Source organism: Oncorhynchus clarkii, chromosome 25, assembly GCF_045791955.1.
Source record: "Oncorhynchus clarkii lewisi isolate Uvic-CL-2024 chromosome 25, UVic_Ocla_1.0, whole genome shotgun sequence".
NCBI lineage: Eukaryota > Metazoa > Chordata > Actinopteri > Salmoniformes > Salmonidae > Oncorhynchus > Oncorhynchus clarkii.
The window spans coordinates 17,149,301-17,277,096 of NC_092171.1; the positions used below are offsets into that span (position 1 = coordinate 17,149,301).

Sequence of the window (127,796 nt, forward strand, 5' to 3'; positions counted from 1 at the left end):
TCATCCCCAGCTCCCTCCGTGGCTAACAACTCGTCCGTGCACCGCTATACCGCTGCCTGCTCCTGGGGACACAGGGTGGCCAGTGACAGGGACAAAACCAGAGGAAAAGCCCCATCCAAGATGCGAGAATATCACAGCCATGCAGAGTTCCTTCCCTCCCCCCCCTCTCTCTCTCTCTCTCTCTCTCTCTCTCTCTCGCTCTCTCACACACACACACATCCCCTCCTACTCTCTCTCTCGCTCTCTTTATCACCTCCCTCCCTCCTCCCACCCTCTCATTGGGTTGTCTTTGCAGTGGCCCTAAGTTGATGTCAGCGTGCTGTGTGTGTGTCTGTTTAGGCTTGTTTCCAATGACTGAAAGGGAAGTAGAGCTGCTGTACACACGACCTGGGATACCTTTCATCCATCTGGTCCCCCTTTCCTTCGGGGGGGGGGGGTGATATTAGAACAGTAACCCAAGGTGCCTTTTTCTCCCTGCCTGGTCAACAGATGCATTATCCATGTTAATGACAGGGTCGGGGATGACAGAGTGTTTTTTCTCTAACAAAAGATATCTGGAATTAAGGAGAATGATTATAGCAACAAAAAAAACACAACAATAAGAAAATGAAATACATAGCAGAAATAGCCTGCAAGACTAACAAGATTTAGGACACTAATACATGGTCTTTTGATTAAAAAATACTTGTGCATGAGCTCTACAACAACCAAATATAAAGTTATTTTACCCCACATCAAGTAAAAGTCTTGACTCAGAACATTTGCATAACAATTATACAGATTTGAACACTAGGGGGCTTGGCAGATGTGACCCCCCTCCCTCTGTTGTCTTTGTTATCATCACTGTTATTGCTGATATTGATTGGTCAGCCTACTGGGTCTGTCCTGTTAGTACTGTCTGCAATGCAGTGCTATTGGGTGGGCAGCCTTATCCAGAACACAGGTCTCATAGCTCACAATAACAAATAAAAATGCCTCTGTTTGCTCAGACTATCTGACGGTGTCTGGTCCTTTTGCTGCTTGTTTACAGACAACCGTTTGTTTGTTTGCACCTCATATCCTTCTGTGCTACAAGTTTGCATATTGTTGCAGAGACATATATGGCTTAAGTGGGTTCAAAAAAAGTCCCATTCCTCCCTTTATTTAAATCCTCCCTTTATTTATGACAATATACATTATGTCTATGGCCTCTGTTATTTATCTGTCTAGGATCGTAATATCATTCAAGTTCAACACGAGGCAATACAAACCTCAAAATGTTACTTATGTCCAAGAAACTGACACATTGCACGTAAGAAATAGTGATACTAAACTGCACCCACCTATTGTTGTTTGTCAAGCATTGTCACGCTTGATGAGGCTGCTACTACTTCTGATGAAAACATTGAGTCACCAGATAAACTGGGGGTAATGACACGCATTGCAAAGTAGGCCTACATTGACAATGCCTTTTTAGCCTTTTGCAGCTATCGTTATTAAATGAAGCCCTTTCTCTTCGTGAGAGACAACCTAAATTGCTTGCATTTCAATTTCAATGCCATTTAGTGGGGCTTCTCAGGATTATGCCTGGGCAACATTCAGGCAGGGGTTGGAGTGCCTCCAGGCTTTAATGTTGACTGTGGTTGTGGGTGGTCAGTGAGTGGTCATCAGTGAGTGGTCAAAGCCCACGTCATTCCATGACCTGAGGATCTCAGAGTGGGCTGCAGCCTCTAAGCTCACATCCTAACATGTCATTATTTTCAATTGATTAGCTGTCATACACCTGTCCCTTCCCTATGACTAGTTCAGTATAACCCTGCAGTTAACTAAGCCATGTCTTGCAAAGACTTCTGCTAAGTAAGGTATTGGCCTGGGAAGGAATCGTGCTGTTAACTGGTGAATGTACTGTAAATAAAAAAGGACATAGCATAAAAGCACCAGTTGTGAACAAAGCTAATAGTGCCTGGATTTGTTTGTCAATCGAAATATCCTTCTCCCAGGGCCTTGCAAAACCCCAATTAGGCATAGGTAATAGTAGTCTCTCCAAATCGAGCTCCAAGTAGAGAGAGAGGTGTAGATCAGTAGATAGCAGCAAGTCCTACAGCAAAGATGCTAGTGAGAATACAAAATATTTCAGAATTGCAACAGCACTAATACTCTACAGTGCCTTCATAAAGTATTCACAACCCCTTGACTTTTTCCACATTTTGTTGGGTTACAAAGTGGGAATAAAATGGATCTACACACAAAATACTGTGTAATGTCAAAGTGGAAGAATATTTTTTACTTTTGTAAAATAATTATGAAAAATAAAGCACCAATATATCTTGATTAAATAAGTATTCAACCCTATGCATCAATACATGTTCAAATCACCTTTCCCAGTGATAACAGCTGTGAGTCTTTCTGGGTAAAGTCTCTAAGAGCTTTCCAAACCTGGATTGTGCAACAACATTTGCCCACTACCCTTTTCAAAATTCTTCAAGCTCTGTCAAGTTGGTTGTTGATCATTGCTAGACAACAATTTCCAGGTCTTGCCATAGATTTTCAAGCAGATTTCAAGCAGACTGTAAGTCAACCAATCAGGAACATTTACTGTCTTTTTGGAGCAACTCCAGTGTAGATTTGGCCTTGTGTTTCGTTATTAAACTGTTGAAAGGTGAATTAATCTCACAGTGTCTGGTGGAAAGCAGACTGAACCAGAGCCTCAAATGTTTTGAGCCCCACCTATTTAGCAAAAAAAACATGTATTGTTTTTTTTGTTTTGTTGCTGGTTTTGCATGTTATTTTGGCATTAATACGTGTTACATTTCAGTTTGCAAACAAATGTATATATATTTTTTAATAATTGAGTTAATAAATCCGAATACAATCATGGTCCCAAATACAGGTGTTTCAGCCTAGCTCATAACTTTCTGTGGTGGTGGGGCAGCCAGAAGAGAATACGGAGCGCAGGCGTTGGTAATGTTCTGTAGTTTTACCGTGATTAGCTCAGTGTTCTGTCATTCATGGGGACACTACGTCACCGGAAAATCTACGGGGAGAGCTCAAAAATTCAGGCCCCTTGGGAGCTGCCATAGAGTTACATTAGAAGTATTGGTGTTCTATTGTGTAGTGGCTTTGCTGGCATGATTCTAAATGTTTTGGGGGGAGTTTGCCCACCAACATTTACAAGCAAAAATCGCCACTAGACGTTACAGATAATTGTATGTGTGGGGTAGTCATTCAAAAATCATGACAAACTCTGTTATTGCACAGAGTCGATGCAACTTATGTGACACGTTAAGCACATTTTACTCCTTAACGTATTTATGCTTGCCATAACAAATACTTATACTTATTGACATAAGACATTTCAGCTTTTCATTTTCTAATAATTTGTAAAATGGGACTCACCATTTGAGAGGCACTAAAATCCAGTCAAAAATGGAGGGTGAGGTCAAAATAGTAGTTTGAGGGTGGGTTTCTATGTGATATCCTCCAGCAGTCAAAGTGAATGTGATTTATGCTGTCCTTCTCTCCAGCTCCTTGGTGCAGCAGCAGCATTTTGGTGGTAGGGGTCTCAGGGGAGTCACTAGGCCAGCTATGCTGCTCACACAACCCAACTAAGGAGGCTGGATTTAACTTGCTAATGAGTCACCTATCTACCCTCAGTGTATCACATCACAGTGGATTACTCATTAACTTGGTAGTTTGGCTCCTGGATGCTGAGTGGATGAAAGCAGTCGTAGATCAGACAATACACCACAGGTATGATGCAAAACTAAATGTTTACTGTTCTAATTATGTTGGTAACCTCTATATACAGTGCATTTGGAAAGTATTCAGACCCAGAGACATACCCCAAGCGACTTACAGCTGTAATCGCAGCAAAAGGTGGCGCTACAAAGTATTAAGTTAAGGGGGCTGAATAATTTTGCACGCCCAATTTTTCAGTTTTTGATTTGTTAAAAAAGTTTGAAATATCCAATAAATGTCGTTCCACTTCATGATTGTGTCCCACTTGTTGTTGATTCTTCACAAAAAAATACAGTTTTATATCTTTATGTTTGAAGCCTGAAATGTGGCAAAAGGTCGCAAAGTTCAAGGGGGCCGAATACTTTCGCAAGGCACTGTAACTGATTTAAGTTTGCCTGCATTAAAGTCACCGCAAGGCACTGTATGTGAAGGGTCATCAAGTTAAAGCAGCAATCTACCTCACCAAGCAAAGCGAGAAGAATAATATCACCACATTGAAGCTGCCCAGCAACACCCGTTGGGGTGGTGTTGTCATAATGTTTGACAGTCTCCTGGAGGGGAAGGAGTCTCTCCAAGAAATGGCCATATCACATTTTGCCGATATGGACAGCTCCATCAAGAGGATCCTCCTGGATGATGTATTTCTGGAGAGAGTGGTAAGCAGCCTGAAACTCCTGAAACCTCAAACAGTAGCCATTGCACGGATTAAGAGAGACAATGCCATCCTGTCTGATGTTCAGACTCTGCTTGCAGATGTAAGAAAATAAATCCATACTGCCCTGCCCACTTCACTGTTGCTCCAAGCTGAGGAAACTGCAGTTCTGAAATACATCAAAAAGCGTGAAGACTTCTGCCTGAAGCCCATACACACCGCAGCGTACATTTTGGACTCTAAGTATGCTGGCAAGAGCATCCTGTCTGGTGCAGAGATCAACAAGGCCTATGTTGTCATCACTACCGTGTCTCGCCACCTTTGCATGGATGAGGGCAAGGTTCTTGGCAGTCTGGTCGAAGTACACTTCCAAGCAAGGGCTTTGGGATGGAGATACAATATGGCAGTCGTGCCAACATATCTCATCAGCCACCTGGTGTAAGGGACTTGTTTGGGAACACACACACCATAGCTAGCAACAGGCTGACCAATACATGGGATGAAAAATTGGTAGCCATCCTGACAAATTTGAGGGTTTTTGAGCCTGACAACGAGCCATCCTTAACAAGGTTGGAAAGTGACAGTGAAGATGAGGCCTCAGAGTCTGATGTTCAAGAGGTGGACATTGAGGAGATCCAGAGAGAAGAGAGGAAGATAATCAAAGCTTAAGTTTCTAGACTATCATTTCACATTTTATCATATTCCCTTTATTTTGATGTTCAGTGAAATCATCCCATGTGAAGAGTCAACTCATTTAATTAAAGTTCAATTCGTAACTAAATAATTTCTAAACATTTCTATTGATACGATTTAAGCATTTGCAAATATGTCTACTTATGATAAGGTAAAGGGTTTGTTTCTGTCTCCATATGATATGGTAAATATATCCAATGCAAAAAAACATCTACATTTAAATTGTATTAATATTAATTTGCATATATTTCCATTTATTCCCACGGAAAGTTTCCACCTCTGAATATTCCCCAAAATGTGCAATCCTAGTGGTACATGGCCATAATACCACAACTAAGTGCTGTATCCAGGCACTCCACGTTGCGTCATATATCAACCACACCCCCTCGGGCCTTATTGTTTAACTATAACAGTGGGGACCGACTGAACCTCATTGGACAACAATTAAGAAAATCTAGTCCCGGTTTCCCAGAAGCATGAGCTCCGTTAAAAACATTGTTCGAACCATTTAGCTTAATGGTTCTAACGATGAACTTAGCCTTAAGATGCTTTTGGGAAACCGGGCCCAGCACAGTTAACGATAAAGATTCTGGATGTAATACAATACGTCAAGTAGCTATCATTGTGGGCAGTTTTCATAACAGAAAAATACAACATAACCCCCTCTAGTTAGAGAATGGAATAATTACATTCGAATAATTAAGATATCCAAGATATTCTTGTTGTGACAAGCTGCCAGTGTTTACGACTTTAGCTTTCAGCAAGAACATGAGTAGAGCAGTATACCCTTTGCTCTCATATTCAATGAGGTTCAAATAACATTATCAGATGAAAAACATGCAAAGTAACCCATATTTGAACTTCGTGGTCTGCAGTGCCTCTCCCATCCAGAGCTCCTCTTGCATGCCCTCTACCGATAGTGACTTATACGACAAGCTCCAGTTAATCAGGCAATGATTATCACAGGAGTCATCACCATTATTTCACATTTATTTAACACTATCACCACATGGCCTTGGGGGACATTTTTACCAATATATACAGCAGTGACATCTATAATGTGAATTGAGCCTTGTCATAGACTCCTCCTCTGGATTTCTCTCTGTCATTCTCATACACTACCTTCACCACATGGGGTACTGAAAGTTTAATTCCTAAGAGGTAACGTGAAGAAGGCAAAGAAATAATGGAGAGAGGAACCAGACGGAACATGGCATGTTATCTAAAGCCCTTTTCCAAACATAATAGATTAGTGGAATGAATGTAAAATGTAGAATACAGTTTTGTAGTGAATTGCCATGAAAGAAAATATATTACAGAACAGTCTCAACAGCCAATTATTGTAGAATATCCAAGGATATACAGTAACAACAACCACCAGTATTTCAGTTCTCAAATCATAGCACCATTTTCTCACACAACTCTTTTCAATCCAATTACATTAGATGATTTTTCCCTCTGGGATACTGTGTGGCCCAGAGCCTAGATAGTGATCTATGGCTATGACTGGTGTGACCTATGCTGTTCCAACTGCAGTTTATATATACACATCACAAACAGTAAAATACATACATGACGAAAGACAACAAAGACATAACAGATGATACTGGCAGTCTGCTACCTAAATACAAAACAATCTGAACATGGAAATGTCATGTCAATGTTCAGGTGGAAAGGTGTCCGTTTGGAAGACCAGAGCCCCCTTGCTCTTCCTTGACACTGCCCCTGACTCCAAGGCCTTCTTCTGGTGGTAGCTTTCTGCCCTCAGTTCCTAAAAGCAGAACTCAGAGGCGACAATGAGCAACAGGTCCTTGCAATACATGCTCTGCTTCTGAGCTTTCCCCTCTTCCTGCTGCTGATGTTGCTGTTGCTGCAGTCTCTTCAGAGGAGTCTCATCCCTGCAGGGCTTTCGTACAGACAACACCGAATTCACCGCTGGGTTGATCTTACAGTGTCCTGGAGGAAGGTGCCAGAACAAATAACTAAAACCTTAAGAACACAACTGGAGTAGACACAAACGATGCCACATGAATACACCTTGGGGTTACTGCTGGGTTTTAGTCATCCCGTTTTAAAATAATTTATTGCTAGATAGACATTTCTTTAAATAGAAAAACAGATATTTGCTTTGGGAAAAGCCACAGGCATCAATTCATTCAGTTATGAGAGAAAAGTGAAATGAATGAGGGCAGCAAAATAAGATGATCTCAGTGAACACTTACATGGTTGGAGGCTGATCCGACTCCTCCACAAAGGGCTGGAAGTTTGGCTTTCTGGGCGGAGCCACAACACTGTGACCAAACCTGGACTTCATAGACATCTACAATTGAGCACACACAAATGATGTCAAATAATTTAGCTTACAAATCGTCACGTCACCGTGTCATCACATAAAAAGTCCCATTACTGCGTGTCTCATACCTTTATGTCGCTCCATTTCTCATTCTCCTTAGATCTCGATGGGGGTGGGGCCATCCAAGATTCCAAATTTGGATCAGACGGTCCAGCACTGGCAGCCTTGTAGATCACAGATCACAAGGCGACTGTTTAGACCACTGTTGGCAGGGGCTGGTGGGCCTTGTAACTGTATCCTTAGTGAATTACCTGTGAACAAACAGGAAATATAAGGTAAAACATCATAACAGATTGAAATCTGTTGAACGTCAAAACCTCCATGACATTACACAACCCAACATTACATCTGGTGTTTTAAGATAGCGCTGAAGAGGATGGCTGATGTTTTACATGCCCATAACCAATTGTGCTATTTAAAAAAAAAAAATTACGTTGTTTGTAACTTATTATTTTACTTATTTTGTACATAATGTTGCTGCTACCGTCTCTTATGACCGAAAATAATTTCTGGGCATCAGAACTGGGATTACTCACCACGAACAGGAAGAAGCTTTCTCCTTTAACGAGTCCAACGAGAAGGGTATACTGCTCTCCTGGGAACAGGCACAGATCCCCGTCATTTGCGTGAAGAGGACGCAGATCGGGCTTCCTTTTGAGAATCAGTAGGCGAGCGAGTAAACTCCCACGGCCATCAATTATATTTGCTAATATGCAATCATTGGAAAATAAAATTGATGACCTACGATTATCCTACCAACATGACATTAAGAACTGTAATATCTTATGTTTCACCGAGTCGTGGCTGAACGACGACACGAATAACATAGAGCTGGAGGGATTCTCAATGCACCGGCAGAACAGAGAAGCTATGTCTGGTAAGACGAGGGGTGGGGGTGTTTGTCTTTTTGTCAATAACAGCTGGTGCCTGATGTCTAATATTTAAGAAGGGTAGAGTTATTGCTTGTCTGAGGTAGAGTACCTTATGATAAGCTGTAGACCACACTATCTATATTATTTGTAGCTGTCTATTTACCATCACAGACGGATGCTGGTACTAAGACCGCGCTCAATCAACTCTATAAGGCCATAAGCAAACAAGAAAATGCTCACCCAGAAGCGGCGCTCCTAGTAGCCGGTGACTTTAATGCAGGCAAACTTAAATCAGTTACAGTGCCTTGCGAAAGTATTCGGCCCTCTTGAACTTTGCGACCTTTTGCCACATTTCAGGCTTCAAACATAAAGATATAAAACTGTATTTTTTGTGAAGAATCAACAACAAGTGGGACACAATCATGAAGTGGAACGACATTTATTGGATATTTCAAACTTTTTTAACAAATCAAAAACTGACAAATTGGGCGTGCAAAATTATTCAGCCCCCTTAAGTTAATACTTTGTAGCGCCACCTTTTGCTGCGATTACAGCTGTAAGTCGCTTGGGGTATGTCTCTATCAGTTTTGCACATCGAGAGACTGACATTTTTTCCCATTCCTCCTTGCAAAACAGCTCGAGCTCAGTGAGGTTGGATGGAGAGCATTTGTGAACAGCAGTTTTCAGTTCTTTCCACAGATTCTCGATTGGATTCAGGTCTGGACTTTGACTTGGCCATTCTAACACCTTGATATGTGTATTTTTGAACCATTCCATTGTAGATTTTGCTTTATGTTTTGGATCATTGTCTTGTTGGAAGACAAATCTCTGTCCCAGTCTCAGGTCTTTTGCAGACTCCATCAGGTTTTCTTCCAGAATGGTCCTGTATTTGGCTCCATCCATCTTCCCATCAATTTTAACCATCTTCCCTGTCCCTGCTGAAGAAAAGCAGGCCCAAACCATGATGCTGCCACCACCATGTTTGACAGTGGGGATGGTGTGTTCAGTGTGATGAGCTGTGTTGCTTTTACGCCAAACATAACGTTTTGCATTGTTGCCAAAAAGTTCAATTTTGGTTTCATCTGACCAGAGCACCTTCTTCCACGTTTGGTGTGTCTCCCAGGTGGCTTGTGGCAAACTTTAAACGACACTTTTTATGGATATCTTTAAGAAATGGCTTTCTTCTTGCCACTCTTCCATAAAGGCCAGATTTGTGCAATATACGACTGATTGTTGTCCTATGGACAGATTCTCCCACCTCAGCTGTAGATCTCTGCAGTTCATCCAGAGTGATCATGGGCCTCTTGGCTGCATCTCTGATCAGTCTTCTCCTTGTATGAGCTGAAAGTTTAGAGGGACGGCCAGGTCTTGGTAGATTTGCAGTGGTCTGATACTCCTTCCATTTCAATATTATCGCTTGCACAGTGCTCCTTGGGATGTTTAAAGCTTGGGAAATCTTTTTGTATCCAAATCCGGCTTTAAACTTCTTCACAACAGTATCTCGGACCTGCCTGGTGTGTTCCTTGTTCTTCATGATGCTCTCTGCGCTTTTAACGGACCTCTGAGACTATCACAGTGCAGGTGCATTTATACGGAGACTTGATTACACACAGGTGGATTATATTTATCATCATTAGTCATTTAGGTCAACATTGGATCATTCAGAGATCCTCACTGAACTTCTGGAGAGAGTTTGCTGCACTGAAAGTAAAGGGGCTGAATAATTTTGTTTAATAGTTTTTTATTTGTTAAAAAAAAGTTTGAAATATCCAATAAATGTCGTTCCACTTCATGATTGTGTCCCACTTGTTGTTGATTCTTCACAAAAAAATACAGTTTTATATCTTTATGTTTGAAGCCTGAAATGTGGCAAAAGGTCGCAAAGTTCAAGGGGGCCGAATACTTTCGCAAGGCACTGTATACCTCGTATTTACCAGCCATGTCACATGTGTAACCAGAGAAAAAAAATCCTAGACCACTTTTACTCCACACACAGAGATGCATACAAAGCTCTCCCCTGCCTATTTGGCAAATCTTACCATAATTATATCCTCCTGATTCCGGCTTACAAGCTAAAACTAAAGCAGGAAGTACCAGTGACTCGCTCAATATGGAAGTGGTCAGATGACGCGGATGCTACGCTACAGGACGGTTTTGCTAGCACAGACTGGAATATGTTCCGGGATTCATCCCATGGCATTGAGGAGTATACCACCTCAGTCATCGGCTTCATGAATAAGTGCATCAATGACGTCGTCCTCACATTGACCGTACAAACATATCCCAACCAGAAGCCATGGATTACAGGCAACATCCCCATCGAGCTAAAGCTGCCGCTTTCAAGGAGCAGGACACTAATCTGGACGCCTATATGAAAATCCGCTACTGTAAGGGGTAAAATAGAACAATCAATAAATGGGTACATAACCCGACGCACATCAGACATAACGTGCACAAGCACATACAATAAACAATTCTGGACAAGGACATGGGGGAAACAGAGGGTTAAATACACAACATGTAATTGATGTAATTGAAACCAGGTGTGAGGGAAGACAAGACAAAACCAATGGAAAATGAAAGGTGGATCGGCGATGGCTAGAAGGCCGGTGACGTCAACCGCCGAACACCGCCCGAACTAGGAGAGGGACCGACTTCCGCGGAAGTCTTGACAGCTACGCCCTCAGACGAACCATCAAACAAGCAAAGCGTCAATACAGGATTAAGATTAAATCCTACTACACCGGCTCTGACGCTCGTCGGATGTGTCAGGGCTTGAAAACTATTACGGACTACAAAGGGAAACCCAGACGCGAGCTGCCCAGTGATGCGAACCTACCAGACGAGCTAAATGCCTTTTATGCTCACTTCGAGGCAAGCAACACTGAAGCATGCACAAGAGCACCAGCTGTACCGGATGACTGTGTGATAACGCTCTCGGTAGCCGATGTGAGCAAGACCTTTAAACAGGTCAACATTCACAAAGCCAGATGGATTACCAGGACGTGTACTCAAAGCATGCGCAGACCAACTGGCAAGTGTCTTCACTGACATTTTCAACCTCTCCCTGATTGAGTCTGTAATACCTACATGCTTCAAGCAGACCACCATAATCCTTGTGCCCAAGGCAGCGAAGTTAACCTGCGTAAATGATTACCGCCACGTAGCACTCACGTCGGAAGCCATGAAGTGCTTTGAAAGGCTGGTCATGGCTGACATCAACAGCATCCTCCCAGATACACTAGACCCACTCCAATTCGCATACCGCCCCAACAGATCCACTGTTGATTATCTATGCATAGTCACTTCACCCCTACCTACATGTACAAATTACCTTTAACCTGTACCCCCGCACACTGACTCTGTACCGGTACCCCCTGCATATAGCTTCGTTATTGTTATGTTAGTGTTACTTTTTATAATTTTTTACTTTAGTTTATTTGGTAAATATTTCTTAACTCTTCTTGAACTGCACTGTTGTAAGTAAGCATTTCCCTATAAGGTCTACACTTGCTGTATTCGGCAAGTGACAAATAAAGTTTGATTTGATTTGTGGGGGCGGAATGCGAATTGGAGCGGGTCCAGGGTGTATGGTGTTGATGTGTGCCATGACCATCCTTTCAAAGCATTTCATGGCTACAGATGTGAGTGCTATGGGCGGCAGTCATTTAGACAGGTTACCTTGGTGTTCTTGGGCACAGGGACTACGGTGGTCTGCTTGAAACATGAAGGTATTACACACTGGGTCAGGAAGAGGTAGAAAATGTCAGTGAAGACATGCCAGCTGGTAACTATGTTAACAGTCTGATGTTCAGACAAACACAAACAATGTAAAGCCACTCAAGGACATATTGCACAACTTGTAATGCTTTACAAAGCAAGTAGCAAGCAAGGTGTCACGCATTATACAATGGGTAGTTTAATTCTGGATGCTGATTGGTTAAAGCTGCATTCAAGTCAGTGTCTATTCCACAAGTTACCACCAGCTAAGGCTATGACACAGACAGAAAAGGTAACCCAGACAAGTCACATGGGCTATAAAGCTGAAGCATCCCTTGGAACATTTTCTCGCCACCAAATATGGTAGTGAGAGGAAGTCCATTTGGGGGTAGTGGGAAAGGATGGAACTAGAGCTGTGTTCGAATACCCATAGTAATACTGTATACTACATACTTAATGAGTATATACACTCCATACTATAAATTAATTTTAGTATACTGTAAATGAACATTATGCTTTCAGTTGAGTGTACTAGCGCTTCGCCTGTCTGCCGGAAGTTGATGCTGTTGCTATGCAACCTGTCTTTCTATAAAAAAATGTTTTACTTCGGGTGTGTTCGTAAATTCAATCGGGAGGAGGCTGAACAATAGAACGAGTCAAAATTCACCCAAGGCTGAAAAACAGCAAAAGGACGTTGGCTAAGCTGGAACACTAGCACGAGGCCATAGCAAATGAATGGAATCAAATGTTCGCAGAGCCTGTTTTGACTAGAGCTTAGACTTCCATTTCGCCTAAATGGCACCAAAAAATGTATCCCTTTTTATTTTACCACTACAATCTGTTCACCGGACGAAACTGGAAAAAAACAACTTGTGTAGAAGTAAACATCCGCACCTCAATGGTGTCAATCTATAAACAATGTGACCGGGTCTCATTGCCAACAATAGCGAAGCAGGCATTGTGACGTATAACAATAAACTGGGAATAGAATGTTCGGAAGGCGAGTTGGTGCCACAATGCTCAATAGAACTAATAGGAGCTGGCAGGGTGAAAATTGCCCTAAAATAAGCAGTTTTTTCGTGATTACTTCAAAACAACAGCAAGCAGCTGGGAAATATGTTCATATTATGAAACTGGGCTCCACGGCAGATGCAATGAACTAGTTATCAGAAAAAAAGTGTTTCATGTTTCCAGCGTATCTGGAGTGCCCTCTGGCGTTCGTAAATTCAGAGCGTTCATGACGCACTGGCCGAGCTTGCTAGCTACTTCCAGACACATTTTTTTATATTTTTTACTTCCAGACACAAATGACACCTCACTCTGACCATTTTGCTCGCCCTAGCAGAGCTGATTAGGCTGTTTATATGTTGTCCAAAAAGTTGGAGACTGTGCTGCTGGAAACAATTTAATGACACCGGCCATATTCAACGTCAGGCGTTGATGTATTTTGGCGAATTTAGTACGACTTCCTGGAACTTTTGGCATATTAACTATATCCATACTATGACCAATAAGACATACTCAATTTAGTCACAAATAGTACAGTTAGTATGAGTATTCGAACACAATTTGGGTGAATCTGGCCAGACATTCTGATAATTTTCTCATTGATGTAACATATGATCAATACATTTCTGTTCCAAAATCTAGCATCTGTTAGGAAGTGCAATACGTTTTATAAACTTGAAGCTTTGTCAAAGTTTTAAATTGAGTTGTTTAGGAGTGCAAGGTCGAATTGCACACCGCACACACGTCACAGTAAATTTATGCAAATACTTGCTACATGCCAATAGGATCTCGCTTGCTCGTACTTCACTTTGCCCACCTCCTTGCTTCATTTGTTCCCATTGTAAACGACACCGATTAACTATATTGGGTTAGTTATATATAGATCTTTATAATACATACATTCGCCTATGACGTTGAAATGATTATTACCTTCTCATCAGATCAATCAGGCAATTTGTCCACTGTAAAAAATTTTAAAAAAGCAAGACATTCTCCCCTTCATTTTAGACTTGCATTTGGTTTTCGACAGCAGATATTTGTAAACCTTGCGGTCTCTACGACATTGTAACATTTTTGCAAACGCACTTAACTAGCTAGCTTCAGTAGCAAGTCAGCTAGACAACAAAAAAACAGCTAGCTAACGTTAGCATTATTAGCCATAGTAGCTAGTTAACGTTACTACAAAGCTGGGTTTCCAAATTCTATTAGGCTAACGTTATATAAAAGAGATCTTACCCTGTTTAGTAAATAGCTATATATTTAATTTTTGTTTTGTCAAAGTTCAATAACACTAAGTCTTGTCATTTTTCCTGCTGGTTGCTCATGTCGCGTTCAAATCAACTGGAAACTCGGAATTCTCCGATTTCCTGGGAACTCGGAGGGAAAAAATTGATCTGACTGGGGAAAAAAAATCGATTTGAATGGTCATGCATTTCGGGAAGTCAGGTCTCTCCCTAGAGCTCAGACTTTCCGACCTAAAGATCACTGACGCCATGATTTAACATCGTGTTTTTTTTTCGACTTCCCAGTTGTTTTAACGCAGCATCATTTCACTTCCTCTGTATATTTTGAACTTTGAACGGAACCTTGAGAAAATGTGGACGACGTTGATTGGATGGTCAAGCCCAATGACGTGTTCAAACGTGTATTCCTAAACAAGAAACGAGTTTGAAAAAAAGTTGTTGTATCAACAACTTCCGGTACATTCAGTGAGCGATGTCTTAGAAACATAAACATAATTACTAAATTCGGTAAAATGGACAACCGTTGTTTTTGTTGTTCATCAAAGTTCACTCTCTTCAGGAAGGTTTGTTTGTGCCCCCTACCCTACTCCCTTTACGTTTTTGTAGTTGGATATTTTTATTCCATGTGTAACTGTGTTCTCGTATGTGTCGAACTGCTTTGCTTTATCTTGGCCAGGTCCCAGTTGTAAATGAGAACTTGTTCTCAACTAGCCTACCTGGTTAAATAAAGGTGGAATATATATATATATATATATATATATATATATATATATATATATATATATTTAAATGCTACATGCTTTATGTCCCTAAAAGCCTATGGTGTATTTTTTGTAGGCTGTAGCCTTGAAATAATATACCCTAAATAATTCATTTTCATTATTTCTTAGGCTCCCTGTCTGGCTCCTGACCTATTTAGAGTGTTTATATGCTGTTTAATATGACATGTAGCCTATTTGAAATTATGTTTGATTCATACATTCACCTTTTCATGTTTATTCAACTACTTTTCATTCAAATCCATATGGTTTGGTTTCAATACTTCAAAATCAATTGGTAGGTCCAGGTAGTCACAAAAATAGATGGGTGTTGGTTAAATTGTGATTTCAATGAATAAATGGAGTTTTTTCCCCCCTGTGAGCCTGGAGTGGTTTTTAGTGGAGCAGTAGGACAGGACATAGATTCCCGGAGCCGTGAACAAGCACCATTCCATGAGCTATGTATGAGCAGGACTTTCAACCACTCAACTCCGCTCACATACTCTGGTGGGGATGCATCCCAACCTAATTTTAGATAGTGCTACTTTTCATAACCACAAGAGGCTGCTGTTTTTAACTCATTCCCAGCTCACGGAATAAGCTGCATTGGATGAGGCCAGTGGCTACAACATACCCCCTGAGCACAGTGGCGCAAAAAACACAGAAATGACAGCTGCCCACAAGAAACAGGTAATAAATATGCAGTCCTTTTTGAACACATACACTTCAAAGGCTGCGTTTACACAGGAAGCTCAATTCACATCTTTAGACAATTATTTACATGTCTGATACCTATCATATTTTTCCCCTATTATGTAAATGGCAAAAAAAACACATGGAATCGGATATTTTGACTTCATACCACATCCATATGTGGACCTCAATTGTGATACAAACCCGATCCTCCATATGCAACCTTTGTCTGGATGCTCAGATCAGATATTGTTTTGCTCCTACGTGTTTTTTGTGTGTGTTATTTTTCACATAACCAGATGTTACTATAAAAACGACTCCCAATAACAACAGTGCCAGCAAATGTGCATTGCATATGTGCTACTTCAAAGGCTACATCAGTGTGAATGCGCAAATTGCATATGGGTCACATGTAAAATCTTACTGAGGACAGTCAGATAAAAACATCAGATATAGAAAGAAAATCAGATTTGAGTTCTTAGGGTGGCGGTGTAAGCACAGCCAAAGAATCCCACAAATAAAACAGACAGTAAAAGCACAAAATGAAGTATATATTTGTTTGATCAGTTCTATTGTGTTCATCATTGAGGACCCCAGCAGCTGCCCTGGCCAGTCAGGCTTCAGACAGTGATGAGGATGAGCTTCCCTGGTGCTGCATCTGTAATCAGGAGACCTCCATTCGCTGTCACACCTGTGATGGGGATCTTTTGACTGCAACCGCTGCTTCAGGTACTGCACAATACTAATACTCCTACTACTACTATGGCCACATATCTATGCAATGATTTACAAGAAAGTGAAGTTCGTCCCTGTGTGCTTGTCATGTTTTTTTCGAAACATGACCTAGATAAATCTTGTATAAACTTCTGCCATTCTGCAGAGCAACACATGTATGAACTATTTAGTATGTTAAATTATCAATCTGCTCTCCGTTTCCCCAGGGAGTGCCATGATATGTATGACAGGAAAGAGCACCGCACAGCTACAGTAGTTACACGGCACCTAAGAAAAACAAGAGGACGACGACGTGAGACTGCAGGGGCTGGCGTCAGTATTTCTTGGAGTCACTCCAAAAGATGTGTACTATACCTTTTAAGAGGCTGGACAGTATTCTTGGAATTCTGCAGGATCACAAAGAGAAGGCTTATCCAAACACTACTACCTGTCTTTAGGGTTGAAAAATTCCAGTAACTTTCCCAAAGTGCCCTGGTTTTCCAGAAATCCTGGTTGGGAGATTGCTGGAATTATGAGGGAATAAGCAGGGGTGTAAAGTTCTTAAGTAAAAAAAATAGTTTAAAAGTACTACTTAAGTAGTTTTTTGGGGTATCTGTACTGTACTTTACTATTTATATTTTTGACAACTTTTACTTCACTACATTCCTAAAGAAAATAATGTACTTTTTACTCCATACATTTTCCCTGACACCCAAAATTACTTTTTATTTTACTGGATGACATTCACTTGTACTTGAGACATTTTCTACTAAAGTATCTTTACTAGGGATGCACTGATATGACATCTTTGGCCAATATCAGATATTTCCTTGCCAAAAAAAACGATACCGATAACCAATGTTTAACATTTTAGTGGCCATTTAAGCATTCTAGTACAGTTAAATAGTTGAAACACTCACACACACTGACCAAAAAGTTATTTTGTTGGCATTTACGTATGTCCCCATTACCTGTAAAACCTAATCAAAACCTATTTCTTTCACTTACTTGCTGTGCTGTTTCTTTGTCCATTTGTTCAGTCTGAACCAGGATTTCATCATACATGTCAAGCAGTGAAGTTTCAGCTCTGTCTGTCTGTGGCCTCTCTTCCTCGGTGTGCACTGTCACTGAGTCCGTTTCCATCTTGTCCAGCTGTGTCTTTAACATTTCACGTAAAACCTGTTTCTTGTCTGCATCGAAGTAGCGGTCCTTGTACCTAGCATCTAGCATGGTGGCAACACAGTAGAGGCTCAGAGAGAATGTCACCAAATCGCTTGTTCACAGCCTCTAGTAGAGTACTTTTCCAAGTTAACCCAACGGTCTGTGTTGTCATTTTTGTTGAGCAGGTGTTTCAATGCCTTAACAGGGTATCACGTATGCTGCAGACGCAGTTGAGCTTATTTCTCGAGTCAGTTGTTTGAATGGAGTTAAGAGTGTTCATGTTTCCAAGTGTCAAACATGTTCTCAAATGCCATTGAAATGGCAGCAGTGGTATGAGAACCAGCACATTCTTGAGCATGCAATACGGCTTTCCTCAGTACGAAATCCTCGTCGACCCACTGTGCTGTCAGACTCCTAATGCTCATGGGGCTGACATCGCTGGTCCAAATGTCAGTCATGAAGCTAATAGCAGTGGCGCCCATAGATGTGAGTTTCAACAATACTGTGTAACTCCGGTAGGGCAACATCTGAAAAATAGCAGCTACTTGGTAGTGTGTACCAGTGCTCAACCAGTCGGCGAAAGCCAACATCATCAACGACAGAACGGTTGATTCTCAAGGGCAATGAATTCCATTATCTTGGCGTTAATGGATTTCGCCTTTGAGGGGTCTCGCTGAAATTTTCTAACTCTTTCAAATGACTGCTCGACTTGATGACTGCTCGATACACACAGACATTGTGGGCTAGGTTAGGAATGCTGTGTAGCGCTACATTTTTTTGTGGCGGCATTACGTCATCTACCTGAGTTACATAGGTATGCATGTCAGCTTTGACATCGGTTTTGCACATCGGCGTTAAACTAGACATCGAGCCGATGTTGTCATTTTTAGCTAATTTCGGTTGATTCCAATATGCTTACCGATATATCGTGCATCCCTAATCTTTACTTTTTCTTAAGTATGACAATTGGATACGTTTACCGCCACTGGTAATAAGAATTAAATCCGGTAATCCTCGAACCAGGATTTCTGTAAAACCAGGGAACTTTTGGAAAGTTTGTTACAGCCTTATTCTAAAATGGATTAATAAAAAAAATGTCCTCATCAATCTACACACAATAGCCCATAATGATAAAATGAAAACAGGTTTGTAGAAATGTTACCTAATTTATTCAAACTAAAAAACTGAAATACCATATTTACATAATTATTCAGATGCTTTGCCTATGAGACTTGAAATTGAACCGGTGCATCCTGTTTCCATTGATCATCCTTGAGATGTTTCTACAATTTCATTAGAGTTCACCTGTGGTAAATTCAATTGATTGGAGATGATTTGGAAAGGCACACACGTCTTTATAAGGTCCCACAGTTGACAGTGTATGTTAGAGCAAAAACCACGCATTGAGGTCTAAGGAATTGTCCGTAGAGCTCCGAGATAGAATTGTGTTAAGGCACAGATTTGGGGAAGAGTACCAAAACATTTCTGCAGCATTGAAGGTTCCCATGAACACAGTGGCATCCATCATTCTTAAATGGAAGAAGTTTGGAACAACCAACTCTTCCTAGAGCTGTCTGCCCGGCCAAACTGTCATTATGGAGTATTGTGTGTAGATTGATGAGGGGCAAAAATACAATTCATTTTAGAATAAGACTGTAACGTAACAAAATTTGGAACATTTGAGGGGTCTGAATACTTTACAAATGCATTGTTCCTGCCTTACAAAGAGACTAAGAAGAAACACTGATTATGTTGCTAATCTAGTGTAATACATAGTAATTTGTCAAGTATACTTATAGATTTCTTCTAAATGGCTATACTATGAGTAACATTATGGGGTTGCATTAGCATAATGTAATGCTTGCGATTAGCTACATAACTGTGTTGTAGATTCACTTGACATTCACAGATCAGTAATCCAATCAATATCAGTCAATTACTTGTGGACTGTATTACCAGTATTGATTTACATTTAATTTGTGAGGTTAGTCTAATTTACTCTCACAAAATGTTTCACATTATTGTATTTTAGCATTACCCATCCTAACCCTTTTGGATTTTGGTCCAATGAAATAAAGTAGTCTGGGCAATTTGATGTGCTACCTCAATTGTAGTGCACTTGAAATGGCTTGCAGATTTCTTATTTGCTGTCATGATACTGAGATAGATGTTGAGTTGGTAACAACACAGAGTCATGCACGTCGCACAAACACAATTTGCTTAGGAGGATGTACGGTCCCAGACAACTCAGCTTCTCACTAGAGGCTCACAGAGGAGCCAGTATAAAAGGATTAGTGAAGGCTTTGTTTTATTTTGTCAGGCTGCATAGTCTGTGTTATGATCTGTCTTTGGCTGGGACTCTGGAAGGATTGTTGTTTTTCCATTAGCAGTGTGTAATGTAGATCTAAGGGATGTAAACAATGTGTTGATGAGTTTTTTTAAAATTATGTCCTGATAGTTTTTTTGCTATGTTCCCTACTTCTCCCACCACTAATATCATAACTATATAACACTGTCACTCTTTTGTCATACCCCACTAGGGGTTCTCCACTCATACATTAGGACAGCCACAGTTTCAGAAAGGTTGGAGAGAGGAATTTTTTTAGGAGAGATTCTGTAGTGAAAACCTTTACCAGATTACTGTCAGTATATGACAGAGAGAGCGGGGCAGAATGCAGTTTCATCAGGGTGCATTACTGTCTGGGTCATCTGGAGAGCCATAATGAATCTCACCTCCAGGGGTTTAGTCCATTAAGACCCAGATAGAGGCCCCTCTGTGTTTGCCTAACTTTTCTATCCCACACAATGACCACAGACAGGAAATGGACAGGCATAATGGATGCAGATAGAGATAATGGACCACCTTTTTGCAACATTTGTTATCTGTGATTCTGATATGCTGTAATTTCAATCAAGTCCCTTGTTTCAATTAGACAATACCTCACAAAGAATACATTTAGAGTAGCAAGTGAGAATGAACATTTGAAGTAAAATATTATTTGTCGCATACACATAAAGCAGATGTTTTTGCAGTTGTAGCGAAATGCTTGTAAAGTGAAATGTACAGTGTGTATATATATATATATATATATATATATATATATATATATATATAAGATCAGTTGAAGTCGGAAGTTTACATATACTTAGGTTGGCGTCATTTAAACTAGTTTTTCAACCATTCCACAAATTTCTTGTTAACAAACTATAGTTTTGGCAGGTTTGTTAGGACATCTACTTTGTGCATAACACAATTTTTCCAAAAATCGTTTACAGACAGATTATTTCACATATAATTCACTGTATCACAATTCCAGTGGGTCAGAAGTTTACATACACTAAGTTGACTGTGCCTTTAAACAGCTTGGAAAATTCCAGAAAATGGTTTCATGCCTTTAGAAGCTTCTGATAGGCTAATTGACATAATTTGAGTCAATTGGAGGGGTACAATTGGAGGGGCAAAAAAGTATTTAGTCAGCCACCAATTGTGCAAGTTCTCCCACTTAAACAGATGAGAGAGGCCTGTAATTTTCATCATAGGTACACTTCAACTATGACAGACAAAATGAGAAAAAAAATCCAGAAAATCACATTGTAGGATTTTTTATGAATTTATTTGCAAATTATGGTGGAAAATAAGTATTTGGTCACCTACAAACAAGCAAGACTTCTGGCTCTCACAGACCTGTAACTTCTTCTTTAATAGGCTCCTCTGTCCTCCACTCGTTACCTGTATTAATGGCACCTGTTTGAACTTGTTATCAGTATAAAAGACACCTGTCCCCAACCTCAAACAGTCACACTCAAAAGTCCACTATGGCCAAGACCAAAGAGCTGTCAAAGGACACCAGAAACAAAATTGTAGACCTGCACCAGACTGGGAAGACTGAATCTGCAATAGGTAAGCAGCTTGGTTTGAAGAAATCAACTGTGGGAGCAATTATTAGGAAATGGAAAACATACAAGACCACTGATAATCTCCCTCGATCTGGGGCTCCATGCAAGATCTCACCCCGTGGGGTCAAAATGATCACAAGAACGGTGAGCAAAAATCCCAGAACCACATGGGGGGACCTAGTGAATTACCTGCAGAGAGCTGGGACCAAAGTAACAAAGCCTACCATCAGTAACACACTACGCCGCCAGGGACTCAAATCCTGCAGTGCCAGACGTGTCCCCCTGCTTAAGCCAGTACGTGTCCAGGCCCGTCTGAAGTTTGCTAGAGAGCATTTGGATGATCCAGAAGAAGATTGGGAGAATGTCATATGGTCAGATCCAACCAAAATATAACTTTTTGGTAAAAACTCAACTCATCGTGTTTGAGGGACAAAGAATGCTGAGTTGCATCCAAAGAACACCATACCTACTGTGAAGCATGGGGGTGGAAACATCATGCTTTGGGGCTGTTTTTCTGCAAAGGGACCAGGACGACTGATCCGTGTAAAGGAAAGAATGAATGGGGCCATGTATCGTGAGATTTTGTGTGAAAACCTCCTTCCATCATCAGCAAGGGCATTGAAGATGAAATGTGGCTGGGTCTTTCAGCATGACAATGATCCCAAGCACACCGCCCGGGCAACGAAGGAGTGGCTTCGTAAGAAGCATTTCAAGTTCCTGGAGTGGCCTAGCCAGTCCAGATCTCAACCCCATAGAACATCTTTGGAGGGAGTTGAAAGTCCGTGTTGCCCAGCAACAGCCCCAAAACATCACTGCTCTAGAGGAGATCTGCATGGAGGAATGGGCCAAAATACCAGCAACAGTGTGTGAAAAACTTTTGAAGACTTACAGAAAACATTTGACCTCTGTCATTGCCAACAAAGGGTATATAACAAAGTATTGAGATACACTTTTGTTATTGACCAAATACTTATTTTCCACCATAATTTGCAAAGAAATTCATTAAAAATCCTACAATGTGATTTTCTGGATTTTTCTTTCTCATTTTGTCTGCCATAGTTGAAGTGTACCTATGATGAAATGATTACAGGCCTCTCTCATCTTTTTAAGCTGGAGAACTTGCACAATTGGTGGCTGACTAAATACTTTTTTGCCCCACTGTATGTTTATATATGTACGTGTGTGTATAGTACCAGTAAAAATATGGGCACCCCTACTCATTCAAGGGTTTTTCTTTATTTTCTACATTGTAGAAAAAATAGTGACGATATCAAAACTATGAAATAAAACAAATGGAATCATGTAGTAACCAAAAAAATCTAAAATATATTTTAGATTCCTCAAAGTAGCCACCCTTTGCCTCGATGACAGCTTTGCACACTCTTGGCATTCTCTCAACCAGCTTCATGAGGAATCCTTTTCCAACTGTCTTGAAGCAGTTCCCACATATGCTGAGCACTTGTTGGCTGCTTTTACTACACTCTGTAGTCCAACTCATCCCAAACCATCTCAATTGGGTTGAGGTCGCGTGATTGTGGAGGCCAGGTCATCTGATGCAGCACTCCGCCACTCTCCTTGGTCAAATAGCTCTTACACAGCCTGGAGGTGTGTTATGGGTTATTGTCCTGTTGAAAAAGAAATTGTAGTCCCACTAATCGCAAACCAAATGGGGTGGCTTATCACTGCAGAATGCTGTGGTAGCCATGCTGGTTAAGTGTGCCTTGAATTCTAAATAAATGACAGTGTCACCAGTAAAGCACCCCCACACCATTACACCTCCTCCTCCTTTCTTCAAGGTGGGATCCACACATGCAGAGATAATCCATTCACCTTCTCTGCATCTCACAAAGATACAGCAGTTGGAACTAAAAATCTCAACTTTGGACACATTAGACCGAAGGACAGATTTCCACCGGACTAATGTCCATTGCTCGTGTTTTTTGCCCAAGCAAGTCTCTTCTTATTGTTGTCTTTTAGTATAGGTTTATTTGCTTCAATTCAACCATGAAGGTTCACGCAGTCTCCTCTGAACAGTTGATGTTGAGAAGTGTCTGTTACTTGAATACTGTGAAGAATTTATTTGGGCTGCAATCTGAGGTGAAGTTAACTCTTATGAACTTATCCTCTGCAGCAGAGGTAACTCTGAGTCTTCCTTTCCTGTGGCGGCCCTCATGAGAGCCAGTTTCATCATAACGCTTGATGGTTTTTGCGACTGCACTTGAAGAAACTTTCAAAATTCTTGAACTTTTCCGTATTGACTGACCTTCATGTCTTAAAGTAATGATGGACTGTCATTTCTCTTTGCTTATTTGAACTATTCTTGCCATAATATGGACTTGGTGTTTTACCAAATAGGGGTATCTTCTGTATACCACCCTCACCTTGTCACAACACAACTGATTGGCTCAAATTCATTAAGAAGGAAGGAAATTCCACAAATGTACTTTCAACAAGGCACACCTGTTAATTGAAATGCATTCCAGGTGACTACCTCATGAAGCAGGTTGAGAGAATTCCAAGAGTGTGCAAAGCTTTCATCAAGGCAAAAGGTAGCTACTTTGAAGAATCTCAAATATAAAATATATTTGATTTGTTTAACACTTTTTTTGGTTACTACATGATTCCATATGTGTTATTTCATAGATTTGATTCTTCATTATTATTATACAATGTAGAAAATAGTGATTTTTTAAATCTTTTTTATCCTTGAATGAGTAGGTGTGTCCAAACTGTTGACTGGTACTGTATATAATAACACAGGGGAATCTAGTTTTTGACTGTACTGGGTCTTTAACAAAAAACATTACTTTGTGTAATTTGCGTCGGAGCAATGGTGTGTTAAATTGCAAACATGCAGAAAATTGAGAGCAATATTTAAATAATTAAAGGGTAACATTTCCCCTCAATGATGCTGATTTATCCACTGGTGCTGATTGGAATTACAAATTGATGGGTGAAGACAAGCATTGGGAGGGTTGGCAGTGCCACGGTAGCATAGCCTAACAACTACCTTGGGGCTGCCATTCTCTCTGCCCTACTTCTGCTGGCATCAAATTTTCAATCTCTTCCTCTCTTCTTGTACAGTGTCTCCAGTGTGAAGCATGTAGCTTTTAGACTAGTACTGTTTTTTTTTGTGAATATTAAAACATACAATCTACCTTCAGTGAAGCCAGTCAACATTTACATTACATTGTCATCTAACAGAGCGACCCACCGGAACAACCATGGTCAAGCGCCAGGACCAAGGACGCGTTGACAGATCCGCCACCAAGTAAAAACAGGGACCCGAACCAGCGATCTATCGGCCACTGTTTTGATGTTTATATACACTGACTGGCTTTTTCCTTCTATGAAATGACATATCATCCATACACAGTAGGTATACATCCAGAGCCTTGTCTCAAAAAATGTTGCTTTTATTGACAAACACTTATCAGAACAAAAATATACAGTGCCTTGCGAAAGTATTCGGCCCCCTTGAATTTTGCGACCTTTTGCCACATTTCAGGCTTCAAACATAAAGATATAAAACTGTATTTTTTTGTGAAGAATCAACAACAAGTGGGACACAATCATGAAGTGGAACGACATGTATTGGATATTTCAAACTTTTTTAACAAATCAAAAACTGAAAAATTGGGCGTGCAAAATTATTCAGCCCCTTTACTTTCAGTGCAGCAAACTCTCTCCAGAAGTTCAGTGAGGATCTCTGAATGATCCAATGTTGACCTAAATGACTAATGATGATAAATACAATCCACCTGTGTGTAATCAAGTCTCCGTATAAATGCACCTGCACTGTGATAGTCTCAGAGGTCCGTTAAAAGCGCAGAGAGCATCATGAAGAACAAGGAACACACCAGGCAGGTCCGAGATACTATTGTGAAGAAGTTTAAAGCCGGATTTGGATACTAAAAGATTTCCCAAGTTTTAAACATCCCAAGGAGCACTGTGCAAGCGATAATATTGAAATGGAAGGAGTATCAGACCACTGCAAATCTACCAAGACCTGGCCGTCCCTCTAAACTTTCAGCTCATACAAGGAGAAGACTGATCAGAGATGCAGCCAAGAGGCCCATGATCACTCTGGATGAACTGCAGAGATCTACAGCTGAGGTGGGAGACTCTGTCCATAGGACAACAATCAGTCGTATATTGCACAAATCTGGCCTTTATGAAAGAGTGGCAAGAAGAAAGCCATTTCTTAAAGATATCCATAAAAAGTGTTGTTTAAAGTTTGCCACAAGCCACCTGGGAGACACACCAAACATGTGGAAGAAGGTGCTCTGGTCAGATGAAACCAAAATTGAACTTTTTGGCAACAATGCAAAACGTTATGTTTGGCGTAAAAGCAACACAGCTGAACACACCATCCCCACTGTCAAACATGGTGGTGGCAGCATCATGGTTTGGGCCTGATTTTCTTCAGCAGGGACAGAGAAGATGGTTAAAATTGATGGGAAGATGGATGGAGCCAAATACAGGACCATTCTGGAAGAAAACCTGATGGAGTCTGCAAAAGACCTGAGACTGGGACGGAGATTTGTCTTCCAACAAGACAATGATCCAAAACATAAAGCAAAATCTACAATGGAATGGTTCAAAAATAAACATATCCAGGTGTTAGAATGGCCAAGTCAAAGTCCAGACCTGAATCCAATCGAGAATCTGTGGAAAGAACTGAAAACTGCTGTTCACAAATGCTCTCCATCCAACCTCACTGAGCTCGAGCTGTTTTGCAAGGAGGAATGGGAAAAAATGTCAGTCTCTCGATGTGCAAAACTGATAGAGACATACCCCAAGCGACTTACAGCTGTAATCACAGCAAAAGGTGGCGCTACAAAGTATTAACTTAAGGGGGCTGAATAATTTTGCACGCCCAATTTGTCAGTTTTTGATTTGTTAAAAAGGTTTGAAATATCCAATAAATGTCGTTCCACTTCATGATTGTGTCCCACTTGTTGTTGATTCTTCACAAGAAAATACAGTTTTATATCTTTATGTTTGAAGCCTGAAATGTGGCAAAAGGTCGCAAAGTTCAAGGGGGCCGAATACTTTCGCAAGGCACTGTCTGTACATAAGTAAGCAAGCAAAAATGTACAGTCTGACACAAAAACATTCCATGTGAGCAATAGACAATACATTTTACTACTGGTGCATTATTTTAATTGAGGGGAATCAAAATGTTTAAACTGTCCATAAATAATGTTCTATAAAACACCAATCAAAACCCACTGTTCTCTTTACAGACCAACATTGACCCATGTGTGCAGAGAGAAGGTCCCATTAACATGCAACTGCACAGAGAGACATCCAAAATACCAGGTAATGACGGGGTGGGTCGCGGAGTCTGGGGCGCTTCACATTGTCTCGATTCTTGATTTGACCTATTATTATTTCTTCAGGGGCCCTGACATTTTGCGTAGGCCCTTCATCCGATAAAGCAGCCCATTGATAAAGTCCTGAAAGGGAGGAAGAGAATGAGTTAACACTACCCGTACCAGCAGTTGATGGTTAAACTCGTTCTGAGACGGTTTGAGCAGTGGACCATTGAATTGCAAGTATTTCTTTGTAGAGAGTAAATGTACAATAAGTGTAATTTGATGATTCGTTTTTTCGGTACATGACTAAGGCTATAATAGTTGATGGTTGTGTCTCACCTCTTTTGGCTTCTCACATTCCTGCAGTAACTCCTGTAAATGTACAGAAACAAACATGGCCTCAGTAACTGAAGTGGACATTGCTCTTTCACGTCTAACGTTGCGAAAGGACACCAACTGGGGTCAAGCGCTTGTAAAGCAATTACCCTACTTTGTTAAATATGCCCTGGTGTATGTGTGAAGTATAAACAAGGGCATAGCTGAAGTGTAAGTATTGCCTCGTACTGTGACCCACAAAATGGCTTCTGAAGAGATGTCAATTTTCCATGGCTTGCTATCTGTTGGACAAGGCTTAGCATTTGTGAAGGTATAGCTTACAGTGAAACCTTGTCTGGAAAATATCTATGTTCTCCCTGTTTGTTTTAAATGGCTCAAAAGTTACTCTGATAACTCATCTTTTATAACTATACTGTAAAACGTTATTGTTGTTTTCTTTGTTGACCAAATGTGTATTTGTTGGGGGTACATTATACACTTCAAATTATACATTTATGAAACATGTACCTGTAGGCTGCCACTCAAAAGAAAGTCAACAGCAAGAAATACATACAGTTGAAGTGATAATGCATTCAGTATAAACAGGAAACCAAAACAAACAAATAAGTTAGCTTCCAACCTCCCATCCCATTACCCCAAACCCACCAAGCCAACAAGTCTCCATCCAACACCCCCCAATCCCAACTAATGGAAACCATGTTTCCCACCCCCCCTAGCAACTAGGGTTGCACATTATATATATATTTATTATATGTGTTGGGATTTATGGATTGTTTATTTGTATGTTTTGGGCTTTAGCTGCGATTATTCTTACAGAGTCAAGTATATTTGTCCAGGCTTCAATTGTTCCTTGACCAGCATCATTCATTCTCACTGTTGATAATTATGTTGTAACTTCTAATAGTAACTGTATTCACTGGCACATTGGGAAAGAGTGAGGTGATGCCATCTAAGAGCCAACATTTTTTTTTGCAGCAGCAGTGCTGCCTGCCAGCATTAATTGTCTTTGATTGATTGAGAGATTCAAGGAGCTATCATCGTTAAGTAACATAATATATGTAAGCATTGAATATTTACATTCATGCACTTCTAAACACATTTTCCATATTTGCCCCAGAAGCATTTAACTGCAGGAAACTCCCATATCATATGGAGAAATATGCCTACCTGATTTAGGGGACACGGTGAACAGTTGGGGCCAATTTCATCGTAAAATGTTTCCTTGATGTTAAATACAGTCTGTGAGCAAACTTAAAATGTATAAAATGATGGTTTAAATTAAGGGATTCCAAGGTTATATTTTTTCATAATCTGTTCCAGTTAATGGTTTGTTCAGATTCAATTAGATCTGTGGATCATACTTTTTTATTGGCTAGCTCAGAATATGAGCTTTCCAAAAGTTGTTCATACAGTGCATTCGGAAAGTATTCAGACCACTTGACGGTTTCCACATTTTGTTACGTTATAGACTTATTCTAAAACTGATGAAATAGTTTTTTCCCCCTCATCAATCTACACACAATACCCCATAATGACAAAACAAAAATTGTTATTTAGAAATTTTGCAAATATTACATTTACATAAGTATTCAGACCCTTTACATTGTTGAAGCACCTTTGGCTGCAATTACAGCCTTGGGTCTTCTTGGGTATGACGCTACAGCTTTGCACACCTGTATATGAGGAGTTTCTCCCATTCATCTCTGCAGATCCTCTCAAGCTCTGTCAGATTGGATGGGGAGCGTTGCTGCACAGCTATTTTCATGTCTCTCCAGAGATGTTCGATTGGGTTCAAGTATGGGCTCTGGCCGGCCACTCAAGGACATTGAGACTTGTCCCGAAGCCACTCCTGCGTTGTCTTGGTTGTGTGCTTAGGGTAGTTATCTTGTTGTAAGGTGAACCTTCGTCCCAGTCTGAGGTCCTGAGTACTCTGGAGCAGGTTTTCATCTAGGATCTCTCTGTACTTGCTATGTTCAGCTTTCCCTCGATCTAGACTAGTCGCCCAGTCTCTGCTGCTGAAAAACATCCCCAACGCATGATGCTGCCACCACCATGCTTCACTGTAGGAATGGTGCCAGGTTTCCTCCAGATGTGACACTTGGCATTTAGGCCAAAGAGTTCAATCTTGGTTTCATCGGACCAGGAAATTTGGTTTCTCATGGTCTGAGAGTCCTTTAGCTGCCTCTTAGCAAACTCCAAACGGGCTGTCATGTGCCTTTTACTGAGGAATGGTTTTCGTCTGGCCACTCTACCATAAAGGTCCTGATTAGTGGAGTAGTGCAGAGATGGGAGAACCTTCCAGAAGGACAGCCATCTCCACAGAGGAACTCTGGAGCTCTGTCAGAGTGACCACTGGGATCTTGGTCACCTCTCTGACCAAGGCCCTTCTCCCCTGATTGCTCAGTTTGGCCGGATGGCCAGCTCTAGGAAGAGTCTTGGTGGTTCCAAACTTCTTCCATTTAGGATTGATGGAGGCCACTGTGTTCTTGGTGCTGCAGAAATGTTTTGGTACCCTTCCCTAGAGCTGTGCCTCGGTCGGAGCTCTACGGACAATTCCTTCAACCTCATGGCTTGGTTTTTGCTCTGACATGCACTGTCAACTGTGGGACCTTATATAGACAGGTGTGTGCTTTTCCAAATCATGTCCAATCAATTGAACTTACCACAGGTGGACTCCAATCAAGTCCTAGAATAGTTATGTAAATAAGGTATTTTTTTTTTTTTTTTTTAATACATTTGCAAAAAATTCTAAATACCTGTTTTTCCTTTGTCAATAATAAGTATTGTGTGTAGATTGATGAGGATTTTTTTTATTTAATCCATTTCAAATTAAGGCTGTAGCGTAACAAAATGTGGAAAAGTCATGGGGTCTGAATACTTTCCGAAGGCACCGTGTATTATAGAGATCAGTCCTTTCGGGAGCCCAGATAATTTATTTACAAATCCCATCATTGGATGTTTCGGTAGTTTGGTTTTCCAAGGGACTCCATAGGCTAGCATAGAATGATTTGTCTGGTAATGTGTATGTATCTTTCAAATCTTGGAATGTTCTCAAACCATTACTGTCCATGATATCGGCAAGGGTACAGATTCCACTTTTGGACTATTTGGGGGGACGCAAAAGGCTGCACTCCAGATCGCAAGGCGTTCTTGTGAAATATGGAGTATGCGCATGCTATTTTGTTTGTACATTTTGTGGCAAATACAAATTGAGTGAGCAATAATAGGACCACAGTGTAGTTTAAATTGTTTCAGGGATATATCAGTGAAGACCACCTCTTCCAGGGCAACAACTCCATACTAAGCCAGGGGGCATAATGTCTAAACCAATTTAGGTTTGAGCAAAATACTAGTGCCTGAAAATACAATTGAAAAGTTTGGTATGGATGGTCCTCCTACGTCTTTCCCTTTTTGTACGTTTGTTCATTTGATCCGGGATCGTTTACCTTGCCATATACATTTTGAAAACACACAATGAATTTTATCCCAATAGCCAGAAGGGGGAGCCATGTGAAGCATTGAACTACAGAAATTCAGCCGTGGCAATATGGTATTCATTTTAGCAATAGATATTCTGCCGGTTAAGGCAACTGGGATATTATTCCACCTACTGAGGTCGAATTGAATTGATTTTAAGCGTTCTGTTAAAGTTTATGGCAAAGGTTTTATCTAAGGAAGGAAAAATATCCACTCCCAAATATTTAAAATGGTAAACGATTGGGATTCCATAAGTAGAGAAACTCATCCATCGGGGTCTTGAGAGGCAGTAGGGCTGATTTGGTTAGATTCATTTTATATCTTGAGATTAAGCTGAATTTATCTTTGATCTTCAATACATTTGGGAGTGATTGAGATATATTATCTAGGTATAGTAAAAAAAAAAATAGATGTAGTGATCAGTAGATTTCAGGGAAATTGGTATTATTTGCTCGATTGAAGAATTGTCTGGCAAATGGGTTCCATGCAAAGGCGAAATTGGATCACTTTGTCTGCTCCTTTTAGTGATTCTGAACGGAGCAGAGCAGGTATTGCCTGTTATAACATTGTTTTGACAGTATTATACAATAAAACTAACAATATAGTACCTTATTAATTATTTACAATAATGGCAATTCACTCTGGGTGATTTTATGCGTAAACAGTAAACGATACCGTTTATTCCAAAGAAACTTTGATTTAACAGTACATTACTGTAACCGCACATCATTGTGGGATTGGCAAGCTTCCAACCTACCTCACTTCACTGTTAAAAGAAAATATGAGACACCAAACCCATTCCAGACGGATTTACCTAGATTGGTATATACTAGTGGAACCTTGAAAGTTAACCATTTAACTCTTGAGGTTCCATTAGTACATACCGATCTAGGTAGATCCACCTTCAGTTTTAGTGCCCCCCATTTTTGGAATAGCCTACAAAACTCCCTACATCTTGACTCTCTGGTGTCTCTAGGGCAGTTTAGGACTTTAGTGTTGAGTATATTTTTTTGAGAATTGAGAATTGAACTGTTTGGATTGAATGTAAATAATTGTTTTAATAATAATTGTGGTGTTTGATTCTATAGTGTTGATTCTGTAAGTTTATTTTAATTTTTAATTTATTGTATTGTTGTCCTTGGGGCACCATTGTAAATGAGACCCTGGTCTCAAAGGGTTCCGCTGAATAAAAAAAGAAAACAAAGTAAGATATAAAATACCAAAATGTTGTATTTTTCCACTTGCACTTCTAGAGGTTTTAACAAAAGCTTCTTCTACACTGTAATTCATCGATATGCTGTAATATGTGAGCAAATTACCTAGCCAACATGCTTGCACCAATCCTTGCAGTAAAATACAAACCTCATCTACACTGAATGAATTTCATTAATGAATTAATCCAAATATGAATTCATTAATTTGTTACAATTCCCATAATATTATTACACTAATGCACTGTACTATTGTTTTTGCCGTAACTTACAGGCCTGAAAGTTACCATAATAACACAGGTAAAAAAGATTACAGTAACTGTATTGGATACCGTTAAAATATGGTACGGTAACATACTGTACTTAGATTTTTTTACACCTTTAACCTGACCTCCTCTCAGGACATCCTGCCAGTAATCACCTGCAGTCTGGATCTCTGCTCCGTGTCAGATAGCTCCAGCAGCTCATCTATGTCAATCTCTAACTCTGTGATCTCCTCCTCCTGGACAGAGAGAGAGAAGGAGAGAAAGAAAGTGGTCAGAGACACAGGGACGTTGTTTTTTTTACCCGCCATGCAAACATAGATGAACTGTGACTGCGGCTCCCTGCCACCTTCAATAGGCCCTTTTAAATATGTTTGAACATGTTTCACTTAACCGTACCAAAGAAAATGAGTCTTAGAGTATCAAGTCTTAAAGGCATTGCTGATGCATCAAGCATGTTGTACCACTAAAACAATAATGTATGTCTAACCTCAAATATAAACGCAACATGTAAAGTGTTGGTCCCACGTTTCATGAGCTGAAATAAATACACTCAAAGAGGCTTATTTCTCTCAAATATTGTGGACAAATTAATTTACATCCCTGTTAGTGAGCATTTCTCCATGTCCAGGATAATCCATCCACTTGACAGGTGTGGCATATCAAGAAGCTGATTAAACTCCATGATCATTGCACAGGTACAACATGTGCTGGGAACAATAAAGAGTCACTCTAAAATGTTTTGTCACACAACGCCACAGATGTCTGAAGAGTTAAGAGCATGTAATTGGCATGCTGACTGCAGGAATGTCCAACAGAGCTGTTGCCAGAGAGTTGAATGTTAATTTCTCTATCATAAGCCGCCTCCAACTCCGTTTTGGAGAATTTGGCAGTACGTCCAAACAGCCTCAGAACCGCAGACCACGTGTAACCACGCCAGCCCAGGGCCTTCACATCCGGCATTTTATCTGCGGGATCATCTGAGACCAAACTGTGGGTTTGCACAACCAAATAATTTCTGCACAAACTGTCAGAAACCATCTGCAGTTCAGCAAATGCTCTCCTTTGATGGCCTCTGGCAATCTGGAGAAGTGTGCTCTTCATGGATAAATCCCGGTTTCAACTATACCTGGCTGTAATGAATCTCTTCGTCGTCTGAGGCGTACTAGGAAATATTGGACCAATATGCAGCGTGGTAAGTGTTCGTCATTTTTATTACACTGAACACAGGAAACAAACGAACAAGCGAATAAAAAAAAAACGAAACAGTCCCGAATGGTGAAAAACACTGAAACGGGAAATAACCACCCACCAACAAGAGTGGGAAAACAGGCTACCTAAGTATGGTTCTCAATCAGAGACAACGATTGACAGCTGCCTCTGATTGGGAACCATACCAGGCCAAACACATTGAAAGGGTCTGGGTGGGCATCTGTCCGCAGTGGCGGATCTGGCGCGGGACGTGGACCTCACTCTCGGCCCACTTAGGTGGCGCCTTAGGAGCGGCAACCCTCGCCGCCGACCTCGGACTGGGGACCATTGCAGCGGCCCCGAATCGACGGGAGACTCCGGCATCTCCTGACTGACGGGCGGCTCCGGCATCTTCTGACTGACGGGCGGCTCCGGCATCTCCTGACTGACGGGCGGCTCAGGCAGCTCCGGACTGACAGGCGGCTCCGGCAGCTCCTGACTGACGGGCGGCTCTGGAAGCGCTGGACAGGAGGGAGACTCTGGAAGCGCTGGACAGGAGGGGGACTCTGGAAGCGCTGGACAGGAGGGAGACTCTTGAAGCGCTGGACAGGAGGGAGACTCTTGAAGCGCTGGACAGGAGGGAGACTCTGGAAGCGCTGGACAGGAGGGAGCACCTGGAGCGAGGAGACGGAGAGACAGCCTGGTGCATGGGGCTGCCACCGGAGGCCTGGTGCATGGAGGAGGCACTGGATGGAACGGACCTTTGAGGCGCACTGGAGGCCTCGAGCACAGAGCCTGCACAACCTGTCCTGGCTGGATACTCCCCGTAGCCAGGCAAGTGCGGTGGAGTGGAACAGACGGCACTGGGCTGTGCTGGCGAACCGGGGACACTGTGCGTAGGGCTGGTGCCATATAACCCGGGCCGAGGAGACGCACTGGAGACCAGATGCGCTGAGCCGGCTTCATTGCTCCTGGCTCGATGCCCACTCTAGCCCAGCCGATACGAGGAGCTGCGATGTAGCGCACCTGGCTATGCCTGCACACTGGGGACACTGTGCGCCTCACGGCATAACACGATGCCTGCCCGGTCCACCACTCGCCACGGTAAGCACGGGGAGTTGGCTCAGGTCTCCTACCTGACTTAGCCACACTCCCCGTCTGCCACCCCCCAAGAAATGTTTGGGGCTGCCTCCCGTCCCTGTTGCGCTGCCGTGCTAACTCCTCATAACACCGCCGCTCGGCTTTAGCTGCCTCCAGCACTTCCCTGGGGCAGCGATATTCCCCAGCCTGCGTCCAAAATCTCCTCCCAAGTCCAGGAGTCCAGAACCCTCTGCTCCTGGTTACCACGCTGCTTGGTCCGGTTGTGGTAGGTGGTTCTGTAACGGTTGTCGTCTTCCTCTTCTGAGGAGGAGTAGGAAATATCGGACCAATATGCAGCGTGGTAAGTGTTCGTCATATTTATTACACTGAACACGGGAAACAAACAAACAAGCGAATAAAGAAAAACCGAAACAGTCCCGAATGGTGAAAAACACTGAAACGGGAAATAACCACCCACCAACAAGAGTGGGAAAACAGGCTTCCTAAGTATGGTTCTCAATCAGAGACAACGATTAACAGCTGCCTCTGATTGGGAACCATACCAGGCCAAACACATAGAAATATAAACACAAGAACAAAACATAGAATGCCCACCCCAACTCATGCCCTGACCAACCTAAAATAGAAACATACAAAGGAACTAAGGTCAGGACGTGACACTGGCAGATGGCGTTGTGTGAGCGAGTGGATTGCTTATGTCAACGTTGTGAACAGAGTGCCCCATGGTGGCAGTGGGGTAATGTTATTGGCAGGCATAAGCTACGGACAACAAACACAATGCATTTTATCGATGGAAATTTGAACGAGATGCTGAGACCCATTGTCGTGCCATTCCTCCACCGCCATCACCTCATGTTTCAGCATGATAATGCACGGCCCCATGTCACAAGGATCTGTGCACAATTCCTGGAAACTGAAAATGTCCCAGTTCTTTCATGGCCTGCATACTCACCAGACATATCACCCGTTGAACATGTTTGGGATGCTCTGGATCGACGTGTACGACAGCGTGTTCTATTTCCCGCCAATAACCAGCAACTTCACACAGCCATTGATGAGGAGTGGGACAACATTCCACAGGCCACAATCAACAGCCTGATCAAGTCTATGCGCTGCATGAGGCAAATGGTGGCCAGACCAGATGCTGACTGGTTTTCTGATCCACGCCCCTACCTTTTTTTAAAGGTATATCTGTATTCCCAGTCAAGTGAAACCCATAGATTATGGACTAATGAATTTACATATTTTGACCAGGGGCAGGAGGAAAGGCAACTTCCATCTGATTTCACGGATGATTTACCCAGCTGGCATTTTGCTCAACCATTAGAGTAAGAATTCCTCTGTTTAATTTTTTTAAATATGAAATTAGCAGTGTTTCTGCTTCCTTATTCTGGGCTAATTTCTTTATATGGCAAATATCCTGTGCAGATTAGTCTAGACCTGGGGTAAATATTCTGGGTGTGTTTAAGAATAACCCCTTACTGTGTGATATGTGGTCATTTGTTGTAAACTGACACTTACCTGGACATCTAATTATCTAATGAATTTAGTAGACTGTGTTAACAGATTTCAAATTAATCCAATTAACTCCTACCAATGTCAGTTACAGCCCCTAGATATAGATGAGTGTCTGCCATCTTTGAGAAACATTGCAAAACCACATCCACACCAAAATGACTCCGCTAATCTAAAACAAATACTAATGTAATAGTAATCAATCTATATACTGGCTGATATTGCTCTTTGAATACCATTTACTGACAGGATACGATGATGGCTCACTTCTGGCCATGGAAGACTGAGCTGGGAAATATCTGGAGTCAGCAGGTGTAGTTTTAGATTTGAAAAGCCCTTAAAAAGAGAATTTTCCAGTTGGGGGTTTAATGGCAGGTCTGTTGAAGATGGCAGATCTCTGGATGAGGAGAGCGCTAATCAATGAGTCTAGTGCTGAGTGGCGGAACGGAAGAGATCAACAGCCCAGTCCAGAGTCCCCTGTGTGTCCCTCTAATTGATAAATGATGCCAGGTCTGACTGTTTGGGATTCTGCATATTGGCATTATTCCACGGGTGCAGGGCCCTGCTGGGCTGTGCTGGGCCAGCGAACCACTGATCCAGTGATCCTCTCTCTGTCTGACTCTGGCTTAAGACTGCAGGGCAATGCACAGCACCACAGAATATCAATGAAAGTTTCGAAAATTCAGTGGGAGAAAAAGTGTATGCATTTGTTATCGTCATGAGAAAGCCTTTGTAACCTTTTGTAGTAGCTCTTCAATGTTTATATTGTGTGGGGTTGAATGCTTTTCATTTGTGTGATTTTATTTTATGAAAAAAAAAATGAAAATGTCTCGACAGCACTTTTGAAGTTAATTTTAAATTACTAAAATGTAAATTAACATTAAAATGAATGTTGGCATTCATTTTTTTAACACATGAATATGAAAGTGGTTCTTTAGAGGAGCATCATTTTTTAACTGCAACATGGATTAGAACTGCAATCTTAATTAACCATTTTATGTTGAGGGATTTTGTTAGGATAAGATGCTCCTGTATCCAAGGGACCAGTTGTATCCATGCCAGCAGAGCCTAAAACTACATTGCCTTTAGGTAGAGTTCAATTGAAATTTGATTGGAATTTGGGGTTCATAACCATTTATATTCAACATTGACATGACAAGACAGAAATCATATCATAGCAGCCAACTGCTGAGGTATTGTAGATTGATGCATTTACAATAAGTACATGGTGATTATGCAATATGATAGAGAAGCTACATTCTCCACTTTGCTTGGATCCCTAAAACACTGACCACATAACAAACCGATGTTCCTAAACCAATCAGTCTTATTATACTGAACAAAAATATAAACGTTAGAAATGTTTCATGAGACTAAATAAAAATTTCCAGCAATTTTCCATATGCACAAATAGCTTATTTCTCTCACATTTTGTGCACACATTTGTTTACATCCCTGTTAGTGAGCATTTCTCCTTTACCAAGATAATCCATCCACCTGACAGGTGTGGCATATCAAGAAGCTGATTAAACAGCATGATCATCACACTGGTGCACCTTGTGATGTGGACAATTAAAAGGCCACTCTAAAATGTGCAGTTTTGTCACACAACACAATGCCACAGATGCCTGAAGTTTTGAGGGAGCGTGCAATTGGCATGGGGATTGCAGACATTTCCACCAGAGCTTTTGCCAGAGAATTAAATATTAATTTCTATACCATAAGCCACCTCCAACGTCGTTTTAGAAAATTTGGCAGTACATCCAACCGGCCAAATGACCACAGACCACATGTAACCACGCCAGCCTAGGACCTCCACAGCTGGCTTCTTCACCTGCGAGATCGTCTGAGACCACCAACCGGGCAGCTGATGAAACTGTGGGCTTGCACAACCGAAGAGTTTCTGCACAAACTGTCAGAAACCGTCTCGGGGAAGCTCATCTCGTCGTCCTCACCAGGGTCTTGACCTGACTGCAGATTGGCATCGTAACCGACTTCAGTGGGCAAATGTCAATGTTATGAATAAATGGTGGTCACACCAAATACTGACTAGTTTTCTGATCAATGCCCCTACTTTTTTTTATGTATCTGTGACCAACAGATGCATATCTGTATTCCCAGTCTTCAAAATCCATAGATTAGGGCGTATTGAATTTATTTAAATTGACTGATTTCCTTATATGAACTGTAACTCAGTAAAATCTTTGAAATTGTTGCGTGCTGCGTTTATATTCTTGTTCAGTGTAGTTGATACTAATCAGAGACGTAAAGGAAACCTTTCCCACAAAACCATGTTGTTTTGAAAAGAGGCTGACGTGAAAGTCAGACAAGACTGATTGTCGTCTAAATTCATTACTCATTGCATTTTTTTCCTGTAAGAGGCTCGAGCTGTCGACCAATCAAAACATACCATAACAGAGGGGTCACAGGTCATACGCATGACATTTATCTGAGATCATCTGCATTGTGAGGAGGCTAATGGCTGTAACAAGTTAAAGAGGCATCACGCATTTAGTACTGTATCCATTGAAACGAGAGCCATATTGCTTTACATTTGTAAATTAATAATTACATTTACATTTTAGTAATTTAGCAGATGCTCTTATCCCTTTACAGGAGCTATTAGGCTTAAGTGCCTTGCTCAAGGGCACATCAACAGATAATGACATAACTGCAGTCTGAAGTATATTTCTATTGAGTAAGGATATTAAGGAAGTTTTTCCTACTCTTAGTGTTTTTCACACCTCTACGATTTGAGACTATTTTCCTAAAAGGTGTGAAGTCATCAACGTGGTCCACTGCCACTGCCACTCAATACCCAACCAATAAGCTACTTGTATAAATTAGAGATGTCACTAAATAATTCAGCTCTTGACACAGGGGGCTGACCACTAAATACTTCCACACGGAAGAGTCAGAGTATCCAACCACAGCCTAACCTGCATTCCCCTGAGTTCATGCAAAATTCATCCCATTAGTCAACGCACATGGACCAACCATGTCTCCTCCTGCCACACCAATGGGTGGTCTACCAAACAACTTATCCTTCTCAGATAGACTGGAGTTTGTCTAGTCACCACTGAAATCTGACATTAAGACATGAGCACCTCAAATCCTATAAAGAGATAGGCCATACTTAGGGCAGGAGTTTTTTCTTGACTGCGTGACCTGTCCAGGAAACCCTGCTTGCCCTAGTCATACTGTTTTATCCATACAGGAGTACAAACCCACAAAGACTGTACCTACCAGACAACAGGCCTGTTTCATATGGCAGGCCCCATAACCACAATGACAAAGGAGTTGCTACTACTGCTACTGTATCTGTTATCATTCCATCAATCATGCAGGGATCCCATTACGTGCAACATCCTTCAGTCATAAAGGGCCTTCTCTCTCAGGGATTCCCGCAGACAAATTAGTACAGTCAAGAACTCAAACACAATAACATTAGTGTACTGTCTACTAGTCTACTATTAGCGTACTGATGACATGTCCTGAGTAGCTTAGTTGCGCTTGCTACGCTGGGGTTGTGGGTTTGATTCCCACGGGAGACCAGAAAGAAAATGTATGCACTCACTACTGTAAGTGAGTGTCTGCTAAATGACTAAAATGTAAAATATCTACTGTACATAATTATCATGATAATAGTATGACAATAATACTATGCAAATTATAAATAGTTCTGGAACCATATTCTAACTGGGTTCTGCTCGCCTGAGTTAGAATGTTCACCCTACCTCGATGCCTGATGAGCGGAACAAGAGGAGGGTGTTCCTGGAGCAGCTGGGAAAGGCACTTGTAACCCCACACATTCAAAGAAGGGAGCGCCTCCCCCGCACAGCAGCCTCTGCAGCGCGTGTGAAAGCTGTTCAGGGGCCCGAATCTTGTCCTGATCCACCTGAGGCTGCAGCTGGGGCAGGCAAGAGGAGGAGATGCCAATAGTCCCTCATGTGCTAATTAGAGTTGATTGATTCATGTTGTTCACATTTTTGTTTTGTATCTATTATCTTATGTTCTTATTTATTGTTGTTGTTTATACACTTTGTGGGTGGGGGCAATGGTTAAAAAAATGGGAGAAGACTCGTATTTTGTTGTTGAAGTCCTCATTCTACAGTATATAAGAATATATCACTATATTGCCAAAAAAGTAAGACGGTTATTGTTTCCCTTCAATAAAATGCATTCAAAACTACTTTCTGCACATTTCTTCTACTTTCTTAGGCTATACAAGTGCCATCTCTTGCTAAAAAAATGTATGTTTACACCTATGCAGTACCTTCAGCAATAATAATAATAATAATAATAATAATAGACCTCTACTTTAGTAAAGAAAACAATTATGACAGGTGTGTTCAAATAAAAAGGAGTGGTGTCCACAGATTTAAATGCAGTCTTTCTGCATTGTGAAGAGGGAAAACCCAGATATTCACAAAGTTTGTGATGAATGACAGGTTATTTCTTCATGCAAAATATATTTGGGGTTTAAAATTCAATTAAGCTGCTTTATTTTATGGGTTTAGTGAAGGAGGGTCACTTTTTACCCTTAGGACAAGGGGAGTATACAGAATGTTAAGACTACACAAGGCTTCAAGTAATGATGGACGGTCATTTCTCTTTGCTTATTTGAGCTGTTCTTGCCATAACATGGACTTGGTCTTTTACCAAATAAGGCTATCTTATGTATACCACACCTACCTTGTCACAACACAACTGATTGGCTCAAATGCATTAAGAGGGAAAGAATTTCTTCAAATGAACTTTTAAGAATGCACACTTGTTAATTGAAATGCATTCCAGGTGACTACCTCATGAAGTTGGTTGAGAGAATGCCAAGAGTATGTAAAGCTGTCATCGAGGCAAAGGGTGGCTATTTTAATAATCTCAAATATAAAATATATTTTGATTTGTTTAACACTTTTTTGGTTACTACATGATTCCATATGTGTTATTTTATAGTTTTGATGTCTACAATGTAGAAAATAGTAAAAATAAAGAAAAACCTGAATGAGTAGGTGTTCTAAAGCTTTTGACTGGTACTGTACATATCCCAAGAAGCCATGGATTACGGGCAACATCCACACTAAGCTAAAGGCTAGAGCTGCCGCTTTCAAGGAGTGGGACGTTATACAGTGCTGATTTTAGCATGTAAATCTTGGTGGGGAAAACTCCCCCAATTTTCTGCATGTCAGCAAGACCGATACACAACGCAACACAATAAACAATACATTAATTGCACTATAATGGTGCCCACAAACTGTTAGAACCTACATAAAGCCATCCCAGAGTTTTCTTTTCAGCACCATGGAGTGAATCCTTACCACTAATATACCTAGCTATCAGCGAAGCCTTGTCTGGCAGCGAAACAGTTCATTCAGCCTCATTTACTGCCTTTAAAAAAAAATTGCTGATATGGCTGACTTGCTTAAACAAATGTTGTTTCTACTGACAATTGAGATGTACAAACTATGGCATAAGGGAACGATGAGCGGATAAGAGGCAATCCATAATTTCGATTAAGACAATGAGTGAGATAAGACGGATGTTGTCAATATAACTATGTATTCAGCACTTTTGAAATGTACAGCGACAGAATTCAGAACATGGACCGTTCTTACAGTATTCTCCCTGTACACCAAGTCAGAACCGTAGGATAAATAAAGGGATTATATAAGCAGACAATGAAAGCTCTTACAATATTTGATAGTGACTTTTCTCTAAAACAGGCTATAGGCTACATGTGCACCACCAAGTCAGAACAGTAGGCTAAATTATGAGGGGGAAAGGGACCAAACTATTAGGTCGAAGCACATGGGCTACTAATAGCTTACTACACAACATACACTTAATATTACTTTCTTAGCTACAGTATACATATCTTGCTGGAATAATACATAATTTATGCAGCAGCATATTATACATTTTTGGACTCACCTTGTTGTGCTGTGCTCATTTGAACAAGAAGGTGGCGCTGTGGTCCTTTTTGTGGGCAAATTTTGTTATCAAACTTTGTCATCAAAGTCTGGCATTCTCTGGATTTATGGTGCTTTCAAGACAACTGGAAACTCGAAAATAAAACGGTTGAATCATGCCGTCAGTGATCTTCAGGTCGGAGCTTTAGAAAGAGGCCTGAGTTCTCAATTTGGAATTCTGAGTTGGATGACTGTTCAAAACATATTTTCCCAGTCGGAGCTCGTTTTTTTCTGAGTTCCCAGTTATCTTGAACTCACAAGTCTGAGATTTTCCAGTTGTATTGAACGCGGCAGAAGTCATGCTGGATTGACATTATGGCCAAGTATTCAACCTTTTCTGGCCCATGGTGTTGCATGCGAGTGTTTATCCTTTTAAGCTTGGAAAAGAGACCCTTAAACCTAGACTTGGACCACACACCCTCTCTACTGAATAGCAGGCTAGTGATTGCTTTGTTAAATTTGCAATTTCCAACTTGTTGTCTAATGTTTATGTCCAATGGTCGAGGAGCACTGAAACGTTTTATATATAATTTTCTCTTTATTACAAGGATTGAAAAGGATTTGCCAGTAAATTGTCAACTTAATTTATGATGATGTAATGTGATTTGACGTAATTTTATCTGTGGCCAAGGACCTTGGGCCTTCTTGGATGGGCACTTCTAATGTAAATCTACAATAAGGCAGCACCCAAGGGGCTTCAATTTTTTTAGCTCTCCCTGTAGATTTTGCGGTGACGTAGTGTCCCCATGAATGACAGAAAACTGAGCCAATCACAGCGCAACTAGAGAACATTACCAACCCTTACGCCCTGTATTTTCCACTGGTTGCCCCACCACCACAGAAAGCACTGAGCTAAACTGAAACACCTTTATTTTGGAGCTGCCTTACTCAAGAAGCAAAAAGATCCTGTTTGTATGCGGCATTTTGATGTTTTTTTTTACATTGTTTGCAAACTGATATATGACATGTATTTATGCTAAAATAACATGCAAAACAGGCAACAGGTGGGGTTCTGCCCTGAATGACGGGTCACCACTGCGCTTGTAAGAAATGACCTCCGACGAACCATAAAACAGGCAATGTGTAAATACAGGACTAAGATCAAACCCTACCTGTTGTTTAAGAAGCATGTGACGAATAAAATTTGATTTGATTTAAACATATTTATTTGATTTGGTTTTGAAGCAGCAGGCAAGACTGACCTAGCATAATTTGTAAAGCAGCATAGAGATTATTCTTTAACCATAATTCTCTATTCTTATTTCTGAGATTCAGGCATCATTTCAACCCACCGCCTTTAAGGGATCTTTGCATATATTACCAGAGAAATATGCAGTTAATGGGATCGCTATATTTAGGAGACAGGTGTAATGCAATCCTTACAAAACGCCAACCATTGTTGTGTATCCAATCTGACAGTAGAGTGGTTTTATTAAAATCACCCAGGCTTACAGTGACTCACACGGGCTGTCCACTGGCCTGTTCTGAGGGAAATGTGGAGTCTGAGCCGAGAGGAGAATCCTGCAGCAACAGGAAATGTTGAATTATTATGTGTATTATAATGAATTGACTTTTTTTGTAGGTTTTGATACATTTTTTGGTAGGACAAATCAAATCTAACATTTTAAAGTGAACATTACAAACTTTAGAAGCCTTTTTAAACCTGGAATACACTACAAGTTTGCATTTCCTGCTGTGCAGGACCATTATCAGCAACAAAAGAGTGATCAAATTAAGATCCTACATCTGTAGCTATTTTCAGGAAGTTTAATGAGGACACCCCTCACATGTGATGCTCTCTCATGCCCTGCAGCATCAGTATGCCATATGCAGTGTTTCTTGGCAGTAGAGAATAATTTTTTGGTTGGAGGCATTCAAGTCACTCACTGCCCCAACTCAACTCCCTCCTCAGTCAGGAAAGTAAATGAGAAACATCATCCTCTTCCACCCCGTCCTTCCCCAATCCAGCTTCAAACACAGGCCGTGTTGTCATATGATCTCCATTATCAGGCGGATGGCCATGCTCCTGAAGACATCCCTCTGACTCCTCTGTGCCTTTCCTCCTCACGAGGGAGCCAGTCTTCTGTTGCCATGGCATCCCCAGAGACTTCGCAGCAAATCGATGCAGCCTCTGATTATAATTGGATTTCCCCACACCAAATTGCAGTGCAGTGATGACACGGGGGGGTCCTACGATCTCCACACAGTGGTCCCACTCCCTAATCTTTGGAATCAATTATGCTAATGCCCAGTCCCTCCGTTTGTGGTGTGCAATCCTGGCCATAAGCAGTTCTGCAGACAACCTCCCTGCCGAGATCTAAGCAGTAAACCTCTCAAGTTCTTAGAAGTCTCAGACTGCAAACTGACCAGACAACAGGGATTTGCTGCCCTGTCTGAACCAGTGTCACAGAGGGGAGTAGATTCTCATCTTTTGAGGACAGATGCTGCGTGCCACTATAGTACTGTCTGTGTATAAGTATTTATAATAAGGAAAGGGGTGATTGTATTAGCCAATTAATATATTTATGTTAGATAGATAATGTTGTGTTACTCTGGAATGTTGTATGTATGTCCATTCAGTGATAGATGTTCAGAAAGGATATAAATAATGTAATATGACGTATAGTCATCCTGATATGAGGGTCAGATAATGTGTATCTACAAGGCTGATAATGCAGTAATAAATCTACCCACACAGCCCCTGGGACCTAGCTGTGCCAGCAACAGCCGTGCACGACCTACCTCATAGTCGAAGAGCAGGTGCAGCTGATTGTCGATCCACTCCTCAATATCCAGCCTCCTCTGCAGGTCCTTGCGGTTGTATTTGACGGTCAGCTTGCCCAGTTTGCGATGCGTATGCTCCTCTTTTTTATCTGCGGACTGGAACATCACCCTGGACTGGGTGACTGGCTCCGACGCCATGCCTGCCATGGCCTCGGGTAAAACAGCTTAGGAAACACACAGCCGTCTCTCTCTCTCTTTCTATCTCTCCCTCTGTCTCTGGTGCTCTCACTCCCACCCTCTCTCTTGCTGTCTTTCTTGTGTGCTCAATCTTTTTCTTCTTCTCTTGCTCTAGCTCTCCTACATATCTATCTTGCTTGCTCCGTCTGTCTATGTGCACTCGCCCCCCCCCCCCCCCCCCCCCCGCGCCTCCCTCCCTCGCTGCCTGTGGAGGATGGTAATGAAATATGCCTCTCTGTGTGTGTGTGTGTGTGTGTGTGTGTGTGTGTGTGTGTGTGTGTGTCTAGGTGTGCTATCCTTTTCTCTCAGGAGGAGTGCATAGGTCAATTACAGAGTGATAAAAGCTGAGAAAGGGATGAGAGGGCAACCAAAGATCGGAGTGGTTATAAATACATTTATTTAACAATTTTGTTATCCAGAAAAAGATCTATGTCCCAAATTCTAACACGTGGGTTTCAAATTTTCCAATGTGCCCTAATCGGGAGTTTACTCAGTGCTTGACTGAGTAAAGAGCTTACCGGAGCTGAGTACCGGCACCTAAAATGTTCTACTGCTTGAGGTCCTGCACCTCTTATAGAATACTGTATAAGCTCAAAAGTATTGTGGAGCTCCTGCACCTAAATATAAAAGGTACCGGCACCCAAAATGAGTACCAGAACCTACTGTATTTCAGTCCAAGTCAAGCACTGAGTTTACTGTATTACTCGGAGGCTTATCATCTCTACATCACAGCATGTGGAAACTCTTGGCCATCTCTGTTCATCCACACTTATCAGAATACCTACGTTTCCCTGACAGGTGATCCAGACTTCCTCCAGTGTTCATTAGATGCCCCCACATCATTTATAACAGCTATTATCAGGTGTACGTTTAATAAGCCTTGAAGTCAAATTGGCATCCTCAGTTACACCTCCATCAATAATGGATAAAAGAGAGAGCAGATAAATGCTGTGAACAATCACTCAGAGGGTAAAACCAGTGATAAAGACTCTGAACTAACCCATTTCATTTGAGAAGGTCAAATATCACCAGGAACTAAATTAGTCAAGGTTAAAACTACTTTGTGTTTCTTTCTGTGCCAAACTAGTACAGTTGAGACTAGAGGGATAACAAGGGTACGCTGTAGTTTCCACAGATCCTTTTACAATAATAACAATGAGACCCTGCTTTTTGTTTCGGCAGTGTGTATCAGTCAGCCGTGGTGTTGCGTGTTCCCCTGCTGAGACAACGTCTGTTACAAACACCGAATTATTGAGCACCTCTGGCAGCTCACCTTTCCAGGCAAACAAATTAATTCATACAATTCACTGATACCCGGTTCTGCCCCATCAGGCTGACTGAAAGGGGACTGGGTCTGGAACTGGGCAATTAGGAGACCTGGACTGGCCATCTCTTCATTCTAGAATGGGAGGAATGAGACACCTCACATAAGTGCTGGATCTCACATCAACTTGACTCTTATCCCTTGATTGGTTCTTTTTATACTGCAGAGGCTGTTTTAAATATGATGCTCTTCTGTTTTTACTGGTTTACTGGACTTGGGGGTATAATAGTGTGTTACTCATAACACTGCCAACAACACACATATAGTGTGTGTGTTTTAAAAGGTTATTGATTTTCACAAGGGACCCCTATTACTTGTTTCAGGCAGCAGCCATGACTCAGTACAGGAGTCACGATGCAGCATCAGCTTCATGTAAAGAGGACATGAAGATGAGATAAATATGAAAGGGGCCCATGAGACTGACATTCTGACAACTATTTCAGAATACACTAAAGAAACTGATTGTTCAGATGATCTGGATAATTTTCTGTCTGACACTGCCATCTAGAGGATATAAAAAGGTTCCATTTGGTAAAAGTGAGAATGAAAACATTGACGCTATATAGCCTGTCAGAGATTTGAGCACTAAATGCAACAGGACATTGCATGCATTGGCCTATAGTCGTAGGCATCCACTGTATGATATTAATATTTAAAAAATAAATATAAAAGAAGAGAAGCCAGGTTAGTCCTAGCCCCAGAGAGAAATAGAGATATGCTGGCGACATGCTATAACAGCAACATGCATTTCTTTATTCTTGTCAGATGGGCTACTGCGTTTGCTATACATATATCGGGGGCCAGAAGGAGACTAATAAGTTATTTTTCGATCAGAATTGTTTTAAATATATAAAGATAAGCATTATATTGGACTCTGGTAGGCCTAAAATGTTCTTCCTCACCTTAAATTCAACTGTCAGAGTCAGTTGGAGCGCTAGTGCGTGCTGCCTTTATATCATAGGCCTGCAGTATAGACAAATATCCACACCACGGCTAACTTTTACAAAAGGCATTATAACTGCTGTATTTCTGTATTTTTAAAGTTATATATCTTGAAAACTTGATTTTGGGACAAAATCAACAATGGACTAATGAAACAAATACCAAAAGATAGTTTTTGGGTGGAGTTTTCCTTTAAACTAATTACTGAGCACACAATTAAAAATACCTAATTTACCCAACGAAAATTACTCAACAGAATGAAATTTAAAGAACTGGTTTAGATTCATAAATAGGCTTACAATAATAACAATGATATAAAATAATAATAATAATAATGATGAAACAAATTATTATAAATACAAAAAAAAAAGTTAAAAAAATTGCATCCAACCTGAATTGCAAATTGCACAGTAGCCTGCATTTGGCCATTTGTATGGTTTTAAACATATTCTGCTAATGTCTTCCATCATGTAAAAAAAAAATTCTGCACTGAAGATGTCTATATCAACACCATTATCCCAGAAATCCTAGACCCACACCAATTTGCATTCTGCCTCAACAGATCCACAGATGATGCAATCTCTATTGCACTCCACCTGCCCTTTCACACCTGAACAAAAGGAACACATATGTGAGAATGATATTCACTGACTGCAGCTCAGCGATCAACACCATCGTGCCCTCAAAGCTCATCACTAAACTAAGGACCCTGGGACTAAACACCTCCCTCTGCAACTGCCCCCACACCGCTGATCCTCAACACAGGGGCCCATCAGCGGTGCGTGCTCAGTCCCCCCTCCTGTACTCCCTGTTCACTCATGACTGCATGGCCAGGCACGACTCCAACACCATCATTAAGTTTGCCGATGACACAATAGTGTAGGCTTGATCACCGACAACAATGAGCCTATAGGGAGGAGGTCAGAGACTGCCAGGACAACACCACACTAGGCCAACGTGATCAAGGCAAAGGAGATGATTGTGGACAACAATAACAATAGCGAAGTTAGCCAAATACATTTCAACTCAGTTTTTCACAATTCCTGACATTTGATCCTAGTGGGAATTTTTACTATGATAAAATGTCAGGTATTGTGAAAAACTGAGTTTTGCTAAGGTAAAACTTCCGACTTCAACTGTAGTCGACTTCGCTATTGTTATTTATTTTACCCCCTTTTTTTCTCCCCAATTTCATGGTATCCAATTGTTAGTAGTCTTGTCTCATCGCTACAACTCCCATACGGGCTCGGGAGAGACGAATGTCGAGAGCCATGCCTCCTCCGAAACACAACCCAAGCGGACCGGAAGCCAGCTGCACCAATGTGTCGGAGGAAACACTGTGCACCTAGCGACCTGGTCAGTGTTGTATTCGGCGCATGTGACAAATACAATGTGATTTGATTTATTGGTCTGCTAATACAGGACTAGTAAGTGCCAAGTGCTCTACTTTTGTGATTTTAGTTTTTTAACTAAATGTATTTCAGTGTTTACCAGCACTTGTAACTTCAGTCTGATAATTATCTGTACAAAACAGTTAACCTGATAATACTTGTGGAATATAAAATTACTCGCTTGATATAGATTTTCCAGTTCCTTGAAATACTTTGCAAATACAACTCGGGAGAGTTGAATAATAGTGAAGACATCAAAACTATGAAACAACGCATATGAAATCATGTAGTAACCAAAAAAGTGTTAAACAAATCAAAATATATTTTACTTTTGAGATTCTTCAAGGTAGCCTTGATGACAGCTTTGCACACTCTTGGCCTTCTCTCAACCAGTTTCATGAGGTAGTCAGTCACCTGTAATGCATTTCAATTAACAGGTGTGCTTTGTTAAAAGTTAATTTGTGGAATTTCTTTCCTTCCTAATGAGTTTGAGCCAATCAGTTTTGTTGTGACAAGGTATGAGTGTACAGAAGATAGCCCTATTTGGTAAAAGACCTAAGCAGTGTTCGAATACTCATACTAACCAGATTAACTGTACTATTTGTGATGTAAATTGAGTATGTAGCATTATTATTGTTGTTCATAGTATGGATATAGTTAGTATGCTAAAAGTTCCAGGATGTCGTACTAAATTCCCCAAAATATGAAGTACACAAGCAGTGGACACTATTTCCGTGATTTTAGGGCTCATAATACAATTCATCAGAAAATGGGCGTGGCTTCACAACTTTTTCAGATTTCAAGAAAATAGCAGAAAATATGGAGCAGCAGCCCGACGAGAGTGGATACAATTTCATTGCTTTAACTAATTATGACAAATGTTAACAAAATGTTGAGCAAAGTAATAAAGTCATTACTTTTCAAATAAGTTACACGTAATGTTGGCTGACAATTTGTTGGCTACGCTATCTTTATGAACCGCAGCATATCATTACAGCAGTATGTACCGGTATGTTAGCTAGCTAGCTAACGTTAGTTGGCTACTAATACATTGAACTTGCTAGTATATTAACTATATGTCATTCTTAGCTTAGCTAAGTGGTATAGTCGTTGTGTGTTCTCAATGGTCATTGTTAATTCACTCTGGCTATCTACTCAGAGGAATTTACAAACACTCAACACCCGGCATTTAATATGGCCGGTATCAGTAAACATCAGCAAAAAAAACGTAATTAAATTGTTGCCAGGAGCAGAGTTACAGTCACCAACGCTCTGGATAACATGAAAACAACCAGCTCTGCTAGGGCAAGTAAAATGATCAGAGGGAGGTGTTCTCTCATTTGTGTCTGTCAGTAGCTAGACAGTTAGCTTGGGTGCTTGACTGCCGTTGTGAGGTCAGAACGTTTGGAATAATCCTACTCCTCGGCCAGAGCGTCCAATGTGCCCTCTGAATTTACAAACGCCCAGAGAGCATTCCAGATTGAATTTACGAACACACTCAGTAGTAAAATGTCTAGCTAGTAATTTGTTATGCTAACAAGCTAGCAAGATGTTGCATAGCAACAGAATCAAACTTCCGGCAGACAGGCGAAGAGCTAGTACGCTCAACTGAAAGGATATCATTTGTTTACAGAATACTAAAATGAATTAATAGTATATACTATATAGTATATACTCATTAAGTATGTTGTATACAGTATTGTAACGACCCTGGGTTTATAAGCGCGGAAATTGACTCTGCCGCACAAGCATGCTTTTGCGGCACAGTCGATAGCACGCCGGACCTCGGGCTCGAAGGTCGAGGGTTCGAGACCTGCTCTCTGCTGTTTCATTACATTGGTGTCGGAAGTGATCGGACCTTGCATCCACGACAGTGTGTGTGCTTGGCCGGTGAGCGCGTTCCTGTAAGACATAGAGCCACAAGCTAGCGCGAGGACGTGCTCTTTGAAAGGAGGGAGTAGTGCAATGACCCTGGGTTTATAAGCATGGAAATCGAGAATGCTTTTGCGGCACATTCGATAGCGCGCCGGACCTCGGGCTCGAAGGTCGAGGGTTCGAGACCTGCTCTCTGCTGTTTCATTACATTGGTGTCGGAAGTGATCGGACCTTGCATCCACGACAGTGTGTGTGCTTGGCCGGTGAGCGCGTTCCTGTAAGACGTAGAGCCACAAGCTAGCGCGAGGACGTGCTCTTTGAAAGGAGGGAGTAGTGCAATGACCCTGGGTTTATAAGCATGGAAATCGAGCATGCTTTTGCGGCACATTCGATAGCGCGCCGGACCTCGGGCTCGAAGGTCGAGGGTTCGAGACCTGCTCCCTGCCGTTTCATTACAGTATGTTAGTATGGGTATTCGAACACAGCTCAAATAAGCAAAGAGAAACGACATTCCATCATTACTTTAAGACATGAAGATCAGTCAATTCTGAAAATTGCAAGACTTCTAGTGCAGTAGCAAAAACTATCAAGCGCTATGATGAAACTGGCTCTCATGAGGACCGCCCAGAGGAACCTTTCGGTTACTGGCCCAACGCTCCTGCCGCCCCTAAAGGACCTCTACTAAAGGACACCAATTATAAGAAAAGACTTGCTTGGGTCAAGAAACACGAGCAATGAACATTAGACCGGTGGAAATTTGTCCTTTGGTCTGATGAGTCCAAATTTGATGATCTCCGCATGTCTGGTTCCCACCGTGAAGCATGGAGGAGGATGTGTGATGGCGTGGGGGTGCTTTGCTGGTGACACCATTTAGAATTGAAGGCACACTTAACCAGCATGGCTACCACAGCATTCTGCAGCGATACGCCATCCCATCTGGTTTGCTCTTAGTTAGTTTGCGCTATCATTTTTTTTTCAACAGAACAATAACGCAACACACCTCCAGGCTGTGTAAGGGAAAAGCAGTCAACAAGTGCTCAGCATATGTAGGAACTTGTTTGTTCAAGACTGTTGGAAAAGCCTTCCAGGTGATGCTGGTTGAGAGAATGCCAAGACTGCAAAGCTGTCATCAAGGCAAAGCGTGGCTACTTTGAAGAATCTCAAATATAAAACATATTTTGATTTGTTTAACCCTTTTTTGGCTACTACATGATTCCATATGTGTTATTTCATAGTTTATGTCTTCACTATTCTTTTACAATGTAGAAAATAGTACAAATTAATTAAAACCTTGAATGATTACGTGCCCAAACTTTTGACTGGTACTGTATTTATTTATTTTCAGATTTTTCAGGGTGTGCTGCAGTATTCTCAACACCCCTACTTCTAGCAGCTCATCCAAATTGGACCTGGGGCTTTTCCCACCCGGACCGATATGCATGAATATTTTTTTAATATAGAGGCCGGTTCCGAACGGACCCAAGAACAACTAGACCCATTCCGTATAGACCTGGTCTGATCTAGACCAAGTTCGAGCCCATCCGAGTGAGAGAAGCAGCAAAAAACATTTTTTTAAACTACTTTATTTACCAAAGCTGATAAAGCCTGAGAAGAGGGAGAGGTGCTGCTCTAGAAGGTGGGGGAGGGGCCATACTGTGAGCTAGTGACATGGGGGAGAGCAGGAGAGCAGGAGGGAAAGACAAGAGACAATCAAGCCGACTCGCGCTATAGTAGACTAATAATGTCAGCAAAAAAAGAAACGTCCTCTCACTGTCAACTGTGTTTATTTTCAGCAAACTTAACATGTGTAAATATGGAACAATGTGTCCCTAAACAAAGGGAAGGTCAAAATCAAAAGTAACAGTCAGTATCTGGTGTGGCCACCAGCTGCATTAAGTATGGCAGTGCATCTCCTCCTTATGGACTGCACCAGATTTGCCAGTTCTTGCTGTGAGATGTTACCCCACTCTTCCACCAAGGCACCTGCAAGTTCCCGGACATCTCTGGGAGGAATGGCACACCGACCCAGACTATGACGGACACTCCACCTCCAAATCGATCCCGCTCCAGAGTAAAGGCCTCGGTGTAACGCTCATTCCTTCGACGATAAACGCGACTCTGACCATCACCCCTGTTGAGACGAAACCGCGACTCGTCAGTGATGAGCACTTTTTGCCAGTCCTGTCTGGTCCAGTGATGGTGGGTTTGTGCCCATAGGCGACATTGTTGCCGGTGATGTCTGGTGAGGATCTGCCTAACAACAGGCCTATAAGCCCTCAGTCCAGCCTCTCTCAGCTTATTGCGGACAGTTTGAGCACTGATGGAGGGATTGTGCGTTCCTGGTGTAACTCGGGCAGTTGTTGTTGCCATCCTGTACCTGTCCCGCAGGTGTGATGTTCCGATTTACCGATCCTAAGCAGGTGTTGTTACACGTGGTCTGCCACTGCGAGGACGATCAGATGTCTGCCCTGTCTCGCTGTAGCGCTGTCTTAGACACCTCACAGTACAGACATGGCAATTTATTGCCCTGCCCACATCTGCAGTCCTCATGCCCCCTTGCAGCATGCCTAAGGCACATTCACGGAGATTAGCAGGGTACCCCTGGGCATCTTTCTTTTGGTGTTTTTCAGAGTCAGTAGAAAGGCCTCTTTAGTGCCCTAAATTTTTATAACTGTGACCTTAATTGCCTACACTGTTAGTGTCTTAACGACTGTTCCACAGGTGCATGTTCATTCATTGTTTATGGTTCATTGAACAAGCATGGGAAACAGTGTTTAAACCCTTTGCAATGAAGATCTGTGAGGTTGTTTGGATTTTTATGAATTATCTTTGAAAGACAGGGTCCTAAAAAAGGGACGTTTCTTTTTTTGCTGAGTTTAGCTAGAGTATTATCATGAAATATGATTATGTAGTAGTCTTAGACTGCATCAAACTGGGAGAAGCTAGTAGACTAATAGCTAGAGTATTATCATTAAATATGATTATGTAGTACTTGTCTTGGACTGCATCAAACCGGGAGAAGCTAGTTAAGCTAGCTAGTTAGGCTAACGCCTCAATCATACAGACAGCGTCATTGCGTTTTGGTACACCAGAAGTACATTCATTTCTAACGGAACACTGTGTTTGCCTTGCAGTATTGAGTTGCAGTGCATATGTTGGATTTATCGAACGTATGCATCAAATTGTATGTGGAAACGACTTGACAGAAATGGTAGCAGGTGAATGTTGAACTTTTGTTTGCACACATACCATTTTGCACAATGATGCTGTTGGTGTGACAAAGGTAACTGAGGTTGCAGTGCATACGCTTTCTCATCCAAAAGTTACAAATAACAACTCCTTTCAGAATATTAAGTAGCAGCCCAGTTAGCTCTTGGTCAGTATAGCCGATCCTTCTCCTTTAACTGTAAATTCCATCATTTTAATTCCATTTTCCATTGATAAGATAACTCCTAACTTTTGCCACACATGGAGCGAGGCTCCAGCAGTCAAACAGTCTGGCCGTGTGGAGAAGTGCCACTATATTGAGGAGCAACTTACCGGTTTGGTCAGGGTCAGCATGAGGGTTCAAGTTCATCCTCTGTCGGTGAGTGTAATTAAGTTCAGTGTGAGCATCTTAGCAATGCAATGTGTTCTATACCGCTGTCAACATTCTATAAGGAAAGAGCCACTTAATCAGTTATATAATAATTAACCATATTACCCCGGATACCAGACTTAGATGAGTGATATCTCAGTTCTAGAATGTTGTAATTGATGAGAATGAATCAAAACATCTATTGCCATTCAGAACTGACTTTGTTTAGACATCCAGCCTGTATTGTAGTTTCATAACCGGAGGCAAATCTTCAAAGGCACAGTATTTATTTATTCAGAGTGATACATGCGTTCATACAGTCTAGATTTATAGGATCCTTCCCACTATATGTCAAATTATAAAATCCCAAGTTATCAATTAAAGGTTTATGGAAAACCTGCACTGCAATTACAGTTTATTAAATATTTTACAGCTGTAATGTCATTAATCAAATCAAACTATTTATATATCACATTTCTTACAACGAGGCAACAGTTGGATCGCGCACCAACCCCAACTGGCACACCATGAGGAGGGAAGTTGACAGCCAGCAATTATGGAACAGTGGTTAGGCCAAGTGCGTTGCTACATCGCTGCTACAAAGGGTTCTCAGATCAATCATTGGATGGGGTACTGTCTCTAAAGTGGGGCAGATAATGAAGAGGAGGGCATCAAGATATTCAAAATGACTATAGGGATGGATGTGCAGGAGTCAGGGCTTTGGTCGGGGGCTCTTGGGCGCCTACTGGTGTACCACAGCAGTGGTGTAGATCAAGTGTCCCTATGGTGAAAGGGACCTTACCATTGAAGAGGCAGTGAAGTCTGAGGATTTTTAAATCAAGGAGGGAAGACCTCCCTCACTGGCACCAGGTCAAAGGTCAGCTCCACATCACAGGAAGGAACACCTGCTTCTTCGTTGTGTGGACCACCAAAGCCTCCATCACCATCCAGCACGACGACCTCACTCACATTGTACCTGTTTTCAGAGAAGCCAAAAGGTCCAGAAATATTCCATATAGTTCACACACACACACACACCTCCCAGAATAGGTTATATTACATACAAGTTTTGCTCAAAGCAGACAACTAAAGTAATGTAGTTAACGTTATTATGGGCACAGTGGGAATTTATTACTGTGATGTTGAAATTATTTCTTATCCCGTGTCTTACTTGCTGAAGGCCCCAGTCATCCCTGCCCATACTTGATATTGTTGAAAAACAAGTGAACAGTGAATAAAGATCATACACAAACAATAGGCTCCTAGAATAGGCTATATTACATTTAAGTTTTGCTCAAAGCAGCCAACTAAAGTAATGAGGTTAACATAAGTTCAATCACAAAGGCTGGTCTGAGTGCATCTCCTCACAGTTTCATTCAGAAGTACGACACAATTCACATTGCATTTTATCATGGGCTCAGTGGGAATTTATATTTGTGATGTTAAAATTATGAGTGAGAGTCAGAGAGCACATCACTTCCAGCAGATCTCCTTGCTGAGAGTGGTGTTGATCATGCACTGCTTGTCGTGGGGTGTGCCTGATGTTCTACATGTCACACCTCATGTCTAAAACATGGGGAAAAGGGGACATAAAGTTCAAATGTTGATGCATCTACAAATGCAATGTTTTACACAATATTGTATTATATTTGATGTATTACTGACCTGTACGTCCACAGGCTTGATGTGCTGTACAAATGGATACTCCTGCTCGGATCAGACTGGTACAGGATGTGGATGCCCCAGATGGTCTGAGAGATGCACTCCTGTTGGACTGGAAAACAGAGACATTTGGTCATTGGTAGGTCTTTTTCAATGCTGTATCACCATCTTTATCTGGACAGAAAATGCATTGGACAATGTGACAAGCAGTCCCTCAACAACCAATCCTCATGCCTCATTGTTTTTTCTTGTTTCCCAATCAACCATCTGGATCTTCCTCTTCGGCCATGGTGGATGAGCTACCTTTTCTGGTAAATACAGGGCCATTTCTCTTTCCCACCGGAAAATGGCAGCTACAGACCTGAGTGTTGTCACTGGGTTTCCGGTCTGCCCATCTGAAAGATTTAAAAAAAAAACTTGCTAGCTAAGTTGATTACTAAAATGGTAACATCTATATTAAAATACCATAACCCACAGACTTGACTATAGTAACAGTAAAATAGACTGGGCTTTTCTGCACATCAAAAATCCTACTATGTGGATGATACATTTCTGCTGGGATAGAGGAATTATCTGGAATGTTCAACTAGATGATCAGGACAGTGAAGGTTACTATTTGCCCGAAGAGGTGAAGTATTGCAATGAGCTATTATACTGTACTTTTGATTATAATGCTCAAGAGGAAAATTAAAACCCTCAGCCGTGAGGTCACTGAGGAGGACCAACAGTGATAAGGGACCGACATGCATGGATGGAATGTAAGGAATTTGGGCACTGGCCAGCAGACCAGGATTTGTACTAGCCCAGGTAACATGCAGGTCCTAAATCTGTGGCATGTTTGAAAAGGCTAAATGTCACTGCTGTGTCAGGCTAGTTTGGCACATTTCCTACTACTGAATCAGGTTAGTTTGGCACATTATTTACTAGCCCAGTCTGAAAAGTACTAGCCTCGGGCTAGCTTAATTCACATCTCTGCTGGTGACTTTACAGGTAATTTGATTAGTTATGTACAACAGATGTACTCGTGGAACAAAACCATGTGTTTTCTATGGGCAAACATTGCGACAACAAGTCCTTTGTGAGCCAGTTAACGTTAGCTCACCGTTCGTGTAAGTTAGTCACTTTTCCACGCGGTGATGTACTTGGCAATGTTAGTCAATCAGGGCATGGATATTTATCTAAAGTTTAGCTCGCTAGTTAAACGTTAGCTCATCGTTCGTGTAGTCAGACGATAATCGCCAACGTTAAATTATCTTCCCTTGACCCCTACCGAAAAATGAATGGTGAAAAAACGATTGGAACCATTTCCGTGGTTTACGGGTATTATGACTCAAACTGTGGTATTCCTGCTTTGATGACTTATGACCAACAAGCTACATGCGCCATGTTCCACTCTCCTGAAAAGCAAGAGCAGCAGCATCAATTATCACATTTCTCGATCTCTCTCAACTGCAGCAGTCATGTTCGGATCTGTACCGCCCTACAGACAAGTCAGTTAAAATTACACATACCCGAGACTCGTGAAAATCAGATTCGACCCAGACCCGTGACATTATTTATAATTCTGTATTCGGACCTGACTCGGGTATTTGGGGATCGTTGAAGCCATCAACCACCTATTGTGTTCACATCTTGGGTCATATGAATAAGACCGGTCGCCATTATGAAAGCCATCGATTACCATAGGACTATTGTGAATAAAATATTTCAAGAACAATATTTAATCAATCTCTTCTTTTCTTTAAAAGTATTCTACTCTTCCCTTGACACAACTCGAAATGGGAGTGGCATCGTGAATGTCTTTGGTCCCCTCGGTGGAAAATCTGTCTCCCTCCAGCAGGTGGCGTTGTTTCGCCAACCAAGCAATTCGTTTTTGTATGGAGGTCATGAGTGTCGAATTTGGTCAACAAATAAACTATTCATTTTTGCTACGTGAGGTTTATTTGATCGAACATAAGTTTCGTAATGCTAAAGTTGTTAGGAGTGTACCTGTATAAGTAGGACACGTGACATCCCGGCAACTTTGAGAAAAAACACTATATCGAAGTTGTCTCGAGATGGCTATGCATATTCATGAAATGAGGCTAGTAGCATACAGGCGGTTGACGTCAACAACCCTCATCGAGTATTCAATTATGTACAATAATGAGATATATCCACCAATCCAAATAAAGGTTCAGCGGGATCTAGACAGCCCGCTGTGCCGCTTTGTGGACAACGATTCCCATTGTTATGGCGGAGAGACATATAACTTGTCATTATATCAATAATATTCGGTGTGGTCAAGATGGGAGTAGAATTTCACTTCCTGTATGTAACAGGGGTGTATTCACAACATAATCAAACGGAACGAAATGGGCAGCGACCTAATTGAATTTGTCCAATAGAAACTCGTTTTCTTTGCAAAATGTTTTCCGTTTTGAGTAAATGGTTTCCGTTGCAAAACGTTTTGGACTAATGATTACACCCCTGGTACCCGACAGAAACACACCTGTGAAATGGAAATATTTTTGATAGTTTGTATAGAATAATCGACGACAGACACAGAATTTACAGGTGACACATTTTTGTTAATTCTAAGTGTTGTTTTTGAAGAAATATGGACCTATAGAGTTACAGAAGAGATAGATATTGGATTATTAATTTGCTGTTCTTGACGTAATTCTTAGGCTACCTTTGAAATCAGGAAGAGAGAGAGACTGCCGCTGACAAAAGTCCTAAATTTGTCTATAAATGATTGTGTGTGTGTGTGGAAATGTTATCTTATTTTATTTAGATCATGTTACGACTACTTAAAGAAACTATTTTCATTTTAATAATTTATATTTAATCACAAGGCATTCCATGCTATATGTTACGTATTTTAAATTGCTTATATCACTCTGTTTTCAGATCATCCGCTGGATTGTATTTGTGATTAATAGTTTTCCTGGAATGTCTTGTAGAATGACCTCTCTCCAAATTGGATTGTTATTGGGCGCTTCGGTGTGTTGTATTATTTTCCTGGGGCACGCGGAGGCTCAGGCATTCGGGGAACAATGTTTGGACAAGTTCAAGAAGGGCAGAGACGATTTCGTTCTCGACACCAATGAGTCGGTCAAAGACGGTGCGACTTTCATCTCTTCAGTGAAAGTTGAGCGCTCCAATGACTGTATACGCTCCTGCTGCAAAGACCCCAGATGTAATGTCGCTTTCATGGAGGTTTCAGATGAGGGCATGATCAAGTCATGCTTTCTCTTTGACTGTCTATACAAGCAGAGCTACGTCTGCCGATTTGTCAGGAAGAAGGGATTCCAGAACTACATCATAGACTCTGTGTATGCAAGTGATCTGGCAACAAATGGGTTCCCAGGTAAGATGGGTATCACTCTCACCCATCACAACATAGACACTCGTCAAATTAACTAATTGAGTCTACTCATATATTTAAGGTTGGGCATGTCCATAATGAACTTCATGTTGACATTGAACTACCTACTAAAGTAACCTGAACATGCAGACCATTTGGCTACTGTATATTATTATGGGCAGAGAAAGCAACCCAATGGGCTTTTGACTCAAACCACAAAGACAGTCCCAACAGCCAAGCCTCTTATCTCCAGAGGAGATGAAACCACCGGCTTAGAGAAGAGCATTACCCAGCATGTCCACACATGCCATGGCTCATTATATGGCCCGTTGTCATAGGTTTCTGTTTTTTTGCTGCTGAGAAAGCTTTTTACAGGGGAGATTGGTATTGTGCTGTGAGTCAAGTAATGGATTGCACTCAGACTTGACTCCGAGTGAATATTGTATGTCAACAGGATGTAGTTGTTAATTGTGCATGAGCACCACCAAACTGATGGATTTGCTTATGTTGTGTTGACACTCAAAACCATTCAAATGCCATTAAAGTTCAGCCTAGTCAAACTTAAACCAGCCATGATGTGTTTACTCTTTGCACAACAGTTTCTGACATAACAGATTGTCTTAAAGCTGCATGTATTTTCAGTATAACTATGTTGCATTGAATATGTGATGAAGGCTGTATTCAACTTTCAGATGAAGAGGACCACCCTCCAGTGGCCAATGGAGGTCCGGACAGAGTGGCCCAGCCCCAGGAAAGTTTGACTCTGAATGGCATTGAGAGCAAAGATGACCACGAGATTGTCACGTACCAGTGGCACCTAGTGTCAGGCAACTCCTCCGCTGTCATAGAGGTGAGTGATCAGTCATTATTGGGGTGTTTATCTGATCATAGATTTCTCTCTGACTGTAAGAGTACATGAGATGGACAGGTCACTCTCAGAACACCAGAGGATCACAATTAACTCCATTTCCAAAGTTCTGCCATACTAGACAACAAATTTAAACATTTTCTTTCCTCGTCTCCTAGAAAACTAAATTCAATGACCAAGTGATCGTGTCCAAACTGACGTCTGGGGTGTACAAGTTCCAGCTGACCGTCACAGACTCCAGCGGGCAGTCTGACCAAACCCAGATCACCATCCTGGTGCTCACCCCTGAGCAGTCTGAGGGTGAGTATACTATAGTCTATGTGAAACACCTGCAGAAGTCACCTAGCTACACAGTTTAACACAGCTGTGTTGGGGGTGAAGGGAAATTCATGCTGTATATTGAATTTCAATTTACTTCTACACAGTAAGTTGCCTGTGTAGGAAATCAAACTAAAGTGAGAATGATTTCTCATAGCAGAGAAACGGTTGTTTCTTATGTGGTGAGACATTCCTCTTTTATGTTATATGTGGGACTGCATGTTAGTGTCAGCATGACATGAAAACCACGTAGATCCCTGTATAAGTTAACTAGAAGTTTCCCTTATGCAAAATCAGATGTCATCTATTTGACTGCCTGGCTGTGCTCCTCCATTCTGTCATGTCTTCTTTTATTAGTTGGTTTATGACATTATTGTTTTGATCATATCACTTCTAACAGTCAATAATCTGCTTCTGCATTTCACTCTGCTGAAGATACTCAACATTAAGGTCAAGTTTGAATGTGTGTGTGCGAGTTTTAAAGATGAATAGGTATGCAGTTTCTGAGTACTCATGTTTTGTTCCTGACTCACATTGTGTCATACCAGACATGACTCATGTCTCCTCTATTTGTTTGTCTTTAAAGTGGCCTACATCAGTGATCTGTCATGTGTTAAGAGTAGGTACACTGTGATAAACTATGTTCTTGAGGTGAGAAGGACTGATGCCCTTCTGACTTTATTTGACACTGAACACACAATGCAAGTGAATGCAATATAAGGGATTACTTTGAAATTCTATTTTTTCTTCAAATCGAGGAAACTGTCTTTGCAGTTTGCATTTTGCTGTGAAGAAGAAATACCTCATTTCAAGTATAGGTTGCATGTTAAGTTCATAAATAATTTGTATGGCTTTCAAATGCTTGTTGATTACTTTTACCGGTTGTACTGGTTTAAGTTGGGTTTATTACAACAAGACTTTATCATAATGATCACCTTTTCATGCCAACGTGACAGGAAGTATGCATATTAAAATGACAAAAATACATTTCCAGGTAAGCTCCTCTGATTTCCGTAGAACAAAATCTAGATTTACAGATTTAAAAAGGCACCATTCACAAGTAGATTTGACCCGGCTTAGACATCTATATGTGGGCTCAAGCTCTACTTACAACAGCTTAGCGTTGTTGTTTTCCTAGTACCCGTTTCCTCATTGGTTGTGAGTTTGACAGAAAAACGGATATGTCTTCCATGAATGACTGACATAACAGGATGACAACTCATTATCACACTGGCTTATACTTGGTAGATCAATAGCGTTGCCCTGCTGCTCATTATAGATTAACAGGGAATACTTAGGAATTAGACAATGGAGGGGTTGTCTCTGCACTACCCAGTAACGTGAGCGTGTGTATATGGAATGGATAGACACTTCCTGGAAGTTCAGGAGAAACAGGAAGTGAGGATAGCTGTGGTTGGAATGTTTTCACATCACTTCCCCCCTTTTTATAACCCGTCTGTCTGGTTTGAGCTTGGGTTTCACAAACACAAGCAAACTCTTTTATTGTCTTGATAAAGGCAGACTCTTGATACTCAAACACTTTGATGTTATTTCTAATGAGTCAGTTATACATTTTTGGAGCATGTTGATCTCGTTCACAGTCTTAGCAGACTGAGCAGAGACTATTAACCATTCATTGATTCAGTTACCCATTAACAAGTCTCTACTCGGAATGGTGTGAGGAATGTTCCTCTGAGGAAAAGACCAAGGTATAGCAGTGATCCCTGACGTGAGCCACCACAATACATTTCTACCGAAATGGCTGCCTGCCTCAATGCTGGACGAATCACAATTAGAAATGCTAGAATAATCATAATTAAAGCTACTCTCCCCTCTCAGCAAAACGATATGTATACTGTGAATCGTTCTCTACCTATAATGTTATTCTTAATGCATCAATTCACTTTCATATTGTAATGATGGAATGGCAGTGCAATGTAATGTAATGACTCATACAAAATAGTTTTTTAAGTTAACAGGTTGGTTCTAAAGCATCAACCAGCTTGTCGTGAGATGTATTGCTTGGCATTGCACAAGAGGAACCACTTCCTCTGTCTGTGTTATATCAGTCATGTCTGCTTTCTTCCAAGATGCATCCAAATGTATCTCCAGTGGTTGAAGTAGGGCTAATTTGAAGGAAAATTACCTACACCCTCCCCTCCCCCAATCACCTCTCTCTGATGCTTTAGTTGGGGTGGCAGGTAGCCTATTGATTAGAGTGTTGGGCCAGTAACCGAAAGGTTGCTGGATTGAATCCCTGAGCTGACAAGGTAAAAAATATGTTGTTCTGCCCCTGAGCAAGGCAGTTAACCCACTGTTCCCCGGGCGCCGAAGACATGGATGTCGATTAAGGCAGCCCCCCCGCACCTCTCTGATTCAGAGGGGTTGGGTTAAATGCGGAAAACGCATTTCAGTTGAAGGCATTCAGTTGTACAACTGACTAGGTATCTCCCTTTCCCTTTATCCTCCAGATCACTGCCTGGTCCCCAAGAAGGTGGGTCCCTGTCGTGGGTCCTTCCCCCGCTGGCACTACAATGCAGCCTCAGAAAAGTGTGAGGAGTTCCTGTTTGGGGGCTGCAGAGAGAACCTCAACAACTACCTGTCCCTCCAGGAGTGTACCAATGCCTGTGATGGTGTTTCAGGTACTGTACAGATCCCTCTTGCCTCTCTAAGAACAGTTGGTTGATTGGTTAATTGATTGGCATTTCCTTTCATGTAGTTATGTCCAGCGTTGGCAGTGGCAGAAGTGGGCCACTTCCAGCCCCTAGAGGTAAGACTAACCCGCATTTCATTGAATGTCTTCAGCTGTAGACCTTTTGGCTATGCATCCCACACTCATTGATACATGCTGACAGATATACAGTGCCTAGTTAGTCTACAGACCTCTAACCTTCAAATTTAGCTGCCTTAAAATAATAATAAATGCTATTTTCATACAGATCGACACAACGTACTCCACATTTTCAAAGTTATAGTAAAACGTTTAATAAAATGTTAATTAAAAAAAGTCTCGATTGCGTATATCTTCACACCCCAGAGTTAATTATTGGTCTAAGCACCTTTGGCAGCCATTACAGCTATAAATAATTTGGAATAATATTCTACGAACTTTGCAAAGGTCTTAGGGCAACATATGTCCATTGTTTCAAGCTCAGTAAAGTTGGTTGGGGATCATTGATGGACAGCAATATTCAAACCATGTCTCTACTTTTAAAGTACATTTAAGTCAGGAATGAGACTAGACCACTCATGAACACTCAACACCTTTTGGAAAGCCATTCTGGTGTCTTTGGCATAAAAATGTGTGTAATTATCTCGCTGAAAATAAAACTGAGGTAGGTTTTCCTTTGACTTTTTACCTGGGCTTTGCTCCTTTCATATTTCTTTTGATCCTGAAAAAACACCAAGTTCTTGCCAATGACAAGCATACCAATAACATGATGCTGCCAATATAATACTTGAAAATACAGAGGATTTCAGTCTGTTGAATTGGATTTGACCCAAATATGTAGTTTTTAACTTATGCCAAAAAATGTATTGTCTTTTGCCATGTTGTCTTGCAGTGTTACTTAACGGCCTTGTTTCTAACAGAATGTATGATTTGGAGTGTTTTTTTAACACCGGCTTCCTTTTCACTTTATCATACAGGCCTGTAATGTGGAATGCATGCAATGTTGCTGATCCCTTTGTGTTTTCAAGTATTGTGGTTACAGTATCATGTTATGGGTATGCTTGTCACCAGCAGGGACTGGGGAGTTTGTTAGAATCCAAATAAATATAAAAGGCTCAAAGTTCAGGTAAAAAGTTAGAGGAAAACAGGTCCCTGAGTTTCAGTTTTCTGCGGGATAATTACACAAATTGTAATGCCAAAGACGCACCAGAATGGATTTCCAACCGGTGTTGAGTGTTCCTGATTGGTCCAGTCTGTCCCAACTGAAATTTGTTTAAAAAATCTTAGACACAGTTTGAATATTGCTATCCATCAATGATTCCCATCCATATTTACTGAGCATGAGCAATTTTGACAAAAACAATGGATATATGTTGCCGTAAGAGTTCTGTACAATCTTATTCAAAATTATTTACAGCTGTAATGGCTGCCAAAGGTGCTTCCACCAAGTATTAACTCTGGGGTGTGAAGACATACACAATCAAGACATCATCATTTAGTTTTTTTTTTTTCATAATTCATTTTTTTTTTAATTGTGTGGATCAATGGGAATGTTTTGGGGGGGATTTTCATATAGATCTGTTTTACCGTTTAGAAATGAAAGCACTTTGTGTATCTAGTCCCCCCTCCTTGTGAAGAAGTCATAAGTATTTGGACAAATTTGCTTATAGTCTATCAAAGTAGTCAAGTTTAGTATTTGGTACCATATCCCACTCAATGACTACATGAAGCTTGTGATTCTACAAACGTGTTGGATGCTTTCACAGATTATGGGTTATGTTTTGCCCAGTAGTAACTGAAGGATGATGACTGGAGTCATTTTCTTTCCAAGTGAGTAGATTAGATGTTTTTGACCACTTCTAAAGGAATCCTGATAATGCCATGATTAAGAAAATGAATGAAGATTGATGAGTGAGATGCCGTTACGAGGCTACAACAAAACATGCTAATCTCTCACCATTACCAATAACAGGGGAGGTTACATCTTTTTTTTTGGGGGGGGGGGGGGTCAGAAACATCTTATATTATTACTTACAATAAAAAATACATTATTCACCATTCAGTTCCTATTGGGCAAAACATAATTGAAAACACAACCAAACACACCGCAAATGCAATCAACAAGTTTGTAAAGTCACAAGCTTAATGTAGTCATTGCATGCACTTTGATATTGATACTAAAAATGTGATATTTGATATATAATTTGATATTTGATACTAAAAATGACATCTTCAAATGGGGGGACTAGATACATGAAGTGCATTCATTTCTAAATGGCAAAACAGACATGTATGAAAATACCCTTGAATAAAAGGTGACATTATGTACTGTCGCCTGATATGAAACATTCTGTCAAATCTAAAATGCTGGAGTATAGACACACAATTAACATGTTTAGCTTTACTGTCCAAATACATATGGAGGGGAATGTACCTGTTCATTGAGACTTATAGGATGCATGGGTTAGCTGTGCACTGCATCATGTTTCTCTGTATTGAGTAAAGGTTACTCTCAACCTACCTGTTCTGTTCAACTGTGTTGTGTTTAGAGGTGTGTGGGATCCCCTGTAGGTCAGGCCAGTTCACCTGTGCCAACAGCTGCTGCCTTGACCAAGGCCTGGAGTGTGACAAGGAGCAGCAGTGCAGCGACGGCTCAGACGAAGAGAACTGCGAGTACTGTGAGTGCAGGCTATGGCTATGCAAACCAACCCTAATTTACATACAAGACTTCACTGGCCTTAACTTATCACTGATCTTACATTACCACTGACCTTACATTACCACTGACCTTACATTACCACTGACCTTACATTACCACTGACCTTGCAATACCACTGACCTTGCATTACCACTGACCTTGCATTACCACTGACCTTGCATTACCACTGACCTTGCATTACCACTGACCTTGCATTACCACTGACCTTGCATTACCACTGACCTTGCATTACCACTGACCTTACATTACCACTGACATCATTGTTTGTTGACATGTGAAGTTGCTAAACTCTTGTTTTATTCCTTTCACCAGTGAACGACAAGTTCCGGATTCTACTGCAAATTCCTGTGGATGAACAGAAAGGTTATTTGAGTTTTACTGTTTTGAGACAGTAATAGGATCAATCTAGGATATTGTTTTTGAGTTAACTGGTCACCTTTTGTGCTTCTTACAAACACTGATTTGTCTCACAAACACTGATTGATCTCACACACATTCTTTCAACCATAGTTCGCTGCACAGTTCACCCCAAAACGGGACACTGTCGTGACAGTTTTACCAAGTGGTACTACAACCCTCTCTACGAGAAGTGTTTCCGTTTCAACTATGGCGGCTGCGACGGGAATGACAACAGATTTGACACTGAAGATACTTGTATGACGACCTGCAAACTGGTAACAGGTGGGTTTGTGTCCTGTAGCCATTACAACACTTTCAACTGATTTTTAAAATGGTTGTACTGTTATATTACCCTTTGAGACCATAATGATGAGAACTGAAGGGAATGTTTGAGATCCATGCTCCCATGTCAGCACCCCTACATTGTGTACAGTTGAAGTCGGATGTTTACATACACCTTAGCCAAATACATTTAAACTAATATTTTTACAATTCCTGACATTTAATTCTAGTAAAAATTCCCTGTCTTAGGTCAGTTAGGATCACCACTTTGTTTTAATAATGTGAAATGTCAGAATAATAGTAGGGGAAATTATTTCTTTCAGCTTTTATTTCTTTCATCACATTCCCAGTGGGTCAAAAGATTACATACACTCAATTAGTATTTGGTATCATTGCCTTTAAATTGTTTAACTTGTGTCAAACGTTTCGGGTAGCCTTCCACAAGCTTCCCACAATAGGTTGTGTGAATTTTGGCCCATTCCTCCTGACAGAGCTGGTGTAACTGAGTCAGGTTTGTAGGCCTCCTTGCTCGCACACCCTTTTTCAGTTCTGCCCACAAATTTTCTATAGGGTTGAACGTCAGGGCTTTGTGATGGCCACTCCAATACCTTGACTTTGTTGTCCTTAAGCCATTTTGCCACAACTTTGGAAGTGTGCTTGGGGTCATTGTCCATTTGGAAGACCCATTTGTGACCAAGCTTTAACTTCCTGACTGATGTCTTGAGATGTTGCTTCAATATATCCACATCATTTTCCTCCCTCATGATGCCATCTATTTTGTGAAGTGCACCAGTCCCTCCTGCAGCAAAGCACCCCCACAACATGATGCTGCCACCCCCGTGCATCAAGGTTAGGATGGTGTTCTTTGGCTTTTTCCTCCAAACATAACAATGGTCTTTATGGACATTTTTGCTTCATCAGACCAGAGGACATTTCTCCAAAAAGTATTATCTTTGTCCCCATGTGCAGTTGCACACCGTAGCTCTATTGTTTTCAGATGAACGTGGTACCTTCAGGCATTTGGAAATGGCTCCCAAGGATGATCCAGACTTGTAGAAAAAAGATTGTAGACCTCTGAGGTCTTGGATTTTTCCCATGATGTCAAATCAAATCAAATCAAATCAAATTTTATTTGTCACATACACATGGTTAGCAGATGCTGAGCGGCCTTTCAGGTTATGTTGATATAGGACTTGTTTTATTGTGGATATAGATAGCTTTGTACCTGTTTCCTCCGGCATCTTCACAAGGTCCTTTGCTGTTGTTCTGGGATTGATTTGCACGTTTCGCACCAAAGTACGTTCATCTCTAGGAGACAGAACGCGTCTCCTTCCTGAGTGGTATGATGGCTGCATGGTCCCATGGTTTTTATACTTGCGTACTATTGTTTGTACAGATGAACGTGGTACCTTCAGGCATTTGGAAATGGCTCCCAAGGATGATCCAGACTTGTAGAAAAAAGATTGTAGACCTCTGAGGTCTTGGATTTTTCCCATGATGTCAAGCAAAGAGTCACTGGGTTTGAAGGTAGGCCTTGAAATACATCCACAGGTACACCTCCAATTGACTCAAATTATGTCAATTAGCCTATCGGAAGCTTCTAACGCCATGACATAATTTTCTGTAATTTTCCAAGCTGTTTAACAGCACAGTCAACTTAGTGTATGTTAACTTCTGACCCACAGGAATTGTGATATAGTGAATTATAAGTGAAATACTCTCTGTAAACAATTGTTGGGAAAATGACTTGTGTCATGCACAAAGTAGATGTCCTAACCAACTTGAAAAACCTACAGTTTGTTAACAAGAAATTTGTGGAGTGGTTGAAAAACGAGTTTTAATGACTCCAACCTAAGTGTATGTAAACTTCCGACTTCAACTGTATATCAAGAATACTGTAGCAGTGTATACTAACTCGTATTGTCTGTTATCCTTACTATGTGTTCAGAAAAGGACATCTTTGAGAGAAAGGAGTCCTTTGAATACCAGGACACTGAAGGCCATACAGGTAATTATTTCTTTATTCAGCATTTCTTCTGTAGTTACCTCATGAAGATGGGGCCTTTGTCCCTTAGAATGAATTGTGCTCCTTTACAATCACTCAAGTCCATGGAAAAGACACCCTGACAATACTCCTTTTTAAATCCAATTCTTCCACCCCATCAATTTTAAGGGACCTGGGGGTCAAAGCTGGTCACAAATATCTTGAGGTGATGATGGAGCTGTCTGCTTCCCTGCCCATTCTCTTCACTTAATTCAGACACCATGAATGTTCCACATGATTGATCGTGTCTGTTGTCTAGCTTTTGCTGCCCTGCACATGCAGGCTTCTTTTTATATAGTTATTGACTTACTGGTGTGTGTGTGTGTCTTCATGCCCATCCTCTCTCAGGCAGCATAGCAATAGCCGCACTGCTTGGCCTGGCCATCATCATACTGCTGGTTGTTCTATGTTACTGCTTCATGAAGGGCAGGAAGAAGCAGCCTCAGCGCCAGCGGGTACCCATCAACGGCACCCAGGTCCACACCAAGGAGGACACAGAGCGCCTTGTCTACAACAGCACCACCAAGCCCATCTGACCTCTAACCTTTGACCCCACAGGCCAGCCATTAGTGTTACCTTGCAAAGGTATTCAGACCCCTTTTGATTTCTTCATTTATTGTTATTTTTTTAATTCTTCAAGCTCTGTCAAGTGTTGCCATTTAGTATTTCAAGCCGATTTAAGTAAAAATTGGAACATTCACTGTCTTCTTGGTAAGCAATTCCAGTGTAGATTTGGCCTTGTTTTGTAGGTTATTGTCCTGCTGAAAGGTGAATTGCTCTCTTAGTCTCTGGTGTAAAGCAGACTGAAGCAGGTTTTGCTCAGGATTTTGCCTGTGCTTAGCTGTATCCCGCTTATTTTTATCCTGAAAAACATGCCAGTATTTTCTGATGACAAGTATGCCCATGCAGCACCACCATGCTTGAAAATAAGGATGCAGTTAGTTACTTAGTGATATGTTTTGTTGGATTTGCCAAAACATATGGCTTTACATTTAGGCCAAAAAGTGTGTTCCTTTGCCATGTTTTTTTTTTCATTATTACTTTAGTGCCTTGTTGCATACAATATACATTACAAGAGTATATTTTAGAGTATATTTTATTTGCTATATTGATGTTATTTTCACTGTCATTTACGATGTTGTTGAACCATCCTCGGTTCTCTCCCATCACAGCCATTGAACTATTTAGCTGTTTTAAAATCACCTGTCCTGCAGCTCAGTTCAGAAAGATGACTATCTTTGAGTTGTCTGGGTAGTTTAATACATAATTCCCAGCATAATTATTAACTAGACAATGCTTAAAGATATATTCAATGTCTGATTTGTTATTGTTACCCATCTACTAATCACTGCACTTTGTTATGAGGTTTTCGAAAAGCTCCCTGGTCTTTGTAGTTTAATCTGTGCTTACAGATGTTGTGTGTATGGGGGACAGAGTAAGGGTTAGCCATAAAAAATCCTGTCAACCCCTATAACATGGACAGAGTCCATGTAACTTATTGTGATTGGTTAAGCCTCATTTTTCTCCTGAACTAGTTTAGGCTTTCCTAAACAAAGGGGCTGAATACTTATGCAATGACTATTTTAGTTATTGCATTATACAAAAAAATGCTTTTTTCTTCCACTTTGATATTAGAGTATTTTGTATATATTGTTGACAATTTTTTTTTTTTAATTAAATGTTTGAATCCCATTGTAACACAAAATGTGAAGAAATCCAAGGGGTCTGAATACTTTTGCAAGGCACTGTATGTGAACCTCGGAGGGTTTTTGTGTCGGAGTATAGTCTGTTTTATTTTCCACAAATACAGGCCTCTCTATTTGATTAGAGTTTTTCCTTGTTGATGTTGTAATGTAGACCTATGAGATTTTATTGCCGCTTGACACCACTCCGGAAAGATAAAGTTGCAGAAATTCTTCAAAATGTGACACTTGTGTTTTGCCTTTTTTTTTTTTTTTTTTTTTTTTCTTCTTGCATTAGCCTTTCATAATTCAGATGGTTGGTCACTAATTCTGCACTCAGGGTATAATGGTTCAATTATTAAATCAACCAATCTAACTATTATTCATGTAAATTGTTGACATAATAATACCTGCCGCTATTGTTTACTAAATCTGGATTTGTTATTCTTCTTATTCTATTTTATTGTATTTTAGGCTTTTTTTGTTTGTGTTGCTGGACATATTGTACATGGTTAACACCTTTGTCTTAACTGTTAAAGTTAGAGCAAGTTATTTTATTTTTGCAGTTTATTTTCGGATGATGAAAACAGGTATTTCTGAAGGAAACAGAAGAGGGGAAACTAAAGCCAGTTTGTGCCTCATAATGGTAGTAACATGAAAAAAATATACTCCTTTCAACATTTTCAATTTTTTTTGGTTAACACCTTTTTTATATATAGTTTTATCTATTTTACCATTAGGTCTCAAATCCTAAATAAAATTATACTAAGGTTACCAGTATGTGTTTGTTCTGAAGATGAGGCATGCTAGTCTGAATTTGTTGCTTTTTCAGCACATTGTGATTAGTAACTGTACTTCGTTGAACCCTTTTACTGTAATTTCACATTCCATCATCTGAGGTTAAATGGGAAGTGCCCTTTTGTCCATAATAATCTAATTTTATAGGGCATGCTATACCCACACTGTATCTGCGAGCTGTTGGCAAGAGTGCACGAGCCAATTGTGAGAAAAACAGTAGAGTTAAATGCGATGGAAACCCATTTAACTTGTATTTTTTATTTGTGACATGGGAATTTAACCGCAAAAGGTACTTTTATGTGCATGACATCATCACTCACAGCCTTTTATCCGCAACAAATATATTTGATTGGTATTTAGCTCTGTGCATATAGTTTTTATGCAGATTTTTTTTATTTTCGCATGAAAGTCTTTCACCAATTGGATGGAAACTTCCGAGGTCGAAATAACTGTTCAGGTGGGATGGGACTTTTGGCCCACATCATGTCACAATGTGATGTGATTATAATAGACCAATGACTGTTCATCTGGGTAAGGAGGTAGGTTATAGACCACCATCCTATCAGCCAATCAGTGTGTATGTAAATATCTTCAAATTTGTTTCGTAAAGCCCACACAATCAGACGGAGCATTTCAAGGGCCAAAGGAGGTGCAGGGAATTAAATGCTAAAAAATATTTTGATTAAATAATCACAGTGATTTATTAGACATACAGTGATGATTTAAAAAATCAAATTAAAGACTGCATGAGGGCTTTAACATACAATAAATGTAATCATGAAATTAATACTGTTTCGCCACACTCGCACATTTGGTAAATGTTTGTAATGACCTTTAATAACCCGGAAAACATTCCTGAATCAGAAACAGTTTAATTCGTTTTGTGTCATAAACGGTAATATATGATGGGCTCTTACCTATTTACCCAACCATTACCAGCAGATGTAAACATTGACTTTAATGCACAGCCCCCCCTGTAGGCCTAAATGTAGTCAGTTGTAATTTCATCAACTACCAGAGTGAGGTGCACCATTTATACAGTCCCTGCTGACAAGATGTCCATTTTAGGACAGGACATCCTTAGTCATTGTTATGTAGATTAGCTCAGAGGTTACATTTCTCAGTAGAAGCAAGTCTGACAGGAGACTGCTAAAGGGAATTCTGAGGGGAATACAGAGAAAAGTACATCCCTTTACTAATAGCCACAAGTGAGGAGTTCCTTCAATTGATTCACTCCAGTTATCTGTCTGCCATTCTTTGTAGGGATCTTTTACAGTATAGGGAGGAACTGGAGACCCTCATCAAAAGATCATAAGACTTAGTGATGGTGTGTGAAAGTGGTTTATTAACTTGTCATGTTGCCTGCCTGGGCCCTCAGGAGTAATCCAAACAATTGACTGAGAGGAAGAGGTTGAACATGCTCTAAAGTGTGTCCGTTTTTAAAGTGCTCTAAAGTGTGCCCGATTTTAGGCCTAAATATTAGCTTGTGTTAATTTGAATAAGGGGATTGGTAGAAACTTGAATTTGTGATATTTTCCAGATGCCCATAAACAGTGATGACGTTAAAAGAAAACACATTTATTTCAATACAGAAACAATCTGGGATAATATTCACTAACTATTTGAGGCAAATAACACAAAGACTAATCCTAAATTGGACAATTTGAGACGACAAATTCTACCACTCTCCCGTTTAAGCGTGCTCTGGAAGTAGGCGGTCTTTGACCATCGCTCGCTGTACTTCGCTATGTGTTCTGCTCAGCTGTGAATAATCAGTAGAGGACAACTGGGGATGTGCGGAGTATTTCTGTGTTTGACTATGTGAGTTGATCTATGGAAAACAAGGACTTGGAAAAGTAAAACCAAATTCATAATATAGTCTACTGAAAAACTACAGCTAAACTTTCAGAAGTTCACAGGGAGACGACTACACACACAAACAATTGGTAAGTGTTTTTAACGCTAATAACATTTCTGATCCTGAATGAGAAACAGTTCGACAGAAAAAAGTCGGACCTCGAATCTCCCTATGATGAACTACAGCATAGGAGTGAATGGCCGATACCTCGATTTTAGGGCGCGTGTTTTTCTTTTTTTTTTTCATGCCCATCAAATTATTCAATCGAAGCCGCAATTGTTTTGGTAAATTCCAGCATCTCAAGACCGTCCTTGTATTTCTTAAATTCCATAACTATGCAGACGGGGTCTTCGTGACACATCTGCCAAAGTGTTTTGACAGGATGAAAGGTGGAAGAGTAGAGTTAAGCTTTTGGCTTTAAAAACCCAACCTTAATAGTCCACTTTACATGAGAAAATGTCAAATTAAGGCTCCGTGTCATGCCAGTCGTCACCCCTCCAACAGGGGATTGGTAGTTGGACCCTGTGGAACTTCACAAGATTTAGGCAAATTGAGGAAAGTACCTCTTCTGAAACATATGTCTTAAACTCAACTACAAAGGGTAAGAGTTTATATTCTAAACATTTTTTTTTTTTTGACTGAATGTTGACCAGCTGCAGAGATCTGTAGGCTTTCTAAAAGTCACCTTTTCTGGCTGGAGACATCTGAGACCAATATAGTGTATAAACTAGATTTATATTTTGCACTTGGATGAGTCTTAAACATTTCTACTATTTTCCTAGTTTATTAGTTGTATTGAAATCGCTTCTTCCCAAGTTACTCATTATTGACAATCCTTGACCCAGTGAACCCAATTGCTTCAGCTGATGGGCCTTACAATAGAACAAAGAGGTCCTGACTGCAGGCTGTTTTTATAATCAAAGGAAATTTCCCAGCAGCAGTTGCACTGGAATTAAACACAATTAAGGTTCATGAAAAGTCCATTTGACTTGTTTGGGCAAACATTTTTTTCTAGAGGCAAGCTGAAGTCTACGCACCTTCGTCAGTGATTGGTCAACAGTAGGGATTCTTCAATCAAGTCTTTGTCATTCAACAAGGTACAACTCATTTTCATGCACATTTTTCATTGAGAAATACTGCACCAAACATCTTAATTAATGTAAAATTGCATAAATAAGATATCCTTGGCAAAAACTCATGTCATTAATCGATGTTATCTTAAATTAATTGACTATTTTGAGGAAGTGTTTACTGGCTACGCTGTCTCAAAATGGATAAACAGAACTAGTGCTCTTTTTTTTTCCTCGTTTGCAAGCGCACTCGTTCTGTTCGCCTGGATGAATTTGGCTAGCCGCCAGCTGAACTGAAGCATGCTGACACCTTTAGTGTGCATTTCTCTTTTGCCAAGATAATCCATCCAGCTGACAGGTGTGGCATATCAAGAAGCTGATTTAACAGTATGATCATTATACAGGTGCACCTTGTGCGGGGTACAAAAGACCACTCTTAACTGTGCAGTTTTGTCACAACACAATGCCACAGATGTCTCAAGTTTTGAGGGAGTGTACAATTGGCATGCTGACTGCAGGAATGCCCACCAGAGCTCTTGACAGAGAATTTAATGATAATTTCTCTACCATAAGCTGTCTCCAACATTGTTTTAGAGAATTTGGCAGTACATCCAACCGGCCTCACAACCGCAAACCATGTGTAATTGTGCCAGGCCTGGATGCACATCCAGCTTCTTCACCTGCGGGATCGTCCAGCCACCTGGACAGCGGATGAAACTGTGGGTTTGGACAACTGAAGAATTTCTGCCAAACTGTCTGAAACAGTCTCAGGGAAGCGCATCTGCGTGCTCGTCGTCCTCGGCAGGGTCTTGACCTGCCTGCAGTTCGGCGTCATAACCGACTTCAGTGGACAAATGCTCAACTTCGAAGGCCACTGACGCACTGGAGAAGTGTGCTCTTCACGGATTAATCCTGGTTTCAACGGTACTGGGCATATGGTAAACGGTGTGTATGGCGTTGTGTGGGAGAGTGGTTTGTTGATGTGAACTGAGTGCCCCATGGTGGTGGTGGGGGTATGGACAGGCATAAGGTACGGACAACAAACACAATTTGCATTTTCTCTATGGCAATTTGAATGCACAGAGATACTGTGACTTGCTCCTAATGCCCATTGTCGTGCTATTTATCCGCCACCATCACCTCATGTTTCAGGATAATGCACGGCTCCATGTCGCAAGGATCTGTACACAATTCCTTTAATCTGAAAATGTCCCAGTTCTTCCATGGCCTGCACGCTCACCAGACATGTCACCCATCGAGCATGGTTGGGATGCTCTGGATCGACGTGTACGACAGCGTGTTCCAGTTCCCGCCAATATCCAGCAACTTCGCACAGCCATTGAAGAGGAGTGGGACAACATTCCACAAGCCACAATCAACAGCCTGATCAACTCTATGCGACAGAGATGTTGCGCTGCATGAAGCAAATGGTGGTCACACCAGATACTGACTAGTTTTCTGCACCATCCCCCTACTTTTAAAAAAAAAAAATTTTTTTAAGGTATCTGTATTCCCAGTCATGTGAAATCCATAGATTAGGGCCTAATGAATTTATTTCAATTGACTGATTTCCTTATTTGAACTGTAACTCAGTCAAATCTTTGAAATGGTTGTTTTTATATTTTTGTTCAGTGTAGACAAACGATCACTCTATGGACCCCCATGAAGAGTGTTGTCCATTCCAAGTAGAAAGCACTTAACCTACTTCCATTGAATATCTTCAGTACTGAACATCAAGGGCAACACTGGGTGAAGTGTCTTGTGGTTCTTCTGGGAGGAGATGCACTGTTCCTTGTCGGTGGCACAGACAGGTACGTCTTGTTCTCTACTAGCCTGTTGTACACATGCAACTTGTTGTATGTACACATTACACAGAACACTGGGTTGCTCTAGCTCTCTCTCTGCTTCCTGATAGTCGCACTGATAAGGGCTGAGCTGCAGAGAGAGAGGGTGACTTTCACACGTCTCTCAACTCATGCCCCTTATCTCACTCGCAAAATGACTCAAGCATTTACCTCTAGATATCTTAGTAAATCACCAAGAGCCTTGCATAAGTCTGTTCCTGGACAAACAAACCTTGCATGTTATTTGGTGGTCAACAGTAGCTTAGTTTGGTGTTGCATGAAAAAGTACAAAGATGTGCTTAGCCTTGTCCATGGGTTAGGGTTAATGTTGGATAATAGATTTTGGTCATGTCTGACTATGAACACCTTATTCAATATATTTCAGGACTAAACAAGACTGCGTTGGTTCTGAATACACTTAATTGAAAATGAGAACTATCACATGCAATGTCAAAGTGGAAAACATTGAGGGTTTTCCCCTCCTGGGCTCCAAAGTTTGAGTTAGGATTCCGCACAGAGTTAGAGGTCAACGTAGAAGATAAACATTAGCCTGTTTTGAAAGTGGAGTGTGATTTAGGGCTGTAGATCTGAGGTCAGAGGGAGTGTTTGTGCCATCATAACGTTGACGGTGCTATAAAACTGCACTTAAATCAGACTCTATCTCAGTTTAAGGACTTGCCCTTTAAGTTTGACCGGCAGGCTTCCCCTCTCCTCTCAAAACATGGTAAAGCTCAGACAAAGGTAGGATTGTTAAATGTTTGCCTGCCAACAATACTTAGCACCTCTGACTGCCGACACTGTTAAATCTCTTGTGTTCAAACAGCAAAGACCTTGAAAGTTGTCAGCCTTGTAAAAATACTCCAAACCAAAAGGTGGCAGTGGTGGTGTTGGACAATGCATATCATGACTATTGCCTATGGTCTAAATTCAAAGCTATCTGTGATAATGTTGCTATTTTGTAGAAAGGCCTTGTAGATACTAGCCAGATGGCCACATCCTGTACTGCCAGTGCCAGCACATAGCCAAATGCTTAGGTAGCTAGTGTTAGCATATGCACCAGCTAGCACAACATAGCTAGCTAGCTAAGGACACTGCACTAACTTGGCAGCTGTTTCATGAACATTGAATCATAATGGATTAGCTAGTTATGTCAATACTAGCTAAATCAAATTTATTTATATAGCCCTTCGTACATCAGCTGATATCTCAAAGTGCTGTACAGAAACCCAACCTAAAACCCCAAACAGCAAGCAATGCAGGTGTAGAAGTACAGTGGCTAGGAAAAACTCCCTAGAAAGGCCAAAACCTAGGAAGAAACCTAGAGAGGAACCAGGCTATGTGGGGTGGCCAGTCCTCTTCTGGCTGTGCCGGGTGGAGATTATAACAGAACATGGCCAAGATGTTAAATGTTCATAAATGACCAGCATTGTCAGCTACAGTGGTTAGCTAGCTTGGAGGAAGTATTTAGTGTTGTGTGCATTGTCTGTGCACTTAGCTACCATCCCATAGCCTCCATTGTATATGAAGTGTGACTGGCTCGTCTGTTGTGTACTGAGATTATTATTATTTATTTTTTTTATGGCTCAATGTCGTGGGGGTTTGTGCTCTCTGATTGGCTCAAAGTCAAGTTGTTGGCCACGACAAGCATTGCGATTCCACAAGTAGAATCGATAGGTTTGTTGCTACTGGGTCGGTACGTAGCAGGTACCACTTTTGTTCTAGCAAGAGAAGGAATGGCCTTCCACTGTGAGATTTATCTATTGGCAGTCATATTCTTGGTAAGTTTCATGCTGCAGAACATTATGGGGGACCACTTCCCTCTGTGGCATCAGACAGTGAAGCATACAACCATTAAAATATTGCGTACGTAAGTCCAGTTCTTCACCAGTAACGTCCTAACTTGCCAATGACGAAGACAGCATTTTCCACTCATTAGGTATGTTCATTTACCTATCTAAACCATAAATGATTTGAACCCCTGTTTTCAATAGCTTTCAATACCTCACCTTGCGAGGATAATGGCACAGACTTTTTCTAAGGTGGATGGATTATCTTGGCAAAGGATAAATGCACACTAACAGGGATGTAAACAAATCTGAACAATTTGAGTTATAAGCTTTTTGTGTGCAACTGGAACATTTCTGGGCTCTTATTTCAGCTCATGAAACATGGGACCAACACTTTACATATTGCATTTCTATTTTTGTTCAGTGTACAAAGCTGCCCAAAGTAAAGAGTTCGTATGGGTCGTGCCATGTCATTTCAGCAAGCCATGATGCCCACAATCTCAGATTGTTCACTTTTTTCACATAATAGCAGGAACAGAGCTTGGTAGTATCAGAATGTATGAGTGAACATAAACCTAATAACTTCAATTACTAATTTCTCTGAACAGGGGGTAAAAAATCATCAACAAATTGACTGGGAAATTACATATTTTTGAATTACATAGTATGAAGAAACATTACTCTGATCCGCAGCCTCATAGTACTTGTCAGAAACAGAACTGATACTGGTGGTTTGGGTGGGCTTGGCATGGGATGTGGGGGGCATACATTTGTGGGGGGAGGCATTCCTCATGTCATTGTTAGGAAGAAGATGCATGGGTGAAAGTAGATTTTTATTTCTAACCAGTATTTCTACCCCCCCCCCCCCCATTTTTTTCTTAACTTTTTACATGTATTACCATTTTTAATGTGGCATTAGCACAACCAGTCATGTTTTCATCACTTTAAAAAAGCACTCCTTGTAGGCTACCCGCACAAAATAATTCCAGCATCCAAACAAACAGTGCAGTGTGCATCTGCAATTTGATTAATGGAAAGAGACCTCTTTTACAAAACACCTAAACGTAATGTTTGTTCTGCGATTTCGTTATTAGGCCTACACTTGTAGCTTCAATTCACGTGTCCAATGCTGTCCGTATGTGTGTCTCCGTATCATCTTTTATTTTTTTTCTCCCCAATTTCATGGTATCCAATTGTTCTATCGCTGCAATTCCCGTATGGACTCAGCAGAGGAGAAGGTCAAGAGCCATGCGTCCTCCCCTGAAACCTAGCCAAGCCGCACTGCTTCTTGACACAATGCCCGCTTAACCCGGAAGCCAGCCGCACCAATGTGTCAGAGGAAACACCATGCACCTGGCGACTGTGCACCTATTGTGCCCTGCCCGCTACAGGAATTGCTAGTGCTCGATGGGACAAGAACGCAGCCAGCCAAACACTCCCCTAACCCTGACGGCACTAGGCCAATTGTGCGCCGCCCCATGGGTCTCCCAGTCACGGCCGGCTGCGAACCAGTCACGGCCGGGACTCGAACCAGGATCTCTTGTGGCACAGTTAGCACTGAAATCCAGTGCGCCACTCTGGAGGCCCTACAGCCACTCATCTCTGCCTTGGCAACATGTATGTGTTCTCATCAAACCACAATGAAATTTGGAGCGTATACCACCCGGTTTCAAGTCAATTCGCAAATGTTTAATGTGGCTGACATGGTCATGTAAAATAATGGTGTAATAGCCTATAGTTTTCTTGGCATTCTGTGTTAATTATTGAGATAGGCTTATGTTTTACCGGGACGCAATACCGGACCTTACCAGTTTACTTTCACCCCTGATTATAAAAATCAGTTAAATGGCCAATTTGTGTGCAATCAATAGGATTAATATTGCGGAAATGCTAATCTTATCTGTTTCTAACTTCAGAAATGATTTCAGAACAATCTGAGATGGTGGGTGTTGAGATCATTTTGCAGTTTGAGGTGGAATGGGGGGGGGGGATTCTTCACAATTTGTTCACCGGCTCGCAGGAATGGCACCATCTAGTAGTCAGGATGTATGATGGGACTTAAACCTAACAACTTCAATGACTAATTCCTCTGAATGGTGGAAAAAACATAGTATGACGAAACAACACTGAGCTGCAGCTCCATACTACTTGTCAGACATAGAAAACTGATACTGTATACTGGTTGTTTAAGTGGGATTGGTGTGGGGGGTCCTTGAGGGGCATTTTAATTTTTTGGGGGTGGGGGTTCCTAATGTCTTACTCATTTTTAGGAGGAAGTTTGGTCTAAATGTTATGTGCTATATTAGGATGTTAGGTGCTATATTTATTGAAAATTATATTAATCTTATTTCAATAGCCCATTTTTAAATAAATCTATTTGCTTTATTTCTTAGATCAAAATAATATAAGGATTTTAACCTATTTTCTAGTGCTTTTTGAGGTGGAACGACCCATATGTTAAATGTCTGGGAGAAGTCGAAGGTTACGAAGATGCTATTCTAGAAGGAGCTGGTTTGATTGAAATCGAGTGCGAGTATGTGTCTGGTTTATTGTGTTCTCCTGTGAATGAAAGGCTGTTGGTCTCTTGTGGGCTGTGTCAAGGACATAGTGCAGGAGTAATGTGGGAAAGAGGGTAATTCTCTGACACAGAGAATTGTTTTTTTTTCCCTTTGTGGGTGTAGACAGGGGTAAGCGAGAGGTCAAGCAAGATAAACACGGCCCTACCACTGAAATAATAAAGGCTCTGTCTCAGTCAGCTCGGTTAGCTTTTTATTTTTCACTTTCTGAATATAAACATCCTGACAGTGTTCTGTCTGAATGAGGACATCATCCCCAGGGACTTGTGTAGTATTCTCAGAATCCCTTGAGACTTGTTGGAGAGGGAATGTGATGTAGTCTAACTGTGAGAAAGGTGGAGCAGCCTACATTCTACTGCAGTATTCTCAGCCTGCCCCCTCCTATTATGTTTCATTGATTCATGTCGCATGCAGAAACCGTTAATTTGCCAAGTGAATTGTCCCCCACAATGAATTCGGGGAGGGGACTGTGGATCTGTCCCCGGCCATTAGTATGTTCGTACATTAGTCACACGTGATATCTCAGGCTGAACTGGCACGATTTTGACTAAACTTGGGTGAATGATGCGTCTTGCCAGAGAGATCTGGCATTTACAGAATTACACTGATTGGCCCAAGGTGGGAGCTACAGTAATTAACTGAAATTTGTTAGTCACACGCGATCGCTCAATTGGCCTGGGGGGGGGCTGCATCATTCATGGGGGAAGACATGTTTACAGTTGCATGTAATAGGGAGCAGGTTCCCTCTACATGATTGAGCTACTGAGTCACTGAGATGTCTTCTAGCCATGGAGGCCAAAATAATGGGGAACTGGGCATTGTTATGCATGATGGGATGTTCATTGCTTAATTAACTGAGGAACCACACCTGTGTGGAATCATCTGCTTTCAATATACTTTATAGCCCTCATTTACTCAAGCATTTTCTTTTCTTTTGTCACTTGTATATGCAACAAGGAAATTGCTCTGACACAGCAGCCAAAAGTGAAGTTATTTCTCCCTCACTCAGCTATTATTCACATACAGAGGAAAGATTCACACCTTTCGATAAAGATTAGCAACATTTCAAATGTTGAGCTATATTGTATGCAAAAAGAAAAGGGGGGAATTATTTTATACTAAGATGTTTTTTTTTCTCTCAAAGGTAGGGATCACAGTTATTTGCACCCCTGTTTTCAATACCTTTCAATACCTCACCTTGCGAGGATAATGGCACTGAGCCTTTTTTGAAGGTGGAGGGATTATCTTGGCAAAGGATAAATGCTCACTAACAAGGATGTAAACAAGCTTGTGTGAAACTTGAGCGAAATAAGCTTTTTGTGCATATGGAATTAATTTTATTTTACCCCCTTTTCTCCCCAATTTCGTGGTATCCAATAGTAACTACTAACAATCTTGTCTCATCGCTACAACTCCCGTACGGGCTCGGGAGAGACGAAGGTCGAAAGCCATGCGTCCTCCGAAACACAACCCAACCAAGCCGCACTGCTTCTTAACACAGCGCACATCCAACCCGGAAGCCAGCCGCACCAATGTGTCGGAGGAAACACCGTGCACCTGGCAAACTTGGTTAGCGTGCACTGCGCCCGGCCCGCCACAGGAGTCGCTGGTGCGCGATGAGACAAGGACATTCCTACCGGCCTAACCCGGACGAAGCTATACCATAGCTTATTATTTGAATTGTTTAGTATAGTAATTTACGCTCATCTTTATTAGGGTTGTCAATAATTTCCAACCCCACTGTATTTCATTGCCTCTGACAGATACCTCCCCCAGGCACTATGGAGTCAGTAAGTGATATGAAATTATTCCCTATGGTTCATAAATCAATATTATTGATGTTTTCCTTGGTGCTCAATAGGAAATTCCCAGGTTGGTTAAATGTCGGTTCCTTTTTGCACAGCCTGTGCCCTCTGTCTGTAAACCTCTCTGGAGAGACATAGAGTGGCATGTCTACCCAGAGGAGATGCCTGGGCTTCTCTTACCCTCCATAATCTGCCCTCTGTTATTAGTTCAATGTTTTACTTCCCTCCCACCACTGTCAGTGGTGAATGATATTCCCCAGATAGTAATCACTCCCCAAGAATGCCAGGCGTTGGGTCTCAAGTACAGGGAAGACCGTGTCGGGCCGCTTGTTATGGTTATCCGTTTGTGGTGGGGCATTGGACACACGGTTAATACAGTAACCTAATTAGAATTTTCATTCTCTCCCTTTCTCCAACTGAGCACAGTCTATCTCAGGGCAACATGTGCCTGTCACAACTGTCGTCTGTTAGGAAAAAGTTTCCAGTTGGAATTCAAGCTCAGAAACCGTAAGATCACAGGAACAAGGGACATTATCTACTCCGCTGAAAGGGATATTACAGACCAAGTGATCCATTGTAGCGCTCTAACTTAACAACCATTAGATTATTTGTGGTGGCATCTGGGTCCACTTAGAGAACAAGCTCCAGATCTCCAGAAGGGAGGTTCAGGTTGCGGCTAACACACTTATCAGCTGTGGGAACAAATGCTATCCATTTGTGTGTAACGAAGGCTGGCTCCAGCACAAGGGGCCCCCTTCACATGACTGTGTCAGCCTGGCTAGTGTTTTCCTAATGATTTGAAGGAAGCTGTGCTTCCCACCTTTATGAAAATAGTGATATACAGTTTTCATAGCTCAGCAAACCTGAGATGATGGATAATAGATGTTTAAAACGCAGTACAACTATGTTGGGGTGTGATAAATTGCTCGGCTGACCTTGTTCTTGCTAGAAGACCACTTCATTAATATTACATTTTTCCATCCAAGTTTGTTTTCTCTTGTTTCTGAACACCTCCACTCAATTCTGAGGATTTCTTCAGCTCAGAGCCTTACCCCGAACATTGATGAACTTGTGGAAAAGATGGGACACCACCAAGTATCACCCTCAACCTCAAACAAGTGAACATTACTGTGCAATCACATATTTAGAGTTTTTACTCAGTTCAAGTTTAAAAGTTAAAATTTAATATTTGTTTTCACTGCATGTTACTTCTCCTTAAACAAAGTGTTGTTTTTGATTAATAGATTTTTGCACTTTATTTTTTTGTATTTCAATACATGGGGAATTTCACGGTAATGAAATGACGCTGTGAATTTATAGTTTAGGTTGTAGCAAGTCTAAGGTTTTCTAATGATCAATTAGCCTTTTAAAATGCTAAACATGGATTAGCTAACACATCGTGCTATTGGAACACAGAAGTGATGGTTGCTGATAATGAGCCTCTGTACGCCTGTGTAGATATTCAATTAAAAATCAGCCGTTTCCAGCTACAATAGCCATTTACAACATTAACAATGTCTACACTGTTTTTCTGATCAATTTGATGTTATTTTAATGGACATGTTTAATGGACATGTGCTTTTCTTTCAAAGACGAGGACATTTCTAAGTGACTCCAAACTGAAGGTCTACCTTCAACATTTTTTTTTTCTTGTCTATCCACTCATTTACCAGGTGAGGGTTCAGAGATTTGTATAGTCGTGGTTATTCAGCTGGGGTTAGCTCTGAGGTCAGAGTTCCAGACCTGTCAAAAGGGAATTTGTTCAGTAGCTCAATGCACTAGGCGCTGCAGGCACACTTCTCGCTGTTAAACAAGTGAATATAATGTGTTGAGCAGGGGTCTTGTTTTCTCCCAGCGTTCCTGTGCAACATAGTTGACCAACTCCCGTGGCAGTGGGCTTGGCCTCAGCGAGTCAGCTTGCTCAGGGCAATGGCCACAGATTGCACTCGGAACAGTGCACGATACTAATCCCTGACAAATTCCTGCCTCTCCAATCTAGCTGCGGTGAAATATGTGATTGTTTGAAAGATGGAAGCTTACTAGGAATCACAGATGAGTTCTCAGGCCCAGTATTTTGTATTAATTTGATTTAAGGAGGGAAAGAAGCAGTGATGTGGGAAATTGGCAGGGTGGCTGGGCCTGGCGGTGACACTCCTCATCAGTAAGACCAAAGTACTTTGGCATGATGAGGGCCAAACTTAACTGCAGGCCACTGTGTTTGAAGTTCCCAACCATAGGCGGTTGGTGGCACCGTAATTGGGGAGAATGGGCTCTTGGTAATGGCTGCAGCGGAATAGGTGGAATGATATCAAACATATGGTTTCCATTTGCTCCATTCTGGCCATTATTATGAGCCGTTCTCACCTCAACAGCCTCCTGTGTCAACCTGTGTAGCCTGAACAATTCTGCCTGAAAAATAGCTTTAGATGCATTTAAATCCTTGCCCTTACTAATTCAAAGGGCAATTTATGGAAGAGGGTTGCTAGCTATTGGAAATGTTTTTGTTGTTTGGTTACTGTAAGGCTTTAATTTGACTGAATTTCACCATTCCCGTCAACCTTTTCTTCAGGTGGCTGCAGCATTTGGATGTCTCATCCCAGCTAGGACCCTCCAGCTCTGTCTCATGTCACTCCCCCAGACTTCCAGTCACTGGTCTGGTATGAGCTCATGTTGTAATCTCAGGAATATACAAAGCCCTCTGGAGCCCCATACGTCAGAGCTTGTGCCAGCCACTCAAACACAGACTAACCATGCAGTAATCAGTGGAATGTGAAGAATTTCTCTATTAAATGCTGATAAGAATCCAGCTAGTTTTCCCCACACCTGTGCAAGCTTAGAGGAGTGGGGAATGAATGAGTTTGTCTAGCATGGTATAGATTGTATAAGCACACAATACGATGGTGTAACAAGCACATAACTGGGGCAGCTGAGCAATGGGAAAGGTATACACCTCTGATTCTGGTGATCATCTTCTGGGAGATGGACATGCTGTGATCAATACTATGGAATGTAGAATCTAGATTGAGGCGACTGACAACAGGGCATCACAACATTGGCCATACATCAGAGGAACAAAATGTTTTGTTCTGTTGCTGCCGGGGAGGCAGGGTAGCCGAGTGGTTAGAGTGTTGGACTAGAAGCCGGAAGGTTGCAAGTTCAAACCCCCGAGCTGACCGGTACAAATTTGTCATTCTGCCCCTGAACAGGCAGTTAACCCACTGTTCCTAGGCCGTCATTGAAAATAAGAATTTGTTCTTAACTGCCTTGCCTAGTTAAATAAAACAGAATTGCATTATTATGTGAAAGCTTAAGTTTCATGTTAATTTTACTACAATGAGTCCACTTGTGCTGACTTGAGACCTGACTCTGTTCTGTCTTGGCAGGTCCTGAGGCCTGAGTGCCATGCCAGAGGAGTCCCACAGTACTCTCCATAAGGGCCCAATGGGAGAAGGTAAGACTAGCCTTTTTAACATCTTATTGACCTTTTTATAGTTAGTCGTACAGTAGGTGACATCTCAGATGCACTGGCAAACAATGATCACTTGGCAGTCTACAGCTCAAAGTCCATTACTAACCTCCTTTGACTTAATGTAATGTTTGTTTAGCGTCCCGGCATTGGAGAGCTAATGTAACATTGATAGAAGGGCATTCTAACCAAAATTGCAGATTATTTGCCGTCAGCCCTGACAGACTGTGGGCAGGGTAGGTGGAAAGGGCTAGAAATCTGCAGAATAAAGGACATCTGAAGGATTGGAAAAGCAGAGCTCAGAGACCCATGAATTCCCTGCCCACAGTCTGTCAGGGCTGACCTGGCAGAGCGGTGCTTTGTCTGATTCCGGAGCTGGACTGTCCCTTCTGCATAGCTCAGACCAAAACAAGGATCAGGATGTGTCTGACTCTAAAACAATGATTATGCTTTGGCCAGCATATGTAGCTGACCTGCATGGTGGGGGGTGCTTCCTTAAATCCCATGGTATTTCAATTGCTAATTATCTTCAGTAAAAGAACTTGCCTGTGCCCCCCCCCCCCCCCCCCCCTTCTCCACTGAATACATTTTGGCACTGAGCTTCCACTCTGGCTGCAGAATGCCAATGTGTCAATGGCTCTGTTTTTCCTCCCCACCCGTCCCTTTGCCACCACCACGGCCAAAAGAGGCCAGTGGCTGGGAGGGGGGGACGTGTGCCGCCCTCATGAAGAGTTGTCCCGTTCCATCAGACTGCCTATAGCTCAGACTGCATTCAGACTACCTTCACAATTGAAGCCTCTAAAACAAATTTCAACTTTTGATTTAGCCCACCTTCATATTGTAGTTAAAAAAACATCTTGCTGCTCATTTGGACTAGTGTGTGGAGTGGAGTTGTCGATTTGTCTCCTGCTTTGGATGGATAACTGTTAACAGGCAGCTTGGAATGTTGTCTCTCTCTTTTGAGGTAATGATTGGTCGAAGTGAAGAGGCAAGAGGAATGTGTGTTGAAAGGTAAACAATGAAGTCTGTCATTGTCGTGACTATCCCGCTCAAATTCACTTCTCGGGTCAAAAGAGCCCAAAGGTTTATAACATGACCACTCAGCTGAAAGAACATCTGGTGGATTGGTTTTACTGGTTACAGCTTTACAATTACTGTACACCTGACATGGCTAACATGGGACAAACCCTGGGTTCAATAGTCTGCTTCTGCTCCAAGAGGGCTTTATTTCATTTGATATATCAGCTGAAATGTTTTAATATACACAGTCAGGCTGTGGTCATTTAGTACCCCCCCCCCCCCCCCCCCCCCCCCCCGAGTCATTTAATACATTTTTGAATTGACTGTTGGCTGAATGGAGGAAGTAAAACAACATTTTAGCATTGTTTAAGCTTTCTTTGTTTGGTGTTTATCTGTGTTTTTAGATCAATTGTTAGTGCATTATCCTCCCAAGCAAACTCTGACTTCTTCTAAGCAAACGAACGAACCAAATGGGTATGAGTCTATCTCCATGCTGTATGAAAGCTAAAGCACCGCTGTGTGAAGCTGCTGATGGAACAACATGTCTGAACCCAGTACCAACAAACCTCAGGACCAGGGTGCCATAGATGAGAGCTACCCCTGACCTACTTAGTAATGAGGACTGGAATTGGAATGTAGCTGTGTTTGCAGAATGTATGGAGCTTTAAAGGGGTAGGAGACTGAGGAATTCGATGGGAACCAGTCCAAGCAGCAGCTTTTCCAGCCCAGTGGGCCTGGGGCTACAGACTGTGGTGACCTGGCCAGGCAGGGATGACTGCTCCTCTCTGAGTGCTGCTTGTTAATGGGGCCTCCAGAGCTTAACTCTTTTACCCCTCATTCTGCTCAGCCATAGGTTAGCTGGCTGCACCAGATCTGGTGACATGCATACTGGTCCCACGTGGAGACTGCTTAGAATGGGTTTTAATGCTAGTCTCATTCAGTGGCACTGGCAGTGACTTTTAGTCTGACCCAGTCCAGATCTGTATGTGCTTCAGCCAACTCTTCTATTACTGTCATGCCATGACCTATAGACTGCACATACAGATCTGGGACCAAGCTATGCAACACAAACTGTAAGGTGGACACTGGACTTATATTTCCACAGAGACAACCTCCTATTCATCAATGTTTTTGGGCAGATGTTGAATAGGATCGGTTCTGAGCTCTTTTTTTGCCTAGGCATTTATATAGCACTACATTCAATGTCTTCCACTGCATTGTTCAGGACCCTGCCTCCCACTCTCCACAATCAGTCACATTGATTCATTTCAATGTGAATGATTTTACTGCCCCTTACAATTACATTCCACCCAGAACTCTTCCAGTAGATTACCCAAGTTAGTCATAGACTCTGAGTCTCATTCCAAGGTCTGGGGAAGTTCGCCTTGTTATTGTGCTGTCTGTTAAAAAAGCTCTCCAGAATCTTGTTCTGTTTAGAAAACCCCACATTAGTTTCCTCTGTGATATGATGCTGCTTGTATTTGGAGTTTTCCTTTTCCTGTGTGATATCTGTCAGTTAACCTCAGTTGAGAACATATGCTGCATGTCCTGGAAGGGCTCAAGGGAACTCCCAGGACATCCCTCCCTGCCCCCCCCCTCAACTTCTCCTCTCTGCCCAGCTGTCCCCCAGAATGTTGCCCTCCGTCAGTGGGGCTCACTCTGCAGGGAAGTGCTAATGGGCCATGGGCCTGTCTGTGGACACACAGCCTGGTGGTAAAGTTTACAATGTGCTCACACCTCGGACCTCCATCAGACCCAGATGGCGTGTGTTGTCCAGAGGAAATGGGACTTTAAATAAACCCCAGCTGAAGTGGCTCTTTGGGGGTCATGTTGAATGGAGTCTTATAAGTGGATCATCACATGCCTGTGCACTGAGGTCAATTTGACACTGCTGGATCCTTCACCCCTCAAACATTGCTTTGCAAGTAAACTAACAGGATTAAATCAGGGTCTTTTGAACAGAAGTGTTGTTTAAAACTTTGAATCTCTTTCAACCACTTTCTCCTTCCCTTATTAGTATTGGAATGGTGGTGCAGTGCAGAGAAATGTTTCCCTTGTCCCCCAATTCAGTCTTATCACTGTAAATTACAAGGTTTGTTTTTGAGTTATCAGGTTGGTGGGAAATTATAGTGTGAATGTATATAATTGACAGTTGAGCTTTACCTGTTTCCTTGTCAGGAACCAGGTAACTGAAATGGAAGAATGCACATTAAACAAGTGTACAGTGAACTTTCAAATATTTAAGAACAGGTCTGAAGGATAAGCGGTGTCTTAGGAAAAAATGTCAACCACAAACAGTTTCACTTGTAATAAGCACAGGAGTTCTCCAAACATACCAACAACTAGCTAGATCTCTGACCTTGACATTTCGTGTGGAATGCAGGTTCAGGTTATGTGTGCTCAGCCTCAGTCACTGCTGCTATTTGGGTTTATTTACTGACCTCCAAGCTAATGATTAACATCCCCTTTAATGTCCTTTTAGAGGTAAAAGTAAAGTGTAAATAAAACAAAGTCTAGAAGCAAGAAAGAGATTGCTTAACTCCCCTCAACAATGCAGTACGATATTACATTCTTAATTACAAAAGCCCAAATACAAAATGTAAAAAATAACAAGTTGTAATACAAATTTTAAGAAAGAAAAATAAGAATCATTGTCTTGTCGCTAGTGATGATTCATGGCTATGGTATTGAGTTTTTCCTGTCCTTTAGTTGCAATGTGCACGATGATGGTGTAGACTTATGACTAATCCTCAGCTTCAATCTCTGTGCATATGCTGCTTCCTGGGGAGGAGTCTTTCACCACAGCCAAGTGGGGAGGAGTCTTTCCCAAGGGGATAAACTCCAGACACCCCATGTTCCTTTTGTCTGATCTCTGTGGAGGAACTGATAACCCCGGCCAGGGTTGTAAGGGTGTGTGTTAAAGGATGGAGGAATATTGGGGCATTGAAGCGGTCATTAAGATGTAGAGAGAAATGCCATTCTTGGCTTTATCCTATAGCAAAACAGGGTGACGCCAAGCCCTTGACTCTGAAAGGATCAGTTAACCGATTTAAGGGGCACCTTCGGATCCACAGGAGATTTTTCCTGTGAGTGAATGACAACATACAAAAAGTAGTCATCGTTTATGTGGCTTGAGGAGGTCCCCTTTATGGCTAGAAGGGATTCTCCGCTAGATATTCAGATTATGAATGCACAGTCAAGAGAAACCGATGTAAAGAAATCAAGAATGCCTTGCAGCAGTTATTCAGGAACGTAAATATCGTGCTCATGGACATGTGAACTGTAAATTCCTCAAGTATTTCTACAACTTGTTTTGACAGGGTTTAACATGATCTTGGATTATAACTATTCTTATGAATCAAAGCATAACAAAGGGAACAACATGTTCTTGGGATTTTACAACAAAAAGGTTGTATAATAAGCTGTCTGGCATGGCAGTTTGCCATTTTGTGAACCCTTGCCTCAACGGTGTGAATAAGATCCAATATTTATTCTGTGTCCAGCAGAGTGCTCTGTAGTTTCAGTCAAAGTCTGGTACAACATCACAAGGCCTTGTTGGACATGATTCACCTTCTTCAATAATCACACAGCTTCATTTGATACATGAGTCAGGATGATTAGAAGAACAACTATGTGAAGTAGTACTAACAGAATAGGTGGGGCCACATTGGTGCCTGCTTAGGAGGAAGGACACACACAATGAAGGGACTTTTATATATGGTTAATTTTCATCCTGGCGAACACCATGCCACTTGCATGCAAATATCAGACCGCAACAGGAAATGAGTCCAGGGATCAGGAGAACTGTATAACACTATGGTGTTGGAGACAGAGTGCCTCATGCTCTCAACCTCTTTAGAGAGCGACGAGGACATATTCCTCTGTTTTCAAAGGTGCCCATGCAACTAGAGGAGGGAGAGGGATTTGCATTCTGGATGTTGGAGACGGACTCTCATGTTCCTCTGTCCTAGCTCCTGATTTGGTTAGAAACATTCAAGGATGAAGATGGGTCACTTGTAATGGAGAGGGTTTCCTATGAAACAACAAAAGGATTCTGATGACTACCAAGTATCCATTATGCGGTCCACTTTTGTTCATAAGGAAACATCTGACTGGATGTGAGGGGTGCTAGCTGCAGATGTAGAGTCATAGGAGTGTGTCTGGCACAGAGGGAAGGTGCTCACTCATCAGATGAAAGTTTCCCTGACTCTCTACTGCGGTTCAGTAGATTGGAGGTGAGCAGAAGGGAGTTTATACTTACATGCCTAATAAGGGTGGGATGTCTCAGACTTAGGACAACATTGGAATTTCTCACCTTCTTCATAGTGAGGACCTGGGTGGTGAGGACCAAGTCACTGCACTCTTTTGTTAAAGGTATGTCCAGAGATTCTACAAAGTACGTTTCATTTGAATATTTGTTCTGAAGTGTATTTTTCAATTTATAAGATATTATTAGAAACTCTATCAAAAGTATAATTGTCATGGTTTAATCCCAGTTTTAGTTTAGTTTCAACATCACTATGGATCGATTTAGGCCCTTATGTTTTTTTTATACCCTTTAGTTAGTTATTTATTATCTGACATCTTTGCATTGAGTCCTTTTAACATATGTAATCAGTTCCTCCTATGGAAGGCGGGACATGTGTAATGTGTCTTAGAACTGTCTAAGAGCTCTGAGTCTCTCCATAGCAACTGCTTTGACTGGGCTGTAAATATAAAACGACCCTTTTTCCAATCTAGAATTTACATATGAACATGGAAGCCAGAGCAAGTTGGTTTGCAAACGTCCACATGTCAATCTCACAATGTTTTGAAACCGACAGGTAATGCAGTCTTCTCAGTGATGTGAACAAAAGTTGTTGTTGGAAAAAGAAAAAAGCTTCCTGATGGGAATTAATCCTGTTGTATCACAGGGACCATGTGAGAAAATTTGGGATTATTTCTCATATTTGATTTATAGTGCTCTTTGACAAGACAGACAAATGTCATGCTGTCAGTGAAATGTCCCATTGAGGGATGTCTTTACTGAGAGACAATTTGCATGCTCAGTGTGGAGAAGGTGAACAACAAGGTGTTGTCAGAACAACATCCTTGTCAGAACTACAGTACATGTCTACCTTATTTGGTACTGTATGTCGTTGACATCAATCTTGTCATCACAAACAGACAGGGTCATATGAGTTTTATAGTGTCAACCTCTGACAAATGAAAGCTGAAATGGAAACATCTGTAGATTACACCTGTTCTAGACTGTCTGATTACTCAGTGACCCTTCAGAACGTCTCGCCTTCATCTCAGTCTGTGGAAATACCATACTAGTGTTCAAAGCCAGGGGCTGCTGTACTCGCCATAAATTACCAGGGCCAAAAGTGTCTTAAGGATAACTTCATCATTAGAACCATTGTTTCTAACAATGAATTTAGCATTAAGATGCTTTCAGGAAAACGGGCCCAGAGCTCTTCTTCCAACTAGACCTGGTTTGGCTCAAAGGGAAATCTCATGGACCTGTAATTCTCATTTGTTAAGATGCCTGACATTGTTCAGTAGTCAAAAACATGCAGGCCCCATTCCCATAGATGATACTGTTGAACAGTGTTCTAATAAGTTGAACTATAGCTTCCCAGGGGCCGGGCTGTGGACTCCAAGAAGTAACAGAGGTCATGCTTGTGGCATTTACATTCAGTAGTCTGTGAAGTTTAACTTTGGTTTAATAGGCTGTAGCAACCAGGAATTCAAATAATTACAGCTAGGGGTTCAGAATGAATACAGCAGGCATGTCAGCTATTTTACCTCAACAGGGTGATTAGTGAAACAGCCCATAATACTCCGTTCAGACAGAAGCAGTTGATCAGATGTAATCCCTTGTACTGTGTGTTACAATGTGACTTATTTTTTTACTTATTCCTCTGTCATACTGTAGCTATTTGAAACAGAGGTCATACTTTGTAACTCTGTATTGTTGAAGGTGAGGCCTAGGCTAAAATATACTCCAAATACTACACTCTGTTTTTAACCTTGACTTGGTTAATACTTCTGTTTGACTAGATTAATGATTGTATTCAATTGGTAGCCTCAAACAGAATTTGACTAAAACGACCTTGGGGCAATTCCACGATAACAGAATTGCACTGACTAAGATTTTTCACAAAAAATCTATGCCAAATTTAAAAACCATTGATTTCAGAGTTTTAACAAATCCTACAACTCTATGCACAAGGACTACTTTAACAAGTTACACAAAACATTTGACAAAAACACATTTAATGGAATAATTGCAGATTAAAAGTTACAAATTTCTGTAAAATCTCCATCAGTTTGTGACCATGATTTCCAGAAACTCTGTTAAATATCTGCTCTAGAGGTCGACCGATTATGATTTTTCAATGCCGATACCGATTATTGGAGGGCCAAAAAAAGCAGATACCGATTAATCGGCCGTATTTTTGTTGTTTTTTTTTAAATATATATTTTTAACATTTATTTATTTGTAATAATGACAATTACAACAATACTGAATGAACACTTATTTTAACTTAATATAAAACATCAATAAAATCAATTTGGCCTCAAACAAATAATGAAACGTGTTCAATTTGGTTTAAATAATGCAAAAACAAAGTGTTGGAGAAGAAAGTAAAAGTGCAATATGTGCTAACGTTTCAGTTCCTTGCTCAGACAGAACATGAGAGCATATGAAAGCTGGTGGTTCCTTTTAACATGAGTCTTCAATATTCCCAGGTATGAAGTTTTAGGTTGTAGTTATTATAGGACTATTCCCTCTATACGATTTGTATTTTATTAACCTTTGACTATTGGATGTTCTTATAGGCACTTTAGTATTGCCAGTGTAACAGTATAGCTTCCGTCCCTCTCCTCGCTCCTCCCTGGGCTCGAACCAGGAACACAACGACAATAGCCACCCTCGAAGCAGCGTTACCCATGCAGAGGAAGGGAAACAATCACTCCAAGGCTCAGAGCGAGTGACATTTGAAACGCTATTAGCGCGCGCCAACTAGCTAGCCATTTCACTTCGGTTACACCAGCCTCATCTCGGAAGTTGATAGGCTTGACGTCATAAACAGCGCAATGCTTGACGCACAACGAAGAGGTGCTGGCAAAACGCACGAAAGTGCTGTTTGAATGAATGTTTACTCGCCTGCTTCTGCCTACCACCGCTCAGTCTTGTATGCTCAGTCAGATTATATGCAATGCAGGACACGCTAGATGATATTTAGTAATATCATCAACCATGTGTAGTTAACTAGTAATATTTTTTTACAAGATAGGTTTAATGCTAGCTAGCAACTTACCTTGGCTTACTGCATTCGCGTAACAGGCAGCAGTCTCCTTGTGGAGTGCAACGAGAGAGAGGCAGGTCATTATTGCGTTGGACTATTTAACTGTGAGGTTGCAAGATTGGATCCCCCGTGCTGACAAGGTGAAAATCTGTCGTTTAAGGCCGGTCCAGATGTCTGTGGACGTTGAAATCCAGGCCAGGGCGGACTGACCACATTTCAATTACTTTTCAACATCCATGGATATACGGTGTCGGTCGGGGCTCAGTGGATGAGGATTCTGGCTAGAGTAAATTTGAAAGGGAGGGGGCTCATGGGTAGGTGTCAGTAAGAGCCAGGAAATGTGACATTAATTGGAAAGAGGGAGGGCTTGTCCATACTTTACACACTCTTGCTTTGACCACCAGATGACAAAGTGAAAGAAAATGGTTATCAGCTGAACATAACAGTATACCAGTGGAAGGGAGGACAGTAGCATGTGACCCAACTGTGGTTTGTGACTATGATTTCCCATTGTAGCCAATTGAAATACAGAAATTGTTCGATTTTTTTTTTCAGTAATTCTGTTACTGATTTGGTAAAAGAATTTCACATTTTAATCCCTTAATAATTCCTAAACAAAATTGATATCAGTAAAAACAAGAACTAATCAGTAGTCCTATCTTTGTTACTTCTGTGAATTTTCAATGTCCTCCCTCCTAATGAGGGAGAGAAATTAGAAAATATCTTCGATATGTGGGTTTTTGGTAACAGAATTTCAAAGCAATGTTTGTTAAACCAACAGAAGGCAGCAACAAATCTCCTAAACTAAATATGTGTTGATATAAGTTGGTAAGGGTCTTTACTTCAATATTGTGTTTTGATGTATTTCTAATGCCTTTAAGACTTTTTCTGGTAGATGGTTTCTAAGACCCCTTTTCCATCTGTTTGAAGAAATCAAAGCCTTTGTCTGATTTTCTTTGGATGGAACAGGGTTGAGAGTTGAACAAAAATATGAATATAATATGTAAGTATGACCGGGAGACCCATGAGGCGGCGCACATTTGGCTCAGCGTTGTCCGGGACGGTTTGGCAGGCCAGGATTTCCTGGTCCCATCGCGCTCTAGCGACTCCTTGTGGCAGGCCGGACATCTGCAAGCTGACCCCGGTCATCAGTTAGACTGTGTTTCCCCCTACACATTGGTGCGGCTGGCTTCCAGGTTAAGCGAGCAGTGTGTCAAGAAGAAGTGCGTGTTTTGGAGGATGCGTGGCTCTCGACCATCGCCTCTCCCGAGTCCCATCGCTGAAACTCCCCTATGGACAAGAACACAACTACCAATTGGGGAGAAGTACGGGTAAAAGTACAACAAATATATATAACTCTGCATGAGGCAAATGGTCACACCAGATACTGACTGGTTTTCTGATCCATGCCAATACCTTTTTTTTTAAAGGTATCTGTGACCAACAAATGCATGTCTGTATTCCCAGTCATGAAAAATCCATAGATTTGGTCCTAATTGAATTTTTCAATTGACTGATTTCCTTATGAACTGTAACTCAGTAAAATCATTGAAATTGTTGCATGTTGCGTTTTCTATTTTTGTTCAGTGTGTATATATTCCTTAATTTAAAAAAAAATATATATATAGACTAACCTTTCATTTGACAACCAATTTAAGGCTCCTATGAACTTCACATGTTGGTGCTCATGGGTCCTCTTTTTAGATGGAAATGACCCTTACCAAGCCTTTGACTGAGCTAAAGCCTGAGGGTGTGGGAGTCTGCGCTGCCATCTCTTGGACTGAATAATATTGTGGATATAAAGTAGTCTACTACAGTGGGGCAAAAAAGTATTTAGTCAGCCACCAATTGTGCAAGTTCTCCCACTTAAAAAGATGAAGCCTGTAATTTTCATCATAGGTACACTTCAACTATGACAGACAAAATGAGTGAAAAAAATCCTGAAAATCACATTGTAGGATTTAATGAATTTATTTGCAAATTATTGTGGAAAACAAGTATTTGGTCACCTACAAACAAGCAGGATTTCTGGCTCTCACAGACCTGTAACTTCTTCTTTATAGAGGCTCCTCTGTCCTCCACTCGTTACCTGTATTAATGGCACCTGTTTGAACTTGTTATCAGTATAAAAGACACCTGTCCACAACCTCAAACAGTCACACTCCAAACTCCACTATGGCGAAGACCAAAGAGCTGTCAAAGGACACCAGAAACACAATTGTAGACCTGCACCAGGCTGGGAAGACTGAATCTGCAATAGGTAAGCAGCTTGGTTTGAAGAAATCAACTGTGGGAGCAATTCTTAGGAAATGGAAGACATACAAGACCATTGATAATCTCCCTCGATCTGGGGCTCCACGCAAGATCTCACCCCTTGGGGTCAAAATTATCACAAGAACGGTGAGCAAAAATCCCAGAACCACACGGGGGGGACCTAGTGAATGACCTGCAGAGAGCTGGGACCAAAGTAACAAAGCCTACCATCAGTAACACACTACGCCGCCAGGGACTCAAATCCTGCAGTGCCAGACGTGTCCCCCTGCTTAAGCCAGTACGTGTCCAGGCCCATCTGAAGTTTGCTAGAGAGCATTTGGATGATCCAGAAGAAGATTGGAGAATGTCATATGGTCAGATGAAACCAAAATATAACTTTTTGGTAAACTCAACTCGTCGTGTTTGGAGGACAAAGAATGCTGAGTTGCATCCAAAGAACACCATACCTACTGTGAAGCATGGGGGTGGAAACATCATGCTTTGGGGCTGTTTTTCTGCAAAGGGACCAGGACGACTGATCTAAAGGAAAGAATGAATGGGGCCATGTATCGTGAGATTGAGTGAAAACCTCCTTCCATCAGCAAGGGCATTGAAGATGAAACGTGGCTGGGTCTTTCAGCATGACAATGATCCCAAACACACCGCCCGGGCAACGAAGGAGTGGCTTCGTAAGAAGCATTTCAAGGTCCTGGAGTGGCCTAGCCAGTCTCCAGATCTCAACCCCATAGAAAATCTTTGGAGGGAGTTGAAAGTCCGTGTTGCCCAGCAACAGCCCCAAAACATCACTGCTCTAGAGGAGATCTGCATGGAGGAATGGGCCAAAATACCAGCAACAGTGTGAAAACCTTGTGAAGACTTGCAGAAAACGTTTGACCTCTGTTATATACCCTTTGTTGTAAATTACAGAGTATTGAAAAACTTTTGTTATTGACCAAATACTTATTTTACACCATAATTTGCAAATAAATTCATTAAAAATGAATTATTTTCTGGATTTTTTTTCTAATTTTGTCTGTCATAGTTGAAGTGTACCTATGATAATTACAGGCCTCATCTTTTTAAGTGGGAGAACTTGCACAATTGGTGGCTGACTAAATACTTTTTTGCACTTCTGTATGTATGCTATGCCTATAGACGTCTTTAAAAGCCGTAACCTGCAGACCATCCAACTGAGAACAGGCCGCAGGGAGGTCAACATATGTAAATCTTCTTGCAAATCAGCCTCCAAATATTTACACGAAGCTTTGAATACTCCATGTGAAAGTATCTGTGTGTGTGTGTGTGTGTGTGTGTGTATATATGAAGTCTCAATGGTGAAGATGAAAAATCAGCTGTTGCTTTGTCATGGCGTGTTGGTTGTCCTGTGATGGATGTGCATACTGTACATTTTCTAAATATCTCCTGCATCAAAAGCTGCAGAGGAACACTTAACAGTTCCCCCTCATGAGTGAGGAAATGAGTGGTTCGTTCTGACACTCTCAGAGAAGAATGTACACATCTGTCTGTAGATGTTATGTTTTGAATACCTCAGCTCAGTAACCTACAGTTCTGTGTTCTGTCAGGACCACATGCATCATAAACTAGACTCAGGGCATCTTCCCACACACTTCTCCCCTTCTGAGTATTAACAGGTCCCAGAGCAGTTATTTACCTGCAGCTATTGGCTCAGCCAGGGCCTGTAAATGGGCTGTTCAAGGATCCCCAGCTGACTCTGTATCTCAAGAGACTTGTTGCTATAATATGCTAAAGTATTACTGGAACTAAATTAGGTTTCTCATTGTAAACACTTTTTTTATGAGGGATGACATCTGGTCACCACCTGTATTCAGATGAAGTCAAATCAGTGTGTGTGTGTTCAGAATTGTGAGGTATCTCATCTGAACATCTGTAGGGCCGTGTTTACTGACATATTTGTTTTGTTTCTCTGTTAGTGAAGGGACAGGTGTTGGTGTATGGCAGTGTGGGGGTGGAATCACAGTTGTATCACCCAGTGTGGGAGTTTATTGGTCATGGCAGCGCGGTGTGCAGGCAGGCCTGTGCCAGGAAAGATATGTTGATCCTCTGGGATCAGTATTAAATGTTTGCAGATGCTGGAGAGACTCTGAGGCACCAGGATAGACCAGACACTGCCTTTTTAAGTTCTGAGCGGGAGTCTGATACATTATACATACTGTATTGACACTATGTGAGGATTTCAACTTAATATAGGTATGTGAGATGAATGCCTATGGCCAAGTCATTAGCAGTCTTTCTTTTTTGCTATTTTGTCAGTCATGGTTTATGCCTGTGATGTACTAGAGATGGAGGTCATCACTGTCCTCTCTGGTAATCCTGCATCTGACTGACTTATCCACAGAGGCCCAATGGAAACACTGCCCTGCATCACAATAGGCTTGCTAATTTAGCTCTAACCTTATTTCCAGACCCACATGTTTACCAGGGATTTTAATTAGCATTCCTTAGCATTGCCTGCTACAATGAAGCCACTCCGCGTGTGGTTGATGGAATCGTACGGAGGAGCTCAAACCAATGGAGTGTGGGATCAGGCAAATATCAACTACCTTATATCTTCAGTGGGTACTCTGAGCAGGGAAAGAGAAGATTGGTGGTACTAGGGCAGTTACCGCCACACCGGCATAGACATGACCATAGTCAATTTCCACGTGACTGTTTAGTCAATGTAACTAAGCTTCTCTAAGCTCTGATTCTGCTGATGGTCATTAGTAGCCTACCAAACTTGCCAACTGTCTGGTACTCGGCACTATGTTGATTCTCTAATCACTCTGACATCAATGCAGATCGATCAAAAATCTAACACTTCATGAGAGCTCATTTTGCGCAACATTTCTATAGGCTACGCCTGCGTCAGAAAACGGAGTGATGGAGGCCATTAAAAAGAGGATCCCATCAGATTTCTTTAGGATAGGCTAACTATATTTATTTCTCAACTTTCTTAATATTTAAGCACATTGCTTGGCTTTACAACAGGAGTATAGCCTACCTGGCTGGCATGAAAATAAACCACAGGAAAGCGTCCTCCATTTGCTGTTTAAGTGCATAGATGACATGTATATTTTTGCCCCTGGTGCATGATAATGCTTCATTCTAAATTAAAACTAATTTCACGTGTGTGTGTGTAAAGACGAGATTAAATCAAGAATAGTCTGATGGGTGACAATATTAGCCTATCGCTTGTGAATGATGCCCAGGTTGTGTGCAGTAAGGCAGACAGCTCATACCTTTTTTTATTTTTTAAAAATTACTTTAACAAATCATAGTCCCACACCTCATGTGGCCTGGCCAATATGTTTTGATAAGGTTTGTATCACAACTAAAGTGGCCAAATAACGTCTTCAAATGAAGCACATTAATCTACTTTACAACCGGTGAAGAGCCTAACTGGCATACATAGGTGGATGCATGATTTTCACTTTTGGGGAAGATCATTTTCACCATAAAAATGTACCTTTTTATAATAAAGCATTACATGCATAATCACATTTGTGGTAACTTTTGAGAATGGTGTTTTCCCGCTAAATGATTGCATTTTGGAACATTCGCCCTTATAGCCTACTGCCGTGTACGCATTGCTGCGCTTATAATGTGAAGAAATGGCCTAATAGTTTATCAAAATTAAGCTAAATGTTCTGATCTGTTTGCATCAGCCTCATTGCTTTAAAAAAATATTTTTTTTTAAAATTCAAATGGATGCGAGTGTTGGTATTAATTTGGGATCTATCGCATCCCACAACTGTCCCAGAGTATGTTTTGGAATATTTATTTCTCGCACAGGTCAATTGACCAATGGAATAAGTCAACTTTTGTACTATGGGGGATAGTAAGATTGAAATAGGCTAGTGCTATTTGCTGTTCGTTAGGCCTAGTCATCTTGTTGTGGACAGTTCTTCTAACATCTTCAATATGCGCCTTGGAATTAAATAAGGACGCGCACAGTTGCTTCTCTGTCTTCACTTGTAGCCTACTTCGGAGTAGAGATTGATGCCTGTGAGAAGAACCCGATCAGGTGACGGGCATTGGCTAATAAGAATTGATATATCTGAGCGAGATGTGAGAGGTTCTTCGGGATATGCAGCTGGAAGAAGGGAATTATTATATTCAGCCCAAGGGCACAACGGCTACTGGCCACAAAAGGTATGTTTTTTCTGTTGTTTTTTTGAGGGCATTACAGCCACACTAGGGGTATGCCGTCGGGAAATTCGAAGCATTGTCAAGTGTGTGCAGCCTATGCAAGAAACAAAGCAGAGCTCATGCCTTTCATGTGTCTTTTTTCAAATCATCATTAGTTGTGTCATGCAGCCTTAGAATGTCTTTAAAAATCTGAACATTAGCCCAACATTTGTATCACTACTGAAGTTGCATAAATAGCTCTAAATTAAGCATAAAGGAGGACCTTTTTTTAACCACTCAACACAGAAGAGCCACATGTGCGCACTCCCTCAGAAATTGTTTGGAGAAAATATTCTTTCTATTTTATTCAGCTATTTCAATTGTATTCTTCATACTATAAAATAATGCCACTATAAAATGCCATTCTAAGCAAATCTTATCTGCTTAATGAACTAGTGTAGCCCATAGCCAGGTCAGGACCTAACATAAGGACTACTCAGTGAAAGCTATTCTGTTCTTCTGAAGTAGACTACATTTTCTTCATATCATTTAGACCTGTCTAAAATAAATAATTGATTTATTGTGAAGGTGTAGGCTATATAACATGGCTTTATTAGACTTTTTCAAATGTAGATGTTCCAAAGGTCTGCATCGGTGGCTTGTAGGCTGTGTGGAATCCAGGAGATGCTAAATATGTTTAAGTAATGGTCAATTACCGTCAGACTGGCAGTTATTGTACTTGACAATCACCGGTTGACAATTTCATGACTACCACAGCCCTAGGTGGTACAGTTTACTGTTGCTGGCTTTCTCTCTTATCCCTGGTCCCGGTACTAATGCCCTAGACCTTCCACATCTCTTACATTGTTTTTATTATTTTATGGCTCATCTTACTGCCATGGCTTTTCATGATGTTGATGAGCCTAATGTTGAGTCACCATTATTTAATAATTCTGTAAAGAAACATACTGTGTAAAGATTGAATTAGCCTAGGACAGGTCATATAATTTGCGCACCACTTGTAGAACTGAGTGGCTTGGAGACTCGTTAGGGTTTGTTATTAGACCTGGAGATGTTTTGACTGTCATTACTCCTCCAGTCATGACAGTCTGGGCATTGACGTCAGCACAGAGGTGATAGGGAGGGAGGCCTTGGCGGCTGGCTCTTAGAGCAGGCGAGGTAGTAATTTTCCCAGCCCAAAGTAAATGGGGAAAGGAGGAGCTTCTGTCTGAGTAGATACTACAACAGAAACTCCTAGTGGTCTGAGTTCAACAGCCTACTGTACTATTACTCCCTGTAAGTAGTACTATTTCATGGTTTTGTAACTACTCTAAACAGCTTTTATGAAGTGGTCAACCCTTGTTTGCATGCTCACCCCTTCTTTCTCTGAGACTTGGCATGCTTGAGTCTGGTGTTGTAGACGAGCCCTGTGGTAGATTGTAGAGGCTGGCGTGTAGCACAAAATGACTGCACCAGCATTCTAGGCCTGATGAGCTCACCCCTGATTCATGGAAACTTGAGGATGCCAGGAGGAGGAAGGCATGTGGCTTGTGTAGAAACCTGTGTGTTTGCTCTTCACTCACTTCTACAGTGACAGTGTGATTCACCAGAGTTCACTGGCAACATCCAGCTGACTGTCTATATATAACCTATGTAGAGGGGGAGAGACTTGTTTTGTTTCCTGTATATGTTGATTCCACAAATTTGACTTATGACCTCAAAGAGCTCTTCTTTCATCTCCAATACTTTCTAATAATCATTTTGTTCTACATTTATTATACCTCAAAGGTGAAATGTTCAAGTATATCACTTTTGTGATACCATCCTTACTATATATAAAGGCCCTCCCTCAGTTCTGAAGTCATTTGGGTCATTGGTAACAGATCACATCTCCAGTCAAATGGCCTGCTGCCCGCAGTGCCTAGTGACAGATCCATGTTATAAGATGTGGGATGTCTGCTAATGAAGCATATTTTATGACTGCCTTATCGATTTCATAAAGAATTTGTTAACACAGTTGACTCCATGAAGTAAGTCTGTATTAACGCCATCTCTCTGTCCTCACTTGGCAAGATCCCTGGCCCAATCACTGCTGTGACCAATAAGGGGTTTGTTCTCCAGATGGCTCCGTTTATTGGTTTCAAGTTCAGTGGCAAGAATATCATAGTTTTAAATGGTGCAAAATACATTTTGACCTTTTACCTTCCAAATACGTTCTGAAATAAACCACTGTGACTTGATGTATTTGGGAAAAGTTTGTGGGGAATATTCCCAATCCGGACCGGAAGGATGTGAAACTGAATATGAATTCAATTTTTCTTGATTTGAGAAGTAGCTCCATAAACAAGACTCTGGTTCCCACTCCCCTATTTTCTCCCGCTCGGTTTTTCCTCCATTTTTTTCTAAGCCACTACCAGTCAGGGAGGGTGGAGGAAATGGCTGGGTTTTCCAAAGAATGTGGAGTGCTGTAACTGGGGCAAGTCAGTAATGATTTGAGAAATCCCCTTCACAGTAAAGCACTCCTCCTCAGGCTGGAAGGCTGGACACTGGGTTCATAATGTCATGGATCATTAATCACTCATCGGAGTACAGTATTTGATTCAATGGATCTAAAATTTATTGGAAGGTCCTGATAACAATCTTGTTGATCTATTTTCTGCCCATGAACCCTGCATGTTAACTCACCTTTCTCTTTTCTCTATCAGAATCTCCTCGGTTGTACTCTGCCGTCTCCGTCAGTGATTGTCATGAGCGACCAGATGGTTACAGCCAGCTGTGTGCTGACCCTTCGGAGGGAGAGGCTAAGCGTCCAGTGAGCCTGGTGTCCACTCTGTCCTCTGGCTCCTCCAGGGACAGCCACAGCCTCTACGGCAGTACCACGGCCCTCCCCTCCTCCACACCACCTCCCCCCAGTAGAGAGGACATTGACCTGGAGCTCATCCCTGCAAAGGGAGCCAGGGAGCAGCCACAGGCCCAACTGCAGGGCCTCAGCCAGGGGGGGACCAGAGACCAGTTGCGGAGCCACAGTCAAACCAGGTCCCAGTCCAACACCTCCAACAGGAGAGCTTTTGCACCTCTGACCCCAACCTCACCCTTTGCCACTGAAGCCATGGCGCCCAACCCCAAGCTCAGCTACGTGGACCATGTGGTCATGGAGATCATTGAGACGGAGCGCATGTATGTCAGGGACCTTCGCAGCATCGTGGAGGTGAGTCGCCTTCAGCGTCCATTCAGTTCTAGTTAATAGGACTGAGGCTTAACCTGAATCTATGCAATAGTGTTTTCACTATATGATATAGTGTAAGTTAATAGGTATTTCAGAGTGTTTCTCTTGGAATGGTATGTAGCAATGACTTAATGTCTGTACCTCCCTAATATGGAGCTGATTTACTGGAGTTAGCCAGAGACTAAGGAATGGGAGAGCAAATAAGGTTCTCCATTTTCCAAGTGACTGCTTGCCTTGTAGCCACATGTCTGCTACCTATAAAATATTCTTGATTGTTTTACCAGGATGTAGTTTGATTTCCTGGTGAAACAGTTCCCTGCATATTTTGTAACTGGCATTTTCAGAGGTGGAAAAAGTACCCAATTGTCATACTAAAAGTAAAGATACCTTAATAAAATATTACTGAAGTGAAAGTCACCAAGTAAAATACTACTTGAGTAAAAATGTTTTTATAGTATTTGGTTTTAAATATCCTTAACTATCAAAAGTAAATGTAATTGCAAAAATACCTTTAAGTATCAAAAGAAAAAGTGTACATTTTCAAACTGCTTATATTAAGCAAGCCAGACGGTACAATTTTTTTTTTTTTTTAATTTACGGATAGGCAGGGGCACAATAACATGCAGAGATTATTTACAAACAAAGCATTTTTGTTTAGTGAGTAGGGGTGATCTCTTGATAAGTGTGTGAATTGGACCATTTTCCTGTCCTGCTAAGCATTCAAAATGTATGAAGTACATTATTTTCTTTAGGAATATAATGAAGTAAAAGTTGTCAAACATAAAAAGTTAAGTACAGATACCCCCAAAAATTACACTTAAGTAGTACTTTAAAGTATTCTTAAGTGCTTTGCACCACTGCATTTTCATAATCGGATAGAAAATACCATGTAGCCTGTAAAACCAGTGGATTAGGATTCAAAAGTGACTGGTACGTTTTTAAACTGATGTATGTAATGCACTCTGTTTACATTACTGTGAATGCATACAGCTCTGAAACTTGGATCTCGTTATCTTCTCAGGTCTTGAGTTCGAAAGCAAAATCAGGGCTAAGACACAAAGCACCTCTTTCAAGGCAGAACCTCTCCCCTGATGAGCTTGGTCATAGATATTAACGGATGCTTCTAACGTCATCTCCTGGTTGTGGGAAATGGGACAGATGATTTCTTCCACTCCACATTTAAGTAAACTGACCTCTTATCATGGCTGCTGGCTTTGTAGTCTGAAAACAACTGCCAACTGTGCAGATCAGCCTTACCTATTGGCCCCTTCAGGTTGGGGTAATTCTCCTCTTTGGATTAGTACTGACCATAGGGATGGTGGCTTGAGAGCCCTGTAGCGTACAGGTTATAATGTCTTAAACACATGACGCAGACAGGTCAAAGGTAGTGTGTTACTGGCTCTCTTCACCTTGTCTCTGTGTGGCTGACCGTGCTGCTGGCGCCTGGCCTAGGAGGTGTTGGAGGGTGATATGCTCTGACTGAGCCCTTGCTGCTGCAGCAGTAGCCAGAGTAATCACACAGTCCTGCTCCTGAAAAACACTCCCACACTGCCTCAGGACTTCCAACTAGCCCTGCCTAGCTGCCTGCTTCATTGCAACCTAAACTAGGATACAGAGCTTTCCGGCCTCTTACAGGCAACAGCCAACAAAAACACAGCCATCACAATGCCAACTGAAGAAACATAGCAGAGTAGCAACTGTTTTTTCCCCCACATAATGTTGAGGTGGAGGAAACTCTTTGAACAATCCCAAATCTAAATTCAGCATTTCAATGACTTGCTCTGCAGTAGCATCTTGTCGTAAACGTTTCAGTTCCAGGATGTGAAGCTTGACATTTCAGTGACATATTTGATGCATCTGTTTTGTCCTGCTACTGTCGCTTATGATGTCGACACTACACCCGGGAAGCTGTTAGTTTATCTGGCGGAGAGCAGACACTGTCTAGGAACATGCCTCCCCATACCACCTACTGTGTGCCACATCTGGGGAAAGCAGAAACCTCCTTATCTCAGCTCTTAGATCAGCTGTGTGACACAGGTGGAATCGCACCTTCACTTCCACCTCAACAGATATGCTGAGGGTCAAAATCTCTCTGTTTGGAGTACTGCTAGCTTCCATAGTCTTCCTCTCATCAATTCTCACTAGGTCATCTCTATTTCATTACATGTGCCACTTATGACTTCCCAGATGTCACTCTAAATGGCTCTTCCCCTCCCCCTAGGGTGCACTACCCTTTTATGGGTCACCCAACCATACTCACAAGCCTAGACCTAACAGTTGTTCTGACAGCAGGCTGTACATATGTTCGCAGGCTGTGTGTGGTCAGTAGGGGGCCTCGGTGTGGCTGGTGTTAGTGGTGCTCAAGACTGGGACTGTGAGACGCCCTGCTGAAAGACAGTCGGCATTGCTGTCACTGGACGGGAATGCTTCCACTATGAAATGGTTTAGTTCAGTGTGTGGTGAGAAGGGATGACTACTTCACACTGCACTGACGGGGCTCGGGTTCTGTGTGCACACGTGTGTTTGCGTATACGAACAGTCGAACACTGTTTGATTTTTCTTCTGTGAGTGCGTGTCTGCTTGCAAGACAGTTGAGTTATGTAGTTGTCTGTATTTGGTGCGTTTCTATAAGGAACACCAGTGTGTTACTGGGTGAGAGGAGAAGCATCAGCCATTCCTAGCATATACTCTGACTAATGTGCCTCTGTTTCAGTTATATTAAAATTGAGTAGTCCTGCCACCAGATGGGAGAGGGGCCATGGGAGGAGAACACTGTGTGCTGGTCTGATGGACTTTTACAGAACTACTGCCAGAGGGTCAAACTACCCTCCAGTAACAAGGAATAAATCCTTAAAAGGACCATTGAAACATTACAACAGAACCACTTGGATTTGAACACATTGATCATGAGTCATAGTGTTGTTTTAATGGACAGCAGATGGGCATCATCCTATGTGGTCTTTTTTAGCCTGGTCATAAAAAGTGCAAACAGGATGTGCAGTAAACTGAAACATTGAAGCAGAATCCACGACGACCCAACAGCACAGGCGCATGTTAAATTTTCTCTATACACAAGCTCCCTCTACTGGAAATAATTTGAAATTGCAGTTTAGACTGAGAATATACACACACACAGGATATTTGGTTTTTCATAGGGAAAATGGAACCTGCAGTATAACCATAGTCTTGTTGTTTATTTAGGATTACCTGGCTTACATCATAGACATGGACAACCTTCCCATTCAACCAGACCAGGTTTCTTCCTTGTTTGGGAATATAGAGGACATCTATATGTTTAACAGGTAAGCCTCAGACACCTGTCAACGCCCCATGTTCTCCCAAAATGACAAGGCAAATTAACTGTAACTGCATGTATGTCTACACAAAAACAACTTGGTACACGTTTAACACTCATTACACTCAACTTGAAGCATACATTGGGAAGACATTGCCATTTCAGTGGAATGCTGTTTTGACAGAGCTGGATTCAAAGGCTTCCTGGCAAGAGCTCTGTTTTATGGCTGTGTTGGAGAGTTTGACCTCCAAAACAGATTTAGACCGATTGAGGAAAATATGGCTAACCAACACCAAACACACAGATTGGCCCAGAACACAGCAGATTGGGATCAGTTACGCATTAGACAAATTACATTATGGCTGTATGTGTCCACTCTGCTGCAGATCCTATCAGGACCACCACCCACTCTGTGCACCCGATAGACAACATATGTTGTTGTTCGGATGATCCTATGTAAACGTATCATGTCAGCATATGCTCACTAAGCCTCATGCCAAAAGAGAAGAGCCACAAACATCCCTATGCTCTGTCAGGTTCCTCCCCACATGCTCCCCAATCATAGTCTAATGCCATAGAAACCAAATGGTGAAAAAAAGGTTCCGATGACTTTTCTAATGCAATTTCTACCAGCGTAGACTTCTAAAATAGAGGTTTTGATTAGTGTTTGTTGTTTCATCTACAGCAAGGGGAGTTTCATATACGTCCCCCTGACTCCTACAGAATCGATACACAATGTGTTTACAGTCCTTTAGAAAGTAAATGAAGTGTGTCTGTTAGAATGGATTATTAGGATGTTGTCTGATCGAGACACTGCACACTATGCATCATCTCGGCTAAACGCTGTGACTGAGTCGTGCCAATTAGCAGGAAGTGCCCAGGGGGAGCCAATTACTGATGCGCAAGAGGCAAGCGTACTTCTACAGCACTGGTTTGAAAACATGTGCAACACTGATGCACTCTCCCAAGGTGATTGAGGACAGATTCATTCAAGCAGAAACTGTACGAACCTCTGCATAGACATGGAATGGCATTCTGTTATCTGTATTGTATTGGAGACTGACGGTCTCATGCAGACAGTTCATTGTCATACACAGGGTTTTCAGACCGTCCTAGACTCGTCATTCAGTTTAGAGATGTGTGTGACTAACTAGTGACTGTTTCTGGGTCATGTTGTGATTTAAAGTTCCCACTACAGTACTGGTCTGACCCACAGTGACACACTGCACCCGTTTCCGGGTCAGGCCACCACACTACTCTGCTTGTACCCCTGAAACAGACCATCTTCCCCTGCCACTAGAAGCCACATAATGGCTTGATGAAAGAATATCTTGGAACATTTTAATGAACATGATCTTTAGGCAAAAATAATCCCCAAACAAAAAAGCACAAAGAAATTTCATTGTACTCTGAGCATATTGACACATTGGTATGTGTTTCCTTTATTATTTGGTTCAGCCCATGCAGCTGAATGATGTTAGAATTTCTTTGATTGGGCATGTGTGTGGCCAGTGACCACGTAGAACACCTTTTTGTGGTGATGTTGTGTGGGTTTTGTACTCCTTTTATGTTTTGCAGTGGTGACCCCTCTCTCCTTGTGTCCACTCTGGTGTGGGAAACCTGACTCTCTGGGGTCTATGGACAGAATGAGGTTAACCAGAACAAACACATTCAGCCATGCATATTCTATTCAGTTGGGTATCGCCACAGGCAAAACATAAACACGTTACCTGACATAGTACCTGAATGTACAGGTAACTGCCAAAATAGAGGAAACACCAACATAAAGTGTCTTAATAGGGCGTTGGCCAGAGCAGCTTCAGTGCACATAGGCATAGATTCTACAAGTGTCTGGAACTCTATTGGAGGGATGCGACACCATTCTTCCAGGAGAATTTCCATCATTTGGTGTTCTGTTGACGGTGGTGGAAAACGGGGTCTCAGGCGCCGCTCCAGAATCTCCCATAAATGTTCAATTGGGTTGAGATCTGGTGACTGAGACTGCCATGGCATATGGTTTACCTCGTTTGCAGGCTCATCAAATCATTCAGTGACCACTCGTGCCCTGTGGATGGAGGCATTATCATCCTAGGGGCTACCATGATGGGTTGTTAATTGTTTAACTCAGAAACTACACCTGTGTGGAGCAGCTGCTTTCAATATACTTTGTTTCCTTCATTTATTGTTTCCAATATTTTGGCCGTTATCTGTAGTTTACACTGAATTCCTCCTCTTGCTGTCTCTGACAAGACCTCAGATGTCTGTATAGTTGATGCTGTGCATGTCTGTATATCTGTCTTCCTCCACAGTGAGCTGCTGCAGTCTCTGGACATGTGTGAAAATGACCCTGTGGCTGTGGCCAGATGCTTTGTAGATAAGGTAAGTGGAGGCCACTCACAAACATACTGACTTGAACCTATCATCAGGAAGCTGGACAAGCTAGTGTTATTGATCTGATTGAGGGGTCTTCCTCCATTTTGTTATTTTATAGAGTGATGATTTTGAGATCTACACGCAGTACTGCACAAACTATCCCAAGTAAGTAGAAGGAATAATTTATGGTTTTCTGGAACCTTTGGGTTCCAGAAAATGGACATGTTTAAATAAAAATGATAGTCATTTGTACGATCCATTGGCTTGTTGTTTTTTTTCTAGCTCTGTGGGTGCACTGACAGACTGCATGAGGAGTAAGACCCTGGCCGAGTTCTTCAGCGATCGCCAGGCCTCTCTCAAGCGTTCTCTCCCCCTGGGCTCCTACCTGCTCAAACCTGTCCAGAGGATCCTCAAATACCACCTGCTTCTGCAGGTACACTGGTCCTCACTACCTACTACCTTTACTATGGGTAGAGATGGTCCAAGAAAACTATATAGAATTGTCCTTGTGCAATTGCAGGTTGATTGTGGGGTCCTTTTGACAGGAGGGCAAAAAACATTGCATTCAACCTTTAACCTAGCAAGAAGATGGCAAAGCATTGTATTGCATATTACAACAACACAATCAACCCCACTCCAGAGGTCTTGACTCTTCATGCTGTGGTTGTTTGCTCTCTCTTTCTCTCGCTGAAAGGACATCGCCAAGCACTTTGACCCTGATGAGGAGGGCTACGAGGTGGTGCAGGAGGCCATCGACACCATGACCGGGGTGGCCTGGTACATCAATGACATGAAGAGGAAACACGAGCACTCTGTCAGGCTGCAGGTCAGTATGGCTACTCAGGGTGGGGTGAAGGGAATTTGACCCACCCCTTTCCACTATTATGATATACTGTACCTGCATCATTGTGTAGTGCAGCAATGACATCTAATTGAGGTCATTTTCTGGTGGCTATGTTTCTCTAGGTTTTTATATCAGATAATGAAGTGTATGCTGTTTCACTGTGTTGCTGGAGTTCTTGTTGATAAGGCATTATGTTTGTCACCCAGCCTCCTAAACTGTTCCAGGTTGCTGTCCCACAGTAACTCCCTGGCTGAGTTTAATGTACTCTGTGTATGGAGAGAGGGCATTCACATTTTGAGTTCATTGCAAAGTATTTGTTGTTCCAATAAAGCAATAAACCTCTAACTTCCACCACCAACCTTAAAACATAGTCTAAATACTACATCTTTAGAAAGAAATTGGTCTTGTAGGGACCCAATAAATCAAATGTTTTTTTTAACTCCTAAACACCAGGCCCAACCATCAGGTTCTACAGGGTCACCTTGTCTGCTGCGTTTGGGTTTTGTTTTAATTCCTGCTTTTAATTGGATGGCTAGTTTGCTGCCCATGGTTTCCCTTGCCTAACTGTGTTTAATGTTACAACAAAAAAAATGTTCTCTACGCTGACTTTGCACCCCTTGTGCATGCTTTCATGTACATTTTTGCCAGTGTAGTGTACCCAACCAGTGTTTAGGAGACCTAGATACACTCATATATGAGCGGTGTGTGTGTGTGTGTGTGCAGGAGATCCAGTCTCTCCTGATCAACTGGAAGGGCCCTGACCTCACTACATTTGGAGAGCTGGTCCTGGAGGGAACTTTCCAGGTACAACGTGCCAAGAATACCAGGATGCTGTTCCTCTTCGACAAGATGCTCCTCATCACCAAGAAGAGAGGAGAGCACTACGTCTACAAGACCCACATCTCGGTACGGAGCAGGCACAGTCGACCAGTCTAACCCGAATGGCATGGGCTTGCTTTGTCAGGTTGGTTTAACGTTTGTGTAATGTTTCTGTATGTGTTTGGTTTCAGTGCTCAACTCTGATGCTGCTTGACAGTGCCAAGGACCCCCTGCACTTCAGTGTGATCCACTTCAAGCATCCCAAGCAGCCTCACACTGTGCAGGTAAGTTTGGCTCTACCACTACATCATACGCCTGTCCTCTCTTGTAATAGTTCTCCAAGAGCTCACTATGATTGACAAGTGTCTGTTTTCAGGCCAAGACTGTAGAGGAGAAGCGCCTCTGGGCTCATCATATCAAGAGGCTGATTCTAGAGAACCACCACACCATCGTCCCACAGAAGGTAAACCTAACAGCAGGGATTCAAATCCACTTCCTTCAAGTATCCTACAGTCTTGCGCCATCCATTAACATCAACTTATTACTAATGCTTTCTTTTGATTTCTGTCTTACAGGCAAAAGAGGCCATCCTGGAAAATGATTCTCTCAGTGAGTATTCCAGATAAATGAATATGGTTGCTATTAATATAAGGTAAAGGCACTAACCATATCTCTGGCTGCGGCTGTTACCAAAGCAACATAAAATGCCGTCATTGAGTGCAAGAACATCAATTCATTTACTGGAAATATATTAGCTTCTTTGTAAACCTTTTGGAACAATTATTAACTGTTGTGTCCCCTGTAGATGAGTAGAGAATGATTGCTTTGACTGGCTTGGTAGTGAGTGAGTAGTAGTGATGCTGTGTGCAGACCCAGGATCAGGGAGGTACCGTTACAGCCCAGAGAGGCTGAAGAACGCTGTATCCTGCCAGGCTGAAGACTTCCCTGCAGAAGGACGGCACGGACGCAGGAGATCAGGTAAGATAGTTCCCCTCCCCCTGCACATACTAAAGCAATGTTTTTGTTTTATGAAAACAACACTAAAGCCATCTCATCAGTCTCGATTAGTTACTTACGATTTTGAGATTTAAAAATATATATATATATTTTTAAGAGACTCCTTGGTTAGACGTTTGGTTTTGTCTTAAAAGCTCATTGCTTTTGTGATATCTGTCTGAGAGTACAGTATATTTGCCACAAAAATCTTCACTATGCTTCGACCATATCTTTTTTTTCTTTAGAACCAGCGAAACAGATTGTGAGGACAACCAAAGGTATTAAAGGCAACAATTGTTATTCATAATAATTATCTTAAACAGCCTGTTAGAGGTCTTTGTTGTTCATTATCATGATGAGACTTAAACGTTAAATGAACATGGAGACCAGACAGACAGACAGACAGCTGCTCATTACACTGGAGCCACTGCTGCTATGATTCAGGTTCTCTGTCGCTCGTACCAAGTCTGTGTGTTCACCCCATACTTTCATTCTGCCCTAGATGACCCCTGGACAGCCATATCAAAAGGCCAGCCACTCCACTCCACTCTCTCACCCCCACACACCCCTCTGCCCTAGCTCACACATAATGATGTAAATTATGGGCCATATTACTGAAAGGCTTTGTCATGCTCAAGCTCTTTTCAATAGTCAAATTCAGTCCTGGCTTTAGATCTGTTGCTCGGGCTGCTCTCATGCATTTTAATTATCCAGTAATGAAAGGACTAAACTAAGTACCTCTGTCTTGTCTCTTTGGAGTCTTTACGCCCTCTCAAATCAATTTAGCTACAAACCTAATGAAGTTATTTTCTTGTTCTTTATCCTCCTCGGTCAGAGAGGACTGTCCTTGTGAATTGCATCATTTCTGAGTCTCTGAAAGGAGGCATTTCTCATTCAGTTTATCCAATTAACTTGCTCAGATATTATTACAGTATGTTATATAAATGGAGTTTGTTGTATTGGCAATATTGTTGACATTCTCCTTTTATAATTTGTCTCCTCTTCATTATCTACTCCTGACTTGCAGCCATTCTGAAGGTAAGCTTCCCAATGATGAAAGTACAATTTTCCCTGACATGTTTTTTTTCTCCTCTGTGCAGAAAGAGAAATCAGTTGACTCTGTTCAATGTGTCTAGTGAGATAATGTTGTTTGACCCTGACTTAGCAGGGTCAAACAATTTCCATTCAGAGAGAAATTAGCCAAAGGAGAGGAACTGCTACTCTAAGCCCTATTGGGCTAAACTGTGGTAGTTGAAGGTTTCTGTCTCAGGGTTTTCAGTGATGTAATGTGTTCACAGCGTGGAATGGACAGCATGCTGACTTGGACACATTGTGCCTTCATATCTCACTATACTAGAGCAGTCACAGTGATACCATCATTTTCAAAACATTGCATTCAAAACACAACACGTCTATGCTGGCCTCGCAGTAACATCTCAACTCTGTGACTTCACGCTACAGCATGCGGACAGTGAAGGTGCTCTGCTGGGGGACAGGCGTTCCCTACAACCCTCTGCTAGTGTCAGTATGCTGGGCTCCAGTCTAGGCAAGCCCAAGGCTGAGAGGCCTAGTGTACAGGAGGACCAAGAGGAGCTATGTCCCAGTGATGGTGAGGACCCTAGGCCAGGGTCCCCGCCCCTCCAGGGGGGCACTGAGCAGCAGGAGGAGGAGATGAACATGGATGATATTCTGATGGAGGACGACCAGGTAGCCGACTTTGCCAGCTCTATGCTGGCAGCCATCTCCTGCTGGCACTATAGGGCCAGGGCTTTGCTTTCCGCTCGGTTCACAACGGTGAGGCTCACTGCCACCAATGGGTTTCATATTTCCTCTGCCATTTCATTGGCTTGCCAATCAACAATCTCCCTTTCTCTGTTTACCTCGACCTTGATGTAATTCACTAACACCCAGCTACCATTTGCCATACTCATGGAATGCTTCTGGTTTTCAAACTCACACAATAATAACAGCATGGACTTAACCTTCCAGGAATGGTAACAACAATCAGTAGCATGAAAATCTGATCACCAGTGACCAGATTTATGATGAATCACGTCTTCATTTAATGTTGTGGAAAGGTGATGGTATTATGTACTTTATAAATATAGATTTTCTGTGTTCCAGTCATTAAAAGGCTTCGTATGTTCTGAATTTGAGGGGGGGTGGGGGTTAAGTGAAGGATTAACACGCATACTACCATGCTTTTCTCTTATGTTGCGGGGAGTTAGACCCAAAATCAACATTGTAGAAATGACTAATTTAGAGGTTAGCAATTAGCCTTGTGCGTAGTTGGCGGTTGCATTTGCATTGAGTCAATGGATCAACAGAGCTGATGTATGACTTCAAAGGTGAATTTGCCTGTCAAATCGGGGAGTCAGGATAATGGGTGCTTTGGTCTTTGGCAATCACATTAGTTAAAAGGTTTCTCTTTTGATTTTTTTCCGAAACCACAGAGGAGGTTTTTAAAGGTTAATTGCTCTAATGGGATTAAAATGGCCTGAACTTTGAATATCTCTAATATGAATGTCAGCTGTCTATATAATGTATGTACTGTCACACAGGTGCTTTACAACCCAATGCTAATCAGTATTGTGACTGTCTGGAACCAGAGTATATAGCAATGTGATACTCCAATGTATGGTTTTTGGCCATGGTACCCCTGTGTAAGGCACGGTGTTCAACCTAAATGTGCTGCAGTCCCCTTCATATTGTGTTCTGCTGTCCCAGGATGAAGAACACTGTGAGGTTGTAGATGAGAAGAGACCAATGAGGATGAGGATGGATACATCAGCCCAGGAGATCAGTGAAATGGCTACAGTGGAGGCCTTCACTGACCAGGTATGGAGAGTTTGGACTGGCTGGGTCAAAGTTGAGGTGGTCTCTGCACCCAGAACCAAATCAGTCACGAGAGACTAAGCTTCAAGAGATTCTTCTGAACAGATTAATGTTTTTGGTTCTTCTATATCTCTCAGGCAATGCTTTCAGAAAATGATTTAATATTTTGAGGGGGATGGGAATTTTGAAAATATCCAGCAAGGAAGACTGGTAGTTGGCCCAAAAGATGAGCACTGTTCTGTTCAGATAAGTCCTCTTGGCATCTTAATAGACTACAACCATTGGGCATAGCTGCGGGAAGTAGGGGTGCTGAGGGTGCTGCAGGACCCACTGAATGTAGTGCACTGGTGAGCCATTCGATCTAACAGATCCAGGGAATGCATGATATTTTGTATGTGCAACCTGTCAAAATAGGATAAAGATTGATCTGAATACTGTTTGGCTCTTTAGAGATTCATGTGCCGACCATCTTCGTGCATAGGCCTACTGGCATATTGTTCACCACCTGGGGAAGTGGAAACTCAAAACACTTGGTTATCTAGCAATAAGATCATATCTAGCTATGTAGGCTAATCGATGAACCTATCAGTAAATGTAGGCCATTGCCCTACAAAACCTTTCCAGTGCTAGGTCAAGGCTACTTGATGTAGGCCTATTCAAGCAAATGGCACGCTCCGCTCCACAGGCGCATCAAAACCATACTACATAGACTAGCCTACTCCGATTGTAAAGTGGTGCCATGAACTCATTGAATTAAATTGTATACTCACAGAAAGCTGTGACTCCTCCTCCTCTCTATAACTAGAACAACAGTAATGTAGCACAATTACATTTTGAGCAACAGTCAGATGCTTGTGCTTAGACTGTATCTCTCCCTCTGTGCGCACAGTGGGGAGTTGGGGTGGTTCGCTCACACATCAGCTGACAGCTAATGAAACGGGGACAGGCAGATACTGTCATAGCAGGAATCAATATAATGCATATGCTTTTACTGTTGAGCAAAGTTTGGTTTTAGAACCAAAAATTGCAGGTACATTGTGTCGCAAAATCACTGACTATTAGGACCCTAAATAAAATGCTTCGGTAAGAAGGCAGTGTTGGTAATTTTCGGTTTATCATCCCAGCTCTAGGGGGTTGTGTATTTATGTCCTGTAAATGAGAACGTCCCCTCCTTCATGCTGTTGCCGCCTGTCATCTCTCACGGTGAGAAATGCAACATTTTGATATTGGGGAATATTTTTGATAGAACCTGCGTCTCCTGGGTGCTCTGTGGGACGGCTGGTTCCAAGCCGAGTGTGACAAGTTATTTTCATCCCTCCCTTATCTCCTTCTCGCAGCTCCCTGCTGCATTCCACTACACACACACACACACACACACCATCACAGCCAGACGGCGGTTGGAAATTAGTCTGTTATAACTGCACATGAGTGAAATTGGTGTTTTCAACATTTTTGAAATTGCTTGTTCAGCAGGGGTGTATGGCATGGCCCGTGGCAATTGTATCTGAGGAATTAGTTGTAAAGCTAAAAATGGAATCAAAATGTCCCACTATCCATTATACTGTCCTTTCCTTTTACAGAATATTAGACGATATGTGCTACTATCAGAAGTCGTGGCTGCTGTAACAGATTAGCCTGATCATTTAACTCTGTTCATTTGTCAAATGTCAGATAATGACTTCGGATTTTAACATCAGCACCCGATGGCTTATCATATACATATTGCCTTAACCATCCTGATGTTAATGTATACTCTGTCCTCCTTATCCAGGTGTATGTGAAGGAGGTGCTTCCTCAAAGCAGTGCTCCTAAGGTAGTGGTGATGGAAAAGAGTGACGAGAACCCACCCCTATACACAGAGCCTGATGCCTTGCCCACCCTGCTTCCCAGACAGCTTGAGACATCTCAGACACCAGAGCTTGAGAAGAGGAAAGAGGAAAAGTACAAAGAAGGAGAAGAGAAGGAGAGTGACTGCTCTGCCCACCAACGGGATGAGATGAACTCATCAGCGACCAATGGAGAGTGTTCATTCATTAGCTGTCAGTTGGAGGATGGGGCGGTGCAGACTGAGCCCAGCAGCATTCTAACTGTCTCTGTGTTGGACCAGGCCAGTGTAATTGCTGAGCATTTTGTCAGCAGCCTGTCCCGGAGAGGCAGCCTGCTGGTCTCAGAGGAGCTGCGTTCCCTGGGCTGCCCCTCACCTCAGCCGGGCAGCAGGAGCAGCAGCAACCCCTGTCTGAGCACCATGCTCCAGGAGAAGGCCCAGACCCTGGTCAACTCCACCCCAGAACCCCCACTGCTCCTGGAGGCCAACACCTCAACGTCTGACCCTAGACCAGACCACCTCATGGAGGTGGAGCGCCAGTTCACTCTCTCCAAGCAAGACCGGATACTCATCCACAAGATCAGGAGGTACTATGAACATGCTGAGCACCAGGATGCCAGCTTCAGTATCACACGCAGGGAGAGCCTGTCCTATATCCCTGCAGGCCTGGTCAGACACCTGAGCCGGCAGCTTAACGGCAAACCCCAGGACCAGGCGGTTCCAGGGCACCGGAGGAGTTTCCCGAACATCCGGCCCACCTTTTGGTCAGCTTTCGACCTTCCTGGCATAGAAAAGGAGCAGAGGACTAATAATACCCCTGTGCTGGAGCCACAGAGAGCTGCAGACCCAAAGCCCAGGTCCCAGAGTGTCAATGATGCTCCTCTTGGAGATGAGGAAGAGTTCTTCAGACCCTCCTCGGACATGGTCCAAGTGTGGCAAGAGATAGATGTCAATGGGACCCTTGAGGAACCCAAGGGTTCCAATAGTACAGAGGAAATTTTCCATCCCAGATCACATCTATCCCGGAAGGGGGGAACCAGCAGAGATAGCCCTGAAGCTGAGTACATCGAGCCCATCAGGATCCTGGAGGAGTCAGACATGGGCAGTGTCTCAAAGGAATCCCCAGTCCCATTGCCTGTTATAATCACCCCAGACCCCTTCTCAGGGCATGAGTCCTGCCAGAATAATATTCCCAAGTCCTGGGAGAGAGGCGGGGTCAGTAGCGCTCCCGTCCCCAGGATAATCAGTCTGTGTTCAGAGGTAGATGAGGACCTGATCCTGCAGGACATGGAGAAGATGAAGAACAAGGTGTTCCAGCTGGCCCGCCAGTACAGCCAGCGCATCAAGAACAGTAGGCCTGTGGTGAGGCAGAGGAACAGGGAAGTTGAGAAACACCTTGCCCCCAAGAACCTGCCAGCTGTCTACGAGGAGAAGGTCCAAAAGAGAGACTGGGGTAAGCTTTGTTTTTTTTGTGTTTTTTTTGCTGATCAGTTATGATTTGATGTGATGCTCTAATCTGTAAAACTGAAATTATAAAACTGCTCTGCCCTGTCTTTCTGTGTATGCAGGTAGAGCTAACCTGATGCTGTCACTCAACTCCTATGAGCAAGTGGTTGTGCATGAGCTGAGGACCCCAAGCCCAGCCCCAAGCCTCAGTTCTGGGGCCAGCTCACGGGTCACGTCCCCTTGCCCCAACGGTCCTCCGAGCCCAGTGCAGACAGAGATTTTCCACTGGCCACATGTCCAGGAGCTGCGCTCTAAATACACTGACCCCAGGCTGGACCCGGGTTCCTCCCATGCCTCACCTGTCAGCCGTAGCTACTCCGTCCCAGAGAGGATGGAGAGTTGCACTGAGGGGTGCAGCACCTCATGGAGCACCGCTGGCTATTCATCCAGCTGCAACGGCTCCACAGAAATGAACAGTGCCCTAACAGACTCCCTTGAGACTACGTCATCCATGGCCCACCGGGGTGTGGGCTCTGTGGGGAAGGCTAAGCCCCAGCCCCCGCTGTGCAGGTGGAACTCTTTGGATCACATGCTGGGAACACTGCCTCTACATGAACTGCAAAACCTCCAGGTGCCCACGAGGAGCTGTTGCGTGGCTGGTCAGACCACCCTGCCCAACGAGAACAAGGTAATTATAGTGGAGAGGGTTCCTTGCGCAAGGCCTGTGGAGACTGGAGGGAAGGAGAGAGTAGAAGAGGAAGGCGCTAAAGGAATGGGCCAACTCAAAATCTTGAAAAGCCTCGACTACCAGTACTGTTCCAAAGCGTCTCCACTGACTTCAGGCAAAAATACTGAGGGTAGTCTGGTAAAAAACTTACGGGTGAAATTCCAGAACTTGGGTTCAACACATGAACACTTGAAAACTGTAAAGACCATGCCTATTTGATTGCATTCTGTAAATCATCAAACAAGCCTTCTCTTACCTAAAACATGAAATTGACATTGATGCATATGAAAATTGTCATTTAGCCAGTAACTAGTGCTACTGTTTTATGATTTCCATTTGGTGAAATAATTTTCTACTTCCTTTTTGTTGGTCTTTTCTCACATCAGTTACTGGTATGATATGTGGTTATGTAACCTCTGGTGTTATTGGGGATATTGATCTATCAAGAGCACCCCATGGGAAATTGTGACTTTGTAAAATGTGTAAATACTTGTACATTTCTCTGGTTCTTACACCACCATGTAATGTGTATATGTAAAGAGAATGAGTATGTTTATATGGAAAATGGTTTTGTTTCATGTTTGAGGGAAAAGAATGTCAGCGTATTGGAGCGTAAATCTGTCCTGACTACCTTTTTTTTTTTTTTTTTTTTTTGCTGTATCACTTAATCTTTTCCCCCACAATGCAATGGTCACCCTCCATTTGTGATTCAATTGCGAGGGTCATAAGCAAGGAAATGGTGAAAAGAGGATTCGGGAAATTAACAATTAATATATAAAGGGGAGTAAACCTGGAAGGCTGTGCCACCATCTAAGTGATTACTGCAGATTTACAATCAAGACAATGCCATTAGGACTTGCTCGTCCCTATTTGACCTTTGACCAAAGTGTTTTTCCCTTAGTTTTGTCATAATGGGAGAGAGATGGTCTGTGCTGTCAACTATTCAGCCCATTGTGCCACATTTGGCACCATCCTTGTTTTCATACATCACTGGAACTGTGTTTCTGATTATTATATATTTCCTTTCTTGTTATTTATAAAATGATCCTCGTCTTCATACAAATATTGACCAATACAGTCGTAGACTTTTCCATTCCAGAAACTAAACAGAATAATTTAATGCTTGAAATGGCATATTCTCAATAAAATCAGATAATAAATGTACCTAATTATTTGTGGTTTCTTTGTCAGTAGGAAAAATGATCTAATATGAAAAATGAAGGCATTTTTTTTTCAGTTGATTTGTCACTTACAGGAAGTCTATATTTTGACATAACTGTCGCAGAGCTGTAATGGGAGTTTGAATCTTAGCTTCCTGGGCATTAGAGGAGACACGCCATACTCATCGTAGACATCTTTAACAGATACCGTGGCAGATGGAAACCTGGTTTGTCTGAGGTCCCATTAGGCTGTGTCTAAGCGTGATGCTTCTATATACACCTGCATTTACACTGAACAAAAATATAAATGCAACATGTAAAGTGTTGGTCTCATGTTTCATGGGCTGAAATAAAAGATCCCAGAAATGTTCCATATGCTCAAAAAGCTTTTCTCTCAAATGATGTGCACAAATTTGTTTACATCCCTGTTAGTGAGCTTTTCTCCTTTGCCAAGATAATCCATCCGCCTGACAGTTGTGGCATATCAAGAAGCTGATTTAAACAGCATGATCATTACACAGCTGCACCTTGTGCTGGGGACAATACAAAAAAACGACTAAAATGTGCAGTTTTGTGTCACAACACGATGCCACAGATGTCTCAAGTTGAAGGAGCTTACAATTGGCCTGGTGACTGCAGGAATGTCTACCAGAGCTAATTTCTCTACCATAGTCACCTCCAACATCGTTTTGGAGAATTTGGCAGTACGTCCAACCGACCTCACAACCGCAGACCATGTGTAACCACGCCAGTCAAGGACCTCCACCACCGGCTTCTTCATCTCCGCTATCATTTGAGACCAGCCACCCGGACAGCTGGTGAAATTTGAGTATTTCTGTCTGTAATAAAGCCCTTTGTGGGGGAAAAACTAATTCTGAGTGGCTGGGCCTGGCTCCCTAGTGGGTGAGTCTATGCCGTCCCAGGCCCACCCATGGCTGCGTCCTGCCCAGTCATGTGAAATCCATAGATTAGGACCAACTGAATTCATTTCAATTGACTGATTTCCTTATATGAACTAACTCCGTAAAATCATTGAAGTTGTTGTGTTTTATATTTTTGTTCAGTATAAATGTCTGTGTTTCCAGATTTCCATGCTACATTCAAATGCCAGTATACATTCTACATGTAATGGAACAGGCAAAACATGATAACCCCATGTCTGATGACAGTAGCTCTACTGTAGCTAACAAGCCAGCTAACCTCTGTAGCTAGCAAGCAATGCTTAAGGCATTGCAAACGGGTTAGCATAACTCGTTTCTAAATACTAGCTAGCATTTTCTGAGGCCACCAAACACGTTCCTCACAAGTTAGGAACATATTTTCTTCAACATAATAATGAAAAGGTGCCTCTAGGTCCCAAAACACAAGTTTTCTGGAGACTTGTGGGAGGAGTGTCGACTACGTCGCCCACTGGATGCGCTTTCGGTAGCCTTATTGCATCCAGGAATCTTCCATGATGACCACCTGAGGTGGTCAGCCAGATCTGAACACAATCAGACCACAAAGCGACTTTTGTGCGTCTCGAACAGTCTTTTCAATGCAATCGTTGTACTCCGATAGCAGAAGTCAAGTGTAGACACTAAGCCATGGGGAAGAATTGAGCATAGATTTGACTCATACCATTACTTCACTAAAAACTGTGTCTCTAACCTAAACCATTCAAAACATATTTCACCAGAGCTACTGTATATGTGTGTATATACAGTGCATTCGGAAAGTATTCAGACCCCCTGACCTTTTCCACATTTTGTTACGTAACAGCCTTATTCTAAAATGTATTAAATTGTTTTTTCCCTTTATCAATCTACACACACGACCCCATAATGACAAAGCAAAAACAGGTTTTTAGAAATGTTTGCATATTTGAAGTATGACATTTACATAAGTATTCAGACCCTTTACTCGGTACTTTACTGAAGCACCTTTGGCAGCGATTACAGCCTTGAGTCTTCTTGGGTATGATGCTACAAGCTTGGCACACCTGTATTTGGGGAGTTTATCCCATTCTTCTCTGCAGATCCTCTCAAGCTCTGTCAGGTTGGATGCGGAGTGTCACTGCTCAGCTATTTTCAGGTTTCTCCAGAGATGTTAAATCGAATTCAAGTCCGGGCTCTGGCCGGGCCACTCAAGGACATTGAGACTTGTCCCGAAGCCACTCCTGTGTTGTCTTGATGGTGTGCTAAGGGTCATTGTCCTGCTGGAAGGTGAACATTTGCCCCAGACTGAGCACTCTGGAGCAAGTTTTCAATCAAGGATCTCTCTGTACTTTGCTCCGTTAATCTTTCCCTGACTAGTCTCCCAGTCCCTGCTGCTGAAAAATATCCCCACAGCATGATGCTGCCACCACCATGCTTCACCATAGGGAGTGTGCCATGTTTCCTCCAGACGCTTAGCTTCCAGGCCAAAGAGTTCAATCTTGGTTTCATCAGACCAGATAATCTTGTTTCTCATGGTCTGAGAGTCCTTTAGGTGCCCTTGGCAAACTCCAAGCAGGCTGTCATGTGCCTTTTACTGAGGAGTGGCTTCCGTCTGGCCACTCTACCATAAAGGTTTGATTGGTGGAGTGCTGCGGAGATGGTTGTCCTTCTGGAAGGTTCTCCCATCTCCACAGAGGAACTCTGGAGCTCTGTCAGAGTGACCAATGGGTTCTTAGTCACCTCTCTGACCAAGGCCCTTCTCCGCCGATTGCTCAGTTTGGCCGGGCGGCCAGCTCTAGGAAGAGTCTTGGTGGTTCTAAACTTCTTCCATTCAAGAATGATGGAAGCCACTGTGTTTTTAGGGACCTTCAATGCTGCAGACATTTCTTGGTACCCTTTCCCAGATCTGTGCCTGGACACAATCTGGTCTCTGAGCTCTACGGACAATTCCTTCGACCTCATGGCTTGGTTTTTGCTCTGACATGCACTGTCAACTGTGGGACCTTTTTATATAGACAGGTGTGTACCTTTCCAAATCATGTCCAATCAATTGATCTTCTCAAGGATGATTTAATGGAAACAGGATGCACCTGAGCTCAATTTCCAGTCTCATAGCAAAGGGTCAGAATACTTATGTAAATAAGGGATAATGTTTTTTAATTTTGAATACATTTGCCAAAACATTCTAAAAACCTGTTTACGCTTTGTCATTATGGGGTATTGTGTGTAGATTGCTGAGGATTTTAAATAAATCTATTTTAGAATAAGGCTGTAACAACAAAATGTGGAAAAAGTCAAGAGGTCTGAATACTTTCTGAAGGCGCTGTATATCTTGATTAGATAAGCATGCTTTACGGTGGGAACCACATGCGGAGTTCATTGGGTGTCATGAGGACCACCACAGGAAAGGAAGACCCAGAGTTACCTCTGCTGCAGAGGATATGTTTATTAGAGTTACCAGCCTCAGAAATGGCAGCCCAAGTAAACACTTCACAAAGTTAAAGTAACAGACACATCTCAACAACTGTTCAGAGAAGACTCCATGAATCAGGCCTTCATGGTCAAATTGCTGCAAAGAAACCAATAATAAAGGACACCAAAAGAAGAAGAGACTTGCTTGGGCCAAGAAACATGAGCAATGGACATCAGACCGGTGGAAATTTGTCCTTTGGTTTGGAGTCCAAATTTGATAATTTTGGTTCCAACCACAGTGTCTTTGAGATGCAGAATAGGTGAACGGATGATCTCCGCATGTGTGGTTCCCACCGTGAAGCATTGAGGAGGAGGTATGATGGTGCTTTGCTGGTGAAGCTGTTGGTTATTTATTTAGAATTCAAGGCACACTTAACCAGCATGGCTACCACAGCATTCTGCAGCGATATGCCATCTGATTTATGCTTAGTGGGACTATCATTTGTTTTTCAACAGGACAATGACCCAACACACACCCAGGCTGTGTAAGGGCTATTTTACCAAGAAGGAGAGTGATGGAGTGCTGCATCAGATGACCTGGCCTCCACAATCACCCGACCTCAACACCATTGAGATGGTATGGGATGAGTTGGCCCGCAGAGTGAAGGAAAAGCAGCCAACAAGTGCTCATCATATGTGGGAACTCCAACAAGACTTGTGGAAAAGCATTCCTCATGAAGCTGGTTGAGAGAATGCCAATGCAAAGGGTTTGTATCCAAATCCGGCTTTAAACTTCTTCACAACAGTATCTCGGACCTGCCTGGTGTGTTCTTTGTTCTTCTTGATGCTCTCTGCGCTTTTAACGGACCTCTGAGACTATCACAGTGCAGGTGCATTTATACGGAGACTTGATTACACACAGGTGGATTGTATTTATCATCATTAGTCATTTAGGTCAACATTGGATCATTCAGAGATCCTCACTGAACTTCTGGAGAGAGTTTACTTTCAGTGCAGCAAAGGGGCTGAATAATTTTGCACACCCAATTTTTCAGTTTTTGATTTGTTAAAAAAGTTTGAAATATCCAATAAATGTCGTTCCACTTCATGATTGTGTCCCACTTGTTGTTGATTCTTCACAAAAAAATACAGTTTTATATCTTTATGTTTGAAGCCTGAAATGTGGCAAAAGGTCGCAAAGTTCAAGGGGGCCGAATACTTTCGCAAGGCACTGTGTGTATATATATATATATATATATATACACACACACACACACACAGTGGGGCAAAAAAGTATTTAGACACCAATTGTGCAAGTTCTCCCACTTAAAAAGATGAGAGGCCTGTAATTTTCATCATAGGTACACTTCAACTATGACAGACAAAATGAGAAAAAAAATCCAGAATATCACATTGTATGATTTTTTAATGAATTGATTTGCAAATTATGGTGGAAAATAAGTTTGGTCACCTACAAACAAGCAAGATTTCTGGCTCTCACATACCTGTAACTTCTTCTTTAAGAGGCTCCTCTGTCCTCCACTCGTTACCTGTATTAATGGCACCTGTTTGAACTTGTTATCAGTATAAAAGACACCTGTCCCCAACTTCAAACAGTCACACTCCAAACTCCACTATGGCCAAGACCAAAGAGCTGTCAAAAGACACCAGAAACAGACTACGATTTAAAACTGCACATGGAGACAAAGATCGTACTTTTTGGAGAACTGTCCTCTGGTCTGATGAAACAAAAATAGAACTGTTTGGCCATAATGACCATCTTTATGTTTGGAGGAAAAAGGGGGAGGCTTGCAAGCCAAAGAACACCATCCCAACCATGACGCACGATGGTGGCAGCATCATGTTGTGGGGGAGCTTTGCTGCAGGAGGGACTGGTGCACTTCACAAAATAGATGGCTTCATAAGGGAGGAAAATGATGTGGAAATATTGAAGCAACATCTCAAGACATCAGTTAAAGCTTGGTCGCAAATGGGTCTTCCAAATGGGTAATGACCCCAAGCATACTTCCAAAGTTGTGGCAAAATGGCTTAAGGACAACAAAGTCAAGTTATTGGAGTGGCCATCACAAAGCCCTGACCTCAATCCTATAGAAAATGTGTGGGCAGAACTGAAAAAGCGTGTGCGAGCAAGGAGGCCTACAAACCTGATTCAGTTACCATCTCTGTCAGGAGGAATGGGCCAAAATTCACCCAACTTATTGTGGGAAGCTTGTGGAAGGCAATATAAAGGCAATAATACCAAGTACTTATTGAGTGTATGTAAACTTCTGACCCACTGGGAATGTGATGAAAGAAATAAAAGCTGAAATAAATAATTCTCTCCACTATTATTCTGACATTTTACATTAAAATAAGGTGGTGATCCTAAGACAAGGAATTTTTACTTGGATTAAATTGGAATTGTGAAAAACTGAGTTTGAATGTATTTTGCTAAGGTGTACGTTAACTTCCGACTTCAACTGTATATATACACACACACACATTATTCACGCCCCTTGACATTTTCCACATTTTGTTGTGTTAAAGCCTGAATATAAAATGGATTGTGGCCTGCATACAATACCCCATAATGTGAAAGTGTAATTGTTTTTCGAAATTTTTACAAATTAATTGAAAGCTGAAATGTCATGAGTCAAGAAGTATTCATCCCCTTTTATGGCAAGCCTAAATCATTTCAGGAGTAAAAATGTGGTTAATTTGCATGGACTCACTATGTGTGCAATAATAGTGTTTAAAATGATTTTGAATGTCTTCCTCATCTCTGTACACACTGTAAGGTCCCTCAATTGAGCAATGAATTTCAAACACAGATTCAACCACATAGACCAGGGAGGTTTCCAATGCCTCGACAAAGGGCACCTATTAGTAGATGGGTAAACATAAAAAGCAGACATTGATTATCCTTTTGAGCATGGTGAAATTATTAATTACAATTTGGATGGTGTGTCAATACACCCAGTCACTCCAAAGATACAGGCGTCCTTCCTAACTCAGTTGCTGGGGAGGAGGGAAAACGCTCAGGGATTTCACCATGAGGTCAATGGTGACTTTAAAACATGGCTGCGATAGGAGAAAATGAGGATGGATCATCTACATTGCAGTTACTCCACAATACTAACCTAACTGACAGAGGGAAAGAAGGAAGCCTGTACAGAAAAAAAATTATTTCAAAACATGCATCCTGTTTGCAAAAAAGCACTAAAGTAATACTGCAACAAATTTGGCAAAGCAATTAACTTTTTATCCTGAATACAAAGTGTGGTGTTTGGGCAAATCCAACGCAACATATTTCTGAGTACCACTCTCCATATTTTCAAGCATAGTGGTGACTGCATCATGTTAGGGGTAGGCTTGTAATCGTTAAAGACTGGGAAGTTTTTCAGGATAAAAGAGAAACGGGATGGAGCTAAGCAAAGGCAAAATCCTAGAGGAAAATCGGGTTCAGTCTGCTTTCCACCAGACACTGGGAGATGAATTCACCTTTCAGCATGACAATAACTTGAAACAGCTACACTGGAGTTGCTTACCAAGAAGACAGTGAATTTTCCTGAGTGGTCAAGTTACAGTTTGACTAAAATCTACTTGAAAATCTATGGTAAGACCTGGTATCGAAATCATGGGTTTGAATACTTATGTAAATTATATCATTCTGTATTTCATGTTCAATACATTTGTAAAAATGTCTAAAAACATATTTTCACTTTGTCAGTATGGGGTATTTTGTGTAGATGGGTGAGAAAATATATTTAATACTTTTTTATTCAGGCTGTAACACAGCAAAATGTGGAATAAATCAAGGGGTGCGAATACCTTTAGAAGGCACTGTATATACAATAATTAGTGTGCTTGTCAGCAAGAACAGTAGGCTGGGTTACTGTTATTTCTCATCCTTTTTTATTATTCCACTTCATCCCATTTTGCTGGTGGAACTACAGTGCCTTGCAGAAGTATTCATCCCCCTTGGCGTTTTTCCTATTTTGTTGCATTACAACCTGTAATTTAAATGGATTTTTAATTGAATTTCATAAAATGGACATACACAAAATAGTCCAAATTGGTGAAGTGAAATGGTAAAAATATCTTGTTTAAAAAGATTATTTCAAAAAATAAAAACTGAAAAGTGGTGCATGCATATGTGTTCACACCTTTTGCTTGGAAGCCCCTAAATAAGATCTGGTGCAACCAAGTACCTTCAGAAGTCACATAATTAGTTAGATTGCACACAGGTAGACTTTATTTAAGTGTCACATGATCTGTCACATGATCTCAGTAAATATACACCTGTTCTGAAAGGCCCCAGAGCAACACCACTAAGCAAGAGGCACCACCAAACAAGCGGCACCATGAAAACCAAGGAGCACACCAAACAAGTCAGGGAGTTGTGGAGAAGTACAGATTAGGGTTGGGTTATAAAAAAATATCCAAACCTTTGAACATCCTACGGAGCACCATTAAATCCATGATTAAAAAATGTAAAGAATATGGCACCACAACAAACCTGCCAAGAGAGGGCCGCCCACCAAAATCCACAGACCAGGCAATGAGGGCATTAAATCAAAGAGGCAACAAAGAGACCAAAGATAACCCTGAAGGAGCTGCAAAGCTCCACAGCGGAGATTGGAGTATCTGTCCATAGGACCACTTTAAGCCGTACACTCCACAGAGCTGGGCTTTACAGAAGAGTGGCCAGAACAAAAGCCATTGCTTAAAGAAAAAAATAAGCAAAAACATTTGGTGTTCACCAAAAGACATGTGGGAGACTCCCCAAATATATGGCGCAAACCCATCACTTCCAATATCCCGAGAACACCATGTTTTTCATCGGCAGGGACTGGGAAACTGGTCAGAATTTAAGGAATGATGGATGGCGCTAAACACGGGGAAATTCTTGAGGGAAACCTGTTTCAATCTTCCAGAGATTTTAGCCTGGGACAGAGGCTCACCTTCCAGCAGGATAATGACCCTAAGCGTACTGCTAAAGCAACACTTGAGTAGTTTAATTGGAAACATTTAAATGTCTTGGAATGGCCTAGTCGAAGCCCAGAC

The 127,796-nt window shown here is 41.7% G+C and overlaps 3 protein-coding genes and 3 long non-coding RNA genes across 6 annotated transcripts; 3 read left to right on the forward strand and 3 right to left on the reverse strand.

Moving 5' to 3' along the window:
• Positions 1 to 6,037: 6,037 nt before the first annotated feature.
• On the reverse strand, positions 6,038 to 14,604 carry LOC139383413 (uncharacterized). Its single transcript, XR_011628732.1, has 5 exons — positions 13,946 to 14,604; positions 7,952 to 8,066; positions 7,484 to 7,666; positions 7,285 to 7,382; positions 6,038 to 7,018 (listed from the first exon to the last, which is right to left on the reverse strand). It is a non-coding gene; the product is annotated as an uncharacterized lncRNA (long non-coding RNA).
• Positions 14,605 to 14,693: 89 nt separating this feature from the next.
• On the forward strand, positions 14,694 to 20,029 carry LOC139383414 (uncharacterized). The gene is made up of 4 exons (XR_011628733.1): positions 14,694 to 14,822; positions 15,606 to 15,707; positions 16,300 to 16,439; positions 16,652 to 20,029. It is a non-coding gene; the product is annotated as an uncharacterized lncRNA (long non-coding RNA).
• Positions 20,030 to 26,534: 6,505 nt separating this feature from the next.
• Positions 26,535 to 44,879, reverse strand: LOC139383943 (protein phosphatase 1 regulatory subunit 14B-like). The gene is made up of 4 exons (XM_071128563.1): positions 44,609 to 44,879; positions 32,249 to 32,329; positions 27,143 to 27,175; positions 26,535 to 26,944 (listed from the first exon to the last, which is right to left on the reverse strand). The coding sequence occupies exons 1-4, from the start codon at positions 44,795 to 44,797 to the stop codon at positions 26,876 to 26,878; spliced, it is 372 nt and encodes a 123-aa protein (XP_070984664.1). The 5' UTR covers positions 44,798 to 44,879; the 3' UTR covers positions 26,535 to 26,875.
• Positions 44,880 to 55,781: 10,902 nt separating this feature from the next.
• LOC139383806 (uncharacterized) lies at positions 55,782 to 57,188 on the reverse strand. The gene is made up of 2 exons (XR_011628798.1): positions 57,110 to 57,188; positions 55,782 to 55,993 (listed from the first exon to the last, which is right to left on the reverse strand). It is a non-coding gene; the product is annotated as an uncharacterized lncRNA (long non-coding RNA).
• Positions 57,189 to 58,012: 824 nt separating this feature from the next.
• On the forward strand, positions 58,013 to 70,704 carry LOC139383807 (kunitz-type protease inhibitor 1-like). The gene is made up of 11 exons (XM_071128375.1): positions 58,013 to 58,154; positions 58,491 to 58,950; positions 59,640 to 59,797; positions 59,974 to 60,115; positions 62,605 to 62,775; positions 62,853 to 62,903; positions 65,354 to 65,482; positions 65,836 to 65,886; positions 66,034 to 66,204; positions 68,153 to 68,212; positions 68,597 to 70,704. Exons 2-11 carry the CDS (start codon positions 58,533 to 58,535, stop codon positions 68,782 to 68,784), a joined length of 1,539 nt encoding a protein of 512 aa, XP_070984476.1. The 5' UTR covers positions 58,013 to 58,154; positions 58,491 to 58,532; the 3' UTR covers positions 68,785 to 70,704.
• A 1,800-nt stretch (positions 70,705 to 72,504) lies between these two features.
• On the forward strand, positions 72,505 to 119,409 carry LOC139383390 (pleckstrin homology domain-containing family G member 3-like). The gene is made up of 21 exons (XM_071127915.1): positions 72,505 to 72,674; positions 73,602 to 73,683; positions 75,289 to 75,467; positions 85,052 to 85,119; positions 102,560 to 103,062; positions 106,282 to 106,382; positions 108,685 to 108,754; positions 108,867 to 108,913; positions 109,031 to 109,181; positions 109,443 to 109,574; positions 110,316 to 110,498; positions 110,603 to 110,695; positions 110,788 to 110,874; positions 110,987 to 111,020; positions 111,267 to 111,389; positions 111,653 to 111,685; positions 112,435 to 112,445; positions 112,869 to 113,201; positions 114,135 to 114,245; positions 116,014 to 117,520; positions 117,636 to 119,409. The coding sequence occupies exons 4-21, from the start codon at positions 85,071 to 85,073 to the stop codon at positions 118,457 to 118,459; spliced, it is 4,392 nt and encodes a 1,463-aa protein (XP_070984016.1). The 5' UTR covers positions 72,505 to 72,674; positions 73,602 to 73,683; positions 75,289 to 75,467; positions 85,052 to 85,070; the 3' UTR covers positions 118,460 to 119,409.
• The last annotated feature ends 8,387 nt before the right edge of the window (positions 119,410 to 127,796 follow it).

What these genes read in the sequence shown, in the direction of transcription:
- LOC139383390 (XM_071127915.1), top strand. Translation starts at nt 85,071, where the DNA reads ATGCCAGAGGAGTCCCACAGTACTCTCCATAAGGGCCCAATGGGAGAA. An exon ending in TCTACAAGACCCACATCTCG is followed by an intron (nt 110,499 to 110,602) that starts GTACGGAGCAGG and finishes GTTTGGTTTCAG; the next exon opens with TGCTCAACTCTGATGCTGCT. An exon ending in TGGAGGCCTTCACTGACCAG is followed by an intron (nt 114,246 to 116,013) that starts GTATGGAGAGTT and finishes CTCCTTATCCAG; the next exon opens with GTGTATGTGAAGGAGGTGCT.
- LOC139383943 (XM_071128563.1), bottom strand. Translation starts at nt 44,797, where the DNA reads ATGGCAGGCATGGCGTCGGAGCCAGTCACCCAGTCCAGGGTGATGTTC. An exon ending in AGCAGAGATCCAGACTGCAG is followed by an intron (nt 27,176 to 32,248) that starts GTGATTACTGGC and finishes GTACATTTACAG; the next exon opens with GAGTTACTGCAGGAATGTGA. An exon ending in AATGTGAGAAGCCAAAAGAG is followed by an intron (nt 26,945 to 27,142) that starts GTGAGACACAAC and finishes CCTCCCTTTCAG; the next exon opens with GACTTTATCAATGGGCTGCT.
- LOC139383807 (XM_071128375.1), top strand. Translation starts at nt 58,533, where the DNA reads ATGTCTTGTAGAATGACCTCTCTCCAAATTGGATTGTTATTGGGCGCT. An exon ending in TCCTGTGGATGAACAGAAAG is followed by an intron (nt 65,887 to 66,033) that starts GTTATTTGAGTT and finishes TTTCAACCATAG; the next exon opens with TTCGCTGCACAGTTCACCCC. An exon ending in GGACACTGAAGGCCATACAG is followed by an intron (nt 68,213 to 68,596) that starts GTAATTATTTCT and finishes ATCCTCTCTCAG; the next exon opens with GCAGCATAGCAATAGCCGCA.